This window comes from Drosophila obscura, unplaced genomic scaffold (genome assembly GCF_018151105.1).
Source record: "Drosophila obscura isolate BZ-5 IFL unplaced genomic scaffold, ASM1815110v1 contig_31, whole genome shotgun sequence".
Lineage (NCBI taxonomy): Eukaryota > Metazoa > Arthropoda > Insecta > Diptera > Drosophilidae > Drosophila > Drosophila obscura.
This window is the reverse complement of record NW_024542819.1, coordinates 896,835-1,041,013: the sequence shown is the minus strand read 5'-3', so window position 1 is coordinate 1,041,013 and position 144,179 is coordinate 896,835. Positions and strand designations below refer to the sequence as shown.

At 41.1% G+C, this 144,179-nt stretch overlaps 1 protein-coding gene and 1 long non-coding RNA gene across 16 annotated transcripts; one reads left to right on the top strand and one right to left on the bottom strand.

Annotated features, from left to right (window-relative positions):
* Positions 1-55,627: 55,627 nt before the first annotated feature.
* LOC111080364 (phosphatidylinositol 3,4,5-trisphosphate 3-phosphatase and dual-specificity protein phosphatase PTEN) lies at positions 55,628-131,572 on the bottom strand. Of its 15 annotated transcripts, none has more exons than XM_022375937.1 (11): positions 131,283-131,568; positions 122,312-122,565; positions 101,492-101,664; positions 101,290-101,434; positions 93,719-93,906; positions 93,546-93,653; positions 89,198-89,363; positions 83,297-83,406; positions 63,860-63,952; positions 63,493-63,799; positions 55,628-55,812 (listed from the first exon to the last, which is right to left on the bottom strand). In XM_022375937.1, the coding sequence occupies exons 2-11, from the start codon at positions 122,409-122,411 to the stop codon at positions 55,793-55,795; spliced, it is 1,410 nt and encodes a 469-aa protein (XP_022231629.1). In that variant the 5' UTR covers positions 122,412-122,565; positions 131,283-131,568; the 3' UTR covers positions 55,628-55,792. The 15 variants fall into 15 exon arrangements, with proteins under 15 accessions (XP_022231629.1, XP_022231633.1, XP_022231630.1 ...); XM_022375935.2 differs by lacking the exon at positions 55,628-55,812 and adding an exon at positions 63,359-63,417 and having other exon boundaries at positions 93,558-93,653; positions 131,283-131,570; XM_022375933.2 differs by lacking the exon at positions 55,628-55,812 and adding an exon at positions 63,359-63,417 and having other exon boundaries at positions 131,283-131,569.
* LOC111080365 lies at positions 66,117-66,991 on the top strand. The gene is made up of 5 exons (XR_005968140.1): positions 66,117-66,155; positions 66,215-66,406; positions 66,466-66,632; positions 66,713-66,866; positions 66,927-66,991. It is a non-coding gene; the product is annotated as an uncharacterized LOC111080365 (long non-coding RNA).
* Positions 131,573-144,179: the final 12,607 nt, after the last annotated feature.

The following is a 144,179-nucleotide window of genomic DNA, read 5'->3' as shown; positions in this document are numbered from 1 at the left end:
GTTCGCTCTGTACTTGTGCTCTGACGTTACGAAAGGCACAACCATTTTTTACAATGTACTTGACACATTTTTTTGATTCTTGTGTCCCACTTTCTTGTCCGGTTAGATCTGGAAAGCCTCCTTGGTTTACCAAAGAGTTATCCAGTCTAAAAAACTTAAAATCAAGACTTTATAAAAAATTTCGAAAAGTTCTCCCTCTTCTCTTTCTACCTATCTCGATGCAGGATAAGACTTTCACAGGACCCTAAACAGTTTTACAGCTTCGTAAATAGTAAGCGTAGAACGTCCGCACATCCATCCTCGCAATCATTTATCAATATGTCAGCAAACAATTGAAGTGTACCAGAGTTTAAATATATTTATATGTATACAAATATATAGGTGCTCGATATCAGCAGATGACGAAGACTGAATTTTAAGGACGGCGTACAGAAAGGTTTGGTCGTGTGCACTCTTGCTAGGCTCGGATCTAGATCTTGTCGGGGTTCTTCTTCACCAAACTGTACTTTTGTACTCCACTACATTTAATAAGTCGAGAGGGACATCTCTTCTCTACCCACCCTACCATGACAATGCGTGAGAACTGCTGCATTGTCCCTTGATCAACCATTTTTAATCAGATTCACCACATTTTATAAGATCCTGGCATGGATAATCGACAGACCATTACAAAAGGTTTAAATATTCATTTCAACTTCAGAAAACTTCATATTTTAATACAAAAAATATTTTCAGTTCGGGTAACCATAATGTTACAAACAAGAAGGCAGAAAATTAATATGAACATTTGAAATAGGGTACTAAATTCTTAACTACTAGGTATTATTCAATTAAATTCATTAAATCATTGTAAAGAAAGGGAAATTATTGGTATAGATTTATATATATATGTATATATGCGTAAGGCAAGGTAAGTGTTTGAGCGTAGAGGCGATGCGAAGTCCCACAGATGATTCCCAAAGATAAAGACGAGAAAGGTCCAAGTTCTTCAATGTATATTCGTAGGGTTTTTATTCACAATATATAAATGTATCGCATGCAAATAGACCGGCCGTTTTGCTTGGGGTGAAAAAGCGCATTATTCTAGATCGGTGGCGCTCAAGCTGCCGAGGGCTGTCAGCAGCGAGAGCGGGAGCGTGAGCGTGGGCGGGAGCGCAAGCGTGGTGAGTATGCGCGCTTGTGTAGCTGGAACGCTAACAGCGATGTGTGGCTGGAATGCCCACAGAGCGGTTGCCCCGCCAGCATTCTCCCCCCCACCTTGCCGGATTCAGATTTTACGTCTGCGTGCACCAGACACGATCCATCCAAACACCGAGCTTTGAGCCACGGGAAGGCCACCTGCGCGGGCTAGGAACCCAGGTTGGATGACCCTTGGATACAAATCTACACCCAAGACGAGCGAGATGGTCGTCGAAGCGGTGTCGCTCAGTGGACGGATCGGCGTACGGACGCGCAGACGGGGCTCAATTTTGAAGACGGCCTCCACTTGGAAGTCTCCTGTCTTAGCCCGGATCATGGCGGTGCACACCTTCTTGTCCCCGATGCAGGTGGTGGGCAACTTCAGCTCCCTAGCCACCTCGGCGTCGATGCAGCTGACCGGCGTGCAGGGATCAATTAGTGCACTCAACACCTTAGTGGCTTGCTGCACTGCGAGGACCACCATTGCCGTCGGGAGGACGTTGAGGCTCCGGTGTTGGAGCAAGGAGTTTGATGTCGGGGCTGGACTTCCGATGACAGGGCGGCTGACCGGAAGTCGAGGGCGTGGCTCGGCGCGGGAAGACGGAGGTGAAGTCGACGGTGCCGAAGAGGAGCCGGCAGGGCGCCGAGTCCCGGGCAGGTGGAGCAGCGTGTGGTGGTTGCGCGTGCACACCTTACACAGGTCTCCACTGCGGCAGTTCTTGCCCGAGTGCTCGTGAGCCAGGCAGTTTGAGCAATATTTATGTAGGAGGATGGCTCGGAGTCTCTTCTCGACGCTCAAGCGGATAAATTTCCGGCAGTTCCTCAGTGGGTGTACTCCGGGACCCACTCGGCATTGAAAGGAGGTATTACCTCGTGCCCGTGTGCGATCCGACCTGAGGCTGGATCGGGACCGTGAGGAAGTTTGTGGGGCCATATCTGCCTTCCGGAAAAAACTAGGATGAAAGAAAGGAGTCAACGAAGTATTAGTAAAGAGCTGGCACGGGTTGGCTTACGGATACGGATAACTAAGCTGGATTTAAGCATAACAAAAGGACTTAGGCTTATGAATCGAAGCCTACGCGAGAGTAGGTGGAGAGGACCTCCGATTCCATAGGTAGCAGATCCACCTTCGTGATCGGTCTCTTGATATGGTCGCGGGCCGTGAGTAGGTCTACCACACGGACCTTATCATCGGCTCCGGATACGCGTTCTGTACACCGCCGAGACGCCATTCCTGAGCGGGGATGTTCTCCTCCTTGATCACCACGAGGTCTCCAACCTCGAGGTCTCTTGTCGGATGCTGCCATTTGTTACGCTTGTGCAACTCTCGCAGGTACTCCGTCTTCCAGCGCGAACAGAATTGCTGGTTGAGAGCCTTGAGATGTTGCCAGCGGTTTAGAATGGAGGAGGCGCTCGCTTGTATTTCTGGCTCTGAGCTCTGAGCTCAAAGCCAACGGATCCGTTGGATCCTCAAACATAGGAGAGATTGTTCGCGAGTTAAGACATGCCTCAATTTTCGAAAGTAAGGTCGTAAGTAAGTAAGGTCCTCTAATGTGTATTTGGACGTACACATCGACCGTTGGAACAGAGCCTTGAAGCTCTTCAAACCTGCTTCCCACAAGCCCCCCATATGTGGGGCTCCGGGAGGGATAAGCCGCCACGATAGCCCCTGCTGGCTGTACACCGCAGAAATCCGAGTGCAAATGGCCTCGAGAAGATCCACAGCCAGAGAGCGGGACGCGCCGACAAAATTCCTGCCGTTGTCGGATAGAACTTCATGAGGACACCCTCGTCTCGCGACGAAACGAGCGAAGGCGGCTAGGAAGGTGTCGGTGGATAAATCGGACGTGGCCTCTAAGTGGAAAATCAGACGAACAAGCACACATACCCCTTTGAGATGCGACATGCCCGACCTGTGAAACTTTTAACGTCGAAGGGGCCGGCGAAGTCGACTCCGGTGTATGTGAACGGCCTGGAGAATGTGACTTGTGAGGCCGCCCATTAGTTGGGTTTGGAGTAGCTTACGATGGAGGACGGCAACCTTACAAGAATGGATCACTGCCCTCACTACGTGACGTAGTCGAGGGATCCAGTATGTTGCCCGGATAAGGCGGATGACCAGCTGGTTCCCACCATGAAGCGATATATGATGGGTGAATCGAACCAGCAGGCGAACAGGCAACAGGATTGGATGCCGTTCGTTGTAGGACATGGACGCCGAGGCTTGGACTCGGCCACATGCCCGCATGACTCCGTTCTGCTCAAGGAACGGATTAAGATTCTGAAGAGAACTCGTAGAGCTCCCCAGAATAATGGAAGCGTTGGGATGTCAGTGTGACCGCTTGGAGAGCGGCAGCGACCTCCTTTCCGTTCAGCTCCTCGGAGACATGGGTCGTCTGCCCTTTAACTCGCTGGGTGAGCCGCCGTACGTAGGCGATCACGCGCAGAGCGCGCCCGAGTTCGGAGAAACGGCTGAGGATATCGGAGGCGCTGCTGGTGGCATGGTGCACCTTGAAAACTCGCTTCTCCAGGTCAGTCTCAAGGACTGAGTCCCGCGGACAGGGCCACTCCGATTTTGGACCACGCAACCAAGCAGGGCCATGCCACCACATATCACTTCCGACCAGGTCAGTGGGTCCTAGCCCTCGACTGGCCAGATCGGCCGGATTGTCCTCGGATCGAACGTGACTCCATCGCTAACTGGGCCAACATGGAGCGATTTTGGCTACTCGATTGCCCACGAAAGTGGTCCAATCCCATGCAGGTCTGTTCAGCCAGCACAACACAATAGTGTAATCCGTCCAGAAGGATACTTGGCTGGTGTCCAGTGGCAGTTGAGGAAGGATGGCCTCGGAAAGCTCTGTCAGAAGGACGGCTCCGCACAGTTTGAGTCGAGGCAAGGAAACCGTTTTCACGGGGGCCACTCGGGTTTTAGCTGTGAGAAGGGCACAGACAATGCCCTGCGGTCGCTCAACTCGGATTTAAATCGCTACCCCATAGGCACGTTGAGACGCGTCGCAGAAGCCATGTATCTGCACCTTGGCCATTGGACAAACGTGCAACCACCGCGGAATGCGGATATCCTGGATGGCCGGAAAACTCTTCTGGAACTGCTACTTTCTTCAAGCTTGTAACGAACCATGGATCCCATGGTTCGTCAGAAGCAGATGACGCAGCCAACGCTACTCCCAGGTGAAGCGATCAACACCCAGCAAAAATGCAAACTCAGCACACGCCAAAAGACAGGAGACCAGCAGAAGGGGCTTACGCAATAAGTACCTAAAATAATATTAAATAAATAAATATTCCTAACAATATATATTCCCGAAGTGCCAACGAAATTCCTTTCCCACGGTACCGGTGCACACCGATCACCTTACCTGGGACATTGGACACTTGTTGGGAGGCGATTGCTTAGGTAACCCTCGATTACCGGGCAAAACCCCCACATGCGCAAGCCAGTCAGCAGTCTCCGACTCTCCTTACCGGGGATATTGGACACTGACTGCAGGGCTAATGATTAGGTAACCTTCTGTTACCGATCAGCCCGCTCTGCACGCGCAGACTATAATTCGGCAATATATATTTATGTAAGAACCCTTCCCACATTCTGGAGTAGAAATAAGATATCTGTAAGACATTCATGGGAAAATCGAAGGCCGGCCGATCTATAAAAGGCACTGCCTTGCATGAAGAAAAGGGCAGTCCACCAGCCATCGTCGGAGGCAGTCCACCAGCCATCGTCGGAGGCAGTCAATCAGCCATCGCGAGAGTCAGTAAAATCACCATCCGCGTCGTAGTGCAAGTAAACATAACATAACCGGGTAGAATAATCATACGGAAGAATACGGAAGAATAAAGAAAACCATTAAAATTAAAAGAACCAAAAAGTGTTGTGATTTCTATTTCAGTTTCTGGCAAAGTTCCTGGTTTCCCGATAAAGTCCTCGTGAATTATAAATATCTTGTAATTCAGGACCCTGGACAGACTGATGCATACCTCAGCCTGAAATAGGACATTACAAGTGGCGCCCGAACAGGGACTTTAAAGGATTTTTCGTGGAAACTTCAAGAAAACCGAAATCAGGGACTTCGTGGATTAAAAACCCACTGCCATCAAAAAGAAAATTGAATCGATAACAAGTCCGCGCACTTACATAATCCGGGCGCGAAAACAAACGCGAAAGTATACGCAGTGCCGATCCTAAAAAGTGCCGTTTGACAGTGACTCATTGCCAAAAATCAACATAAATCAACATGGAACATCACGACGATGAACAACCAGAGGAGGCATACCCTGCGGGACACTTTTCCAATCCAGGGGTCAGCACCGGCTGGATCCACAAACTCCGTCGGGACGAACTAGAAGTCCTCGCCGAAGAATTCGGATTCGGCAGCGAAGGAACGGTCGATGATAGTCGCCGGGCCACTCGCGCAAGAAGCCTGGGTCCGCCTAGGAGAGTTCGAGAGGCACTATGCCAAGCCAGCCTCACGCTCTCGTTCCAAGTCACCACTGCCCACTACTCCTGGACCATCCGACACTCGCCAAATGGATCCTAAGACCGGACTACGAGTCCCCGCAGCCACCGAATACCGCACTCCTGCCGCCCCGTTTCCAAGGCCCCTAGCTACAGAGACCCACCCAGCACCCGTACCGAGGGTCTTGCCAGCGATCGACCGACACATGGAAGGGCACCACTACAACCACGCTGCACCAATGGCGGAACGCATCCGAAAGTGGGGAATCCAGTTTGACGGCCAAGATGACCCTCTATCATTCATCGAACTGCTCGAAGAACGCGCGCTCTCGTATGGGGTGGACACAAACCATCTGCCGCGGGCCATGGCCGAACTTCTCACAGACCGTGCCAGTCGTTGGTTCCGCACCAGCCGCCTACAAAGTTCCTCATGGGAAAATTTCCGCCAGGAATTCTTAACGTTCTTCTTGCCACCACGGTATTTTGAACAATTGGAAGACCGGATCCGAGCCCGCAAGCAAGTGGCGGGGGAACTGTTCAAAGATTTCCTCATCGAGATACGTCTACTTATGCACCACGCTGGGTACGACACAACCAAGGAGCTAACCAGGATCTACGACAACGCCCTCCCAGCCTACCAGATGTACGTGCACCGCCACGAACTGCAGGACTTGTCACAGCTAACACTGCTGGCCACAGAGTTTGAGAGTATTCAAGAGCGGACCATCCCGAGCACTCTCGCACCACCACGACACACGCCCAGATACGCACGGCCTACTACAGATCAGAGGAGCGACGATTCCAATCGGACACCATTCCGGAAGCCTCATTGGGACTCGGCAGACTCACCAAGGAGACAGCCATCCAACCCAGTGAGTACGGCAAAGCCCGAGGTAGCACATCGCATGATTACGACCCCCATCGCCAACCCACGCGCAGCCTGTCGCCGGTGTGGTGAAGCAGGGCATGCGGCATATGAATGCCAAAATCCCTCGATCCTGTTCTGTTGGGAATGTGGCAAGCGCGGCACCCGGACCATCGATTGCTGTCGCCAGAACACGTCGGGAAACGACTCGCGTCCTCGACTGACACGGGATCAGCCGGGAACGACGTCTGCCCCGACCCACGAATAAAAACCCCGCTACACATGAACGAGAACCGGATAGTGGCAATGGTAACCATAGGAGGACAGGCAACGGAAGCCACCGTCGACACAGGGGCATCCCGAAGCTTTATCAGTGCAAACCTCGCCCGACAACTAGACAACAACACCAACCTACAAGATGCATGCGTCCGCATACGCCTGGCCGACGGCTCGGTCAGAGAGATCACCCAGATTCTACTGGCGCATATCAGACTGGATCAAAGAGAAGTTCAAATACCCCTCCTGGTCCTACCAAACATGTTGGATCAAGTTATCGTCGGCATGGACTTCCTATGCGCCATTGAAACAACGATCCAGTGCGGTATCACACTTCTACAATTACGAGATCAGTGCCACACACCACATATCCACACCGTTCCGACCAACAGAGTACAAGGCAACGAACCCCGACACCAGAAACTGAAGCCAACGGCGGCCGTCATACGTCCGCAACCTATCCCAACAATTTCGGCACCCAGCCACGCCAACATGACACCCATACAAACCTCAGCGAACACACGACCACGACCTACCCCACGACCTGCCATCCGGGCAGGAGCCGAACGGAAGGTGGCGCGTGAGCAGGCAAGAGAGGAGAGCCTCAGCGTGTGGCAAAGCCGCTGGGACAGCTCCGAAAACGGCCGGTGGACCCACCGTCTCATCCCAGATGTGAAAAGCTGGACCAACAGGGGACACGGTGCGGTGAATTTCTACACCAGGCAACTCCTCAGCGGACACGGCTGCTTTGGCCAGTATTTATTTAGATTCGGGCACGAAGTCTCGCCACACTGCAGATGGTGCGCCGGCGGCACAGAGGACGCAGAGCACATCATGTTTGTCTGCGGGCGCTTCGACCAGACGAGGAGCGATCTCTGGCAGTCCATTGGCAGGCGGCTATCACCCAGAAACCTGGTGGAAGCGATAATAGGAGACGAGGCGGTATGGACAGCAGTAACCAATTTTGCTGCCGCTGCATTGAAAGAGCTCCGGAGATGCGAGCGCCTTAGAAGGGAGGCAGTTTAGGAGGAACCATCGTCCCTGCGAAGCAATGCTTCGCGGCCGTCCCCGCAGGGACACGGTACTTCCTCTGTCGCCCCACGCATCCTGGTGGCGAATAATATCTAGTCTATAACCTAATATATAATAATCATTAAGCTAGTAGTTAATATTCTCTATATGCGTAATTTAAAAGAAAATAAAAAAAAAAGACGGAAAAAAAAAATAAATGGCTATATCGACTCGGCTATTGATGCTGATCAAGAATATATATACTTTATGGGGTCGGAAACGTTTCCTTCTCTGCGTTACACACATCCACTTTTACCACAAATCTAATATACCCCTTAACTCTTTTTTGAGTTCGGGTATAATTAAAGAAGATTGGGAAAGAAAATATATTACTTACGCCACGGAAAAAAATAAATGTTACACAAATTTATTTCCTTATATACGGGACAAACCATGGTTTAAAGACAAAAACTGTAATCTAAGCCGTCTGGAAATCAAACAAATAACAATTTATGTGATTCCTGCAACCTACCAGAAGACACTTCACATATAATTTTTAAATGTCCCGCTTACTCTCAAGAAAGGAATCGTTTTCCAGTACTCAAATCCTATACTGATATATATCGTTTCTTTGAAAAAAGAACCTATCGCATATTACAAATACATTGTTGAATTCACACGCATCGCAAATATCAAATTGTAAATCAAGCACGCTAACCATTTACTAACAAAAACGTCATTGCATGAGCTTCATACATACACTTCCAGTCATCATATTTAAAAGTTAAAACAATTAATGAAGTCTTTCAAGAAAACAATCAGGAGGTGGCGTTAACCCGTGTCAGACGTGGAGGCCAAATAAATCTTTCAACTAATCAATTTCAACTAATTCAATTAAAAGTAACTTAATATAAACAAAAAAAAAAATTATTTGTTGTTATTGATTTGGTTTCGAGAACAAATATGTCATTTGTATTATTATGTAATTGGAACATAGTTCCTTTAATTGTGGTTTGAATTGAATTGGAAAATTTTTGGCTAGCTGAGCTACGAAATATTCGCTCCTGTATCTATAATGTAACGAACCATGGTTTTAGCCATGTCTCGTCACAAACAGCGGAGTGGCAACGGATCTACGCCGTTCGGGAACAACAATCAAACTGATATACGCAGAGACACCGAACCATGGCTCTGGCCACGTTTCTCCTCACAAATAGCGGTGCGTCAGCACCTCGGAAAATACAATAGTCTTAAGCAACGCACGAAATTATTAAAATTAAGAACTTTCGATCAACAACTTTACCCATTCTGCATTATTTCGCAATCAGCGAAGATAGCACAAAATTCTCGGTCACCCACCTCCAGGCGATCTTTCGCAACCATTCGGCCTCAGGTCATCGACTTACCACTCAACTTCCGCGATGCAGAGTTAGCAAAAACTCATTTTGCAACAAAACACCCAACTGCAGCTCGCACCTTCCGGGATGCAGTCTCAGCAAAACCACCAGGACCCACTAAAATTGTCAACGAAGCACCAAGCTTCGACCTAGTTACCACACCCCACAATTATTGTTATCCAATAACCTTAAGTTAGCAATAAGCAATTATTTCCGGGTCTCAGGTGCGATCGCCAGCTGCATAAAAGGGTCAAACTCGGCCAAAAGAGCAGGCAGTCCATCAGCCCGAACACAATTATTTCCGGGTCTCAGGTGCAATCGCCAGCTGCATAAAAGGGCCAAGATCGGCCGAAAGAGCAGGCAGTCCATCAGCCCGAACACAAGACACTGTAGAGAACACTGCACTAGGCAGTCCACCATCCCGAACACGAGACACTGACTAAACAGTCCACCGGCTCACAGGCCAAGTAGCAAGATCCGCGAGTAATCCATTGTAAACAAACCCACGAAGAAATAAGTAATAACGAGAAGGAACGTGCGAGTCGCTTCTGGGGACGCGACTCTACTTATACCCGTACTCAGTCAGTATATACATTTTTGATCTTATGATTTTTTAGAATTTTAGAAAAAAAAAAAATTTTACATTTTTTTGCTACATCTGATATCTACATCTACATCTACAATGTATATTCTACATCTAACATGTAGATTGTACAATGTACATGCTCCATTTAGATTCTACATCTCCTCCGCTAGGGGTTGCTCGCGCACTGAACGCGACAGAGTGTGCGAGCGAGAAGGAAAATGAGTTTCGTTGTCGTCGTCGGGAGGGGGGACAGGGGAAGCAACTGAAAATTAATTTCTTCATTCTGGCTATAAATATGATCCGATCTGATTCAGATTCGGCAGTCTGGTAGGTATGGGCATTCTCTACGATACTGCGTTTTTAGTTTTATCGTATCTTTAAAAATGTGCCTGCCACAGATTTTCGTCCTTTGTGGGGGCGGAAGGGGGCGGGGCGAAATTTTGAAATACACTTGTAGCAGTGTGATATCACATGAGTGTGGAAACCAAATTTGGTTGCCCTAGCTCTTATAGTCTCTGAGATCTAGGCGCTCAACAAGACGGACAGACAGACAGACGGACAGACGGACAGACAGACATGGCTCTATCGACTCGGCTATTGATGCTGATCAAGAATATATATACTTTATGGGGTCGGAAACGTTTCCTTCTCTGCGTTACACACATCCACTTTTACCACAAATCTAATATACCCCTTAACTCTTTTTTGAGTACGGGTATAAAAATAACGCCAGAAAAAAACACAAACCACGATTTCTTGAAGTATTTTCGTCCGCTACACAACGCTCGCCCTGTCACCTACCTCTCTTTCGGCCAGACAATGCCTCCCCGAACCTAAAAGTTCTAGTAGAGGACCCTGGACTGACTGATGCATATCCCAGCTTGAAATAGGACCCTTACAATAAGGAATGCTAATTGTTTTCCTGTTTTAGCATTAAGGAATGAAACGAATATATTGAGATTGAGGTTGATAGTATGAACCGTTGGAATATTTAATTTTTAATATCTAAAGGTGCTTGGGAGTTTCCCGAAGCCGTTTGGGTAACACGGACGTTGTTGTTTGGTGTGTTCCCAGTTCTGTCGTAGTTTTGGTTGTTATGGGATCCGCCGTTACCACTGTTATTTCCTCTATAACTACCACGACCTCTATAGTTGTTAGATTTGTAAGTATTGTTATAATTGTTATTGTGGTTGTAACCACGACCATTTCCTCTACCTCGATAATTACTTCGATAGTTACTACCGCGGCAGGCTTGTCCTCTTCAGGTGTAAAGTATGGAACTTGCACTGCCGGTCATCTCAGACGATGTACGAAGCTTCAAGGAGCTTTCATAAATTATCGATTTCCGTGGTAAATTGGGCTAATGTCTTTCCTTTTTGGCATATTTTTACCATATTAGCCTTTACGACATCGGATGATTCACCGACAATTGTGTCTTGCAATTTCTTTATAATTGCGTTTATGGTGGTTTCATCCTGGATTTTATACAGAGTGGTCCCTACAACTTTAGATTTAATGACCTCTACAGCTAGACTCTCGTATGGTCCTTTCGTTAGATTGACCAATTTGACTGCTGTAATAAAGCGTTGTAGATGCAGGTTTTGCCCATTAAATTCTGGGATGGCGTGCGAAATATCTTTGATATATGCCCGTTGGGCAACAGTTTCGTCTGCCTTGTGACGGGTTTTTGTTCCACCACACTATTAAATGAGTCAGAATCGGACAATTCTTGTTCTTCTATCTCTGGTATTTTTAGTACCGCAGGTATTGTCAATACCTACCCCAACGAATACAACGACCCAGATCGCCACGAAGAACACGACACCCAGCCCAGCCCCAGCAGAGGCAAAGCGCCGGCCCACGAACATGAAGCCGAAACCAACAACACGAAACAACAATCAAGCAACCGGGAAAACGAGTCCCACGGTCATTACGGAGCAACCGCGTCCTAGGCCAACCACAGGGGACACATACCCCAAAGAAACTACATGAATCTCACCCACGAGACAAGCACTAACGCACTGGAACCCGGCGCTCGACACAGGAAGCTCAGGTCCAAGTCCAGCAACAGAGCATGTAAGTACCCTCTCCTCCCAGGAGAAAGTGAATATAGAAACACCCTCAGAGACGACAATCAGCCCTGAACCAAGACAGCAACATCGACACCGACAACGGCAGCAACAGATCAACAGCCCAGCAACAAGGGAAACAGCCACGCTGGCCCCACCCTGGTCGGGGCCCATAATTGAACTGATATCCACAGAGCCCCTCAACGCGGGCCCGGAAACCAGGACGATGGCCCCACGATACACCGACCGCAGCCCTGTCGTACCCACGGCCGACGCCACACCAATCCTCGCCCACACAATGGAGTACCTTCCGCGTACTGACATGATTTTTAGCGTCATGCACCGAGCCATGCCTAGAGCCATGTCCGAGATCTTCGTCGCCCATACAAGTCGTTGTTGTGATACCAGAGGCGTCATCGCGACTCACCTGTTCACGTACCAGTCTGGCTGTAGTATAACACGAGCACTACACCCGGCGTACCAAAACATCATACCCATGGTCGACACCACACCCATCGTCGCCCACATAAGCGACTACCAACGGAGGATCGAACCGCCCAGCGCCTTCGATACAACCCTCTTACCCGAAGACCCCAGCCAGCCATTTGACTCCGAAGCCGCCGATCGAACCGAACATGAGCCCGAACCAGTCCCGGAGCCGTGGCCGCCGGACTTGGCCCCACAGACCCAAGCATCCGTCGCCCAAACAAGCCATTGGTCCAACAAAAGAAACATCGTCGAGACCAGCCAGTTCATGCACCAGTCTGGAGACAATACCACCCAAGTGTTCCGCCAGAGCTACAAAACTACTCTACCCACGTCCAACGCCTCCCCGATCATCGCCCACATAAGCGATTACCACCGGAGCATCGATCCGTCAAGCACATTTGACAAACCCATCCTTCCGAAAAACCCGAATCAAACCTTTGATCCTGGAGCCACCGAACCCACCGAAGACGACCCAGAACTACCGACGGATCCTTGGCCACCCGACATAGCACCGCAGATTCGAGAATGCCTTGACAAATAACTACCAAAGAAAACTGCCGAGAAAACCATCGTCATATGGGAAATTCGACCCACCAAGCACCAACTACACCAACTACAAAGCACCCAGAACAGCAGAAAGGCCACGATCACAACAGCAGTAGAAAATATAACGTTACCGACGCCACGCTAAAGTGACGAGATTAACAGCGACGAATCCGGAGACTCGGCACAAGCCAAAGGACAGGATAACCCGGAAAAAGGCGAACCTCAGCACCCGCCAAGCGACGCCACAAATCTCTCCACCACCCACCCGGAAGAAAGGGGGGGGTGTAACGAACCATGGATCCCATGGTTCGTCAGAAGCAGATGACGCAGCAAACGCTACTCCCAGGTGAAGCGATCAACACCCAGCAAAAATGCAAACTCAGCACACGCCAAAAGACAGGAGACCAGCAGAAGGGGCTTACGCAATAAGTACCTAAAATAATATTAAATAAATAAATATTCCTAACAATATATATTCCCGAAGAGCCAACGAAATTCCTTTCCCACGGTACCGGTGCACACCGATCACCTTACCTGGGACATTGGACACTTGTTGGGAGGCGATTGCTTAGGTAACCCTCGATTACCGGGCAAAACCCCCACATGCGCAAGCCAGTCAGCAGTCTCCGACTCTCCTTACCGGGGATATTGGACACTGACTGCAGGGCTAATGATTAGGTAACCTTCTGTTACCGATCAGCCCGTCTGCACGCGCAGACTATAATTCGGCAATATATATTTATGTAAGAACCCTTCCCACATTCTGGAGTAGAAATAAGATATCTGTAAGACATTCATGGGAAAATCGAAGGCCGGCCGATCTATAAAAGGCACTGCCTTGCATGAAGAAAAGGGCAGTCCACCAGCCATCGTCGGAGGCAGTCCACCAGCCATCGTCGGAGGCAGTCAATCAGCCATCGCGAGAGTCAGTAAAATCACCATCCGCGTCGTAGTGCAAGTAAACATAACATAACCGGGTAGAATAATCATACGGAAGAATACGGAAGAATAAAGAAAACCATTAAAATTAAAAGAACCAAAAAGTGTTGTGATTTCTATTTCAGTTTCTGGCAAAGTTCCTGGTTTCCCGATAAAGTCCTCGTGAATTATAAATATCTTGTAATTCAGGACCCTGGACAGACTGATGCATACCTCAGCCTGAAATAGGACATTAAAAGCTCTAGGAAGTCAGCTCGAAGTAAGTGGTCGACCTAAATGTCGCGCAGTACGCCCTTGTGGTTCGCTGTCCACTTTCGGAGTGGAAACCCTGCGGAGTCGAGTGCTTTGCGTAATTCTGAAATGGCGGAAATTGCCTGCGACTGAGTGTGAGCACCAGCCAGCACGTCGTCCACGTACATGTAGCTCTCCAGGATGTCGCTTGCCATTGGCAACTGTGGGCGCACCTCTTGTGCGAGTTGCTTAATGACGCGAAGAGCGAGGTACGGTGCGCAATTGACCATTACGGTCGCGAAAGAGTATTCGCTGATAGGGCGTGTGTTGGGAAGACACTTGGATCTGGCGGTACATCTTGCTGATGTCGGCATTGAAGACATAGCGGAAGACTCGCCACCTCAGGATTTGCATGGTCAAGTCAGACTGAAGGACTGGCCCCGAATGCAATGTGTCGTTGAGGCTTTTCCCGTTGGAAGACGGGCTGGAGGCGTTGAAGACCACGCGCAGTTTGGTTGTGGTGCTGTCGGGTTTAAACACGGCGTGATGTGAAGGTAGTAGTGGCCGGAGTCATGACTGGGTGTAACCGCTGTCATGTGGCCTAGCTCTAAATATTCCTGGATAACGTCGTCGTACTGCTCTTTGAGCGGCAAATTCCGCTGCAGACGCTGCTCGTTTCTAAGGAACTGGGCCTGTGCCGCGCATCTGGAATGTCCTAGATCGACATTTTCTGGACATTTGAAAGGGAGAGTAACAATGTATCTCCCATCGGGGGCTCGTTTAGTGGTGTGGCGGAAGTTTTCCTCGCACATAGAATCTGACTCACTCGTCGGTCTCCCCGGACCGCTTCTCGAGTCGGACATCGGAATCTAACGAGAGCTTCGTGGTGAAGGCGGAAACCGTCCGAGTCGAGTCAGCTGATACCGGACCGGATAGGACCCATCCGAAGATGGTCTCTTGTCCCAGCAGCGAGCCGCAAATGTCAGACCAGAAGCCGCTCAACAGGATAGAAGGAAGGATGTCAGCGCCTAAAAACATATCAATCTGCGAGCTTCGGGGGAAGGAGGGGTCTGCCAGCGGGAGGTTCGGAAGCTCGTCCAAGAAGTGCTGCGGTATCGGATATGAGGGTAGGTTACCTGCTAGTTGAGGCAGAACATATGCCATAGTCTCGATCTTGAGGCCAGGCCTGGAGGCGGCCCCGATCATGAAGTGACAGCGCCTTTGCGCCTTAGCCGCTACGGTTTGGTTTAATCCTGCGACTTGAGCCTGTATGGCTTCGAACGGTGGCTTAATAAGGTTAAAGAGACGTTCAGTGATGAACGTCGCCTCGGAGCCTGAGTCAATCAGTGCGCGGTCACGGAAATTGGTTCCCAGGTGGAAAATATTAGTCAGTGCCGTGCCCAGAAGAACGGTACTTGTGCTGGAGGCGAAATAGCTCTGTACGTTGGGCTGAGATTTGGATGAGCTGGGAGTTTGGCGGATGTCGAAGCCGTCACGCCGGATGCAGGAGGGGCACGATGCAGAGGCGTGTGATGCCTGGCCGTGGAGCTGGAGCTGCTGGAGCAGTCGCGAAGCAGATGACCTCTTGCGAAGCAATTTAGGCACAGCTGCTTTTTCTTATTGCAGCTGGAACGTGCATCAGCGGACATGTTGAGAAAGCGGGGACAAACTCGAATCGGGTGATTCTCTTTGGAACAGAGGTCACGCGTTCGCTTCTTCGGACTCACTTGGGTATTGAAAGAGTGCACCTTGTTTGGCGTCGGACTGCCTTGCGAACGAAATGGATTGGAGTGGTTTCGAGAGGTGGGTGGATTTTGGACGCCTTTGGAGGCTGGCGGATTCGTAGCCCCTCGTGAGGTGGAAGGGTCGCTCTCAATAGGCGCGAGCGTCAGATAGCGCTGAGTGAGAAAGGAGTCGATTTCCTTCCAGGGCGGCACCTCTTTTTTGTCCGTTACGGACGCTTCCCACAACGCCCGGATCAACTTCGGCAATTTGGAAGCGCAGATGGTGACAAGCAGACTGTTTCGTAATGTCGTCGTCGTAGTCAATGTTTAATGTTGAGATTATTTTGAATTGTTTGAAGTCTAGTGTAAGTAGGTTAGGGCAAGGCGGGAGCGCAATAAAAGCTCGCTCTTTCGCTCAAGGCGAATTCGCCCCGCTTTGCCACCGTAAGTTAGCTAGGCTTAGAACGAAATGTATGAAGTTTTAGAATATAATCGTAAAATTGGAATTCGATCGAGCGCACACAAGTTATTTCGTCCCCGCTTTTTAATAAACTTTACGCCACCCACAGTCTTTCGGTTTCGTTAATTAGAAAAACTATTCTAATTGTTCAGTCGCATATTTATGCAGTAATTAATATTACATAATATACACTTATCGAATAAGTCAGGTCGACCCATGTAACGGGAGACATAATAACAAACGACAAGGCATTGTAGCTGAGTCAACAATAACCGCTTCTGCAGCAATTTCTGCCAACGATGCGATCGCTCGTCAGAGGGCAAAAACACTGGTGCAATTGCTGACTATCACAATTGCCCAATAACACAATATCATATTAAATCCAAATTAATTCAATATTAATTCCAATTCCTTTTTACCATATTCTAACTAGACTCAGCACTTTCTGTACCTTTTGTTACCTATAAATAGAAATTAAGTTTGTTGAATAAAATCAGTATCAGAAACAGTACCATCACTGCCTGTTCACTCATTCTCTACAACTGCAATCAACAGAGGCTGTCGCCGTGTCTTCAGACCCTCATTTGCTCGACGTAGAAATCCCTCTCCGCAGTCCAACTGGTTCAAGTTCTAGTTGCGACGACAAATTTGTAGACGGTTTATGTACCGTATGCATACCAAAACACACACACAAACACACATTAACATTTGGTGACCCCGACGCAGGAAAACCTGCAGATCAAACTGAAGAAGTCACCAGGACTTTTCAATACAAACTGGCAACAAGCCATATACTTACGGTAGAATCTCCTACCAATAAGTAGAACAAATTGGTAGATCTGTCACTTTCAGATCATAAGCCAACAAGATCAACGATTAATAATATCAAGATCACAAGTGCGTTTCACCAGCACAAAACCTCCATCCAGTACGTCGTCTGTACTTATACTTTGTACCACATCGGTTGCGAATAGGAGCGTATCCAGCTGCAAAGCGAATAAAATACTCCCAACGGGTCAAAGTATAAGTAAGAGGCGAAATGGATTCCCACAAGGAGGAACACGCTGCCGCCACAGAGGCATTAAATGAGCAGCAAGAAATTGGAGATGAAATTTCGAAGATAATAAGGAACTTCAAAAAAGACTCTCCAGAAAGGAAACAGAATATAACGTACTTCCAAACAAAAAAGGCGGCTCTCGAGGATGCATGGAACAGATTTAACGAAATCGACACCAAGATATCAAAGGCATATAAGACCGACCACTACGTTAAATTTCGTGATGACTTGCGTAAAACACTAAAAACGTACGTTGCGATGTTTACTGAAAGCATGGACAAGCTAAATCAGGCATCAAGTGCTCAGGTGGGTAAAAATGACGAACCACAATGGAATGATCAGAGCCAGCATCCAACGGAAGTTTACAGCAAATTGCCTTCACTATGTCGCCGACAAAAGGCCATAGTAGCGTCCATAAAACGCATTCTGAGACAATTCTCAGAGGCGGGAGGACGTACATCAAGTGATTTGATAAAATCACTATGGACTCAAGCACAAGAAGTCCATTTTACTATTCACGAAGAATACGATAACCCAGAGGAAGGAGGATACAACATGGAAGCCTACCTGACCCTGGAAAAAGAGGTTCAAAGTGCATTGGCAAAACCAGCCACATCAAACAATAATGACGTGCAGCTTCCACGCATTAACATTCCCAAGTTTGATGGGGACATACTGAAATGGTCCCAGTTCTATGACCTGTTTTCATGTATGATACATGAAACAAACATGCCCACAGTTCGGAAGATGTGGTATCTGAAAACAACGGTAACTGGAGAGGCAGAAAGATTGATCCGACATATCGATCTAAAGGAAGAAAACTATTTGAGCGCCTGGGAAATTCTGATTGATACATACAACAATCCCAGAGACGTCGCTAGCACGGTATTAAACCGCTTCCTAAATTATAACACAGTTAATGACGACTCCAAGTCATTAAAAGAGTTGTACGTTACAACTATCGAATCCCTGGCATCACTAAAGGGATTGGGCATCAATATATCCACATGGGATCCAATATTGATTGCCGTCATCAAAAATAAGCTGGATGTCACTAACAGAGCCTTGTACGAGCAATCATTGGGAAGCTCAAAGGAAATACAGGCCTTGGACACAATGCTTCAGTTCCTAGAACAAAGAGTTCGAGTTCTAGGAACAGGCAAAAAGACACAAATGTAAAGGAAAGAGCCAAAAGGCACAACATGTGCAACAGTAAATACTGGAAAATCGAAGACGCCTCTCTGCTCATTCTTCAAGAAGGCAAGCCATTGGCTCTACGGATGCGATGAGTTTCGCTCCAAATCACCATCAGAACGACTAAATTGGGTACAAAAGCAGAAATTGTGTGTCAACTGTTTTAAAACAAGCCACAAAACAAATGCATGCCCAGGTCGGACATGTTTCAAATGCGACAAAAAACACAATACACTGCTGCACTTGGACATACCATCGGGCGTAAGTACAGAACCAAGAGCACCGCCGGTTGGCGCAGCAAGTAACAATAATTACAACCTATTAGCTACAGCAAAAGTAGCAGTAGAAGCAAACAATGGACAGAGAGCCAATTTCAGAGCCTTGCTGGATTCAGGATCACAGATCAACCTGATCTCTGAACGAATGGCATCAATGTTGTCAGTAAAACTTAATGATACAACATTACGCATCGAAGGAATTGGAGGTCAGTCAAAGACCAGCAGAGCACGAGTAAATGTTCTAATAAAATCACTTCACGGCGGATTTACGCAAAGAATTGAAGCATTCGTACTACCTCAGATAATTGCTGATCAACCAGCGCAGGCACTCGATGAAATGAACTTGAACATACCAAACAATTGCCCATTGGCAGATCCGGATTTCTATAAACCGGGAAAGGTCGACATGCTCATCGGAGCAGAACACTATTATTCGCTACTACTCCCAGACCAAAAACAGCCAAAGTCAGGAGGTCCGTTGCTGCAAAATACAAAATTGGGATGGATTGTGGCAGGAAAAATCAGGTCTGCACACAACTCCGCATCCATTTGTGCAATTGGACTCAACGAGCTAATGGAAAAATTCTGGACTCTGGACAATTTAGAGACGGAAGAAAAACCACGCACGCCAATCGAAGCACATTGCGAAGCTCACTTTATAGAGAACTTACAAACAGCATCGGATGGCAGGTTGATAGTAAAACACCCTTTTTCCGAACACTCTTCAGCCCTGGGGGGGTCTTTGGAAACTGCAACGAAACGATTCCTGGCATTAGAGCGACGGATTTCACCAGACACCTGGAAAGGCTATGTGGAATTTATGAATGAATATGAAGGACTTGGACACATGAAGATGGTCCCAGCAACTCAAGTGCCGGAGAGACACTACTTCATACCACACCACTGTGTACTCAAACCTGAGAGCACCAGCACAAAGTTACGGGTCGTGTTTGATGCATCATGTAAATCAACAAGTGGAAAGTCTCTAAACGACATTCTGCATGCCGGACCCACAGTTCAGAGTGAACTTATGTCCATTCTACTACGTTTTCGTATACATAAGTACGTATTCACAGCGGACATCGAGAAAATGTACCGACAAGTGTGGATAAATCCAGAGGATCAGTTTCATCAGATGATAGTCTGGAGAAACAATCTGAAGATATCAGGTACTATCGCTTAAAAACAGTCACATATGGGACCACATCTGCTCCATTCCTGGCAACGAAATGTCTGGATCATTTGGCAACTCGGAGCCAACACAGATTACCTATTGGATCTGCTGCATTGAAGAACGATTTCTATGTGGACGACTGTCTTACTGGCGCGGATACCATTCAGGAAGCGATACAAGTTCAACAAGAACTTAATAAAATATTGCTACCGTTCGGTCTTAAACTTCGCAAATGGTGCTCCAACAACGACCAGCTCTTGCAAGGAATCCCTAAAGAGGACATTGTAAACGACGTCAAACTAGGTGAAACATTAGAGCAATACAGCGTGAAAACGCTGGGTCTCATTTGGATGCCAAAACAAGACCAACTGCGAGGACGAACCACAAAAAGCCAAGCAACACGCATCACCAAAAGGGTCGTGTGCTCAGAATTGGCCCAAATCTTTGACCCACTGGGTCTCTTTGCCCCGGTGATAGTCAAGGCAAAAATATTTATGCAACAGCTGTGGGAGATTAAACTCGATTGGGACGATGAACTGCCATTACAACTCCAAAACGAATGGAAGGAGTACCGGGAGGACCTACAATCATTAAACTCAATGGAGATTCCCCGGCACGTATATGATGGAAAAGTGCCAGTCACCCAGGATCTACATACCTTTGTAGACGCATCGGAACGAGCCTATGGCGCGGCAGTGTACGTACGAGCCACCTACAAAAACAATATTTAGCGAAAAGGCACATGCTCTGATCACAAATCATTGCAATAAAAAACAAGTGGATTTTAAATTCATTCCTCCTCGGGCCCCATCGTTTGGCGGCCTCTGGGAAGCTGCGGTAAAATCAGCGAAAAGGCTGCTAGTTACAACCACAGAAACAGCATCCTTGACGTTTGAGGAGCTGAACACAGTCATAATCGAAATTGAAGCAATTCTCAACTCCCGACCTATAACTCCAATGTCAAATGATCCAACGGATACAAGTGCGCTTACTCCAGGGCATTTCCTGATCGGTGAACCTTTGACCGCAGCACCTGACGTCAACACCGATCGTCAAGAGAAAACTCTGGTTAAGCGCTGGGAATTGGTTTCACGCTTAAAACATGCATTTTGGAAACAATAGTCTACGGAATACCTCCACGAACTACAAACTCGCCATAAATGGAAAACCACCGCTCCAAACGTGACCGAAGGATTATTAGTTTTGGTGAAGGAAGACAACCTTCCAGTAATGAAATGGCCAATGGGTCGCATCATCAAAACTTATCCTGGGCAAGACAACCATGTACGAGTGGTTGATGTCAAAACATCGTCCGGCGTATACAAACGCCCCATCAGTCGTCTCGCCCCATTATTCTCAGAAGAGGTAGCAACAAAACGCTCCAAAAATGCTATTCAAGACATTGCGGAAATAGAGGAGCCACCAACACAGCGAGAAAGGTTATCATTACCTCCACTAACATCCAGATTGGTAGTGTTACTTTTCATGCTGCCATTAGCATTTTCACAATCAATAAATGTGACGCAATTTGCAAACAAGCCTGGAATATTCTATGAGAAACTTGGAACCTCAAGAATGACCACTTCCGAATGGACCATGATTGTATACTACGACTTGGATCCATATTGGAAGGATATGCAAGTCATGTCAGCCGGAATGTCCGAACTAAGACACATGTGCCCTGAACTAAAAAATGTTCCAGCGTGCAACTCCATATTTCAACACTTTCAACATTTGTACAAAGAACTACAAACAGGAAATATGCTAATGAAGGCCTCTCGACAACGCAGATCACCGCTGGATATAGTAGGAAACGTGGCACACCAGCTATTCGGTGTACTTGACTCTACATATGCTGAGAAAATGGCCAAAGTAATCGAAAAGGTACAAACCAACGAAGACTTTCTGCTACATCTACTACGAAATCAAACGTCAATTGTCGACTCCACAATGAACGTGATCAGGAAGGATAAGTCAGCCATGGACAACCGCCTAAAGGTATTGGAACAACAAGTGGCAACCATCAGCCGAGAAAGAGGAACATATCATGGCGATCATCTAATTCAGTCATACCTAGGGCTCACAGCACAACTAACTCTGCTGACAACGAGTCTTCAACGTATGCAGTCTGACATATCTGATGTATTAATCGGCATTCACCATCGGACAATAAGCCCAACGCTAGTATCTCCTGAGCAATTAAGAGAGCAACTAGGCCAAATCCGGGATCACTTGCCAGCTGATCAAATGTTGCCTGTCACAACACAAAATGTGATACAATTATACAGGCTAATGCGCGCAGAAGGAACACTGACTACCACACACGTCATTTTCAAGGTGACACTACCGTTAGTTTCAACAGTGCAGCTCGAAGTTTTCAGTATCATGCCGATTCCTGTCTGGGACTCAACAAGTTGGAGCTTGTTCAATCTCAAAACGACCATAATCACTGTAAACACTCACCGAGATCAATTCATGGGATTTACTCCAGAAGAATTTCGACGCTGCTTTAAACTACTCAACGCAGAATACATCTGCTTTGATCATCAAACAGTCTTCAATGTCGACAATCGCTGTGAGTTTCAGCTGTTTAACAATAAAACAGCACCTTTATGTGAAGTGACCCACACGAAGGCGGACATGGTGTGGTCCAAAACTCAGCAAGCAAATAAATGGATTTTTGCAACACACTCTACAATGAGACTTCAGGCAGTTTGCAACGGGTCTCCATCAACCATACAACTAGAAGGAACTGGCTTGCTCTCACTGTCACCTGGATGCACTGCTCGCAATACAGAAATAAGCATCAGTACCTTCAGCACAACAATCAGTGAAGTCGAATCAACCTACACTCGATTTGGGGACATACGCTTACCAACGACACCCCCTTCGCCAGCAACTGCACAATTGGAGAACCAGACATCAGACTATCTTCAAGAATTGGAAGATTTACGCCTACAATTAGTGGCAATCAATCAACAAAGGCTGCCACACCATCTCAACACAGTGCAGCATCATCAAATCGCTACTTATGCTGCCCTAGCAATATCAATGCTATTGATTATTGCGTTCATTCTCCGGAAGAAGTATCAATCATGGAACCCAAGGCCGTCAACAATCAACCAAGCAGAGCCACGCGGATCATCACCCCCGATCCCCATTCCACGCCGCTTTTCAGTCGACTTGGGCGATGGTTGAACACCAGTTCAACGGCCGGGAGAATGTTCAGTCGCATATTTATGCAGTAATTAATATTACATAATATACACTTATCGAATAAGTCAGGTCGACCCATGTAACGGGAGACATAATAACAAACGACAAGGCATTGTAGCTGAGTCAACAATAACCGCTTCTGCAGCAATTTCTGCCAACGATGCGATCGCTCGTCAGAGGGCAAAAACACTGGTGCAATTGCTGACTATCACAATTGCCCAATAACACAATATCATATTAAATCCAAATTAATTCAATATTAATTCCAATTCCTTTTTACCATATTCTAACTAGACTCAGCACTTTCTGTACCTTTTGTTACCTATAAATAGAAATTAAGTTTGTTGAATAAAATCAGTATCAGAAACAGTACCATCACTGCCTGTTCACTCATTCTCTACAACTGCAATCAACAGAGGCTGTCGCCGTGTCTTCAGACCCTCATTTGCTCGACGTAGGAATCCCTCTCCGCAGTCCAACTGGTTCAAGTTCTAGTTGCGACGACAAATTTGTAGACGGTTTATGTACCGTATGCATACCAAAACACACACACAAACACACATTAACATTTCATGGCGCCCCCGGGTGGACGATAAAGAACAAATATAAAGGCAACAAATAATAGTGACAGTGACACAGTGATAGCACAAACAGTGTAACAAAAATACATACATACAGATAGTTATAAATAATATAACTAATTAATTCTATATTATAGAATAAAAAGTATTGTATAGTTGCCCGCGTCGTGTTGTGTATCAAATAACAAAAGACTTGCCAAAACCATCGTGTCGGCCGCGCAATACCCTCACCCGCTTGCTGATCGTTGCTGCTACCCTGCTCGTTCACCGTTGCTGCTACCCTGCTCGTTCACCGTTGCTGCTACCCTGCTGGTTACCTGCCGCTTCACCATCAGACACCGTTGCTGCAACCCAGGAGACGAATGGTGGCAGCTGGACTTAAAGATCCGAACGCAGAGCCTGAGGTATTTGTGCAAAAAATTGAAAGCTAGAGCCGAAGACATACATAAATACATATATAAATTGTCTTGTGCTGGAAAAATTGCACCTCGCTTTCAATTCTTGGCTGTAACGATTAACGAAGAGAATCTTCGGGCAATGAAGCGGGTGGTCGACAACGTTGGAAGGAGTACGCGCTTGCTCCTACGGCTCGTCTCTGGTCGGCTGTGGGTATGGGTTCTTGTGGAGGAACCTTCCAATTGTGTGCTTCGTTCCTGCAGTTTACTATTCTATTAACTTTGCGTACTGCGTTTACGGTATAGGGAGGACGGAGGAAAGGCAAAGGAAGGAATGGTAGGGAGCCGGTACACGGGCTATTATATAAAAGAGAAAAATAGGATAGAAAAAGAAGGGAGAGGGTTCTACCTACGCTTCGGACAACTCTGCTGGCACTGAGTTGTGCCACGCCCACCCTACCATGATCCTGATGAGCCGAGGTAACTAATATCAGGATCCCTGGAGTGTCCGGTGTCGGCTATCCTTCTTCGCTCCACGGCAGTATGGTTCCCCAACTGACGTACCTTTTAGCACATAGTTAAATTAACAAACAATTTATTAACAGCTAACTCCATTATCATTCAGGCAAACCAAAGCGTAAGCTAACAGGGAATAAGAACAATACGACTGGGGGCTAGCATAGGGTCTCGGTCGAGAGGTATATATATACTTAAGATATTTATATAAATATAAAGATATAGGTATAACTAGTTGTGATTACAAACACTTCGATATAGTGCGAAATAAATTAATTATTTTTCCCTAAATAGAAAACATAAAATTATAGGGCATTATACGGTCGTAAGTCGAACGACTTCAGCCAACAACATCGGGCATCAGATATTAGTGCATGCAAGCAGTCAAATCAGCTGTGGTTAATTTAAAAGTTTGAGGTCAACGACCCACGAACAGCGCTAGCAAAAGGGAAGCTTTTGGCAGCGATCGCGGAGTTGGCATACGCAGGTAAATGTAATAGGGAAAGCTCACTTACAGTGTGTTGGTTTGCTTGTTTGCTCCCGCGCCGAAAGATCTTTCGTAGCTGGGGTGTCTCTGTGTTAGTGAGATTATGACGCTTTTATCTGAAAAACCAAAAAAAACCAATATGCGCACCTGGTGCTGCATGGCAGTAACTCACTATTAGGAAACTGTCGCGTGGACGCTTTAAAGCTCGAACTTTTAAAGCCACTTTCAAAATAATTATAATTATGTTTGTTTTTCTTTTCGTTTGTTTTGGGTTTGACTTTACATTATAATGGCTTTGTCCACTTGTCTTACCCAAAAGAACCAACAAAAATTACTGCGCGGGTCCAAGGAATGCAGGCCGCGATATAAACTAAATCTGCCTCAGTTGGTGTCGACGAACTATATGTATGTGTGCGCCTCTCGTTGGAGCTGCTTTCACAAGTTAGCCTACCCTAGCAACTAGCACACAAACCTACATAACGTAAAACACAAATTATTACTGACTAAACCGGTAACTTATTTAATTCAAGGCCGAATCGTCCGGCAGGTCATTGCAGGCGGCTGTGCAACAGAGGCTTTAGCATAGGCCGGTATCACTAAGGGTCGCCGTGAGGTTAGGTTCGCACGTGGTCCAAGGGTGCCTCCTTACATGAAAATTTTCGAGGCTTAGGACTTAACCTGATCACAACGGACTATTCGGAACGCCTATTCTCTTGACCAGGTTCAAAAACACCTAACGGCTAACACGCCAATTCGCCGAGCTACGTTAGAGCAGACGGCTGTCTTCGACACGCACAGCAAAAGTTCACGGCTCGCACATCTGTGGATCAGCTGGTTGTTGGTGCGGGCTTAAAGCTTGGGTTCCACCTGTTTTCCTTTTGCTGCGATATGGCCGGCTTAAAGGGCGTTTATTTAAACTCTCAACTGGGTGCCGATTCTGAATTTAGAGAAATCGAAAACAAGAATAAGGAAAGGAACCAACAAGAAAATTCAACCGTGAGGCCATATCAATATTTACCACTTGGAATAGGCACCGCATAGAAAAAAAAAAAAGTTTGAAGGGATTTCGTCTCTTTCTCTAGGGGCTGCGAAACACGAGTGTACCCACAGGCACCTATATGGGTGTGTGGACAGGTGCGCGGACCAGCACTATAGCGATTTTCCAACTGACACACCAGGGAAAAGAGCCAATTAGTCTAACAATCAAATTCCGTCGCCTATGACAACTACTCACTTCACGAATATTTTATTTTATTTTTGTCAGCTACTTGGTGATGATCTACAACTTGACTCTTGGGCCGCCACGAGGAGAAAGAAATACTAGGCTAGGCTACCGACTGTGCAAAATTCGGGTTCTCCGGATCTTCCTTTGACCCGATCCTTCGCCATTCACCCTGAACGGTTGATTACAGTGTGGGGACTTTCTTTGCGTTTTAGCCCCATTCGTAGCATCGCCCATAGATGGCGCTACCTCTACATGACATGTAACTTATGATACCTACTTATAATACCGGTACCTGGCTAATAGCCCGAAACCGATATTGCCTACTTTCAGGCACTATCAAAACGACTTCCTACAAGCGCTCACTACAAATCCCCCCGCCAAGATCACACTTTGGTGTTAATAACATCAAAGGGTGATAGCCGCTTGGAGGACTAGCTATAACAGGTTTTAGGGTAGCTACTGTTTTATGTCCTTTGTGTGGTATTTGCCTATCAATCTACCCTGAAGATCTTCTAGTTCGTAGTAACTGTGGCCCAGCCTACGTTTTATTCTTGCTTTTACAAAGGTATGAGCTAATTTAGAGCTAAAGCCTTTAATGAAGCTGCTCTGCTGAAAGTTGCGCCGATAAACTTCTTGGCCAACGTTGAAAGATACTTCACGACTTCGAAGATTGTACTGCTTTTCATTTCGTTGGTGCTGGTGTTGAATCGTTCGTTGTGCTGTTTTTCGAATCACATCAAACGAATCTTCCCGACAAAAACTCACTGTGCGATCTTCTAATAGCTGTAAATTTCGTAAGAGCGGATATGTATCTCCATTGGTGATCATGTGTTGCCCAAATGCAACACGATAGGGGCTGTCGTTAACTGCCGAAAGAACACTGGATCGGAGCGCAAAACATATAGGGCTAAGCTGCTCATCCCAATTGGTTTGGTCTGGCTTGATATAGGCTTTAATGGCAGCAATCACGGATCGGTTTACGCGTTCCGATGCATTGGCTTGAGGTGCGTATACAGCCGTATAAAAATGTTGCACGTTGTACTTTTTTAACAATGCATTGAAGTGGTAGGACTTGAATTGTACTCCATTGTCAGATACAATTACTTCGGGTACCCCGAAACAATGAAATATGTCATCTTCCATAAACCGAGTGACTGCATCCGCTGTAAATTTCTTCACAGGCTTTAAAAACGGATATTTTGAAAGATGGTCCAAAACCACAAATATACCAATATGTCCCGATTTACTTCTGGGATATGGACCCAAGAAGTCTACAAACAACTTTTGAAACACTCGTTGCGTTTCCTTTACTGGAGCTAATGGAGGTCGTAGTGAACGATTGGGATGTTTGGTACACTTGCAAATTGAGCAGCCGTTTATGAACGCTCTCACATCCGTGGCTAGATTTGGCCAATAGTAGTATCGTCGAATATTCTCCAACGTTTTATTAATACCACTATGAGCTGATAAGGCAGGTTCGTGATGCTGCTTCAGTACTTCTGAAACCAACTCCTTTGGAATCCATAGCTTCCAGCACGAGTCATCCGCGATTTGCTCCCCAGCGGCATGTTCTGCTCGCCTGTATATCAACTTATCAATAATCCTAATGTCTGGCATCTGAGTCTGATTGGATTCAATCTTGCGTATCAGATCCAAATAGTCTGCTGACTTGAAGTGAGCCGAATGCAGATCCACCAACCCATCGCAGCTGAATGCCGATAAGTCTTCCGTATGCACCCGCGACAGAGCGTCCGGAACAATATTTTGCCTACCTTTGCGGTGGAAGATTTTAAAATCAAACCCTTGTAATTTGAGGGCCCATCTTGCTAATCTAGAGCTTAAATCCGTTTGCGACATTAGCCACTTTAAAGAAGCATGGTCGGTATGGATGGAGAATTCATGACCTTCTACATACGCTCGAAACTTCTTCACACACATTATAGCTGCCAAACACTCCTTCTCAGTGACGGAATAGTTTCGCTGACACTCATTCAGCTTGCGCGACATGAATGCGATTGGGACGTCATTACCATTGCTGCTATCAGTTTGCATTAACACGCCTCCAGATATTGGGGCAGCAATGCCTGCATAATTTTTAATAAATTTATGGTACCAACCGGTGGTTCCCAAAAATCTCCGCACTTGCTTCACCGATCGAGGCACTGGAAAATTTCAAATAGCCTCTACTTTTTCTGGATCGGTTTGTATCGTCCCATACCCTATAACATGGCCTAGATATTTGACTTCCTTCAGACAAAATTTGCTTTTCTCGACATTTATTGTAAGTCCAGCTAGTGACAACCGGTTGGCCAGCACTTTCAACACGGAGATATGCTTCTCAAATGACTCCGAAATTACCAATAGGTCATCGAGATAAATGAAGATCGCATTTCGCAAGGAAGGCGGGATGACTTTATCCATAAGTTTGGACATGGTCTGCGGTGCATTGGATAAACCAAAAGGCATCACCGTGAATTGATATAGCGGCCTTCCCGGCACCGTAAAGGCAGTCTTCTCGTGGGCCCTTGGGGTCAGCGAAATTTGCCAGTACGCATCTTTAAGGTCAATGCTCGAAATGAACTGTGCTTTCGGGAGTCTACTTAATATGCCATCGATGAGGGGCATAGGGTAAGCATTTTTTACGGTCACTTCGTTCACTTTACGACTATCGAGGCAAAGGCGAACTTTACCTGGCTTACGCACAATCACGACAGGAGAAGACCACGGACTATCGGATTCTTCAATCACGCCAAGGGCTAACATCCGGTCTAACTCTTCGTACATACATTTCTCGATGGCAGGCGACACGGCATAATGCCGTTGTTTTATGGGCCGTGCCTCAGAAACGTCTATATCATGACTAAGCCAGCTTGTCTTTCCTAACCCTTTTTGGGCAAATGAAGGAAACAACTGTACGGTCGCAGCTAGTTCCTTTCGTTGTATTTCCGACAACGGTATTTGCGTCGGGCTATCTAACTTTAGCGCTGCTAAATTGGGAGTATTTGCTTTGCTCATCAAAAAGAACGGCAACAAATTGAAGCTTCTCCAAAAGTCTATTCCTATATACAACTCTTGCGATAACGCTGGAACCAGATAGAGGCATATGCGTTTTGAATCTCCCCGAAACACAATTGTGGTTGAGATCCTACCTAATATGGCTTGGTTTTTTCCATCTGCAGTTCTCACCGCTGACTTCATCGGCCTGACCTCCTCGTTATTTTTAGCTAACTCTTCTGCAAATTTACCACCAATACAGCTGATGGAGGCGCCAGTATCCAGTAAGCCACTTATGGTCCTCCCAAACAGTGTAACATCGGCAAAGGGGCGTAAATCGTTTATATTATTTATAACCGACGCTAATATGGCTCTTCGGATATCTTTACTCTGCGTACGGAATCGATCTCTACGCTGCTGGTTTCGAGATTTAGACATAGATGTTTGGTCAAGAGCAGGGGTCTTTTTTTGTTTTTCCTGGAGAAGGAGTATATTGGAGGTTATTGTTCTGTCCTGGGGTTTTGGGAGTAAGCTTGAAGTAGCCCATGTTACTCCGTGTTTGTCGCTTTCGACATTAGCTTTCGTGCACTCGTTACCGGTGCACGAGTCAGCTCGTTTTTTGACGAGCTACATTTTCGGCACGACGGTTTATATGTGTCCCGCTTACCACATCCATAGCAGAACACTTTACGCTCGGCTTCGCACTCCTGATAACGGACATTTCGTTCACCTGATTACGCGGAACGAATCGTCGAACTGACGGAATTGGCTTAGACGTGGTTTCCATAAACCTTTCACGCTTGCGCACCACTTGTCGCAGCTGCACAATGTTCTGTATATGAACATATAAAATCTCGTGTTGCACGTCATTTAACAAGTTTGAGCGTAATACCTCCAGCAAGGACTGCTTTGACATGGGCTGCACAAGTTTATCGGCGAGAGCCACTATGCCTTCATAAAAACTGTCAAAAGATTCGTTCGGTTTCTGTTTCCTTTTTGCAATATCGGTTCTTATTTCTAAGTCAGTGCGGCCATCCGAAAACTGCGATCTCAGTGCTATGCACAGATCAACCCAGCGTACTCTTGGTACGCTTTTATGATACCTCCAGTACCATTCACCCGCAGTCCCTTCGAACAGATTGCTAGAGTAACGAGATAACAACTCGAAATTGTTATCTAATGTCTGGCTGGTAAGGGCTTCGACGCGATAAAGAAAATCATCTATTGACATAGATGAGCGTCCTGAGAATCTCAACTTCCAGTTAGCGATTATCTGGCTTATCCTATCCGGACGCAAATGCTGTGATTGTTGCGACTCAGGCGGATGGGACCAATTACTTGGTCGATCGGACGCTGGATTTTGCAGCTCGGTGTTTTCCCTGCTGGATAATCTAAACAGTTGCTCAAAAGATTGATTCTGCCTAACAGGAGAAGACTGCCTATGGACTGGTTGTACCCTTTCCGTCGTAGCTGGACCTGGTGTCTGGAGCGACATTCTTTGAAATCCAGCTTCAATCGCATTTGACAACATTTGCGTATGCTGTGCCAGTGCCGCAGCTACTGCTTCCGCAATGGTTCGATGCAGGTTACCATCGATGGTTCCCGGATCAGGTCGGACGATAGAGCTAGCCGAAGCTAGTGCGACAGCCGGAATTTGCGGTTGCCTTCGTGGCAGATCTGGACCTGACGTTGGCCCTGAACAACTAGGACCTTCTGGCTGACTAACACTTCGAGCCCCGCTTTGCATATTGCTAGCAGCTAATTGGCCTTGCTGTGATTTAACCGTTTTCGATCGTGATCTAGTCATTGAAGCTGGTCCTGGTTGCTAGCCTAACGCTTGGGCTGCTGCTAGTTCTTCTGCCAAATTGAGAGTCGATTTACTCAACGCCGTTCTACACACGGGACAGACTTCTCTATTTCCTGGGAGAGTGCTAAAGCAGGAGTGATGTAAATAGTGGTTACAGCTAGTTGCTACCAATTGACCGGGATATGCCACTTCTTGCGTACAAACAAAACAAACGGTTTCGCTACCCTGGCGCTGATGACTATAAGCCGGGCTTCTATCTACCGGCATCCTAACTTTATACTATTTATACCTTAGCTTAACGCAAATTCTCGTAACTATATACGAAGAAAAACAATAATACAGACAAGCTCGAAAACACATGAATATTTCTTTGATAAATTTGGGAAACCATGCAACCCTTTCCTGAAGAAACGGATACCAATAGCTATTTGTGGTAGATTAAGAAAAGAAGGGCAAGAAATGATATAGACATATATTCAGATATTGCGGCACAAGTAGTAGCTCTAGGCCACACCCTGTTTCCGCCGAATACCTAATCCTAGGGAAAGACAACTTCCTTACACTCGTATCCACCCAGAGATCACGACGGTGCTCGTCAGCCGCCCATCGAGGAAACATTAGCGGTAGTGGTTTAAAGGGACAGTGTAAATGTTTCACTATGCCCAGATCTATACCTTTGAGCAGTAGCTATCGTTCCAGAAAAAAAACGTAGCCTGAAGAAACGCACCAGCAAAAAAGGTACCACGTTCTTTCGGCAATAGCCTGCAGTATATATCTCAGCACCAGTGCGACACTTACTAGAAAGCAGGACACAGACAGCGATACGTTCATAACCCCGTCTCCAGTGAAGCGGCAGCCAAAAGTATTACTCCTTTTAGCTGAATCCGGCGACACTGAACCAAAGCTACCTAACGCACCCGTTAATTTCCAAAGTACACTGGGAAATGTATTCATCAATTCAGTTTCTGTTTCGCGGCAGGGCGTAGCTTTAATCCACGAAAAACCCTGAATCCAGCAACACTTCACCGCTTGGTAACTTCATCGGGATTTCGATGCTCTGGCATAAAGTGTCCGGCAATAAAGCTATGTTGAAGCTAGTATTGATCCCAGAACAGCTTACCATCGCACCGGTGGTATGGACGCTACTAAGATGCGGCTTAAAGTTATCTGAAACTAATAAGCATCCATCATCAAAGCATCTAACACCAGGACACATGAAGGGGATTGGAGGAGGAAGTGGAAGTAGAGACAAAAGTCGTAAGCTTGTACATGAACATGCATGGCTTGTAGGTGTTATAGACTACGTAACATTCGAGGTAGAGTAACAACATATTAGGTTATCCGGTTTTGTATTGCTAACCAGCTTACATTGACGCTAACTCTGCCTTCGGGCCTGTCGGGCCCCACGTTGGACGCCAAATAAAACAATAATTCTGTAACGATTAACGAAGAGAATCTTCGGGCAATGAAGCGGGTGGTCGACAACGTTGGAAGGAGTACGCGCTTGCTCCTACGGCTCGTCTCTGGTCGGCTATGGGTATGGGTTCTTGTGAAGGAACCTTCCAATTGTGTGCTTCGTTCCTGCAGTTTACTATTCTATTAACTTCGCGTACTGCGTTTACGGTATAGGGAGGACGGAGGAAAGGCAGGGGAAGGAATGGTAGGGAGCCGGTACACGGGCTATTATATAAAAGAGAAAAATAGGATAGAAAAAGAAGGGAGAGAGTTCTACCTTCGCTTCGGACAACTCTGCTGGCACTGAGTTGTGCCACGCCCACCCTACCATGATCCTGATGAGCCGAGGTAACTAATATCAGGATCCCTGGAGTGTCCAGTGTCGGCTATCCTTCTTCGCTCCACGGCAGTATGGTTCCCCAACTGACGTACCTTTTAGCACATAGTTAAATTAACAAACAATTTATTAACAGCTAACTCCATTATCATTCAGGCAAACCAAAGCGTAAGCTAACAGGGAATAAGAACAATACGACTGGGGGCTAGCATAGGGTCTCGGTCGAGAGGTATATATATACTTAAGATATTTATATAAATATAAAGATATAGGTATAACTAGTTGTGATTACAAACACTTCGATATAGTGCGATATAAATTAATTATTTTTCCCTAAATAGAAAACATAAAATTATAGGGCATTATACGGTCGTAAGTCGAACGACTTCAGCCAACAACATCGGGCATCAGATATTAGTGCATGCAAGCAGTCAAATCAGCTGTGGTTAATTTAAAAGTTTGAGGTCAACGACCCACGAACAGCGCTAGCAAAAGGGAAGCTTTTGGCAGCGATCGCGGAGTTGGCATACGCAGATAAATGTAATAGGGAAAGCTCACTTACAGTGTGTTGGTTTGCTTGTTTGCTCCCGCGCCGAAAGATCTTTCGTAGCTGGGGTGTCTCTGTGTTAGTGAGATTATGACGCTTTTATCTGAAAAACCAAAAAAAAACCAATATGCGCACCTGGTGCTGCATGGCAGTAACTCACTATTAGGAAACTGTCGCGTGGACGCTTTAAAGCTCGAACTTTTAAAGCCACTTTCAAAATAATTATAATTATGTTTGTTTTTCTTTTCGTTTGTTTTGGGTTTGACTTTACATTATAATGGCTTTGTCCACTTGTCTTACCCAAAAGAACCAACAAAAATTACTGCGCGGGTCCAAGGAATGCAGGCCGCGATATAAACTAAATCTGCCTCAGTTGGTGTCGACGAACTATATGTATGTGTGCGCCTCTCGTTGGAGCTGCTTTCACAAGTTAGCCTACCCTAGCAACTAGCACACAAACCTACATAACGTAAAACACAAATTATTACTGACTAAACCGGTAACTTATTTAATTCAAGGCCGAATCGTCCGGCAGGTCATTGCAGGCGGCTGTGCAACAGAGGCTTTAGCATAGGCCGGTATCACTAAGGGTCGCCGTGAGGTTAGGTTCGCACGTGGTCCAAGGGTGCCTCCTTACATGAAAATTTTCGAGGCTTAGGACTTAACCTGATCACAACGGACTATTCGGAACGCCTATTCTCTTGACCAGGTTCAAAAACACCTAACGGCTAACACGCCAATTCGCCGAGCTACGTTAGAGCAGACGGCTGTCTTCGACACGCACAGCAAAAGTTCACGGCTCGCACATCTGTGGATCAGCTGGTTGTTGGTGCGGGCTTAAAGCTTTGGTTCCACCTGTTTTCCTTTTGCTGCGATATGGCCGGCTTAAAGGGCGTTTATTTAAACTCTCAACTGGGTGCCGATTCTGAATTTAGAGAAATCGAAAACAAGAATAAGGAAAGGAACCAACAAGAAAATTCAACCGTGAGGCCATATCAATATTTACCACTTGGAATAGGCACCGCATAGAAAAAAAAAAGGTTGAAGGGATTTCCTCTCTTTCTCCAGGGGCTGCGAAACACGAGTGTACCCACAGGCACCTATATGGGTGTGTGGACAGGTGCGCGGACCAGCACTATAGCGATATTCCAACTGACGCACCAGGGAAAAGAGCCAATTAGTCTAACAATCAAATTCCGTCGCCTATGACAAGTACTCACTTCACGAATATTTTATTTTATTTTTGTCAGCGACTTGGTGATGATCTACAACTTGACTCTTGGGCCGCCACGAGGAGAAAGAAATACTAGGCTAGGCTACCGACTGTGCAAAATTCGGGTTCTCCGGATCTTCCTTTGACCCGATCCTTCGCCATTCACCCTGAACGGTTGATTACAGTGTGGGGACTTTCTTTGCGTTTTAGCCCCATTCGTAGCATCGCCCATAGATGGCGCTACCTCTACATGACATGTAACTTATGATACCTACTTATAATACCGGTACCTGGCTAATAGCCCGAAACCGATATTGCCTACTTTCAGGCACTATCAAAACGACTTCCTACAAGCGCTCACTACATGGCACAGCCGTATGATATAGTAGAGTTTGATTTGCATGCATTTAATTTATTAGTGCACATACATACATATATAACACCATATAACACATATGTACAAAAACCATACCATATACCATATATATATCGTTTACCGCAATCACTGTCGCCCCCCCCCTTTCCCCTCTCGTTGTGTGAAATTCGCCAAAAAGTTGGTTCGTTAACCCAAGCCGCGGTGTATAACACTTCCTTCCATACATACATACATACACACAAGCAGCTGCACCGGTGCATTCTTTTTGTCGTCTCCGCTTTCGCTTATCCACCGTTGCTTGCTGTGTATTTGGTGGGAGAATTTTCGTTGCCGCGCTTGATCAAAACGGAGCGCCAAGTGACGCGCTACCCTGTTTTTCGAGGGTATATTGTTTTTCTTGTCACTTCGCAAGTGACGCGCTACCCTGCATTCTTAGGGTATATTGTTTTGGCTCTCAGTTGGAAAGTGACGCGCTACCCTACATTCTTAGGGTATATTGCTTTCGGCTCTCAGTTGGAAAAATACGCGCTACACTACAGTGTGAGGGTATATCGTTTTGGCTGTCACTTGCAACCAACCATACACCTCGTGCCTCGACATTCAATTATTGTCGTTCTCGATTTTCGTTCTTGTTTGAAAATTTATTATTTCTTTATCTACAAAAATATTGGTTTTCGTCGCGTAGATTATAAATAGTAAAATGGCACAAGAAAATAAGTCTGTTCTCGATGACTTAAAAAGTAAGCTCAGAAACCGAGTCAAAAGCATTCGCCGCTTAGAGGATCGATTAGAGGGTGGGTCGATTCCATTGCAATTGACAGAGCTACAATGCAGACTCGATGTTCTGAATTCTGCTATTAACAAGGCCAACCTATTGCAGGAGCAAATAGAAGAAATTGATAGCAAAGATGAATTTGGAGCCGAGCTGGAAGAAATGGCCATTGTAACCAAGGCAAAGATAATGTCGCTTATCGATGCCTTGAAGCTAACAAGCGATACGCCGCCCTCGGTATCAGCTTCTACAGCCCCAACTCGTGCTCGACTTCCGAAATTGGCACTACCAAAATTTAGTGGTAAATATTCGGAGTTTAAAAATTTTATTAGCCTTTTTGAGACTCTTGTTCATAATGATGAGAGTATACCGGTGATCGAAAAATTTAATCATTTAATTTCGTGCCTCTCTAATGAAGCATTAGGAACAATAAAGGCGTTCCAAGTCACCGAGGCCAATTATGCAAAGGCCATGGACAGCCTAAAGCGAGTATATGACAACGAATGTCTAATATTCTCGAACCAAATCTCCGCACTGTTTAATCTGCCAAAAATCTCGCAACAGTCCGCATCGTCCCTACGAAGCCTCATCGATACAGTGTCATCGATCTATGGTTCATTATTATCGATAGGAGACGATACGAAGATTTCGAATGCAATGCTCATTCATCTCGTTTTGAACAGAGTCGACCCAGTGACTAGACAGAAGTGGGAAGAACAGCTTGACTTCGAAAAGTTGCCGCTTTGGTCCGACTTTGAAAAAGTTTTAAATCGTCGATACCAGCATTTGTCTGCGGAAGAGTCGACAAAGCCAAGGCAAGAAAAAGTCATGACAAGCAAGTCACACAATCGCAGTTCATTTGCTTGTTCTTCCACTCCCCCCAACAGTAGAGCTCAGCGAACATGCAGCTATTGCAATTCGGGAGACCATGTAGTGGCCAACTGCACGCCATTTTCACGTCTCTCGGTTATGCAAAGGTTCGAGTTCACAAAGTCTGCGTCCTTATGTATAAATTGTCTGCAAAAGGGTCACACTGTTGTAAGATGCAAGGTCGCCAAATGTCGAGTTTGTGGCCGCTCACATCACACATTGTTGCATCGATACATAGTGACTGATAATAGTCTCGCGTTGCCGCCACCCCCAGAGAGTTCGTCTCCTCCTTTAAATCAGGACCACCCTTCCACCTCTCATGCTCTGCATGCGACTTCGTTGGACAGGGTGATTTTGGCTACGTCGATCGTAAGTGTCAGAACAAAAAATGGTTAACACATTTTGGCCAGAGCTCTCCTTGACTCTGGATCCCAAACAAACTTCATCACGGAAGACCTCGCCCACCGCTTACAGATCCGTAGAGAGGAGTCGTGTATTACCTTGCTTGGTATTGGTGAATCCAATTCTCAAGTAAAGAATAAAATACACACTGTGGTGAAGTCGCGCACAAATGGTAGTGAGTTCTCCTTTGAGAAGAGTGAGAGAGTTCTCCTACCCTAGCAACTAGCACACAAACCTACATAACGTAAAACACAAATTATTACTGACTAAACCGGTAACTTATTTAATTCAAGGCCGAATCGTCCGGCAGGTCATTGCAGGCGGCTGTGCAACAGAGGCTTTAGCATAGGCCGGTATCACTAAGGGTCGCCGTGAGGTTAGGTTCGCACGTGGTCCAAGGGTGCCTCCTTACATGAAAATTTTCGAGGCTTAGGACTTAACCTGATCACAACGGACTATTCGGAACGCCTATTATCTTGACCAGGTTCAAAAACACCTAACGGCTAACACGCCAATTCGCCGAGCTACGTTAGAGCAGACGGCTGTCTTCGACACGCACAGCAAAAGTTCACGGCTCGCACATCTGTGGATCAGCTGGTTGTTGGTGCGGGCTTAAAGCTTTGGTTCCACCTGTTTTCCTTTTGCTGCGATATGGCCGGCTTAAAGGGCGTTTATTTAAACTCTCAACTGGGTGCCGATTCTTAATTTAGAGAAATCGAAAACAAGAATAAGGAAAGGAACCAACAAGAAAATTCAACCGTTAGGCCATATCAATATTTACCACTTGGAATAGGCACCGCATAGAAAAAAAAAAAAGTTTGAAGGGATTTCCTCTCTTTCTCTAGGGGCTGCGAAACACGAGTGTACCCACAGGCACCTATATGGGTGTGTGGACAGGTGCGCGGACCAGCACTATAGCGATTTTCCAACTGACGCACCAGGGAAAAGAGCCAATTAGTCTAACAATCAAATTCCGTCGCCTATGACAACTACTCACTTCACGAATATTTTATTTTATTTTTGTCAGCTACTTGGTGATGATCTACAACTTGACTCTTGGGCCGCCACGAGGAGAAAGAAATACTAGGCTAGGCTACCGACTGTGCAAAATTCGGGTTCTCCGGATCTTCCTTTGACCCGATCCTTCGCCATTCACCCTGAACGGTTGATTACAGTGTGGGGACTTTCTTTGCGTTTTAGCCCCATTCGTAGCATCGCCCATAGATGGCGCTACCTCTACATGACATGTAACTTATGATACCTACTTATAATACCGGTACCTGGCTAATAGCCCGAAACCGATATTGCCTACTTTCAGGCACTATCAAAACGACTTCCTACAAGCGCTCACTACATGGCACAGCCGTATGATATAGTAGAGTTTGATTTGCATGCATTTAATTTATTAGTGCACATACATACATATATAAAACCATATAACACATATGTACAAAAACCATACCATACTCTATTTGAACCGCTATTTGGACGCACAATTATATATATATCGTTTACCGCAATCACTGTCGCCCCCCCCCTTTCCCCTCTCGTTGTGTGAAATTCGCCAAAAAGTTGGTTCGTTAACCCAAGCCGCGGTGTATAACACTTACTTCCATACATACATACATACACACAAGCAGCTGCACCGGTGCATTCTTTTCGTCTCTCGCTTTCGCTTATCCACCGTTGCTTGCTGTGTATTTGGTGGGAGAATTTTCGTTGCCGCGCTTGATCAAAACGGAGCGCCAAGTGACGCGCTACCCTGTTTTTCGAGGGTATATTGTTTTTCTTGTCACTTCGCAAGTGACGCGCTACCCTGCATTCTTAGGGTATATTGTTTTGGCTCTCAGTTGGAAAGTGACGCGCTACCCTACATTCTTAGGGTATATTGCTTTCGGCTCTCAGTTGGAAAAATACGCGCTACACTACAGTGTGAGGGTATATCGTTTTGGCTGTCACTTGCAACCAACTATACACCTCGTGCCTCGACATTCAATTATTGTCGTTCTCGATTTTCGTTCTTGTTTGAACATTTATTATATCTTTATCTACAAAAATATTGGTTTTCGTCGCGTAGATTATAAATAGTAAAATGGCACAAGAAAATAAGTCTGTTCTCGATGACTTAAAAAGTAAGCTCAGAAACCGAGTCAAAAGCATTCGCCGCTTAGAGGATCGATTAGAGGGTGGGTCGATTCCATTGCAATTGACAGAGCTACAATGCAGACTCGATGTTCTGAATTCTGCTATTAACAAGGCCAACCTATTGCAGGAGCAAATAGAAGAAATTGATGGCAAAGATGAATTTGGAGCCGAGCTGGAAGAAATGGCCATTGTAACCAAGGCAAAGATAATGTCGCTTATCGATGCCTTGAAGCTAACAAGCGATACGCCGCCCTCGGTATCAGCTTCTACAGCCCCAACTCGTGCTCGACTTCCGAAATTGGCACTACCAAAATTTAGTGGTAAATATTCGGAGTTTAAAAATTTTATTAGCCTTTTTGAGACTCTTGTTCATAATGATGAGAGTATACCGGTGATCGAAAAATTTAATCATTTAATTTCGTGCCTCTCTAATGAAGCATTAGGAACAATAAAGGCGTTCCAAGTCACCGAGGCCAATTATGCAAAGGCCATGGACAGCCTAAAGCGAGTATATGACAACGAATGTCTAATATTCTCGAACCAAATCTCCGCACTGTTTAATCTGCCAAAAATCTCGCAACAGTCCGCATCGTCCCTACGAAGCCTCATCGATACAGTGTCATCGATCTATGGTTCATTATTATCGATAGGAGACGATACGAAGATTTCGAGTGCAATGCTCATTCATCTCGTTTTGAACAGAGTCGACCCAGTGACTAGACAGAAGTGGGAAGAACAGCTTGACTTCGAAAAGTTGCCGCTTTGGTCCGACTTTGAAAAAGTTTTAAATCGTCGATACCAGCATTTGTCTGCGGAAGAGTCGACAAAGCCAAGGCAAGAAAAAGTCATGACAAGCAAGTCGCACAATCGCAGTTCATTTGCTTGTTCTTCCACTCCCCCCAACAGTAGAGCTCAGCGAACATGCAGCTATTGCAATTCGGGAGACCATGTAGTGGCCAACTGCACGCCATTTTCACGTCTCTCGGTTATGCAAAGGTTCGAGTTCACAAAGTCTGCGTCCTTATGTATAAATTGTCTGCAAAAGGGTCACACTGTTGTAAGATGCAAGGTCGCCAAATGTCGAGTTTGTGGCCGCTCACATCACACATTGTTGCATCGATACATAGTGACTGATAATAGTCTCGCGTTGCCGCCACCCCCAGAGAGTTCGTCTCCTCCTTTAAATCAGGACCACCCTTCCACCTCTCATGCTCTGCATGCGACTTCGTTGGACAGGGTGATTTTGGCTACGTCGATCGTAAGTGTCAGAACAAAAAATGGTGAACACATTTTGGCCAGAGCTCTCCTTGACTCTGGATCCCAAACAAACTTCATCACGGAAGACCTCGCCCACCGCTTACAGATCCGTAGAGAGGAGTCGTGTATTACCTTGCTTGGTATTGGTGAATCCAATTCTCAAGTAAGAATAAAATACACACTGTGGTGAAGTCGCGCACAAATGGTAGTGAGTTCTCCTTTGATTTTTGGATCCTGAAATCAATTTCAGGTTATCATCCTGACCAGTCAGTTAATGTAACTGATTGGAAAATCCCAGAGAACCTACCTACCACTGGCAGACCCCTATTTCTACAAGCCACAAAGAATAGACATGCTGATTGGAGCTGAATCATTCTTTGAGTTATTAGCTGTTGGTCAAATCAAGCAAGGTCCTGACTATCCAACTCTTCAGAAGACCCTTCTCGGCTGGGTTGTTTCGGGAAAATATGTTTCCAAAAGTTCTTCCCCCCAAACGGCAAACAGTTTGAGTTGCAGTGAAGAGCTGTTAGTTTCCATTGATAGGACCTTGCAAAAATTCTGGTCACTGGAAGAAATGCCATCTCCAAAGAAAATTATTTCGCCTGAGCACACGTTATGTGAAAATCACTTTCGGAAGAAGACTCAGGTATTGCCATCAGGTCGGTTTGAAGTAAGGCTGCCGTTTAAATCAGATCCAAATTGTTTGGGCAACTCCTTTGAGGTTGCTAAACGGCGGTTTTTGTCGCTCGAAAGAAGATTGTCTCGTGACCCTGAGTTGAAGAAAATGTACTTGGAATTCATGGAAGAGTACCTCTCCTTAGGTCATATGTCACCGACTGACAATACGGTTCCTTCTACTCCACACTACGTAATTCCACATCAGTGTGTCCTTCGGCCCCAAAGTACGTCCACCAAGCTTCGCGTCGTGTTCGATGCGTCGTCGAAGACGTCCTCGCAGGTGGCCTTGAATGAGATTCTGATGGTCGGACCGACCATTCAAGAGGAATTATACTCAACACTGCTCCGCTTCCGTCTGCACAGGTTCGCCCTGACTGCCGATATGAAAAAGATGTATCGCCAAGTGATGGTGAATGAAGCGGATAGGCAGTTTCAGATGATAGTGTGGAGAAGAGACCCATCTGAGTCCTTGAGATTATACAAGCTTAACACCGTGACTTATGGGACTGGACCAGCCCCTTTTTTGGCTATCCGGTGTTTAAAAAGGTTGAGTGAGTCTGTGAAGCTATCATTCCCTAAAGCTGCTGACGTTATTGGGTCCGACTTTTACGTTGATGACATGTTGACTGGTGCTGCATGCGTAGAGGAGCTAAGGGCAATTAAGTCCGAAGTATCTCAGGTTCTTCAGACCGCAGGGTTTGAGTTAGCGAAGTGGTTTTCGAACTCACCTGAAATCACCGCATCTGAGAGCACAGCAAAACCCATAACGATCTCGGATTCAGAATCGACTAAGGTGTTAGGAATCTCATGGTTGCCTAAGGAAGATGCCTTTCAGTTTAAAATTGACAATGAAGTCATGGGTCTCCGAGCGACAAAACGGAACATACTGTCGGTGACATCGAAGCTGTTCGACCCCCTTGGATTGTTAAGTCCTATCGTCATAAAGGGCAAGATCCTATTGCAGGAACTTTGGCTTAACAAACTAGATTGGGATGAGTCGATTCCGATGCATTTGGAAACAGCATGGAATATGTTGAAAAATACACTGTCTCAATTGGAAGAGATATCCATACCTCGGTTTGTGTATTCCGATCCGATGTCACCGATCCAAATACATGCCTTCGCTGACGCCTCCATGAGAGCTTATGGAGCGTGCGTCTATGTCCGTAGCAGAACTGCAGAAGGTTTAAAAATATCATTGTTGACTTCAAAGTCCAAAGTAGCGCCGCTCAAGACCAAAACGCTCCCACGGCTTGAGTTATGTGCCGCTCACCTTCTCGCGGATCTCTGTCACAGAATCAAGCCCCTATTAAAGGTCCCTATAGAACGAGCTGTTTATTGGTCAGACTCTGAAGTAACTCTTCACTGGATTCGATCGCATCCATCTTCGTTGTCGACGTTCGTTTCGAATAGGGTGGCTGAGATTCAGGAGTGGTCAGATGAAGCTACGTCGCGGCATGTCCCTACAAAACAGAACCCTGCAGATATTGTGTCAAGAGGTTGTGACGTCAAAGAAATCGTCCAGTCTGGTTTGAAGGACCATCATTTTTGAAGGATGAAGAAGAGACCTGGCCAAAAAACCCTCATTTCGAGCCTACAGAAGATGTCGAGCTGGAGAAGAGGAAGAACGCGGTCGGGCTGACCGCTGCGGTAGAAATTTCGGATTTGGTAGATGTCATCGAGGGATTCTCGTCACACCTCAAGCTGCTTAGAGTGTTTTGTTATATGTTCCGCTTTATAAAAATATGTAAGAACCCGAGCATAACGTTTGGAAAAACGGTTTCACCGACCGAGTATGATGAAGCCTTTCGCAAAATTGTTGAAATTATCCAACATCACGAGTATCGTGAGGAAATCGAGAAAGTTCGGAAAGGATCTAGAGTTGGTCCTAGTCTTCAGCGGTTGAACCAAGTTTCCGTTGCTTTTGACGAAGCGTTCGCAATTCGTGCGGAGCTATGTTCGTCATCTGCACCATATCAATTTTCATGTCGGCCCACGAGCACTTGTGAGCATCCTTCGACAGAGTGTTTGGATCGTAAGCGCTCAGGAGGTCTGCAGTCAGACAGTTCGATCGTGTATCCGCTGCTTTAAATGCAAGCCTCGACTGCTGACGCAACTGATGGGAAATTTACCCGCAGACCGGCTCCGTGCTCTCCGCCCATTTTTAATTTGCGGCGTTGATTTTTGTGGACCCGTCTCGACGACATTGAAAATTCGAGGAAGGCCCCCATACAAGTCCTATATCGCGCTTTTTGTTTGTTTTGCGTCCAAAGCGGTTCACTTAGAACTTGTATCCGACTTGACCACTGACTCTTTTTTATTGGCTTTCCAAAGGTTCGTTGGGCGCCGAGGATATCCCCAGATCGTCCATTGCGACAACGGGACGAATTTCGTCGGAGCGAGCCGCCACCTCAGCGCTCTGCAGAAGGCGCTCGAGGACGAGGCGGACGCAGTTCGCGAATTCGCGTCAAGAAAAGGATGCGAATTTGCGTTCATACCGCCTCGAGCGCCGCACATGGGAGGACTCTGGGAGGCAGGTGTCAAGTCTGCGAAGAGCCTACTCCTACGGGCGGTAGGCAGCGCGCTATTGACCGCCAAAGAGCTCGCCACAGTCCTCGTCGGGATCGAGGCCGTCCTGAACTCCAGGCCGCTGGGAGCCCTCAGCCAGGACCCCAGCGACGGCGAGGCACTCACGCCCGGGCACCTGCTAACAGGCGGGTCGCTCATCGCCCCCCCAGCACTGCGGACTCCGGACCAGGAGGGTCTCAGCTGCTTGCGGCGATGGCAACTTGCCTCGTCAGTCAGGCAAGCGTTCTGGCGGCGATGGTCCAAGGAATAAGTCCTGGGACTTCAAATTCGGGGCAAGTGGCACCAACGGAAACCCGACGTCAAGGAGGGAGACCTCGTCCTCGTGGCCGAGGACAACATGCCTCCACAGGAGTGGCTCCTCGGGAGAGTGATCGCCACGCACGCCGGGGAGGACGACATGGTCAGGGTCGTCGACTTTAGGAGGAGCGATGGGGGCATTTTTCGGCGGGCCATTCACAAGTTGGCGCCGCTACCAATGTGTTGAAGCCGCTCAGGCCTTCAACGGGGCCGGTGTTTCGTAATGTCGTCGTCGTAGTCAATGTTTAATGTTGAGATTATTTTGAATTGTTTGAAGTCTAGTGTAAGTAGGTTAGGGCAAGGCGGGAGCGCAATAAAAGGTCGCTCTTTCGCTCAAGGCGAATTCGCCCCGCTTTGCCACCGTAGGTTAGCTAGGCTTAGAACGAAATGTATGAAGTTTTAGAATATAATCGTAAAATTGGAATTCGATCGAGCGCACACAAGTTATTTCGTCCCCGCTTTTTAATAAACTTTACGCCCCCCACAGTCTTTCGTTTTCGTTAACCATCCCAGTTGTCCGTGCAGACGTTGGAGACCGCTAGCGCATTTAGGACTCCTTCAAAGTACAAATCCTTTAAGGCACGACTGCATTCGGATGTTACGCGGGGCAAAAAGAGGAGGATGTTAATTTGGTTGGTCACCAGAAGCCGATTATTTTCATATCGGCTGCGGAGAGCCAACCATGCGGACTCGAAACCGTCATTAGTGAGGGGGGATTTTTCTACGATGGCCTTCGGATCGCCCCGGGTCTTCCCGAAAAAAAACCGTCAGGCAACCAAAATCGTTTCGAAAAGATAACCCAGTTACGGACGGCTGGCAGAGAAAAAGGCCTCAAGCTAGCAGGAATGCAATAAACAGATCGACTCGGATTGTTTGAGATCACCTGTAGGTGGGAGGTCCCAAACAATGAGAGACCTTATATTGAGGAGAGGAACGGTCACACTGGTGGTGGCAATATTTTGGAAATATTGTTAGTGCGATGATCCTCCGCTAACCCTTTTGACGCAAGCGGATGGACGGCGGACGGAAGTGACACGGACACCACACAAAAAATAAATGATGATTTTCTTATCAAAAATTAATTTTCTGATTGTGGAAAAACAAATCACTCCATCAATCAACCAATTCAATCAAAAAAAAAATCAATCAATCAATGTGATTTATTAATTGTTCCACTCGTGTCTTGATGCCGATAGTTGGGCCTTGGATTGGGTCACCTCTAATGCACGGAACAAAAACAACAAAAAATTGGCAGTGGAAATTGCCAAATAATTACTATTAGTGCGCCGTGCCTTGGTCGCGAGTAAATTATTTGGAAAGTGGAGAATGTTGGAGTTGGGGTAGCGATCGAGAAAAGTGGCTGGAGTGCACGAATTGTACGAAATCTCGAATTTAATATTAAATTTGGCACTTGCGCGGAATGTGTGTGTATGTGTGTGCAGTATTTAAATACGGAACGTGGTATATTTATGCGGGGTGCAATAATTGGATTATTGCGGCCAACTGTGGAAATAAATATATGAATGTATGAATAAATGTAGGTATGTGTAGGTACAGGTACAGGAATAAAACACTTAATTTTAATTGGAGTTGCACTCGGAGTGTGCCAGTGTATATTTTTATTGGGGTGGGTCGTGCATGGAATGCACTTGTAGAGACACGGATGTAGATGTGTGTGTATGTACGCAAGCCGCTCTCATCGGCTGGAATGTGCGTACATACATATGCTCGAAATGCACTTGTTTTGAGTTAATTTTTATTTATTTGATATGTCCGCAAATCATGGAAAGACACAAGTAATCGAAAAAACTACCGTATCACTGGTAGTTGGAGGTGAATGACGGAGAACGGCCGGAATCGCCGATAATATGGCGGTGTCGAAAAAAGAAGAGACACGGATAACGGATGGCACAGTATGAAGAAATAAGTACATATATAAGAATATATATATGTACTTATATCGCGGAACTCGGACTTTTCGGAATTTTGGAACACAAATCGCGAATGGAAGGGATTTGTGGCACACGAAAATCGTAGGAATCGAAGTTTGAGCGTAGAGGCGATGCGAAGTCCCACAAATGATTCCCAAAGATAAAGACGAGAAAGGTCCAAGTTCTTCAATGTATATTCGTAGGGTTTTTATTCACAATATATAAATGTATCGCGTGCAAATAGACCGGCCGTTTTGCTTGGGATGAAAAAGCGCATTATTCTAGATCGGTGGCCGAGGGCTGTCGGCAAGGAGAGCGGGAGCGCAAGCGTGGTGAGTATGCGCGCGAGAGCGCGTCGCCGGGGGGAAAAATGCTCTTAAGTACGAGGACGAGAGCGAGGGCGACCGCTTGTGTAGCTGGAACGCTAACAGCGATGTGTGGCTGGAATGCCCACAGAGCGGTTGCCCCGCCAGCGCCGTCTTCACTCTGAACAGTAAGGGTAGACTTAATTAATTTTTATTATAAAACGGAATTCATTGGCACTCAGATTATGGAGTTTTCTTAAATTTTATGGAAACTAAGACAAAAGACATTTTAGGCTTTGAGAACGGGATCAAATACAGTTAACCATAAATATGTATAAACGAATTCATACTGTCCAGCATGAACACAAATTGTGTAAAATTACCACATTCTTTTGTTTTACTCACTCCGCCATAAACTTTATATTGCGTATCGTTGGGCCCAATGAAGACGTATGTGTTGGTGTTGGCTGTTTAAGATATTCAAATTAATTAAATACATATCAACAATAACTAATTCGAAAAAAAACCGTTCATATCTATCAGCCAGTTGTCTCAGTTTGCATGATTATTAATTTACGTTAATTGTATGATTATTGTATGATTAAATTCTACGGTCAAAAGAACAATATTACTAAATATTTGAAAAGCATTATTGCGAAAAGAAAATCAAATAAAAAGGGGACTTATGGTGCATTTACATTGCACGATTCCTAGCCCTTAGCGGGGAGTGCTTTTAAAGTTTCACATTCACTGAATCACTATGCGGACATATATGCGTTGGCAGATGTTAATAAAACTATGAATTTCTTAGTATTTATATGAACTTAGACTGCGTGAGAATCCAATGAGGATTGGGTTAGTCCGGGTTAGTCTGCTGCGCTTCAGAAATCATCTCTAGGAGATGTAGGTGGCACTTGGCGATATATACGACTCCGGTTCACGAAGTAGACTCTTGATTAGAGACGAGAGCCAATTCTATAGCCGCGGCCAGCCTATCCGTTCTAGATGATCCACGAAGAGGGATAAAAATCCGCCAAGAAGGTTGTAGTTGGACTAAACTCGACAACTGTCTACCACAGCCTGCTCCCAGGTTAGTCTTAGACAGACTTCACCGCGGTGGGGCAGCTTAAGATTTGACCTGCAACATAGGTTATGTAAGCACATGGGCACTGCACGAACATGGCAACATACCTTTGGCAAGAGAAACACAGCAACCACTTCAATATAGTATTTAAACAATTATCCCAATTATTACGCTTTTTCTTCTAAAATTCTCTGCGCGTAAAAGCAGGTAAAAATATAAAGCACGTTTATTCGAACACTCCGGGCACGGTAATATCTGCACGTCTGCACTTGCTCATCGAATTTTCTCTAATGCTCGTAGCATCAATAGACGATCGTCTAAGCGCGTTTTCGTTAGAGCTTTAAGTTCTACGTTAACTGTGCAATCGTATGTTCTCATACCTTTGCAGAAGCATTAGGCAGTTCTTAACTGTGCAATCGTACGATTATCGGTTACGCTCCCCACTGTTCGTAGCTCGAAAGTATGCGTGAGCGTAGTAAAGATAAGAGCGCTTAAGCTGTGAATATCGTTAAAGAGCGGCTAGAGCTTGAATATCGTTTAAGAGCGGCTAGAGCTTGGCATTAAAACTATTGGGGTGACAGATTATTTTATTATTATTATTTTATTATTTTGCTCCTTTAGAAAGGTAGCAAGTCTGATTGCAACATCTCTGCAAATCACTTATATCTCCGTCTCATCACGGATTTATAAGGCGACGATCAACAACCACAAATTTATTAGAGTTTACCTCTTTTATCATTAAAGGCTTTCAAGGTAACTTGCAGACACATGTCATTTACACTGATTTCAGCAAAGCGTTCGATTCTGTAAACCATTCCCTCCTAGCACAAAAACTTTACCTTTTAGGGTTTCCGCCTAATCTTTTGAGAGGGATTTCTAGCTACCTTCGTTCTAGGCCTCACAGAGTCCTCTTCAAAAACTCCTTCTCTTCTCCTGTTAAGGTTACTTCTGGAGTACCACAGGGCAGCCATCTAGGCCCCCTACTATATACACTCTTTAATAATGATCTTCCTTCAGTATTAACAAACTCTCGAGTACTTATGTATGCGGATGATGTTAAACTCTGTGTCCATTATAAGGACATTTCATTTCACTCTCGCTTGCAATCCGATCTCAATAACTATCAGTCATTGTTTGAGCGTAGAGGCGATGCGATGCGTCACCGGGGGGAAAAACGCTCCTAAGCGTGAGAGCGAGAGCGAGGGCAACAGCTTGCGTAGCTGGATTGCCAACAGTGGTGTGGCTGGAATGCCCACAGAGCTGTTGCCCCGCCAGCGCCGTCCTCACTCTGAACACTAGCCATGTCTGAATGTGGAAGGCTAGGGCGAAATGAAAAAGTCGAAGAAGCATTAGAAGTGATCTTTGAACGGATGACCGGCACATTTGGGACACTGGAAGCTACTCTGGAAATTTGACAAGAAAAGGATGCAACTTGATGGCTCGCCGTATTGGACACGGGACCAGTGAGCACCCAACCAAAAATGGTTTCTTGGCCGAGAAGAGAGCTACATATGTTGGGCTGTAAGCCGCTTGACATGACCGATGGTAGGATATCGGCTCCAATCAGGACATCGATTGGTGAGCTCTCGCAGAATGTAGGATCCTCCAATGGAAGACTCGGCAAATCTTTCAATAAACTTGGCGAGATAGGATGCAACGGAAGATTCTTTGCCAATTCCGGGATAACATAGGCCGTGGCGTTTAATCGTAAGCCCGGCCTCGTTGGAGAGCGAATGGAAACCTGACAGAGCTTATCGGAATGAGCGGATACTGTCTGATTGAGGCTGGAGATCTGTGTCTGAATACGTTGGAATGGCAATTGAATCGTGTTGAAAAGGCGTTCCGTAATGAACGTTGCCTCGGAGCCCGAGTCGATCAGAGCGCGGGCGCGGAAATTTTTCCCAAGGTGGCAAATATTAATAATTGCCGTGCCTAGAAGGACAGAGCTTGTGCCGGAGGCGAAATACGTCTGAACGTTAGGATGAGGTTCGGAAGAGCTTGAATCTTCTGCGGACGGTACCACGATTGCCACGATGCAGAAGCGTGTGGTGTCGTCCTCCACAAGTGTTGCAATTGTGGGAGCTTGAGCAGTCGCGAAGCTGATGGCCTCTTGCGAAGCAATTTAGGCAGAGCTGCTTTTTCTTTATGCAGCTGGAGCGAACATCAACGGTCATTTGTAGGAAATGACGACATAGTCGGATTGGGTGATTCTCCTTGGAACAGAGATCACACGTGCTCTTGCTCGGATTCACGTGGCTTTGGAACGAGTGCGCGAACAGGACTGCCTTGGGAACGGAACGGACTGGACTGGCTTTGGGAGGATGGCGGATTCCGATTGCCTTTGGCGGGTGCCGGATTCGGAGCGCCTTGGGAAGTGGAAGGGTCGCTCTCGATAGCATCTAGCGTTGGGTATCGCTGAGTCAGGAAGGAGTCGATTTCCTTCCAGGGCGGCACCTCCTTTTTGTCCGTTACGGACGCTTCCCATAACGCCCGGCTCAACTTCGGCAATTTGGAAGCGCAGATGATGACCAGCAGACTATCCCAGTTGTCCGTGCAGACGTTGGAGACCGCCAGCGCACTTAGGACTCCTTGCATCGTACTTTGAAGATCCTTCAAGGCACGACTGCATTCGGATGTTACGCGGGGCAAAAAGAGGAGGATGTTAATTTGGTTGGTCACCAGAAGCCGATTATTTTCATATCGGCTGCGGAGAGCCAACCATGCGGACTCGAAACCGTCATTAGTGAGGGGGGATTGCTCTGCGATGGCCTTCGGATCGCCCCGGGTCTTCTCGGTGAGGTAGTACAGCCTCTCTACCGGAGACAATCTAGGATTGTTGATCACGACCGCAGTGAACAGATCCCGGAATGTGGGCCAGCGGACGTAGTCCCCTGAGAATACCTCAATGTTGACGGGAGGCAGTCGACAGCCGCCCTGTTAGACTGGCTGTGAAGGAGGAAGAACTTTGGATGTGGCCAGTTGGGCATTGAGGTCACTGAGGCACAGCTCAAATACCCCATAGCATTCGCCGTATGTGTCACGGATGTCCGCTTGCAGGCCTTGTACGTGGCCTCGACGTCCGTCCACATGCTGAGGATTTGGCCTCGACGGACCTCGGACAGAGAGTTCCGGAGGCGGACGAGGTGCGTAGCCGGTTGGAAGAGGTTACAGGCAAAAGCTGGTTGCCGTCCTTGTGACCTGTTGGCATATTACGAACTCACACACGCACAGAAAATCGGATTTGGAAGTCTTGGAGGGACAGAAGACTGATCTAAGTAGATTTCAAACAGAAAGACGCCAGGAAACAAATATAACCCACTTATGGAAGGCTGTCAGGAAAAGGCCTCGAGCTTGTTGGAAAACAATAGTCGGGTCGACTCGGATTGTTTGAGATCACCGTGAAGTGAAATTTCTCAAACAATGAGTGACCTATATTGCGCTGAGCCGAGGAGAGGACCGGCCACACTGATTTGGGCAATATTTTGCAAATATTGTTAGTGCGGGCTCCTCCGTTTACTTTGACGCATTCGTGATCAGAACTGGGTTATTTGCGGATGGACGGCGGACGGAATGGCATTTATATCCTCGATAGTTGATTGGAATGGGCGATAGGTTGCTCTTTATGTCGTTTTGGATCGACAAAGTGCAGATAAACCTAGTCGCCGTAAGCGTTACCGGAAGCTACAGTCAAGAATATGACTGCGGAGTGGGCGCTGGAGAACTATCAGGAGAAATACCGAAGAAAAACAGAAAAAAATCGGAAAACGGATGACGAAACGGTTTAAATTAGAAATCGTGGATCGTTCAATTTATTTCTTGTAGTGTCGGTTGTTTGTTTTGAAATTGTCTTTTTATTTTTTTATTAATTTATTTTTGGATTGCGCCACCTCAAATGCACGGAACAAAAACAACAACAAAGGACCGAAACACCAATTTGCCAATTGGCAGTGGAAATTGCCATATAATTACTATAAGTGCGCAGTGCCTTGGTCGCGAGTAATTTATTTGGAAAGTGGAGGATGTTGGAGTTGGGGTAGCGATCGTGAAAAGCGGCTGGAGTGCACGAATTGTACGAAATCGCGAATTTTATATTAAATTTGGCACTTTCGCGAAATATGTATGTAGTGTATGGAGTGCGGTATTTTTCTACGGGGAGTGGTATTTTTATTGTATGGAATTATGTTATGTATATAGTTGACAATATATTGCGGCCAACTATGGCAATAAATGTATGAATGTATGGAAGTAAATATATGTGTGGGTTATAGGTATGGAAATAAAACACTTAATTTTAATTGTAGTTGCACTCGGAATGTGCCAGTGTATATTTTTATTGGGGTGGGTCGTGCATGGAATGCACTTGTAGAGACACGGATGTAGAGTGTGTGTATGTACGGATGTACATATGTATTTGGACTTGAATATTTGGAGATCAGCTGCGGAGTTGTTGTTGTGAGCTGGAATGCACTTGCTGAATATTTTTCTTTTTAATTATTGTCACAATTAATGCACAGACAAAACGGAATTGAAAACTACCGTAGCACTGGTAGATAAAGTTGAAGGAATGGAGAACGGCCGGAATCGCCGATAATATGGCGGTGTCGAAAAAAGAAGAGACACGGATAACGGATGGCACAGTATGAAGAAATAAGTACATTTATGTATATGAATGTATATATGTATATGAATATACGTACTTATATCGCGGAACTCGGACTTTTCGGAATTTTGGAACACAAATCGCGAATGGAAGGGATTTGTGGCACACGAAAATCGTACTTATCTTGGGATCCTGGTGGTGAAGGCGATGCCGTGCTCGAAGGCTGGATGTGGTTGGGGAAGGCGACGTAAATCCGGCTCGAAGGACCAATGTTTGAGCGTGGAGGCGATGCGAAGTCCCACGGATGATTTCCCACAGATAAATACAAGGCAGTTCCAATTTCTTCAGTAGATATATATTTATTCGTAAATAGGTAGTCGCGTGCAAAAGCCGGCCGTTTTGCTTAGGGTGGAAAAGCGAATTGATTACTCCCGTCGAAGTCAGGGCGGGAGCGTAAGTGTGGTGAGTATGCGCGCGAGAGCGCGTCACCGGGGGGCAAAACGCTCCTAAGCGTGAGCGAGGGCAACAGCTTGCGTAGCTGGATTGCTATATTAGATTTGTGGTAAAAGTGGATGTGTGTAACGCAGAGAAGGAAACGTTTCTGACCCCATAAAGTATATATATTCTTGATCAGCATCAATAGCCGAGTCGATATAGCCATGTCTGTCTGTCTTGTTGAGCGCCTGGATGTCAGAGACTATAAGAGTAAGGATAATCAAATTTGGTTTCCAGACTCATGTGATATCACACTGCTACAAGTGTATTTCGAAATTTCGCCCTCCCCCTTCCGCCCTCACAAAGGACGAAAATCTGTGGCAGGCACAATTTTAAAGATACGATAAAACGCAGTATCGTAGAGAATGCCCATATCTACCAGATTGCCGAATCTCAATCAGATCGGATCATAATTATAGCCAGAATGAAGAAATTTTCTGTTGCCCCTGCCCCCTCCCTCTTTCTCGCTCGCACACTCTGCCGCGTTCAGTGCGCGAGCAACCCCTAGCGGAGGAGATGTAGAATCTTAATGGTACATGTATAATCTACATGTTAGATGTAGAATATACATAATATATGTAGATGTAGATAACAGATGTAGCAAATAAATGTAAATTTTTTTTTTTAATTCTAAAATTCTAAAAAATTAAGGGAGCCAGCCAGTGGTGTCATACGCGGATGCCACGGCATCCACGAACTGGTCCTCCCTCTCCCTCTCGACAACCCTTCTTCATCCCGGGAACGACAGCTGAGTGAGACGGTACGCGGATGCCACAGTCTTCACGAACCAGGCTCCTTCCCCATCCTTTAACCTATCCTTCATACCCAGGTACAGCAGCACCTCGTGCCCTGTCCCCGCACCCAAGCGCTGCGAGGCGTCCCACTCCCGCGGTGTCTACGTCACACGGGGCGTGCCCTATGCCTACATCGACCACGCGGTCTTCCAGCCCCTACCCATAACTCTGGGCCAGCGCCGCCCACGACGCGCCCTACCCCCTCGCACTGGTCTTTAATACAAATTTAGCTGTATTGAAGGTCGGGCCCTGGACAGACTGAGAGGCTGTACCTTTGCTGGGAGACTTCCTTACAAGCGTAAAAAAAGTACGCTTCATTCCTTCACATTAGTGTTGGGTAAAGAGTGTTCACTTAGCACTAAAGTGCTAGCTGCTTTTAAGTGATTGCACAAACTCATTCACTTCGCTCAGTTGCTCACCTGTTCATTTGCTCACTCAGTTCAATGCTTTTTTTCACTCATTTGTTAATTTTTCATGGTCGCATTATGTTGGGCTTTTACTGTTTTTGCTGGGCCAAAATTTGACCAAAAAATTGTTTTTTCAAGTGCACACCTTCCAATTCTGTTCTTTGTTATTCAATAAAATTATACAATTTTTTTCAAAAGAAAAGAAAATACAAATTTGTGGGTAAATGTACATTAAAAAAAAATGTAATTCGTCGGTTTTTTCAAATAATATTGAAACTTAGAGACTAGTTCATATTGATAGTAAGGTATTTTTATTTATTTTTTTTTAGTTATTGTTAAAAAATTAACGATTGGTGAAAATCAAGAAGTTTAGCTGAGATTGATATATTTAGTTAACTAGTTCGCAAAAACTTGTGCAGGTTTTTTACTGCCAATAACTGATTAATGACTATATTAATGGTATCAATATATATGCAATAGATTTCACCAACTATCCAACTCATTCGCCAAAAAATTTGTTTTTTCTTGATTACAATTTTTGTAAAAGAAAATAAAAAAATTAAAAAATCTAGGGGGTGTTCCGTTTGAATTTAGAAAAAAACAGTTTTTTGGCCCAGCCTAGGCTACAGGCTAGTTGCAGAGAGCGGAAAACGGATGTTACGCTGGACTGTTGCCTGAAAATCGGGGAAATCCAATCTTTTTTTTTTTGTCCGATTTTCCTAGTGTCTGTCTGCTCCGCATCTTATTTTTCCTTTCATATTGCTCTTTAACTTCAGGAATATTAGGAATTTGTAAAAATTGTTTACAAATAAAAAACTATTAATGGACGGTTTTTAAATCAAATGTTGATTTGCTAAACATGAATGAACAATGAATGAATGAACATCAATGATCCAACATAAAGTGGTGAAAATGATTGATGACGGTGTTTGCTTATTTAGAGCCATTTTTAATTCATTGTACGAGACCCAAGAAATCCGAACACACATGGCAGAATATTGTGGGTAATTGGCCAAGATTCCATCCATTGATCCATAATAGAGAAGGCAATAATTATGAACGTTTTGCATCGAATATACAATATCTTCGACATACGGAACAAACGAATTAATTACAGTTTGTGAAATTTATTCAAGTTCTGTCGAGGTTTTTAAAAATGATGGACTTATTTACAAATTTATTAGCATCCTTTTGAAAATAAAGAAATGTCTTCTAATATCATTACAGACAACAACAAAAAGTACGGAAAAAAAGTTGGTGGTGGGGAATAGAGTTATTTGTACACATCTCCTTTCAATAAGGATATATGAAAAAGTATGGGTAACCGTCGCCCGATATTTTATTGAAAAGCATGTTTTGGAAAAAAAAAAGCGAGATCCATACACGAGGTAAAATTGCCTCAGATAATGATTAAAATAAAATCAAGCACAATAATCATGTTCTCCTAATTAAATGTTTTCTGTATACCAATCCTTTAATTTAATTGCAGAGATTTTTACTATCTTATCAAATCAGAAATAATGTTTATGTTGTAAATTGCGAGATCGACAACTTAAAAAAATAAACTAAATTTCTTAAGTTTAAATGATACCCAACAAAAATGATACTATAAAACAAACAGTGTCAGGGGGCACATTTTAATTTTTTTTAATATTTTGCCTTTTTTCTTACAGACTTAGCAGATAGAAAAATAATATTATAGGGCTCAGAGAGAAAAGATTTAGGTAATATTAACCCAAAGATTTCACAGTACAAGCAGAAGTGTAAGCCGATCAATGAATCGCCCAATGGTCACATGTTAATGGTCAGGCCGTAGTGAGCTTCACTTACCAGTACTCACTTTTTCCCGAATGAGCCCTGTTTACCCGTTCATACATACATATATGGCATTACTGATGTCTACATTACAAAATTTACATGAGTTTATTATTAAACATTAGTTTTAGAACTACTTAAATAAATATCATAGTACAGTATATTTACAAATTCGATAAGATTAGCCAATTGCTTAGCAGTTTTATTAACTTTTCTACATCACCAAGAATTATAAGTCCGTAAGTATTGATTACAGGCGTGTTGATTCACCTGAAAACAAATTAAAAAAATGATTTAAAAATTGAAGTTTTAAACTAAATACATTGGGTGGGGTCTGGTTCACATGATAAGTGATTTTGATGTATAAACTCATACATCAGATTTTAAGAATTGGAGTGTAAAAAAAAAGTACGCTTCATTCCTTCACATTAGTGTTGGGTTAAGAGTGTTCACTTTAGTGAACTTTCGTGCTGACTTTTAGGTAAGTGCACAAACTCACTCACTTCGCTCAGTTGCTCACCTATTTACTCAGTTGCTTACTTGTTCAGTTGCTCACTCAGTTCAATGCTTTTTTTTCACTCATTTGCTCATTTTTGCCAGTTTTTTTTGTGCTACATTCGAAATACATACATATAGATTTATGTATATAAAGTAGTAGTAAAGTGTATAAGTATGTTTAGCAATATCCCCCATTACACTAATCGACAAAATTGAACTTTTTATTTAGGATGTAAACCAAAATGACTTTTTCTGATAGATTTCCAGATTTAAAAATTTTTGTAGTGCTTTATTATTTTATTCATGGTGTGAACATTTTTTTTTTTAATTTTTAAAATCTGGTATTTTTTTCATGGTTTTTTTCAGAAGTTGTGCTTCTATTTTTCACATATCTTAAGTTTCTTATATCTGGTTGCAAAGAACTTTGCAGTTCTAAAAAGCTGACAAATGCAGCTATAAATCCGACCCAGACTTTTTGTATCATATTTTGCGGTATTTTTTTTTTTCGAAATTTTTACTTTGAAAACTCGGGAAAAGTCGAAAAAAAAGAATTCTTGGACAACATTTTTGGTTGACTTTTCCCGAGTTTTTAAAGTCAAAATTTCGAAAAAAAAAAATACCGCAAAATATGATACAAAAAGTCTGGGTCGGATTTATAGCTGCAAAACCTGCAAATACCGCACAAAATGATGAAATTTGAATTTAAAAGCTTAATATCTCTCAGGCGTTAAGCTGCAGATACAAAGAGTCTGGGCCGGATTTATAGCTGCAGTTGTCAGCTTTTCAGAACTGCAAAGTTCTATGCAACCAGATATAAGATACTTAAGGTATGTGAAAAATAGAAGCACTACCTCAGAAAAAAAACAAAACAAAAAATACCAGATTTTAAAAAATTCTTTAAAAAAAACTACACCATAAAAAAAAGCAAAATTCGTTAGAAAATTTTAAACCCCGAAATCTATAAGAATCTATAAAAAAATTTGTGAACAAGTTCAGTTCACTCACTGAAGTGAACAACTCTTTTTGTTCACTCACTCATGAGCAACCGAACTCTACTTTATATGTACATGATGGCTTGCTTTTGGCTTATATCGATAGCTGACATATCGATTAGAATAAGCACAGAACCGCGAAGAAAAATAAAAAATCATGAAATATTCAAATTTTAAGTGACCGTTTTTATACCCGTACTCGAAGAGTTAAGGGGTATATTAGATTTGTGGTAAAAGTGGATGTGTGCAACGCAGAGAATGAAAAGTTTCCGACCCCATAAAGTATACATATGTATTTTTGATCAGCATCAATAGCCGATTCGATATAGCCATGTCTGTCTCTACGTCCGTCTGTCCGTCTTGATGAGCGCCTAGATCACAGACTATAACGAGAAGGAACGTGTGAGTCGCTTCTGTGGACGCGACTCTACCTTTATACCCGTACTCAGTCAGTATATAAATTTTTCAGCTTATGATTTATGTAGAATTTAAAAATATTTTAGATATTACATCTTTTTGCTAAATCTGTTATCTACATCTAAAATGTCGATTACACATCTAAAATGTAGATTATACGGTTTATATGGTCATTATGTACGATAATGCGGTTTTAGACGGACGGACAGACAGACATAGCTATATCGACTCGGCTATTTATGCTGATCAAGAATATATACACTTTATGGGGTCGGAAACTTTTCCATCTCTGCGTTGCACACATCCACTTTTACCACAAATCTAATATAACCCTTAACTCTTCGAGTACGGGTACAAAAAGAGTAAACAAACTTACTAAAAAGTACAGAATGGATAGATGGTTCTTATTCAAAAACGGAGACGAACGAAGCGACCAACAAATAAAGTGCGCCCCTCGTTAAGATCAAGAAATACACAGAAGGCAGTAATAAAAAAAAAATGAACGAAACCAGTCTTACTACCTTAAATCCTGCGAAACCCTACTCCGACTAATGATAATAGCAGCACTAGCATTCACAAATGAAATAGTACACGAAATGTCAGATAAAAAAGCGGAATATCTAGACCCACTAGGATAAGTAGATGTAATGGATTCCAAATGGAATTTAATCAAATACGTTGATACAGTTCTCGAAATCAATGATCGCATATACATATGATGCTACAAATACAAAATATACCGCTATGCTCCGGTTTTCGTAAATTTTATCGATTACAATTTTGGAACAATTCGTACGAATTGAAATCGTGGGCGTTCCGGGTTTCGTAACTTTTTCCTATCGATAGTGTTTCACTCCGAAATTTTTTGCAATATTTGTCTTGAAAAAAATGTTGGAAATATTTTAGTTAAATATTCCATCGCTTTGGTAATCGCATTATATTATACCGAAAACAAAAAAGCGGTGAATTAAGAACAGACGACATTTTTTCCCTGGCCGATATTGATATCGATATTTTATCGGTCAAATGGATTTTCGCACTTTGTTGTTGCTTACGTTTATTTTGGTGAGGTTAAATTGGGTGCCTTTAGAAATAAATTTATTAAATATATTAGGATATACGAAAATAAATTTTTTATTATCCGTTATGCTCCGTTTTCGTAAATTTTTGCGTTTACGATTTTGGAACAATTCGTACGAATTGAAATTGTGTGTGCTCTGGTTTTCGTAACTTTTTCCTATCGATAGTGTTTCATTCCGAAATTTTTTTGCAATATTTGTCTTAAAAAAATCTTTGTTTGGAAATATGCCATGCCATCGGGAATTCGTACTTTGTTGTTACTTAGGTTTATATTGGTGAGGTTAAATTGGCGATCTAGAAATAAATTTATTAAATACTAGCAGACCCGCGCGCTTCGCTGCTTACAAAATCCATTTAATGTTTAAGAATTCATCGAAATTAAACAATGATAACACTACCCGACACGATTTTTCCTCAAGGAACAAAAAAAACTTTTTCTTAAAGATTCGGGGCTTAGAAATGGTTTGATGATATTTTTGTTTTTCTATGGCAGAACTTTTTTTTAAAGAATTTTAGTAAACTGGTTTTTTTTTAAGCTTTTTTCAGAGGTAGCGCTTGTTCTTTTCACATAACTCTAGTATCTTACGTCTGTTGTTGTAAAGAACTTAATGAGCGATACCTTAAACGACGCCAAATTAATGCACCTATACACAACAAAATAGAGGACACAGGATATAATTTTTTTCTACTTTTCCTAAGTTTTTAAAGTCAAATTTTCGTAAAAAATACCGCACAAAAATCATCATTTTTGCATTTCAATGCTTTATATTTCCAAGACTGTAAGCTGAAATCACAAATTGTTTGGGCTTAACTTCTAGCTGTTGTAATTATCTTTTTAAAATAGCAAAGTTCTTTACAACCAGACGTAAGATACTAGAGTAATGTGAAAAAAACTAGCGCTACCTCTGAAAAAAGCTTTAAAAAAAATTCCAGACTTCAAAAATTCTTCACAAAAAAAAGATCTGCCATAGAAAAAAACCATAATTCTTTAAACAAAATTTTAAAGCCCCATATCTATCAGAAAAAGTCGGTTTGGATCCTTGAGGAGTTCGATGTTGTCGGGTAGTGTAATCAAAAGCAGAAACTATACTTAAACAAGTTGCAATTTTTCATAAAACAATTTTTCATACAAAAAGGTATAAAAACAAAATCTATCATAAAATGTTCTGTTCTTCTGTTCTGACACAAAATAAAATGAAATAGGCGTTCAAACACATATTTTTAGACCAAATTTGAGATTTTTTGTATGATTAACTCTTTGTATTGTAACTCTGGCTATCATTTAAAAAAAAAAACGCATGAAATTTGGTGCACCCGTTGCGGGAAATGATAGGGGATTAAACGTTCAAAGACACACTTTTGAAAAAAATTGAAGATTTTCTGGATAAATTTCTTATTCTTGAGGAACCTATTCATGGAGAAGTACAAATTTGTTTGTGCAAACCATGCCACATTCTCTGAATATCATTAAAAAAAAAACAGCATGCAATTTGGTGCACGCGTTGCGAAGATAGCCGCTTACACACAGATTTTTTTCTACAAATTTATAGTATAGATATTAGGATATAAGAGAATTAATTTTTAATTATATAAATATAAACATAAAACATCAGCATAGTTGTTAACATTCTTTCCCTGCGCATACAATTGTTATTCGTTTTGAAATCGCGAGCTCATTAGGAACCGGTTTCAAATCGTATCTTTCTTGCCATTTTCGAAAACTGGAGCACGCTTTTTTGCGATTTGACTGTCATATCGTAACTTTTTGAGATTTCCGATAACACTAGTCAACACGACAAATAGGCTGTGGCCCAAAATGACTTTTTCTTATTGATTTCGGGGTCTAAAATTTTTGAACGAAGTATGGTTTTTTTATGATTTTTTTTTTTTTAAGAATTTTTTAAAATCTGGTATTTTTTAAGGTTTTTTTTCAGAGGTAGCGCTTCTATTTTTCACATAACTTAAGTATCTTTTATCTGGTGCATAGAACTTTACAATTCTGAAAAGCTGGCAAATGCAGCTATAAATCGGACCTAGACACTTTGTATCTGCAGCTTAACGCCTGGAAGATATTAAGCTTTCAAATTTAAACTTCATAAATTTTTACGGTATTTTTTTTTTTCGAAATTTCGACTTTAATAACTCGGGATAAGTCAAAAGAAATATATTTGTTGGCATGCATTTGTATTTTTACATATACGCATTAATTAGGCGTCGTTTAAGGTATTGCTCATTAAAATCTATGGATAAACGGTCAACTTGCGGCTGTTTGACCAAAACGACATCTCTAGCTCTTATAGTCTCTGAGATCCAGGCGCTCAACAAGACAGACAGACAGACGGACGGACAGACAGACATGGCTATATCGACTCGGCTATTGATGCTGATCAAGAATATATATATACTTTATGGGGTCGGAAACGTTTCCTTCTCTGCGTTACACACATCCACTTTTACCACAAATCGAATATACCCCTTAACTCTTTTTTGAGTACGGGTATAAAAGAGGTGCTTCGGTTTGATTAATTAATTATGCCTTCTTCACCCATTTAAACCCGCACCCAAGCAGCTGGTTGAAATTCGATAAAACTTAATACGGATGCTATAAAAGTAAAAAAAAAAGTCTATATTTGATGTTTTTTTTTTATCTCTTCCGGGTTGGCCTTCAGGATGTGGTCGAGCTTTAAAAAATATATTTTATTGAATGATTGTGATTTTATTTGAATCGCTCCAACTTGCGATTACATTTCGGTAAGTAGTTGTTTACATAGGCTATAAATTGGTGACTCTCTTTGAAATTTGAATCGGTTGGCCTTCAGTGAGTTACTTTTCATCAATATTTTCTAAAATATAACTTTTTAGAGCTTCTGCTTCGCGTTTGTTGTTGATCCAAACCTCAAGCAGCGCTGCATGTGATAACTCATAGACACCTGCAAAATGTAAGATTTCTCGAAAAGGGACAAAAACGGGCCGAAAGCATTAATACCATTTGATTTAAACTTGGTGATTGGTGGTGCTGTACAAAAGCAATATTCTACAGAGCACACCTAACTTGGGGCAATTCAATAACAATATTGTATTCACAGTAGATTTACATACCGTGACCTGCTTTTACTATATTTACAATTTTTTTTACAACTCAAAGCACCACTGAATCAGCTGACTTTTAAAGCGTGCAGAAATTAATGGTATTCCGTACAAATTTTCTAAAATTAGTTTTGTTCTATCTTGTTATTAAGGAATCGAAAAATTAAAACCGCATTAAAATATTTAACACAAAAAAAATTAATGCCAAATTTTTCCGATAGTGACCTATAAACAAATTTGCAAAAATAACTAATTTTGATTTACAAAGCTTGCGAGTTTTTAATGTTCAATTATTTATTGTATGGATTTATTTCATGGATTTGTTACATGAATAAAGAAGTGTTTAAAAACTATGGAATATATTAAAACATTTTGTGTGAACAGCAGCATCGCATTTGCATTATTTAAATGAAGAATACCTTTGACAAACACGACGACATGGTTTTTCATATTTACGATGTCATGATCTGTTATGTCTGTTCTTATAACATTCAGTGCTGTTTATGAATTTAAATTTGGTGCATATGAAATCCCTGGTAGCTCTGGACTTGCATGCCGCAATAAGCACGTTCTAGTATTTATATAGAAGGTAAGTGATCCGGCTCTTTGCCCGATTAGTTCCTAGTAGGAACTTCCTACATTTGCTAGTTCTAGAAAGTTTGCATGATTGGTCAGAACACACTGGAGCTTCCATGAGTTAACCATAGCACCGTAAATAACAGCCAATACAACTGTTTTCCTCGTATTTGTGGCAAATGTCAAAGAGTTCGACTATGGAATCGACGGTTCAAGGGCTTGATCATGGTTCGATACATTTGTAACCACTGATTTATCATTTCATCGGGAGATCAACAATTCATTCTTTTTCTTGAATATATAATCCGACGAACTTTACTTTTAAAGGTTAATGGCGTACGTTAATAAATGAAATGAAAAACATATTTTATTCAAACTCAATGCTTCTATTAAGTAAATTGGAACTTATGCATATACAAACTAATAATTTTTAGTTTTAATAATTTGGAGTGTTCGCTAGAAAATGTAGTTATTCTGGTGTTTCGCCACAAAGCAAGGAAATTCAATGGCTCTGGTGGCTGAACTGAAAATTTGGAAATGGAAATTTGACTTTGCCCTTAAGGCAGCACAATCCAGGCGTTGCTCCAGCAAACTTGAATGCCCCACAATGCATGCAAACTACTTTCAATGGACCAATGCAAACGAAAGGATGCGAGCTGTAGTCAATTGCGCAAGCGTATAGAAACGCTGCTCGATTTAAACGAATACTTTCTCGTTGGTGATCTGTGCGATTAGCTCTACGATTTCTTCTTTCTAATCTACCCGTTTCACGGACTGCCTCTCTTTGCTATTGTGTTTGAGAAGTACGAACAGCGGCCCTATATCGTGCCTCACCAATGCAGCGCAATTGTCGTTCTTCATCAGTTAATTGATTCGCACTGTTCCGTAGCCTAATTGCATTACGGACCAGTTGGGAAGATTTTATCTTCTTCGTCGCGGCATCTATATTAATCTGTATACACATTTTTGTGATTTGTGTGAGTATTACACAAATCACAAATTTATTTACCACTTTCCACACAATTTCCCGACCTTTCCAACAAACAGGCAGTTTTAAACTACTTTTTTTGATTTTTTGCTGGTATCGAGCGGGTATTTAATAAAACTTGTTTAAAACGATTGACGGGACTTTATCTACTACATATGCTGATTAAGAAAAGATTATAGTTGATGGGGCTCTGTTAGTGGCAAACAACTGATAAAAATCGCAGTATACTCTTCAATGCTATAAATATGAGATAACTGGTCATTGAGGAAGGCGTAAATAGTGATTTTGTTTTAAGTTTGACAGAAAACTCACCAGATTCCCAATCTTCCTCTCCATCTTTTGGAGAAGATTGTTTATATGTGATGTATGAATCATAATTGATGTGTTTATTATCATTTATACTTCGAGTATCGGAGGTGATATTAGTTTCACCATTCTGCCAAGTGGTTAAGTTACTTTTTGTAATGGACGGTGGTTTAAAAGTATGAATATTTTTAAAATCCTTTCCTGTGGAATCATTATTCAAGTTTGATACAAGAGGTCTGTAATTGGGCTGTTTGCGTTTTGACGCAGTCGAGACATTTTTTAAATTGGTTGTTGTGTCGTATTGAATTTTAGTCTATGAATATTAGATTTTATATTACATATTTTGTTCCGGGTAAAGTGTGTTCAGACTTACCGATACATCCTGGCTTTCCAATGCGGCTATTGGTTGTTTTTTCGATTTTGTATCATCATTGAAACACGCTTCTCCCTCAAATAATATGGAAATCTGTAAAAAGAAACTCTCTTATATTGGGATTGAAAACTTTGTAGAGTAATTTGAGAAATATTATATATTTATAAAAAGCTGGATATGTCGGATTATAATAATATTCCCAGTGTATTTTGGTCTCCCGGGTGCCTACGAATCCCCTTTTTGATTGTTCTCAGTGTATTATCACTGTTTCCTTTGTACTTCGCTCTTTGTCGTATGTTTCATCTCCTTGGACGAGTTGAATTTGTTTATATTTCGGCCCAGGTGTTCATTAGCGAATGTATTCTGGGAAACTTTCTCGGAGAGGATAAAAGGAGCGAGAGAAAGGGAGCGCACATAAAGCGTGTTCCTCTGCGGTAATGAGTGTGAGGGAGGCGGATATAGAGACAAAGGGAAATTGCGTAACGAGTAATAATTGTCTCGGAGATCTGGTTTGCAATACCGAGAAAGTAGTTGCGTTAGAGTTTGCCCACGCCACGAGCCAAGCGGAGTAATTCTCTATTGACGTAGGACCCTTGTTAAAATGGCAGATCCAACCCAGGAAAATATTTATCCAACAGATACAAAAACTAGATTATAGCCCTTTCAACATATAGCTTCTTCGAGTGTTGAAGTGTTGAGTCCCCCCGACCATCCTGTCGTGAAAGGTAAAAGAGTTAAAAGAGCCCCCGAACACGTTTTAAAATTTCCTAATCAAGTCATTCGCCACTCATACTTGTTGTTGACGCCACTTAAATATTATATCAGCTTAATGAACTTTAGCATTAACCATACAGTATATAGATGTGACAGTTTGTACAGCGAACGTGTCACAGCTGAGTTTGACCATATGGTTGACCATACTGGAACCTATACTGGAAACTATACTATACTGGAAAGGGCAGAGTGGGCATAATTCAGAGTGGGCATAATTCATATAAAAAGATCAATTATATGGATCGTAAAAACAGGTCTCTGAAAAATATATGTAAATTTATTGAAAAAGTTGATATTACGACAGCAACGAAGTCGAAAGCCGACGGCATTTGCACAATATTTATTTACACAAGTAACAACAAAGACTATATAATACATTTTTGTACATTTCATATCATATATCTGCTCATATCTCCTAAACTAAAATTATCTTGAAAATTAGATTCGCTAAAGCTCTGGAAAATGTTTTACTAGATGTGTACATTTATTTTAGTCAAAGTTCCTAAAATATTTTTTAATTTTGCCACCTCTTTGTGGATGAGTCTCCACTGTAAATACAAGCAATGCAAACAAATAACAACTTTAAAACCAAACTCGGCCTATTCAGGGCCGGATCAACCCTCAACCGGGCCCTGGGCAACCATCAATCTGGGGGCCCTCCTTTATTTTTTATTTATCTCAGTGTCTATTATATTTTTTATTCATTATTTGTAGTTTTGTTTTTTCAACAACATTTTTCTGTTATCCCTATTGACGAAGCCGAAAGCAGAGGAAAAGGCTAGCCTAAAAGAGAATGGAAGAAATACCCCGTGCGCCCGTCGCTACAACAGCCCTCAAAACAAAACGAAAAACCGAAATTCAGTTCAAGCTGCAAAAAATTGTAGAGCCCACACACAAGCACAGTATATGTGAATACATGGCACACACACATTTACGTAACCTGGAAACAAACTCAAAACGGTTTCGGAAAATATCCCTGTAGTACCAAAGGGGTGAATTGACCCTATTGAACTAGCTCCGCGCCGATTACCGCGCAACTAGTTATGCAACTAGTTACGCGGGAATCGAACGGCGACTAGGCCTTTGTCGGATACAATATACTAGTTCTGCAACTAGTTACGCGGGAAGCGATCAGCGACCAGTCGAAACAGAAAAACAGAAACGTAGCCGCCCTCGCTTTGTTTTCGAAGTCGACAAATAACCGTAAAACCGTGGAATTATGAAGAAACCGCGAAAAAGAGTTAGACTACAGTGCGGGCTCAGTGCTGCAACATGCAATTCACACCAAAATGGTAAGTTATTCGTGATACTTTACTGTACTTGCACTCGTGGAATGCAAGAGACAAAAAATTACACAAACAAAATGCATTTGTTCTCCGCGCGTATGCTTTGTGCGTTGATTTTTTTCTACTTCTGTGCTAGATCTAGTTGCTGGAAGAAGCATTTGAAATTGTTTTGCCATTATTTCATTAAAAAGTGAGAAATAACACTTCAAATTAATAAATTAAACGCCATACAACAGGTACGTGACAAGATATTACATATTTTGAATAAAATGATGAGCAAACGGCGTTTGCGTAGACTCCGAACCTTGAAAAGTTAGCGTCGTGCAGTGAAATAAAAGTGGAACAAAAATTATTAGAAAAAGAATTAGAAGAAACTGGAATACAGATAGAACAGGAAGAATTAGTTTATGAGGAAATTCAACCAAATAAATCGTCATTAAATATGTACTTTCAGAAAATCTACAGCAGGAGAATGCCGTTGTTCGTGGTAAGACTAATAAAGATTAATATTTGTATTAGCAAAATTAATACCAAAATTCCTTTCAGATCAATTAAACGTCCATGAAAAAATATTAGCTGACCAAACAGTTTTAATAAAACAGCTTACAAAGGAGAAGGGCGATATGAATTCTGTTCGGGACCAGTTCCCGATTGAAACGGACGAGCAGCTGATGAAAATGGAGGAGAATATAAAAATGAATAGAGACATTTATGTAAGTAAATTAAAACTCTAAATAATATGATATGATAATAATATTTTCTAAACCTTCTTCTTGAATCCTTCTATTTACAGATTTCAACAAGCAAATCCATATTACAGCCAGCCGGAGTGCTTGTCAACTTAAAATTTATTTTAAGTCAGGAAAGTGTACTGGCATATAATGTGGATGGAGTACAAGGGAAGAAAGTCCTCAGGAGCCACTCGGAGTTTTATGGAGCTTTGCTAGGTAAAGTACACTACTAGTGTTTATTATATTTTAATTAAATTAAACATATAATTATTACAGAATGTATTCCGCCTGGAGACGAAGCACCAGAAATGCTGATGCGCAAAGCGATGCAGAGGGTGAAAGGAGGGTGCAGAGGGTGTTTAAGCAAAGGTGTACCAAACCAAAAAATGAGTTTAGGCTAGGCTAGATTTTAATATATATTTTAAGTTTGAATTTTGAAAGAATTTTGAATTAAACATTCATATAACACAATTTTATATTTAATTTATTTATTATAAAGCCAGAAAGCTGCTGGTCAATCAGCTACTGGTAATCAAAGGGTAATCGATCGGGAACTAGTTGTTGACGATCTACTGGTAACTAGGCCGTACCCAGCGCCTAAGCAACTAGCTACTGGTAATCGTAGGGTAATCGATCGGGAACCAGGGGTGGTTACGCCCTAGGACATGCATGTGTTAAATTCTCCACTGAAATACATTGTCGGGGAAACGAACCGGAACTAGGGACATGAGAATGGTACCTAGTTCGGCACCGGTACCGAACTAGTAGCCTGGTACTAGAGGGTAAGAATTCATAAATATTTGTAGTGTCTGTGTACACACACACACTTGCAATTCTCGGCTTGCTTTCGCATCTCGTCATGAATCGAACATGTCGAAAAAATGCCGAACGTCTCAGCACTCCCAGCCGAAGGGAAGGCCTGGGGGTGCTGGACAGAAAACTCAGCTGCGACACGTTCGCTGTATGAACTGGCACATCTACATATATACTGTATGGTTAGTGACTTTAGCAATGTTAACATGAATTTGTGAATGAATTTGAATTTGGCGCTAAAAAGAAAATGTACAAGAAGAGAATCGCAATCGATAGTATCGATAAAAACATGTATGAATATCTATGATCACTAGAATTAATATAGAGAAAATAAACGAACGAGCAAGAACTAACATCGAGCGGATTGAGGAATTTCAGGATTTCTGAAGAATTCTATTACGAAACTTTGGAGGGACTTGGCTCGAACATTTGGCGCCCGAACAGGGACCTTTGGAGAAGGTTCATATTCCGGATGGAGTTCACAATTGGAACTCAATAAATATTTCACCCAGAGTCTGGCTGACGGCGACTGCGACAGCGGCTTCGTTATCGAATTGTAAGTGTTAACTGCATTGAGCATCTAATAGCCTTTTTACACTGGGCGCGTCTGCTATCGATATCGGCATAGACGCAATGAAGCAGAAAAGGCGTTTACATTGGAAGACGTGCGTCTTGAATTTGGATTTGGGTGTTTGATGACAAGGAAAGATACAAAAATTCTTGAAAATCAACAGAATTAAGCAAGACGTCAGGAAAATGGACGAAAAAGAATTGATTCTCATATTTAAATATTATTTTCAGACATTTCATTGTAGAGTTTGTGGGAGTTCTTCTTCAAATTATGAAAACCACCGAAGTTCGTCTCCAGCAGTGTCTTAATGGCATCAGGGGGTCAGAAAAATTTCATATGATAATAATACAATCAGTTTCAAGTATTTTATTTAATGACTTTATGTATATTTTCACCTTTTTGCACAATCATACATTTTTAGCGCCAAAATTTGATTTTTGATCTACAATTTTTTGTTGTTATTAGTGGTGATAGTTGCGCTGATAGGCAGAAAATACCAAAAATTACCAAAATCAATCGAATATACCGAATAGACGCACATGAATCAGACACTGACGCAACTTTTTGCCACCACTAGGGCCCTATGCTTAACCTATGTAAAAAAAACTGCGTCTTCGCCAAGACGCAAAGAAGCATGACGCAGCCCCAGTGTAAACGGCCTATAATATTTCTTGCAGGCAAGGTTAATTCCAATTCGATGTGTGTGAAAAAATATAAAACTTATATCTAGTGTCAAGTGGGTTCGGCTTTGAGATTTCTGCACTTTAATTATTCTGTAATCGGGGTCTCGGGTAGGAAGCATATTACGATTACAGTTTGTCTCGAGTGCATAGGTATCTGCATACCCACACACGCCCTTATGCGTGCACTGCTGTCTGTTGAAGCTCGGCATATACATACATAAATATGTATGCAGTTACATACCGGCACATTAGGAACAGTAATTCAGTCAACCGACTTTTAGTCGGTTCTCTTTTGTCTGCAGATTCGTTTGGGCGCAAGTACATTTGTTGGTGCAGTGGTGCACAGTGATCAAATGTTGATTAATATTGAATCGTGTGGTGTTGTGAGAATTTAAAGATTGCCGATTACTGAATCGAGCAACTAAACTTAAATGTTAAGGGCAACTTGTCCCTTACTTATGCCAATATTGGGCATTTTATTTGCTGTAAATTTCCAAGGGTAACAATTTGTGAAAAGAAAAGTGCAAATGGCACCAAAAAAAGAATAAAGACGCGGAAGCGCTCACCTCTCGAACTGGGTTAGTGAATTCCTTTAACCGTAACAAAAGTTATGTCGAAAAAAATTGCAACTCCATGACGGCTGCAGAGCTGGAAGCCAAGTTAAGTCTAATTGAGACAAACTTTAATCGGTTCTGTAATATTCAAGGCAAGATCGAGCAAGATAGTGTAGACGCCAGCGATTATGAAAGCCGCTACTAAGTTGAGGAGGTTTATTGCGAATTGAAGGCCAAGTTATTGAACTTTCTTGGAGATAGGGGCCGGCGGCATTCTAATGCCGTGACCTACTAAACAGTACACAGGTACCTCGTTCATCGAGACTTCCCAAACTTAAGCTGCCTGGATTCTCTGCAAAGTTTACTGAATGGACTAGCTAGTACAATACCTTTACTACTCTAATAGAATCAGACTCGGAACTGCATGAGTTGTCTAAATTTATTCATTTGAGGTCATCGTTGGGAGCTGGTCCTCTAAGTACGATTGAGGGCTTGGACAGGTACTATTATAGCAAGGCCCTACGTTTATTGCAAGAGCGCTTTGAGAATAAAGCAATTATTCTGCAATCACATGTAACCGAGCTATTCAACGTAAAGCGTTTGAAGAATCCAGTTCCAGATGACTTTAGTGTGCTAGTAGACAATGTGAATTCCCAATTAGTAGCGCTCAGGTCGTTAGGCGACGACAAGGAGATTCAAGGCAGTAGTCTTCCAGTTAATTCGAACAAGACTCGATGAAAAGACGATGGATCGGTGGGAAGTTGAGTGGGATAGCAGGAAGTTACCGGCGTGGTCATTGCAGTTAGCGCAGTTCTTGATAAACAGAGGAATTAATCTAGCAAATAGGGAGGTCCGACGAGGCAATGGAGGCCGACCCACTGGTAAGATTGAGGGTAAAAAGGCGACTTTAGCTGCAGCAATAGGCATCAATGGCACGTTTGTCCTGGAACCCATGGATTGAAAGGGTGTCCAAAGTTTAAGGAATTGTAACCGTTAGAACGTTACCAGGAGGTAAAGAAGCACTCGCTGTGCCTGATTTTCTTTAGTAAGCGACACAACTAGAGGCTGTAACGGTCCTCGGTGTAAGATTTGCAGCAAGCCTCACCATGTGCTTTTGCATCGAGAGGCACTAGAGGCACCTAAGGAGCCAAGGCCTAAAGGACAGGCGGTGCAGGAACCGAGCTCGCTAAATAGCTCCTTGTTGTCTAGATCATCCACAAATTTCCTTGCGACCGTGGTGGTTCAAATCAAAGTTATAGGCGGAGGATATCGCAATTGCAGATGCGTATCAGATTCCGGCTAGGTTAGTCTGAAGTCTGGGCCTAGACATGCGCGATTCATCCATGCAACTCAGTGGAATTGGCAATGCAAAATCTCAAATTATTGGGGAGGTGCAAGCGACGTTTAAATCAAGAGTCACTAGATATATGGCGACCGAGAATTTGTTTGTGTTAGAGGAAATAACGCAGTATAACCCAACCAGCTTAAGAAGATTTCCCAAGTGGGTTCCACCCAAGGGAGTTACTTTGACATGCTAGTGGGTGTCACTCTGTTCTTCAAGCTCAAAAATCTCTGCTAGGCTGGGTCGTCGTGGGTGAATGCACAAGGCCATCTGGAGTTGCCCTGGTAGCAAGTGAAGATGAAGCAAAAAAGCAGCTGCAAGAGCTCGTAAAAAAATTTTGAAAGTGCGAAGAAGTCCTTGAACCAGTCGATAAGTTCACAGAGGAAGAAAAACATTGCGAAGATTGTTTTGTTACGCATGTTAAGCAAGAGGCCTCGGGACATTTGGTCATTTAGAGGCAATAAGGCCTACAGGGAAAAATAAAGCTGAATATTTTATGTCTCATCATCCGGTTATTCGCCCAGATAGTTTAACAAGAGGCGGTGAAGCGAAGTTTGTATATGGATGATATGGTCTGAGGAGCGGATACAGTAGAAGAATTGACAACGTTGAAAGGGCAAGTGACTGCATTATTGGGCCTAGGGAAGTTCGAGCTGCACAAATGGCGCAGCAATTGTCAGGGAATGGACAACAAAACTTACCTAGAGCCTTTAATGATAAAAACAGAGGACGCAGCTAAAACCTTGGGAATATATTGGTCAAGTCTAGAGGACAAATTCCAATTCTCTTATAACATACAAATCTTCTGGATCACCACGAAACGATCAGTGTTGTCCGAGTTGGCTCAGGTATTTGATCCGTTAGGGTTTTTGAGTCCCTGGCTAATCTTGGGCAAAATCTTCATTCAGGAACTTTGGCTTCTAAAGCAGGATTGGGACGAGGAGCTACCACGAGCTACTCAACGCAATGGCGTCGATATATGGAAGATCTGAAACTAATTGATAAATGTTCAATCCCACGATCCTCCATTCCAATTACCGCAGATCTATGCACGTTAGAGCTTTTTGGGGTTTCTGACGCATCCAGCAGAGCTAACGGCGGCGTCATTTATGCTCGTGTAAGGGATAAAAGTGGTGGAAGTTCAGTGCGACTAGTAACGGCCAAGTCCAAGGTCGCCCTGTTAGGGTAACATCATTGCCACGGCTAGAGTTACAAGGAGCACTTTTAGTGGCCAAGCTAATGGCAAAGGTTTGCTCCTGTCTGCATTTACAGGTAGAAAGGGTTAGATGTTTCACGGATTCCATAATTGTGTAGAATTGGCTATCGTCACATGCCAGTCGTTGGAGCACCTTCGTTGCCAACAGAGTGGCTCAAATACAAGAGCTTACACGGGTACAGGATTGGTTCAAGGTCGACACAATGTCGAACCCTGTAGATATTGTATCTAGGGGATTATTGGTGACAGAATTAAGCAAGTCAACGATGTGGTGGAACGGTCCGGACTTTTTAATAGATTCAGCAGATTGTCTGGCTAAGTTCAATTGGAGTGAAGAAATAGAAGTCATGCCTGAGGAGAAGAAATGTAAGATTTCGCTGACAATTAGTAAGGTAGAGAGCAGTGAAAAGTTAGATATTGTGGGGAGATGCAAATTTGCAAATGATTTCCTCAAATTGCAGCGAGTTTTTAGCTACATTTTTCGCTGGCGTAGAATATTCTTGAGATCGAACTCAAATGAAACAGGCAACCTTACTGCAGCTGAAATGAAGAGCGGATTATGCTATATTGTTTACAATGTGCAACAGTTGAGTTTGCACGAAGAATTCACTAAGCTAAAAGAGGAAAAGGTGATAAAATCAGCAACAATTCAAGGTTTAAGTCCTTTCTTAAGAGAGGAGGAAGGAATAAATATTATACGAGTCGGGGGAAGGTTGACCAATGAAGAATTGCCATTTGACACAAGGCATCCCATCTTAATGCCGAGTAACCATAATAGCGGTGAATGCGCTCGTTGAACTCACACATCGAAGGAATTTACGTGCCGGGGCACAATCATTATGCGCCTTTTTGCGGCAGAGATATTGGATAATCAATTGCAGGAACTACCCATTCGAGCGCGTGGGACTGGACTTTGCTGGGCCTATGTGGATGCACTTCAACATGCGAGGAAAACGCCCAGTCAAGGTGTGCATATTCGTATGCTTCGTAACTAAGGCCTGCCATATAGAGATCGTGTCGGACCTACGCTCAAATGACTTCATCGCGGCACTCAACGGTTTTTCGCACGACGTGGATTGAGTTCAGATCTATTATGCGACAACGCTACCAATTTTGTAGGCGCTTCACGAGAGCTAAACAGAGTTTTCAACCCGCACAGTCCGCAGCTCATTGACGACGAATGCAGTCAGCGAGAAGTCAAGTTTCACTTCATCCCCCCGCGCTCCCCGCACTTTGGAGGATTATGGGAGAGCGCCGTGAAGGTGGCCAAACAGCTGCTGGTGAACTGCACCAACAGTAAAGCACTAAACTACGAGGATCTGTCGACGGCCATCGCACAAGTAGAAGCAGTGATAAACTCTCGGGCTTTGCATTCATTGTCATCGGACCCGAATGACTTGGAAGCTTGACGCCCGGGCATTTCTTGGTTGGCCGACCGCTAAACACGCCGGTCGAACCATTCGACGAAGCACTGTTGAAGCTGAGCAACAATTGGAAACGCATCTTGATGGTACACAAGATGTTCTGGTTGCTGCAGAAGCGAACAAAGTGGAACACTGTAGCCAACAACATTCAAATTGGCACCCTGGTCCTTATTGCTGAGGACAATGCACCACCCGAAAAATGGCTGCTGGGAAGAGTTACATCCAGGAGCGGATGGGGCAGTTCGGGTTGTAATATGTATTGGAAGGAGCTTCCAAGGTGGGGAGAATGTTGACGCCACTTAAATATTATATCAGCTTAATGAACTTTAGCAATGTTAACATGAATTTGTGAATGAATTTGAATTTGGCGATAAAAAGAAAATGTACAAGAAGAGAAGCGCAATCGATAGTATAGATAAAAACATGCATGAAGATCTATGATCACTAGAATTAATATAGAGAAAATAAACGAACGAGAAAGAATTAACATCGAGCGGATTGAGGAATATCAGGATTGCTGAAGAATTCCATTACGAAACTGTTGGAGGGACTTGGCTCGAACATTTAAATTAAATAAGCAAAATAAGCAAAATAGAACCACTGGCTACTCACAATGATACTCAAACCAGGAAAACACAATAAAAACCCCGTTAACTCCCTCGTTTAACCAATTTCTGATAACAAGAATCCACATTGATTCTTTGAAAAATATAAACAAAAGTTCAAATAAGATTAAAGGAACACAAATGCACTACCATCCCTTCCTTTCACACTGTACACTTTTCGTCCTTTGTGGGAGCGGATCGAGGCAGCTCGGCTATTGATGCTAATAAATAGTATATGTATATACTTTAAGGTGTTGGAAACGCATCCTTCTGAACGTTACACACATCCAGCACAAAACTAATGCATCGCCAAACTCTTCGAGTACCGGGTATGAAAAGAACTCATCAAATAGTTTCAAAGCCCCAGAAAATGTCGGTTCGATTCATTGCGGAAAAATCGTCCTATTGCTATTAAAAACGATATTTTTTCTATCAACGAGAATTAACAGTTTTGTTATTATTTGGTTTATTTTTAAAATAGTTTGAAGTGTGATTTAAATTTGATAAATACTGGCGGACCCAGCGAACTTTGTCTCGACCAGATTTAATACCTTAAGCATTTAAAAAAAATGCATACGCTATTTTCATTGCGAAAACAATATCTTTCTGATTTATTAAGTGAAATTTGCTTTTGTAAATGGGGTTTGTGTCAGTCCGTTGATAAAACAATAATGATTCTGAAGTTTGATTGCGGTGAAAAAAAATATATTTTCTTTTGAATTGAAGTCCGAGCACAGGACCCTAAATGGTTCGTGCAAGGAATAATTCGATCTACAAAGCGGAAGGAACAAAGGAATGAAGTTTCTAGTAGATCTAATAGGAATCGTTCAGTTTATGCGGCTCAACAAGTCAAGGCTATCTACGTCACCCGTGATCAGGTTGTACATAAAAATCACCCCAAGCATTTATCTACGACTAAGGTTGAAAGGTTTATTAAAAGCATGTAAGATGGCAGTCTCACACCTGCATCCCAGTTAAGGACCCGCAGAGCAAAAAGTAAAAAGTTTTTTTTGGACTGATTCTATACGGTCCTGGTATACTTTGTACTGGGTGCGCCATACTCTAAAATCGGACGAACAAGCGAGATATAGAGAGTCTTCGTTATATAGGGGTCGTCAAATTCCTTTGACCACCTCTTATTAACCCAAGCACGCCCATGGCCTTATTTACCATGGTTGAAATGTGTTCAGAAAACTTTACCTTAGGGTCTAATTTAAAACCAAGATCATCAACCAAGGCAATTCTCTCAAGAGAACCACCGCAGAGGCTATAAGGAGCCAAAAGGGGGCTGGAGCGATGAAATATCATTACTTTGCATTTCGAGGCATTTAGGTGTACATATTTGCACAACACCATGATTGAAAGTTATTGAGATCGGATTGCAAGCGAGAGTGAAATGAAATGTCCTTATACTGAGTACTCGAGAGTTTGTTAATACTGAAGGCAGATCATTAATAAAGAGTGTGAATAGTAGGGGGCCTAGATGGCTGCCCTGTGGTACTCCAGAAGTAACCTTAACAGGTGAAGAGAAGGAGTTTTTGAAGAGGACTCTTTGAGACCTAGAACGAAGGTAGCTAGAAATCCATCTCAAAAGATTAGGCGGAAACCCTAAAAGATCAAGTTTTTGTGCTAAAAGGGAATGGTTTACAGAATCGAATGCTTTACTAAAATCAGTGTAAATGACATCCGTCTGCAAGTTACCTTGAAAGCCTTTAATGATAAAAGAGGTAAACTCTAATAAATTTGTGGTTGTTGATCGTCGCCTTATAAATCCGTGCTGGGACGGAGATATAAGTGATTTGCAGAGATGTTGCAAGTGCGGAGTTAAAATTTTTTCAAACATTTTAGGAATAGCGAATAACTTAGATATACCTCTATAATTATTTGCATCAGACTTGCTACCTTTCTTATGCAGCGGAATAATAAAAGATTCCTTCCAGATGGGGGGGAAGCATGAGGAGTTAATGGATAGGGTGAATAGTTTAAGCAAGGGTCCACACAGAGCGTCAGCACAGTACCTAAGTACACAGCCGGGAACTCCGTCGGGACCTGGTGAAAACACCGGCTTAACTAGTCGAAGATCATGAAGCAGTGAGCTTTCATTTAACATGGGGCTGAAGATGCCATTCGACCTTGGTAAACTGTATGGATACGGCTGACCAGAGTAGCTTTCATGAGAATAGGTTGTTTGGAAAAATTTGGCAAAAAGATCGGCAATTGCCTGATCATTGTTTGCTGACATATTGAGAAAAGATAACGAGGATGGATGTGCGGACGTTCTACGCTTACTATTTACGAAGCTGTAAAACTGTTTAGGGTCCTGTGAAAATCGTATCATGCATCGAGATAGGTAGTTTTTATAGCATTGAGCGTTAAGAACGGAGAAATTTGACCGAGCTATTACATAGTGAGAAAGAGAAGAGGAAGAACCAACATCTCGAAATTTTTTATAAAGTCTTGATTTTAAATTTTTTAGACTGGATAACTCTTTGGTAAACCAAGGAGGCTTTCCAGATCTAACCGGACAAGAAAGTGGGAAACAAGAATCAAAACTGTGTCAAGTACATTGTAAAAAATGTTTGTGCCTTTCATAACGTCAGTGCACAAGTTCAAAGCGGACCAATCAAAATCCCTAATAAGGTTATTAAGCTTCGTAAACTCGGCTTTACGAAAGCAGCGGACACGTTCAGATAGCCTATCCATTCGATCCAATACAGTAGGCCCAATATCGACCAACACCTCGAGTGTAGGATGGTTTGAGTCTTCAGGTATAGTGAGCGGAAGGGACCTGGTTAGCAACGCTATGGTCGGATCCGTGACAAAGCACAGATTAAGCAATCGACCCAAGTAATTTTTCACATGGTTGACTTGAGACAGGGATAGGTCTAGCAAGCCGTCGATAAAGTCATGTCGTGCCATGGGCACAAAGTTATTAGTCTCGTTTACCGAAGACCAAACAGTACTTGGCAAATTGAAATCACAAAGAACTATCATATGGTCTTTATCTGATAGCCAGGAAGAAACTGGTTTTAAAGCGGACAGGTGATGCTCGTATATTTAGAAATCCGAGGAAGGTGGAATATACGAGCAAGTAATGAAAATGGAAAAGCCTGGGAGAATCAGTTTTACGCACAGGAATTCCAGGTCTTGTTGAACCTGGACCATGAAATGTTCCGACGTGAAGTTTGAGTCCACTGCAATGAGGACCCCACCTCCACGTCGAGACGAACGATCATTTCTCAAAATTGTGTACCGACCTGCCAAAACTTCGGAACTAAGGATGTCCGGCTTTAACCAGGTCTCGATAAACACAATAACGTGGGATGAGAATGCGAGACTCTCAAGAAAAAGAGTGCTAACCTTACTACGCAAGCCTCTGGCATTCTGGTAGGTAACTAAAAGAGAGCAAGTTAGTTCTTTGGATGGGTAGAAGTTGAGGTGGAAAATGAGGGTAAAGGTGGAGCACTGGTGTGACTACTAGGAAGAGTTATGGGGGGCCTATTTCTTTTTTCTTAGCCTTAAACTCTTTGACGACCAAATACTCCGGCCAAAACTTGGCGGAACAAATGGTGTCAAATTGAGTCGGGGAGACGCTTATCTTAAAGGAAGATATCTCCCTGACGTAAGAAAAGTTAAATTTTTCCACCTTTAAGCCGACGGCTTTTATTTTGCTTTGTATAAAAGCGGTCACATCATTGGATGTGAGGTCAGGGGCTAGCCGCGAGACAAAAACTTGTCGCTTTGGTGGGACTCCCACCAGTGGTTTTGGTACCACAGGCCTAGTACCTGTGATGCCAGTATCTGGTGGTCCTGGACATCTATTAGTTGGTGGTAGGGAAACTGATGGGAGAGTTAAGGAGTTGGGTGCGGACTCGACGGACACGGACGCTACAGACTTGTCTACCTGCATACTCTCCGAAGTGACGCATTCGGCTCCCGAATCTGCATCACCAGCAGCGATCGTTGCCCTTGGAGTAGCAAACGTAATCATCTGCTGCACTAAGGGAGTGGTCGAAGTAAGTTTTTCGGATACCGGCGGACATGAGGCAGTCGGCACTTGCAAGTCCCGCGGAGTAGACTTCTTGTACTTGTAGACTTCTTGTCCATGGCCAAGAGCCGATCATATTGCTGTTTAAAGCCCACGATCAGCTCTTTGAAGCCACTCCGCGTCTGCCTCATGAACGAACGCATGTCGTTTTCCACAGCACGGCATTCCTCACAACTATAATGTAGGCCGTTGTTTTGGGAAATGGCGTCTCCTACACGGCCCGAGATCCCTACACATTTTGCGTGCACTACGCTTTCGCAAAGCCAGCAAGGGATATTGGGCTGCTGATCTGCTTCTTGCAGGTTTTTAGGCACAGACGACAGCAAAATCCATTATGATGTCTTTTAATTTTTTTTTTTCCAGAAAAAAATTTTTTATAACAAGAGCGAGCTTAAAGTGACATCGGAACAATTGAGATGAGATAGGAGAGTGGTTGCAGCAACAGCTTATAAGTGAGAGCGATTACTGCACAGAATGTTATTAGAGCGAGAGGGAAAGAACAGTTATTGAGAATTAAGTGATAGAGAGAGAGAGAGTGATAGGAGGCAATAGATACGACAACGAGTGGCTAAATGTAATGAGAGGGCGTACTTACAAGAAGCAACAATAGAAACACGACTAGTCGACGCACAAAATGAATTAAATAAGTTGTGTTTTTACACAATTATTAGGCATACACCCGCGGTAAAGATTGATTTTAAGATAAGTTAGTTAGAGAGTTAAGAAGATATAAGATATAACACCGGCTGTTTAAGTAAAATAAAAGGAATAAAATGCACGAATTGAATGAGTGAGAGTGAGGGCAGTTTCCGAATTCATTCGAATGCATTCTATTTTTTGCTGCTTTTGAGTTTATTTGTGTACGCATGGGAAGCAAAAAAAAGCAAGGATATTTTAATATTTGTTTTTTTCTCTCCATTTTCGTTTTTAATTTTTGATAAAAATTCCCAAACTTTGCTTCTGCCCCTCTTCTCAATTAAGGTGAACATCCGGCTTTGAAGCTTCTCCCTCACTTCCACTGATATGACTTGAACATATGTATGTATGTATATGTCGGAGAATAAGTGAAAATCTATGTGACCAGTGTGTGTGTTCGATACTGGTATCAACCCATTGTGAACTGTATCAAGTGCGGTTCTGTATGCTTTGCTTAATGTAAGTTAGTCTGTGAAAGGACCAACAAGAAAAGGCTGCAGAAACTCGCTACGCTGGTTCATGGCTGAGAGACAGAGCATATATCGACACCGCTATTGATACCGATCAAGAATATATATACTTTATGGGGTCAGAAACGTTTCCTTCTCTGCGTTACACACATTCTCTTCGACCACAAACCCAATATATACATAAACTTTCGAGTAGCGAGTAAAAAAATACATATTGTGTACATGCGTACAAAAATTCTTACCGAATCACCGGCGTCTGTTTCTCCATACATTTTTTTTCTTACATACTTCCGGTCAGCTCAAAGGAAAGTGAAAGAATAGTGCACTTCAAAAATTCGAGTTATTCGAATTTCTCTGTCTCTGCCATTTCTGTCATTTCGTTTTGTGCAATCCTTCATTCTAACTCATACAACCAATATTCCATTTCCGTCATCTTCAGTTGATCCCATTACGTCTTCCGATACGCACATTGCTGCTTCGTGTATTATCTCTTGTACGGATTCCCGTTCTTCCTCATTCATATTTGAAAACCATCTTTTAATCTTAGGATAACGATTGATTTACAGGCGTTTATTCAGAAAACTTCAATGCTATGCTCGCAAGCTTTCGTGACACATCAAAGCGGCGCCCCTTTCGTGCAATTTGTGGTTCTTCATGAGTTCATTGATTCGCACTGTTCCGTAGCCTAAATTCAATTCGGCCCCGTTGGGAAAGATTTGATCTTCTTCGTCTCGGCATCTATATTAATTTGTATACAAATATTAATGATGATAATACTATCACAAATTTATTTACCACTTTCCACACAATTTCCCGACCTTTCCAACAAACAGGCACTTTTTAAACTACTTGTTTTTTTTTTATACCCGTACTCAAAAAAGAGTTAAGGGGTACATTAGATTTGTGGTAAAAGTGGATGTGTGCAACGCATAGAAGGAAACGTTTCCGACCCCATAAAAAATATATATTCTTGATCAGCATCAATAGCCGAGTCGATATAGCCATGTACGTCTGTCCGTCTCGATGAGCGCCTGGATCTCAGAGACTATAAGAGCTAGAGAAACCAAATTTGGTTTCCAGACTCATGTGATATCACACTGCTACAAGTGTATTTCAAAATTTCGTCCCTCCCCCTTCCGACACAACAAATCTACCAGACTGCCAAATCTGAATCAGATCGGATCATAATTATAGCCAGAATGAAGAAATTAATTTTCAGTTGCTTCCCCAGCAAGAGAAATGCTACTCATTCTCTTTCTCGCCCGCACACTTGCCGCGTTCAGTGCGCGAGCAACCCCTAGCGGAGGAGATGTAGAATCTAAATGGTTCATGTATAATCGACATGTTAGATGTAGAATATACAATATAGATGTGGATGTATACAACAGATGTAGCAAAAATGTAAAATGTAAAATATTTTTTTAATTTTAAAATTCTAAATAATCATAAGCTCAAAAATGTATATACTGACTGAGTACGGGTATAAGTAGAGTCGCGTCCCCAGAAAAAACTCACACGATCCTTCTCGTTTTTCTAAAATTTGCCAAACTGGTCTAAAAATATTTATTCATCTGTACTCTATAAACACTCTAAACCGAATGAATTTTTCATTACAAAAAATCAAGCAAACGTTTGACAAACCCTGGAAAGGCCAAATTCATTCAAAATTACTAACGTTTTCCGAGCGTGATTTTCCGAGCCGCGGAAGCCTTTTTGAGTTGAGCCTATTCGAATCGGAGACAAACGCAAAGAATCAAAATCAATGAAAATTAGTCTATCTGTTCTAAAATCGCGATATTCCGAGCACGGGTCGATTTGTCCATAGTTTTTTTAAGCTACTCTTTTAACCTGGATGGAGACAAATTCAATAAATCAAATACCAAGAAAATCGGTCTATCTGTTCGAAAATCGCGATTTTCCGAGCCGCGGTCGCCTTTTCCATAGTTTTAAAGTTATTCTGTTAACCTGGATGGAGACAAATTCAAAGAATCAAATAACATGAATATCGGTCCAGCCGTTCTTAAGTTATAAGCGATTTAACGGACACGACTTTGTTTTATATATATAAAAAGTACTATCGTAGAGAAAACCCATATATACCAGATTTACGAATCTGAATCAGATCGGATCATTATTATAGCCAGAATACGGAGATTAATTTTCAGTTGCTGTCTTAACCTTCTCCAGCACGAGACGACGCAAAGCGTGACCTTTGCGGGGAAGATGTAGAATCTATATTAATTATGTATAATCTACATTTCAGATGTGGAATCGACATCGTAGATGTAAATAACAGATGATAACAGAAGCGACTCACACTTTCCTTTTCGTTCTTTCTACAGCAAAACTTTTTTTAAGAATTTTTTTTCATGCTTTTTTTTTAGAGGTAGCGCTTCATTTTTCAAATTATTTAAATATCTCACATTTGGTTGTAATGAACTTTGCCGTTCGGAAAAAATAATAAATGTCAGCGATTCAGCTTTCTGATAACTTCGAATTGCTCTCCCAAAACGGACTGAACGAAGCAGGTCTCATGGGTTTTACCAAAGACAATATAAGAATAAGATACATAACGCCATTCGACATTTTTGCACACCAATTTAGCAGGCTGGCTTTTGAGCTGGCTCCAGGCTCTCTTGAAATTTTTTAGAGAGAGAGAGCGCTCTAGAGCCACGCGCTCTCTTGTATGCATACAGCATACGAAGGCACACGAAGTTGGTTCTTTGCCGCTGCGACAGCCGAGCCGAGTCGTCGCGACGACTGTATGTGTGCACATGCATACGTTTTTTATAGCGCTGTCGAAATATACCCTTCACTTTATAAGTGTAAGTTAATTTTGCAAGACGTTAACAACCCTAATATTAAAAACTCTTAAATTGTGTAACCCTCCAATGATAATTTCTTTTAACATGGTATATTCGATAACAATGAGCGGATATACATATATAAAAATACATACATATGTAATATATTTAATACATGACTTCCCACTGGAATAATTGTCATTGGGGTATTCAGCGTGCGCCGTATTCAATGACTGTAAATAAATTCGTTTCTCAAATCATAAAAAGGTTTTCGTCTCGAAAATCGTCCGCTTCGCACAAGTACGCACACATACGCACTTGCTGGTTCTGTGTGTACTCACACATGCAAGCGGATTCTATTTTTAGATTCGTACGCTCTCAAATTTGTGCGAGCGAGATAGCGCGAATTTCGTCGCTTGCTGAAAAATGCATATGGCAATTGAAATGTATGAGCGTTACGCATCTTATACTTATATTGTCTTTGGTTTTACTGTATCAGATCCGAAAAGTTCGGTTTCTTTTCTCTCTTACTCTCCACTTGATTTTCTGGTTTTTTTTTGTGTGTGATCGTACGTTTTATTGCTTTACACTAAAGAAAATTTGTTTGAAAATGACAAAAAATATTTGTTAACCCTTTTATTTATTGGAAAAAAGCTGAATGTGCATAGCCGAAGGCATACGAAATCCGAAGATAAATACTACGAACGAAACTTGCTGATATATTAATCCGCAGTGCTTGGAATATGTTTTTAGTGATTCGGGGTGAGTCCAATCTGACAGAAGTCAGGATTCGTAATGATCGAACGCAAGGAGGAGGTAGCTCCGCGGGCAATACAGCTGGCAATATTTCGCCCAAAACCATGGACTGGACCAATGACAATGCACTGGAGCTTATCGGACAGTATCGCTGTCACACAGAGCTCTGGAATCGGGCCGATCCCAAGTACAAGGACAAGTTGTGATGATTTCGGGCCTGGTCGGAGATTGCCGAGGTGGAGCGCAAAATGAACGTCCTACTCACCCAGTACCGGCGAGGGATACATGAAATGTTTGTGAAAATCTACCAGGGCATCTAGCCCAATCCGTCCATGTGGTATGTCCTGTGATTATATGCATACTGTGGATTCATGCAGGGTTTTATTACAAATGTCGTCTGTTCCTTAATGCACGAATTTTTCGTTTTGTTTTGGTATAGTATAATGCGATTGCACAAACGATTTAAATAAAATATATTTCAATTTCGACTCAATTTCACTATCGATATCAAAATGTTATGAACACCGGAGCATACAAATTTTAATTCGTAAGAATTTTTGAAAAATTGTGTTCCCACAAATTAATTAATTATAATTTAAAATTAAATACTTTAAAACTCTTTAAAAATACATATAAAATAAAATAAATATTGCATGCAGCTTACCTTGAAGTCTTCTGAAAACGATTTATGTTTGCGGTCTTTATGAACATCATCGATTTCTGATTTTTTTAAAGTGTATGTACATTTCAAAAGGGTTCCATCGGACTCGCAAACTAGAAAATATAAGTTAAAAAAGTTTTTTTTTGTAATAACAAGTTGTAAGGACACGGTCTTCGATGTTAGATAGCCTGCACTCAGTTTTTTTTTTATATTTTTGAAAGTACTTTTATTGAATGAGTATAATCCTCCATAGCACTGGAGAGTGAGAAACGGAGAGAAAGACGAAAATATGTATCGTCATAATAATAACAGTGTGCGACTGTGATTTTGTACTTTTCACGTGACAAAAATTAGGTTGTAGGCCAAGATAAATAGATCACTTCCTCATACTTCGATTTTGCAATATACCCCAATAATCTTTTTTAAGATTTTGTTTGCACTGTCATAATTTTTATCAGAATCTGCACATTGGATATCCACAAAAGTAAGAGATTGACTATAAAATTGTACTACCTCTCACAGGTTTATTTTTATTTTTTGTGATAGAATGGATATTGTCGCGTTGAGCCGCTGCCTTTTTTTATTTTTCTTATTTTTATTTTATTTTCTATTTTATTTGTTTGTTATCATGAAGTCTAGTGTAAGATAGATTAGGGCGAAGTGGGAGTGCAATAAAGCACTCTCTCGCTCTTGGCGAATTCGCCCCGCTTCGCCGCCCTAGATAAGAAATTATAATGAAGTCGAAAATTAGAATTTAAAGCGAGCGCACGTCCCCTTTTTTTCGTCCACCATTTCGTTAAATACATTAATTTTCCATTAATTCATCTCGTCTTGAACAGAGTCGATCCTGTGACCAAACAAAAATGGGAAGAACAGCTCGATTATGAGAATATGGGCTGACTGCGAAAAAATTGTGTGTGTGGGCGCTCACATCATGCCTTATTGCATAGGTACACAGTTGTGGATAAAAGTTTTGCGTTACCATCACCCCCAGAGAAGGCTTTTCCTTATCAGAATAACCCTTCCACTTCGCATGCACTCCATGCTACAGCTTTGGATAGAGTAATTCTAGCAACGTCGATCGTAAGCGTCCGAACCAAAAATGGAGTGTACGTTTTGGCCCGAACACTGTTTGAATATGGATCACAAACAAACTTTATAACTGAGGACCTGGCACTGCGCTTACAGATCCGTAAGGAGAAGTCGTGTATCGGTTGATTTCTGGATTCTGAAGTCAATCTCGGGATATCACCCTGATCACGCACTTAATGTGAGTGACTGGGAAATCCCGAAGAACCTACCTCTTGCAAACCCATATTTCTACAAACCACAAAGAATAGATATGTTGATAGGTGCAGTCATTTTTCGAACCCTTATCTGTTGGTAAAATTAGACAAGGTCCTGACTATCCAACTCTGCAGAAAACGCTTCTCGGTTGGATTGTGTCTGGAAGATACAGTCCAAAGGTGACCGTCACCCAGGAAGCGAACTGTCTGATTTGTCGAGAAGAGTCAGTTGTGTCTTTTGCCATCTTCTAAAAAGTCTTTATCTCCTGAATACATGAACACATGTCTTGCCTTCAGGTCGGTTTGAAGTAAGGCTGCCGTTTAAATCAGATCCAAACTGTTTGGCCAATTCCTTTGAGATTGCTAAACGGGGGTTTTTGTCGCTCGAAAGAGGATTTTCTCGTTGAAGAAAATGTACTTGGAGTTCATTGAATAGTACCTCTCCTTAGGTCATATGTCGCCGAGTGACAATACTGTTTCTTCTGCTCCACACTACGTAATTCCACATCAGTGTGTCATTCGGCCCCAAAGTACGTCCACCAAGCTTCGCGTCGTGTTCGAAGCGTCGTCGAGGACGTCCTCTCAGGTGGCCTTGTATGACATTCTGATGGTCGGACCGACTATTCAAGAGGAGTTATACTCAACGCTGTTCCGCTTCCGTCGGCACAGGTTCGCCCTGACTGATAAAAAAGATGTATCGCCAAGTGATGGTGAATGAAGCGGATAGGCAGTTTCAGTTGATAGTGTGGAGAAGAGACCCATCTGAGTCCTTGAGAATATACCAGCTCAACACATATGGGACTGGACCTGCCCCATTTTTGGCTATTCGGTGTTTGAGTTGGGGGGCGACTAGTTAACGCTCCTATGTCATACAATGCCAAGTTTCCGCTGTTTTTGACAAAACGTTCGCCGTTTGTGCAGACTTATGTTCGCTATCTGCATCAAACGAATTTTCATGCCGGCCCTCGAGCACTGGTGAGCATCCTTAGGCAGCGTCTTTGGATAGTAAACGCTCAGGAAGTCTGCCAGGCGACAGTCAGGTCGTGCAGCCGCTGCTTTAAATGCAAGCCTCGACTGCAGATTCAATTAATGGGAAATCTACCCGCAGACCGGCTCCGTGCTCTCTGTCCATTCGCAGTATGTGGCGATGATGTGGCAGCAATGGTCCCGGGAGTATGTGCTGGGCTTGCAAATACGATGCAAGTGGCACCAGGAGCAACTCAACGTCGAGGAGCGCGACCTCGTCCCCTCCGCAGAGGACAATCTTCCGCCACAACTGTGGCTAGTCGGAAGGGTCGTCGCAACCACCGCCGGGCAGGACGGAAAGGTCATGGTGGTCGACCTCAGGACGAGCAGCGGAGCAGTATTCAGGAGGTCCATACATAAATCGGCGCAATTACCAATAAGTTGAAGCAGTCCTTCAACTGGGCCTATACCGCGTCAAGCCGCTGGCTTTTTTATTTTTCGTATTTTTATTTTTTATTTTATTTGTTTGTTATCATGAAGTCTAGTGTAAGATAGATTAGGGCGAAGTGGGAGCGCAATAAAGCACTCTCTCGCTCTTAGCGGATTCGCCCCGCTTCGCCGCCCTAGATAAGTGATGTTTAGATGTTTAGAATTGAAAAAACTCTTTCAAAATTTAAGATATAGCGACCCAAAGTTAAAGTTTTCTACCATTTTTGTATAATGTTTCATCAACTTTGGCAACCTACAAAGGTTATAGGCAATAGGTTAAAGACAAAATGTCCATGGGACATAGGAGAGTGCTCCTACCTCTACAAGCTAATTTTTGTCGCTTTCACATGCAAAATTTCCATCCCATTTTAATCCCATTTGTCGCGCAGTGTAATTAGTTGTATGTATTGAGACCTTGCACGTGTGTTTAATTTTACAAAAGTTCTTTGTTAGGACTCTGTTTGGCTATTAAGAGTTTTTAATAGCCTTTGAAACTCAATTATTATTAAGAAAAAGTCTAGCGTTTCAATGGGTAATTTTGTACAATTTATTTCGTATTGTTAAGGTAGAGTAGGCGTCAGTATGACCGATATAATAAAGTGATGCGATGGATACGAAGGTTATGAAGATCAATAACAGACTAAAAACAGAGCAGACAGACCGAATTGCCCTTGCCCTATGCAATCATCTTAGAAGAGAGCGAGAGAAAGCGATAGAAATAGATCATAAGTGCAGCTTGGGCTGCTGCTAAGCTGAGAACGCAAGTTAGCTAGAGCGCGAGAAAAGTGCAGGAACGAAGAAGACGGGATAGATAGACGAAAGAACGGCTGCCGTGCGCAAGCATATGCGGAGACAATGATTATTTACAGTGGGCAGTGCAAATAATAAACAATGAAGATGATCTTACGACTAAAGATTTTACGACTAAATACCGGGCTGAGACCCCCGACAGACTCTTTGTTGCACTCATATGTTTATTAGGACAATATTTAATGTCGATCTTATTATTACTCTAAATAATGTGTACATATAAATATTTCAAGTCGATGTGCTTACTGCAGGCATGATAGACCGGATTAATACACACAACAAACATTTTTTGTTCTGATCTAGGGGTCTGCCTATGTTTGTCTTATGTTTTTGGGGTCCGAATCCGAATTAAACACACTTGTGACATTGGTTGACCATCGTGGTGCGGTCGTAGCCGTAGTGTATGATTCAATTTAACGCACCCACTGGTGCCAGAGTGTATTATCCACTTCAGCTGAAACTATCTCTATATCTCTATCTATATCTACCATATTTTCTTCTACCAATGGCATCATGCCTAATGGTCTCGCTTCCTTGCCAATTAACATTTCCAATGGACTAGCATTAGTAACTCGATTTATTGTACAATTTAAAGCCAACTGAGCATCTTTTAGCGCATCTTGCCAAGATCGTTTACTTGTCTCCACAGCCGTCAACATTGCCTTAACACGCTCTACCTGGCCATTTGAACAACTAGCACCAGTTGCTATCAAATGAATTTTCTGTGCTGAGCAAAACTGAAGGAAAAACTCCGGCCCTGATCAGCGATTATAGGCCTATCTCCAGCACCGCGGAAAATTGCGGCAAGGAATTTGCTAGCTATTCCGTGAGGGTGTGGAACATAGCTAAAACAGGGTTGATGAATCAGCTGTGTTTTGTAAACAGTGGCAACTGTAAAATTCTGCTAAAATTAAAAAAGGTAAAAAATTCACTCTGATGATGAAGTGATTGTGTTGGTGGCGGCATATATTGTTGCAAAACAAAAAAGAATAATTTTCATCTCTCTTTTTGGTTTTGCGGACAGTTTTTGCCCACATCTCGCACCATTCACTTCAGGAAGAATTGTAAAGTATATATTCCTGAGCTGGGTATCAGCTGTTCTCTCAGTCCACACACGGTCCCGATAGGAAACTACCGATATAAATCTGTAGATTCAGCTCGTGTTGCTGGATACACACTCCAGGAATACGTAAACGAAACATTCCTGTCACAGTTTTTTTTATATGGTGTTTTCGATTCCGCAGTGCTGGATACTATGCTTATACCACGAATAACTTTACTGCCCCAATGCAACTTTCTGTATCTAGATTGAAAGTGTGATAGAGATAAACAAACTTGGTAAATGCATCGATCTGCACTATAACGTATTTCTTTAGGTCATTCTTGCCACCTAATTTGCCACTGATGTCAATGTGTGCCGTATTCCATGGTATATCGACCTTTGGTATGGAATGCAGTTCTACCTGTGTAGTGCCTGTGGCTGGTTTGGAAAATTTGCATCTGATGCAATTTTCTACAGCCTTTCGCAAATACTTTGACATATTCTGAAACCAACACTGAGTGTACACTTTATCTAAAGACTTCTCCCAGCCCAAATGCATTATATAATCGTGTACGCGTTAGCTGCATGCCATCTCTAAACAGTTACTAGGTGGCGGGGTATTTTGAAAGCTTCCGTTACTGGGCATTGCTTTCGCGAATAATCTTTTGTAGAGGTACAACTCAATAAGGTTATGGTTGTCTTGTGGCACTAGCTTTGTTATTTTGTAGACAAGTACGTCCAGCCAGACTCGGTCGAATGCTTGTGCTACGTCTAAGAATAATGCCGTACAAAATCCATTTTTCAAAGCCAAGACGTGCGGTGGTAGTATGTTCAGTTAGATGGGCTGATACGAATAAGGAAGACGTTATCAAAAACCTTTTAACTACAAGAAGACGTCGATGACTGCGTTTTGTATTTCCCAGGCTCCCAGCCACAACTTTGAAGATACGATAAAACTAAACTAAACTACCGCAGTTGTTCGTGAAAAGAGGGTTCCATGCGTAGTTAGCCTGTAAAATTGATCTACGAACTTAGGGCATTGAAGAAGACTTAGTAGAACAGGCGAGTGATCCGATGATTGATCCGAAAGTGGTTCTGCACTTATCAGATATCGTGAAATGTACACAGCGACAATGGTAAGATTCCCGTTACCCGTTATTATGTGCGCCTATATTTCAGAGACCATAAGATCTAGAGCCATCAAACTTTGTGATATCACACTGTCAAATGTCTATTTTCATTAATTCTAATCAAATATATACATATATATATATACACTTTATGGGGTCGGAAACATACATATATACATACCTGATGAATTTTGAACGAAGAATGTGTTTAGCCAAAAATGGCAAATTAGTTTCCGTGAAGACTTTTGTGCAAATTCAAATTTTATATCACCGGCAACCGATAAAGATGGATTATTTATATTCAACACACAAGATTCTTGGAAATCAATAGTCCACGTTTTCAGTCTCTATAAAAATAAGACAAATAGTTTTATGCTAAATATATAATGTACGTGGACCAGATGGAAAAGAAGTGTTGGTTGATTGATTACAAAGCTTTTAAGGACAAGCTCTTTAATTGAGGTCTGATAAATGTATATTATATTTATATATTATGTATAATATTCTCTCGCTCACACAACCCTTATTAACACATCACAATTTGCATTGATATGGATGGAAAAATACAATTTGATACTGTCATTCATGTAATTTTATTAGAAGTTGTTATTACTACAGCAGTGATATTTGAGTCATAATTGTTTCTACACGTAAATTCTTGATACTTTCATCCGTGTAATATTTCGAAAGCAAATGCTATTGAATTGAAGTACAAGCCCCGCATGCCCTTACCGTGAGGCGTTAAACGAAAATTGAAAGGTCATTCTTTTCTCATGCAATATCTTGGCAATGGTAATGTAAAGACTATTTGCTCATAGTCTCTGCGAACTAGGCGACAAAAAAAACGGACGGACAGATAGACATGGCTATATCGACTCGGATATTGACGCTGATTTTCCACAAATTCACTTTCACCACAAAACTAATATTTTCCTAAGCCCTTCGAGTACCAGGTATAAAAAAAGCCGCCAAGGAAAATGTTAGCAAAATTACACTATTCAAAACCAAACCGACATTTTCTTCAATAGATACATCTATATACATAAAAACGAGAAGGAACGTGTGAGTCGCTTCTGGGGAAACGACTCTACTTATACCCGTACTCAGTCAGTATTTACATTTTTGAGCATATGATTTTTTAGAATTTTAGAATTAAAAAAAAATTTTACATATTACATTTATTGCTACATCTGCTATCTACATCTACATCTACAATGTATAATTATGTAGATTATAGATGTACCATTTATATTCTACATCTCATCCGCTAGGGGTTGCTCGCGCACTGAACGCGGCAGAGTGTGCGGGCGAGAAAGAGAATGAGTAGCGTTTCTCTTGCTGGAGGGGGCGGGGGAAGCACCTGAAAATTAATTTCTTCATTCTGGTTATAATTATGATCCGTTTTGATTCGGCAATCTGGTAGATATGGGCATTCTCTACGATACTGCGTTTTTAGTTTTATCGTATCTTTAAAATTGTGTCTTCCACAGATTTTCGACCTTTGTGGGGGCGGAAGGGGGCGAAATTTTTAAATACACTTGTAGCAGTGCGATATCACATAAGTCTGGAAACCAAATTTGGTTTTCCTAGCTCTTATAGTCTCTGAGATCCAGGAGTCAAACAAGACGGACAGACGGTCAGACGGACAGACAGACATGGCTCTATCGACTCGGCTATTGATGCTGATCAGGAATATATATACTTTATGGGGTCGGAAACGTTTCCTTCTCTGCGTTACACACATCCACTTTTACCACAAATCTAATATACCCCTTAACTCTTTTTTGAGTACGGGTATAAAAATGAAGCCGGCAGATTTGGTTTACATTTTTATTCAGTTGTTTGTATTTGCCAAGAGCATGTTTTTACGAAAGAAAATTTTTGGACCTTCGATCGCGAAAAAAGTGATTTCATTTTGGTTTCTTTTATGAAAGTAGGCGAAGAGGCAATTTTCATAGTTAAAGCTATAGTCCAGCTTTTTAAGAACTAAAAAAACATTTAAAAAAATGACTTTAAATTACATCTGTTATCTGTTATTTTTCACTTTTGAGGTTTGTTTAACTAATTCTAGCTCCACCGTTTCTCCATAGATTTTAATGAACAATACCTTAAGCGACTATCTAAAACTAAAAATGCATGCCAAGAAATATTTTTTTCGACTTTTCCCGAGTTTTTAAAGTCAAAATTTTGGGAAAAATACCGCAAAAAAATGATGAAATTGGAATTTGAAAGCTGAATATCTTCCAGGCGTTAAGCTGCAGATACAAAGTGTCTGGGTACGATTTATAGTTGCATTTGTCAGCTTTTTAGAACTGAAGTTCTGTGCAACCAGATATAAGATACTTAAGTTATGTTAAAAATAAAAGCACTACCTCTGAAAAAAACCAAGAAAAAATATACCAGATTTGAAAAATTCTTAAAAAACAAATGACACCATAAAAAAAAATAAAGTACTAACAAAATTTTTAAATCCCGAAATCTATTAGAACGAGAAGGAACGTGTGAGTCGTTTCTGGGGACACGACTCTACTTATACCCGTACTCAGTCAGTATATACATTTTTGAGCTTATGATTTGTTAGAATTTTAGAATTAAAAAAAAATTTTACATATTACATTTATTGCTACATCTGCTATCTACATCTACATCTACAATGTATATTTTACATCTAACATGTAGATTATAGATGTACCATTTATATTCTACATCTCATCCGCTAGGGGTTGCTCGCGCACTGAACGCGGCAGAGTGTGCGGGCGAGAAAGAGAATGAGTAGCGTTTCTCTTGCTGGAGGGGCGGGGGGAAGCAACTGAAAATTAATTTCTTCATTCTCGCTGTAATTATGATCCGATCTGATTCAGATTCGGCAGTCTGGTAGATATGGTCATTCTCTACGATACTGCGTTTTTAGTTTTATCGTATCTTTAAAATTGTGGCTGCCACAGATTTTCGTCCTTTGCGGGGGCGGAAGGGGGCGGGGCGAAATTTTGAAATACACTTGTAGCAGTGTGATATCACATGAGTCTGGAAACCAAATTTGGTTGCCCTAGCTCTTATAGTCTCTGAGATCTAGGCGCTCAACAAGACGGACAGACAGACAGACAGACAGACGGACAGACAGACATGGCTATATCGACTCGGCTATTGATGCTGATCAAGAATATATATACTTTATGGGGTCCGAAACGTTTCCTTCTCTGCGTTACACACATCCACTTTTACCACAAATCTAATATACCCCTTAACTCTTTTTTGAGTACGGGTATAAAAAGTCATTTTGGTTCACAGCCTAAATGAAAAGTTAAATTTGGTCGAGTAGTGTTATGATCCGATCCGATTCAGATTCGGCAATCTGGTCATTCTCTACGACTCGGCTATTGATGCTGATCAAGAATATATATACTTTATAGGGTCGGAAACGTTTCCTTCTCTGCGTTGCACACATACATTTTTACCACATATGGGCAGTTCCTATCTGGCGTTACGTTACATTCGTACGACAAAATGTTGAAAAAAATAGTCAAAAAGCTGAAATTTGGAAAAAAGATTATCCTCGTTGAATATAATTTGAATTTACATTCACCAGAAAAGTGGAAATAATCGAGCGTTGAATATAATTTGGTTAGACCTACATTCACCAGAAAAGTGGAAATAATCGAGCGTACGGTTTTAAAGATATAAGCCAAAGTATGACCTAAAAGTGCGTTACATAAAACAGAAGTGGTTTTCGAGGTTGGGGTACAAAATGGCAAAACTCTGCGAATTGGATAGAGCTATTTGTATAAAATTTTTTGTGGTAATAAATGAAGTATTGAGAGTTCATTTTCAAACTTATTAAATGTAAAAACTTTTCCTCTTTTTTTGTTAAAAATCCGCGGAGGCATCTGGCAAACGTAACTGGCGTGACGTTACCGAATTCCGCGATTATAAAAGCCTAAAAATATACTGTTAGCAGAGGTTGGACCAACGTTCTGATAATGGTTTTAGGTAGTTTAATATGTTAGAAAGACTTTAAGGAGAAACTTTTATTAAGAATCATCTTCTTCCTAGGAGATAATAGTAAAAGAAAACATGTCTATAAAAATACCAGAAAATACCAAAAACGTGAACTTTTGCTAATTTTCATAGGTTTTAGGATGAAAGTTAATGAAATTATATGTCAATAAAGTAAATTAGTTACCTTTCAATAAATTTAGTAAAAAAAAAATACCGGAAAAAATTATATGGAAATCGGTTTTTATTGACTTTTTATGATTTTTGGCCTGGTGGACCTTTTGGCGGAACTGCCCATATACAATATACCCCTTAACTCTTTTTTTAAGTACCGGTATAAAAACCATAATTCATTTAAAATTATTAAAGACTCAAATCTATCGGAAAAAGTCGGTTAGGTTCGAGGCGTATGTATTTATGTATGTAGGTTGCAAAGTGTTATCAATCAATTTTCCAGCATCTATGATGTGTATTCAAGCGGAAGAAATGAATTAACAGAATATATAATCACGTTAAGATTTTGTTGTTTTACATACATGTGATTTTACATTTTCTGTTGTAGAGTCCTGTAGTACAAATACTGTACATTGTACCGTCCCTAGGTTTTGTAGCAAACTGGACTCCGAAAACCGTATTTCACAGACCTAACGAAAATTAATGTAAAAATTATTCTAATAATTAAAAAGAAACATTTTAGACAAATACATACTTTAAAGATTTTTTTTGAATATGGGACATTAGAACAAACTAGGTTTGAAAAATACTGAACATATCGTCGCTGAGATGGGATTGTGACACCTTTACGATCCTTTGTACGTTTTTCATCATACCAGGCCAATGCTTCATCAGCAGATTTCTGTAAACCACTGTACAATAAATATGCACATATCATGGTACCTAAAATATTAAAATAAAAACTGGTTAGTTTTGATTACATCAAACGGAATAATTTCTATTTCAAAAAAAATTTGTTTAAAAATATTTAGCATTCTTGTTTAATGGGCTCGTTTGGGAAACTTACATGTGCTAATAACAATATTTTCTATATTTCTTATGATTATTTCAGTTGCCACTGAAAGTTTCATTTTATATTTTATTGCTCAAACATAATTACAATGGGACACCTATCTTTCCTGCATGATCGCGATCGGTTCGGTAATACGCGTCGCGCTTCATGCGGCAGCGCCCCTCGGTCGGTTGGGTGGGAGGAGGGGCTGCGTTTCTGCCTGGGTTCCGCGCGTAACAGGCTTGGTGTCGCATGGGCGGGCCACTTGATGGTGCAGTCATTGCATATCAACGTCCACAGAAATGACTTCAATGAAGACTGACAAAATTAAAACTAAAATAAAGAAGCTCAAAAACATGTTGGTATTTTCGCTGGCTTTGTATATAGTGAGTCACAATCAAAGTATGCAAGGTATAATTCTTACTTTGGTTTCTTTTGTTAGGTGTATTTAACATTACACAAAGTACTTATCTTGTGCATCGACTGTGAGTACGGGTATAAAAACAGCTTTAGTATATGCATTACGCTAGGCTTCAAATTTGATCAATCAATTTTTGTTTGTGGACACAATTTTTTTCAAATTTGTAGTTTAGTGTTCAGTGGTTGCTACCACGAAAAGAAAACGATTGGTGAAAATCATAAAGTTCAGCTAAGGTTAACTTGTTTGCAAAAAACTTGTGAAGTTTTGTTTGCTCCAAATAATTGAAAAAAAACGGTCAATACAATTGCAATATTTTTCACTGCAACAACATTTTACCATAACAGGTATTTATGTATATCTATTCACACCAAGGTATAAGGAGTAAAAGTAAAAGTTCAGGTACCAAAAATTCAACCCTTTTCGTTTTCTTTGTTCCCAATTGGCAGTTGGAGCAGCAACGTAAAATTAGGGTAAAATTAGTTTTGAGTCGTTTTGGTCAAACGGCTGAAAGTTGACTGTTTATCCATAGATTTGAATGAGTAGTACCTTAAACGACGCCTAATTAATGCGTCTATCTAAGCCAAAAATGTTGGCCAAGAATTTTTTTTTTTACTTTTCCCGAGTTTTTAAAGAAATTTGAAAGCTGAATATCTTCCAGGCGTTAAGCTGCAGATACAAAGTGTCTGAGTACGATTTATAGTTGCATTTGTCAGCTTTTCAGAACTGAAGTTCTGTGCAACCAGATATAAGATACTTAAGTTATGTTAAAAATAGAAGCACTACCTCTGAAAAAAACCATGAAAAAAACAGATTTTAAAAATTCTTAAAAAAAATGATACCATAAAAAAAGTTGCCTAAATAAAAAGTTCAATCTTGTCGAGTAGTGTAATTAGTGGAGCAGCCTGACGTAGTCATCTTCATTGTTTATTATTTGCACTGTCCACTGTAAAAATCAATGTTAATTAGCCTATGTCAATGCACGGAAGCGGCCGCTCTTTCATTTCTATCTCGCCTTCTTCGCTTTGTTGTTGCAGCATCTGAGCTGGTCTCTCCGTTCCATATGCCGTTCGTGCTCGGCTTAGCATCTGCCCCGAGCTGCTCTCCTTTCATCTCTCGCTTTCGCTCTCTTTCAAGACTTGCTGCATAGGGCGCTGGCAAGTCGGCCCATCTGCCCTTGTAGCTAGTCGAGAGATAATCTTCGTATCCATCACATCGCTTTATTATATCGGTCATCATACTGACGCCTACTTTCCCTTACCAATTCGAAATAAATTGTAAAACATTACCTATTGAAACGCTCGACTTTTTTTTTAATAATAATAACTGAGTTTCAGCGGCTATTAAAAACTCTTAGTATCCAAACATTTGGTGACCCCGACGTGATTATGCATCAATTTATATATTCGTGCAATCGCAAAATACAAATTAACATTGCCGGTTGTTCGTTATTGTCGTTTGTCTGCGGCTTCCAGTGTCATCGACCGCATATATACATATATACACCAGCCGCTCTTGCATATAAGCATATAAGAACAAATGATACCTTTTTAAATAGACTGGACTGTTAGCATTAGAAAACCGAAGAAATATCCACACATTTGAGTTCCATCTTTTTGTTTTACATGACATAAGACGAATACCCATGAAATTTGCTGTTCAATGAAATAGCAGTGTTTTTTTTAAGAATATTGAAAAAACAACGAAACTCAAATAAAAACATATATTTCATGTTCTTCATGTTTCTTGAGCTTTAATATTTAGTTTTTAATCAATTTGGTTTCATTGCGAACATACACCGGCCGAACATGGTTCATTAATCTCTTGCCAACGCCTCAATAGGATTTGAACCAATAATCCTTGAACCACTTGCTAAAACTTTGCTCTGCTTGACGGATTTGCAGTTGCAACAACGTATTTGGTATTCCAGCATAAGATTTCGATGAGATTAATATCCAGTTGGATATGATTTTAGGTGGTAATCGGATTTCTGTGAATGCCAAACATAATCTTTTGAGTCTATCTTACCAAAGAGTAAAACTTTACCATTATCAGTCAAAAGCATTTTTGTCACTGTGACACAGGCCATTCCACATGCGTTTTTCCAAACTGAAGTCGTGCACCCATGTACTCTCAGACACAAACGCGGAGCTTTCTGGGACTTCTTGCATTCAAAAAATGTGTAATCAACCGTCTACGAACTGTCACATCACTGACAGAGCGATTAAAAAATTTTTTTCAAAATTTTTGAGGATATTGATGGCTTTGTCTTGCCTTCGACCATCGCCGACCATCCACTAAAAAATAAGTTTTTCAAATACAAAATCGATTTTCAGTCAATTTCTTATAGTTAATTGATTAAACACAATAGTGAGAGTGCACACAACTTAGTTTTAAATCCCATTATACCTCTTGGGTTAAGTTTTTAGTCTAGTCCAACACCTTCTTTCATCAAATTATTCGATATCTAAATTGATTATTATTAATTATTTAATTAATTTGCTTTGTTTTTTCATTTAAAAAAATTAATTTAATCCAGCACTGCTATTTCATTAAACAGCAGATATCATGGGTAGTTGTCTAAAGTCATGAAAAACAAGAAGATGGAATGAAAATGTAACAGGGTTTCTACGAGTTTCTGATGCTTACATTCCAGGCTTTTCGTAATGATATCACTTGTTCAATTTGAAAGACTAGAAATATCTCAAAAAGAGTTTTGAAAGTAGTGAGGTGCGGCACTGCTATTTCAGTGAACACAGCTGTATATACACCAGCCGCTCTTGCATATAAGCACAGACGTTTTGTTTGCGGTGCTCGTTCCCGTCCACGTTCAAAACCGTGCAGAACGAGCTCGAAGAGTTGGATTGTCGAGAATTTAGCAGTGGATTGCGCGACCAGTTTCAAGCACTTTTCCGTACGTTGAAGCCGTCAATTTGTAGTGAAATTGCCAGGTCTAGAGATCACATGCCTTCTCATACCACGTTGGCTGGAACAAATGCCACTGCTGGATTGGCCTGTTCGCAGCCTCCACCTCCCCGTAGACAGTCCCAGCCACCAATTGCCAACGTTTGACGGAGGGTATGCAAACTGGTCAGACTTTTATTCTATGTTTTTTACCATTATTGATAACACTAGTCAACTCGATTTTTCCTCAAGGAACAAAACGAACTTTTTCTTAAAGATTTGGGGCTTAGAAATGGTTTGATGATATTTTTTTTTTTTCTATGGCAGAACTTTTTTTTGAAAAATTTTTGAAAACTGGTATTTTTTTTTAAAGCTTTTTTCAGAGGTAGCGATAGTTTTTTTCACATAGTTCTAGTATCTTACGTCTGGTTGTAAAGAACTTTGCTATTTTGAAAAGATAATTAAAACAGCTAGAAGTTAAGCCCAAACACATTGTGATTACAGCTTACCGTCTGGGAAATATAAAGCATTGAAATGCAAAAATGATGATTTTTGTGCGGTATTTTTTACTAAATTTTGACTTTAAAAACTCAGGAAAAGTCGAAAAAAAATTATATCTTGTGTCCTCTATTTTTTTGTGTATAGGTGCGTTAGTTTGGCGTCGTTTAAGGTATCGCTCATTAAAATCTATGGAGAGACTTTGGAGCTAAAATTCGTTAACCAAACCTAAAAAATGAAAAAAATGAACAAAAAATACCTTTTCGATGGTTGCGGGCCCAACTGCCAATTGGGAACAAAGCAAACGAAAAAGGGTTGTACATTTGGTACCTGATCGCGATCCCAATTCCCAATGGGGATTATTCTTTTTTGTTTTGCAACAATATATGCCGCCACCAACACAATCACTTCATCATCAGAGTGCATTTTTTACCTTTTTTAATTTTAGCAGAATTTTACAGTTGCCTCTGTTTACAAAACACAGCTGATTCATCAACCCTGTTTTAGCTATGTTCCACACCCTCACGGAATAACTAGCAAATTCCTTTCCGCAATTTTCCGCGGTGCTGGAGACAGGCCTTTATGGTGTAGTTTTTTTTAAAGAATTTTTTAAAATCTGTTATTTTTTTTTTGTTTTTTTCAGAGGTAGTGCTTCTATTTTTTACATAACTTAAGTATTTTATATCTGGTTGCATAAAACTTTGCAGTTCTGAAAAGCTGATAAACGCAGCTATAAATCCGACCCAGACCTTTTGTATTTACAGCTTAACGCCTGAAAGATATTAAGCTTTCAAATTCAAATTTCTTTAAAAACTCGGGAAAAGTCGAAAAAAAAAAAATTCTTGGCCAACATTTTTGGTTTTAGATCAGAGGCCGGCAGCGTCGTATGCACTGTGCATAGGAAACAATTTCGGGCAGCGCAGTCGGCACACGTACAGCGTAAAGACTTCGTATGGTTTCGTTATTCTGCCTGATGACGTAGCGGCAGAGAAAATTCTGTTCTGCTGACGTCGCGGCAGAGAAACATGCTTCGGGCTATGCACAAACGGCTTCATATTCTGCTCGCTTGCCTCAGCGGCAGAGAAGCATTCGTGTGCCCTATGCACATTTCTTCGGCTTCCGCAGCGGCAGAGAATTAAGTAACGTATTTGACTTCGTGTCCGTTGTTTTCGCACACAAACGCACCAAAAAAAATGTATGAGTCTGTGTACCGACCCCTGTTTTAGATAGACGCATTAATTAGGCGTCGTTTAAGGTATTGTTCATTCAAATCTATGGAGAAACGGTGGAGCTAGAATTAGTTAAACAAACCTCAAAAGTGAAAAAATAGACAAAAAATACTTTTTACCAAAAATTCAACCCCTTTTCGTTTGCTTTGTTTCCAATTGGCAGTTGGGCCCGCAACGTACCGACGGTATTTTTCAGGTAAAATTAGTTTTGAGTCGTTTTGGTCAAACAGCTGAAAGTTAACTGTTTATCCAAAGATTTGAATGAGTAATATCTTAAACGACGCCTAATTAATGCGTCTATCCAAAACCAAAAATGTTGGCCAAGAACTATTTTTTTTTTTACTTTTCCCGAGTTTTTAAAGAAATTTTAATTTGAAAGCTGAACATCTTCCAGGCGTTAAGTTGCAGATACAAAGTGTCTGGGTACGATTTGCATTTATAGTTGCATTTGTCAGCTTTTCAGAACTGAAAAGTTCTATGCAACCAGATATAAGGTACTTAAGTTATGTTAAAAATAGAAGCACTGCCTCTGAAAAAAACTATAAAAAAAACAGGTTTGAAAAATTCTTAAAAAAAAATGATACTATAAAAATATAATAAAGTACTACAAAAATTGTTAAACTCCGAAATCTATCAGAAAAATTCATTTTGGTTCACAGCCTAAATAAAAAGTTCAATTTTGTCGAGTAGTGTAATCGACAGTTGGTCTTTCAGACACACATTACTGAGATCCTGGGGCTCCAGGCTGTGGAAAATGGGTCAGTGGCTATGCTTCAGGAGATTTCAGACAAGTTCAACTCTCATATACGGGCGTTGCAGACTTTGGGTACACCTGAGCAAATCGCTGGATGCATCATCGTGCAGGTGCTTCTACGGAAACTGGATCCAGCGAGTCAAGCAAAGTGGAAGGAAAGTTTAGAAGATACGGAATTTGTCAATCTCATTCCTTCGTGGGAACATTGGAAACCGTGGATTTCTCTATGGCAAATTATGCAAATTATTCAGGTGGACAGGAGTAAACGAGAAGGAACGTGTAAGTCGCTTCTAAAGACGCGACTCTACTTATACCCGTACTCAGTCAGTATTTACATTTTTGAACATATGATTTTTTAGAATTTTAGCATTAAAAAAAAAATTTTACATTTTTTTGCTACATCTGTTATCTACATCTACATATATTATGTTTATTCTACATCTAACATGTAAATTATACATGTACCATTTATATTCTACATCTCCTCCGCTAAGGGTTGCTCGCGCACTGAACGCGGCAGAGTGTGCGAGCGAGAAGGAAAATGAGTTGCATGGTCGTCGGCAGGAGGAGGCAGGGGAAGCAACTGATAATTAATTTCTTCATTCCGGCTATAATTATGATCCGATCTACCGTGAACTGAGTTTCAACGGCTATTAAAGACCCTTAATAGCCAAACATTAATTATAAATCGGCATACTTTAGTAAATAACTAAACGTTGTTATCTCGATCCCCCTCGTTCCACACAAAAGTGCTACTCTAGACAACACAGCTAAATAGACATATACGCTACGGTAGAAAAGAAACAAATTTGTGTAGCGAAGATACGAACTCTTTCTAGATTCTATATACCATAACGTTTATCTATTTTGAACATTTATTTTCCATGAAACCTTCTCTGAACAATAAAACTTCAAAGATTGCAAACAAATTGCCGCCATTTCTCACATCCCAGGGTTGCCATAGATTAGTTGGCTTTGTGACGTCGCCAAAAGAGCAGGGTTGCCACAAGGCTAAAAAAAAGTTTCCTTATATTTTCGTTATTTTTCAAAAATACTTTCTTACATTTTAGTACTTTATGCCAAAAAAAATTGAATTTGGGACCATTGTGCATTGTTTAGATCAATTCTAATTTGTATCATTAATTATTCTAATATGTGAGGTTCGGGGCCAGTTAAGTTACAAGGTACGACTGGTAACTACCTTCGGTGTACCACCACCACGGTACCTTGGTGTATTGAACCACTAGATGATAAAGTGACTGCAAGTCAACTTTTCGACCAATTCTTCGTGCTGAATTTAATTTTATAAAGCTCTCAAACTGTTTATTGAATTGTAAATATTTAGACGGGCCTGATTAAATCGACCTGGCTTGACAACATAATACATAATAATCTAGACCCCTTCTGTGGGTTCGAGAAATTTTACCAAAAATAAAAATTATTTTTCAATGTTTACAAGTATCTTTCGTACCGGTCCTTCCTTTTCCAGCTTTACAATGTACGGCAACGACATTTGATACATCTTCCTTAAGCCAAGAATCCACATCTTTACAAAATTTCTGTATTAATTCAATCGATGGAGGATTATGATCTTCGAACGGAAAAATTGCAACTCTCTGTAACATACAAACTATTTATTTATAATTGATAAGAAAATTCAAAATATATCTTACCCCATGAAATTTATCGGTGTCATAACTGCGTTCAAGACATAGATTATATATTTTGTAATGATTGCCATGGTTTTCTTCCAAAAATTTCAGAACTTTTTTTTGACGATTTCTGTATATGCCCTCCAGTGTACCTGGCGCTGGATACCCCATGGCAATTATATTATCGTAAATGTCTGTTAAAAAACAATTTTTAAAATTTAACAGTTTTCAAACGTCGTGCTTTTTCAATATCTCTATGGCTGCTACAATTTATTTTAGATATTTTATGTACCCATAAACCTTTAATATTTTAAGTTTAAAAATATTCAAAATATTTTTATTTCATTATGTACTTTTAAAAAAAATACTTTTTTAATATTAAGACTTGTTTTTCGACCGATTACACTACTCGACAAAATCGAACTTTTTTTTCCTCAAGGAACCAAACCGACTTTTTCTGATAGATATAGGGCTTTAAAATCTTTTAAAGAATTATGGTTTTTTTCTATGGCAGAACTTTTTTTTGAAGAATTTTTGAAGTCTGGTATTTTTTTTAAAGCTTTTTTCAGAGGTAGCGCTTGTTTTTTTCACTCTAGTATCTTACGTCTGGTTGTAAAGAACTTTGTTATTTTGAAAAGATAATTAAAACAGCTAGAAGTTAAGCCCAAACACTTTGTGATTTCAGCTTACCGTCTGTGAAATATAAAGCATTGAAATGCAAAAATTATGATTTTTGTGCGGTATTTTTTACGAAATTTTGACTTTAAAAACTCAGGAAAAGTCGAAAAATTATATCCTGTGTCCTCTATTTTTTTTTGTGTATAGGTGCATTAATTTGGCGTCGTTTAAGGTATCGCTCATTAAAATCTATGGAGAGACTTTGGAGCTAAAATTCGTTAACCAAACCTAAAGAATGAAAAAATGTAACAAAAAATACCTTTTGGAAGATTGCAGGCCCAACTGCCAATTGGGAATTGGGATCGCCATCAGGTACCAATTGTACAACCCTTTTTCGTTTGCTTTGTAAGCGTAAGCGATACCTTAAACGACGCCAAATTAATGGGCTTAACTTCTAGCTGTTTTAATTATCTTTTCAAAATAGCAAAGTTCTTTACAACCAGACGTAAGATACTAGAGTTATGTGAAAAAAATTAACGCTACCTCTGAAAAAAGCTTAAAAAAAATACCAGTTTTCAAAAATTCTTTAAAAAAAGTTCTGCCATAGACAAAAAAAAATATCATCAAACCATTTCTAAGCCCCAAATCTTTAAGAAAAAGTTAGTTTTGTTCCTTGAGGAAAAATCGTGTTGACTAGTGTTATAAGAGGCAGAAAAGATAGAGATACCATAAGAAATCATCTGTTTTTTGTTTGTATTTATTCGCCGACTAGTACTCAGATCCGAAAAAATAAATACCGATTAAAACTCCTACTAGAAAATCAGCTTAATGGTATTTATTCGTTGTTGTATTTATTTGTGACTAAATATTAAGAACAATAAGATGTCCGTCAAAGGCAGACGAAATAGAAATAAAAAAAGGGAGAGAACTCCGCTTCATTTCGACTCATACATACATACATATGTACTTATGCGGGATAATGCATAACAGAAAGGAAAATAGAGAAGAAAGTGCGTTGTTTAAGTTAACATATTCAACAGTATTTAACTGAAATATAGAAATACATTAACAGTCACGTCGGGAAAAAAACCAGACTAGAGAAATTCAGTAATGAATAATGAGCAAAATGAATTTAATTAAGTTAGTGGAATGAAGGATGCGGCGATTATAATTTATTAATTCTATTATACCCGGTACTCTTTTATAAATTTACTAGCGGCTCGGCCACGCTTCACTGTGGCACATAGTGGTTGCTTGGATGAGAAGTGAGTCGAATAATACGTTTAATATAAATTTATTTTTGAAATAATTGGAGGGTATTAAATACCCAATAATTCGTTCCTGTTTTCGTCATCTTCAGTTGATCGTCTCCCGCTTAGCATATGGATTCTTCGTGTTTTTCTCTCGTTCGTTCTCTTTCGTAGTGACCACGACGTGTTTTTGATTGGCGCTCCACATTTTCCTTTTGTTTAACTTAAACAGCCGGTGTTTTTTATCTATAATTTAACTCTCTAACTAACTTACATTAAAATCATACTTTTACCGCGGGTGCATGCCTGATAATTGTGTAAAAACACAACTTATCTAATAAATTTTGTGCGTCGGTTAGTCGTGTGTTTGTGTTGTTGCTTTTCGTAAGTACGCCCTCTCATTACATTTAGCCGCTCTTTGTCGTAGTTATTGCCATCTATTACTCTCTCTAAAACCTAACTCTCAATAACTGTACTTTCGCTCTCGCTCTTGTAACTTTTTGTGCAGTAACGCTCTCACTTATAAGCTGTTGCTGCAACCACTCTCCTCTCTCATCTTTTACCGATTCCGCTTTAAGCATTGCTCTAAGCATTTGCTCTGCACAGTGGTCTGATTGTTATTCGTTTTGAAATTTTTTTTCCCCAAAGTAAAAAAAAATAAAAGACATAAATATGGAATTTTCTGTCGTCTGTGCCAAAAAAAACCTGCAAGAAACAGATCACCCATGACCAGCCCAATATCCCTTGCTGGCTTTGCGAAAGCGTAGTGCACGCAAAATGTGTAGGGATCTCGGGCCGTGTAGGAGACGCCATTTCCCAAAACAACGGCCTACATTATAGTTGTGCCGTGCTGTGGAATACGACATGTGTTTGTTCATGAGGCAAACGCGGAGTGGCTTCAAAGAGCTGATCGTGGGCTTTAAACAGCAATATGATCGGCTCTTGGCCATGGACAAGAAGTCTACAAGTACAAGAAGTCTACTCCGCGGGACTTGCAAGTGCCGACTGCCTCATGTCCGCCGGCATCCGAAAAACTTACTTCGACCACTCCCTTAGTGCAGCAGATGATTACGTTTGCTACTCCAAGGGCAACGATCGCTGCTGGTGATGCAGATTCGGGAGCCGAATGCGTCACTTCGGAGAGTATGCAGGTAGACAAGTCTGTAGCGTCCGTGTCCGTCGAGTCCGCACCCAACTCCTTAACTCTCCCATCAGTTTCCCTACCACCAGCTAATAGATGTCCAGGACCACCAGATACTGGCATCACAGGTACTAGGCCTGTGGTACCAAAACCACTGGTGGGAGTCCCACCAAAGCGACAAGTTTTTGTCTCGCGGCTAGCCCCTGACCTCACATCCAATGATGTGACCGCTTTTATACAAAGCAAAATAAAAGCCGTCGGCTTAAAGGTGGACAAATTTAACTTTTCTTACGTCAGGGAGATATCTTCCTTTAAGATAAGCGTCTCCCCGACTCAATTTGACACCATTTGTTCCGCCAAGTTTTGGCCGGAGTATTTGGTCGTCAAAGAGTTTAAGGCTAAGAAAAAAGAAATAGGCCCCCCATAACTCTTCCTAGTAGTCAAACCAGTGCTGCACCTTTACCCTCATTTTCACCTCAACTTCTACCCATCCAAAGAACTAACTTGCTCTCTTTTAGTTACCTACCAGAATGCCAGAGGCTTGCGTAGTAAGCTCAGCACTCTTTTCCTTGAGAGTCTCTCATTCTCATCCCACGTTATTGTGTTCACCGAGACCTGGTTAAAGCCGGACATCCTTAGTTCCGAAGTTTTGGCAGGTCGGTACACAATTTTGAGAAATGATCGTTCGTCTCGACGTGGAGGTGGGGTCCTTATTGCAGTAGACTCAAACTTCACGTCGGAACATTTCATGGTCCAGGTTCAACAAGACCTGGAATTCCTGTGCGTAAAACTGATTCTCCCAGGCTTTTCCATTTTCATTACTTGCTCGTATATTCCACCTTCCTCGGATATCTTAATATACGAGCATCACCAGTCCGCTTAAAAAACAGTTTCTTCCTCGCTATCAGATAAAGACCATATGATAGTTATTGGTGATTTCAATTTGCCAGGTACTGTTTGGTCTTCGGTAAACGAGTCTAATAACCTTGTGCCCATGTCAGGACATGACTTTATCGACGGCTTGCTAGACCTATCCCTGTCTCAAGTCAACCATGTGAAAAATTCCTTGGGTCGATTGCTTGATCTGTGCTTTGTCTCGGATCCGACCATAGCGTTGTTAACCCGAGCCCTTCCGCTCAGTATACCTGAAGACTCCTACCATCCTACATTCGAAGTGTCAGTCGATATTGGCCCTACTGTATTGGATCGAATGGGCACGCTATCTGAACGTGTCCGCTGCTTTCGTAAAGCCGAGTTTACGAAGCTTAATAACCTTATTAGGGATTTTGATTGGTCCGCTCTGAACTTGTGCACTGACGTTATGAAAGGCACAAACATTTTTTACAATGTACTTGACACAGTTTTGATTCTTGTTTCCCACTTTCTTGTCCGGTTAGATCTGGAAAGCCTTCTTGGTTTACCAAAGAGTTATCCAGTCTAAAAAATTTAAAATCAAGACTTTATAAAAAATTTCGAGATGTTGGTTCTTCCTCTTCTCTTTCTCACTATGTAATAGCTCGGTCAAAGCTTTCTCCTTTCTTGATACGCTTTTCACATGCTATAGAAATCCATCCTCGTTATCTTTTCTCAATATGTCAGCAAACAATGATCAGGCAATTGCCGATCTTTTTGCCAAATTTTTCCAAACAACCTATTCTCATGAAAGCTACTCTGGTCAGCCGTATCCATACAGTTTACCAAGGTCGAATGGCATCTTCAGCCCCATGTTAAATGAAAGCTCACTGCTTCATGATCTTCGACTAGTTAAGCCGGTGTTTTCACCAGGTCCCGACGGAGTTCCCGGCTGTGTACTTAGGTACTGTGCTGACGCTCTGTGTGGACCCTTGCTTAAACTATCCATTACCCTATCCATTAACTCTTCATGCTTCCTATCAACAACAACAAATTTTTTAGAGTTTACCTCTTTTATCATTAAAGGCTTTCAAGGTAACTTGCAGACGGATGTCATTTACACTGATTTTAGTAAAGCATTCGATTCTGTAAACCATTCCCTTTTAGCACAAAAACTTGACCTTTTAGGGTTTCCGCCTAATCTTTTGAGATGGATTTCTAGCTACCTTCGTTCTAGGTCTCAAAGAGTCCTCTTCAAAAACTCCTTCTCTTCACCTGTTAAGGTTACTTCTGGAGTACCACAGGGCAGCCATCTAGGCCCCCTACTATTCACACTCTTTATTAATGATCTGCCTTCAGTATTAACAAACTCTCGAGTACTCATGTATGCGGATGATGTTAAACTTTGTGTCCAGTATAAGGACATTTCATTTCACTCTCGCTTGCAATCCGATCTCAATAACTTTCAATCATGGTGTTGTGCAAATATGTACACCTAAATGCCTCGAAATGCAAAGTAATGATATTTCATCGCTCCAGCCCCCTTTTGGCTCCTTATAGCCTCTGCGGTGGTTCTCTTGAGAGAATTGCCTTGGTTGATGATCTTGGTGTTAAATTAGACCCAAAGTTAAAGTTTTCTGACCACATTTCTACCATGGTAAATAAGGCCATGGGTGTGCTTGGGTTTATAAAGAGGTGGTCAAAGGAATTTGACGACCCCTATATAACGAAGACTCTCTACATCTCGCTTGTTCGTCCGATTTTAGAGTACGGCTCTTGTGTATGGTGCCCCCAGTACAAAGTACACCAGGACCGTATAGAATCAGTCCAGAAAAACTTTTTACTTTCTGCTCTGCGTGGCCTTAACTGGAATGCCGGTGTGAGACTGCCATCTTATCCTCGTAGATTGCTTTTAATTAACCTTCCAACCTTAGTTAGTCGTAGAAAAAAGCTTGGTGTGATTTTTATGCACAACCTGATCAAGGGTGACGTAGATAGCCCTGACTTGTTGAGCCGCATAAACTTTACGATTCCTATTAGATCTACTAGAAACTACATTCCTTTGTTCCTTCCGCTTTGTAGATCGAATTATTCCTTGCACGAACCATTTAGGATACTTTGCTCGGACTTCAATTCCCTCTACCACATAATATCAACTACTAATTCCCTTCCTCTTCTTAAATCACTAATACTAACATACCTTTCCCGTAATTAGTTATATTTCTTAGCTATGTTTAGCTCTTTGAGTTGTGCTTAGCTCTAATTTTCGTCGAATTTTAGTCTAACACCTATCTTTCCTGCATGCTCGCGATCGGTTCGGTAACACGCGTCGCGCGTCATGCGGCAGCGCCACTCGGTCGGTTGGGCGGCTTCGGCTTGCTGTCGCATGGTCCACTTGATGGTGCAGTCATTGCATATCAACGTCCTGACAAAAAAAGGATTCCCGTTCTTTCTCATTCATATTTAAAAATCATCTTCTTGTACTATTCAGACATTCAGAGCACAGCCCAGTCCAGGTCTTCCCGACAACAAATCGGGACTGAACCAGGGCCATGGCTGAAGGTGCCTGGCGGGTAGGCATAAAGCGCTAGGGGTGGTTCCCCCGAGAAATATTAACCGGTATGGACCTTCGGGCCAGCTATGGAGCGGAAGGATGGTCAAGCACGGCTTGAGATGTCAACCCAAAAATCGGCGGCTACCACCGGCGGGCACATGGAGAAGCAATCCTGTCTTCGTGTCGCCAACGGTCACACTTCTGATATGGCGGCAGCAGGTCATATCAGTTGCAAAGCTACTGCCACCAAATCTCACTGCAAGCTGAGCCGCATGGGTGCCTTTGTCAGACCTGGAAAGCGTGCTATCGGTAAGCAGAACGGAAGAAAAAAAGCTTTGTCCGCTCGACTGAAACAGGCAACAGCTCCCTGCTTAGGGAAGGGCCGAAGGGTTCTAAAAAGGATGAAGGTAGGCAGTACAAGGCAGCGCTGAAGATACAGAGCCAGCTCAAAGTCAAGGCGGACATCTCCCAGGAGGAGAAAGCCAAGCTAGCCTGGGGCGAGCAAAGGGTTGAGGGAGGAAGGGTGCTCTACGATTAAATGCCCCAAATGAGGGCGTCAAACGACGGATTCGCCAACAAAGTGGAAGAGATATTTGCCACCAAAAGGCAACGCTGAACAGAGAGTGCTATAAAGGACACTCCGGTGATCAGGCGGCAATGCGGGCCCAAGGAGACAGGCCCTCCACCCAAAGCGACGAAGAGGCCTAACCCCAAAGCGAAGGTCAGCGAGGTGTCCAAACGACACTTGATCGTGGCACTCATTGACCGAAGCGACGAAAACGGCAAGATGACGGTGGCGCGCTGGAAGATGGTGCACGCGCGGCTCGTGGAATCGCTGTTTCCACGAATGGAGAAGGACCCACCAACAGCCCACATGCCTACGTTCGATGGTGCTGGGTAGCTGAACGGGGTCAAAATATGGAAATGTATGGACGACCCCACACTCAAGTGGCTGACGCAAACGGTCTGCCAATTGGAAGCGATGTGTGAGGGGGGCCAAATTGGAGGTGTGGACAGGGAGCTAATCCCCTCCATACCAAAGGCGAAGGTACTCTTCCCCATCGAAATGCAAGGGGACCGTGCGCTGAAGCTCAACAACGGCAGAATCCAGACATTTCAACGGCGAACTGGAAGGTTCTGCACATTGGGAACACATTGCGATCCTGCAGATCAGCAAGGAGGCGAAGGATCTGCTCTACCCCAGGTTTGGGAAGATGGCGTGGGGCATGGGTAGCGTCTACCTGCGCATCCCCGAAGACAAGGACGCGCACACCATGCAGGCAGTCGAGGTGGAGAAGGACCTTGGTCTGGATACTAACGTGGCCGCTCAGGGTCATGCGCTGGACGACTCGGAAGAAGAGGAGGACTTTCCAGTTCTGAAAAGCTTACAAATGCAGCTATAAATTCGATCCAGACAATTCGTAGCGGCAGCTTAACGCCTGGAAGACATAAAGCTTTCAAATTCAAATTTCATAATTTTTTCGGTATTTTTTTTCCGAAATTTTGATTTTAAAAACTCAAGAAAAGTCGAAAAAAAAATATAGTTTTAGAGACGCATTAGCTAGGCGTCGTTTAAGGTAACGTTTGTAAGAATCGATGGATAAACGGCCAAGTTGCAGCAGTTTGACCAAAACGACTCAAAACTCATTTTACTTGAAAAAATACCGTAAGGTACGTTGCTAATCCAACTGCCAAAATGGGATTGCAGGAAACAAAAAGGACCTGAAATATATATCAAAATTTGACCGCAATATACACAGGTATTTGTGTATATCTATCGACACCAAGGCTTAGGTATAAGGAATAAAAGTAACTGTCCAAAACATACAACAACAACTGTAAATGTTGTGGACAGTTACTTTTATTCCTTATACAATACTTTTTTTCTTAACAATTTCAATTTGAAACTCAAAACCAGAGATTCACGGCTCTGAATGTTTATCATTCAAAATAACTGCAATCGGGAGATCCATGAAATGTGGTTACTTGATACAACAAGGCGGTATTTCCTCTAAAGGAGGAGCAGGAAGCGTAAAGCCTTGATCAGTATCAAGTATCAAAACGCAAAAAAGATGAGATGTTGTCTTCGTCGCATAGAACAACGGATTCAAGTAATGACAAATCAGAAGAATATAAATATTGCAAGCCTCTTTAACAGGAACAATTGAACGATTTGGTGAGGATCCTGGATCTTCCTAAAAGTAAAGCCGAGCTTCTTGGCTCTTTTTAAAAGGATGCCCTTTTACTAAATGAAGATGTCAAAATAACTTATTTCCGGACGCGTCATTTGGTTCACGCACAATTTTATATGACGAAGGATGACATGTGCGCTTGCCACGACATTTTCATGCAACTGGGCGAAGCTTACGACCCAAAAGATTGGAGGTTATTTGTTGACAGCAGTAAGGAAAGTTTAAAGGCTGTTTTTTTACACTATGGAAACCAAAAGCCGTCTGTTCCCATCGCCCATGCTGTTAATATGAAGGAAAGATATCAAACAATGGTTAAATTGTTTGAAAATATAAAAAATATTATGAACACTAGTGGAAGGTCGCGTGTCGTAGCCATGTTAACGGGATTTCAAGGTGGTTACACAAAACACTGCTGCTTCCTGTGTATATGCGATAGTAGAGCTAGAACTAAGCATTACTCAAGAAAACTCTGGCCAAAACGGGAGGAAAGTACATTGGAAAATTACAACATACAAAACGCAGCTCTCGTGAAGTTTGATGACGTTATTTTACCACCATTACACATTAAGCTAGGATTAATGCAAATTTTTGTTAAAGTACTTGTGATGATTACGCTAATATCGTCCAAGTCCTAATTGAGAATTATGAACAAATTGGGGCCAACATGTCACTAAAAATCCATTTCCTGCACTCCCACAAACATTCCGACAAACCTAGGCGACGTAAGTGATTTCATCTACAATTAAAATCTATGGAACAACGTTATCAAGGTTTTTGGAATGAGAATATGTTGGGCGACTATGTGTGGACTCTCATAAGGGAATCTGATTCGAATAAAAAAGAAGACAGCCAAAAAACTTAAATTATTTTAAAAAATGTTAACAAGCATTAGCAAACCAAATGTACCACTTATGTACAAGAACTTGTAGCAAGATAAAACCAAACAAAAACGAGAAGGAACGTGTGAGTCGCTTCTGGGGACGCGACTCTACTTATACCCGTACTCAGTCAGTATATACATTTTTGAGCATGATTTTTTAGAATTTTAGAATTAAAAAAAATTTTACATTTTACATTTTTTTGCTACATTTGTTATCTACAATGTCTATTCTACATCTAACATGTAGTTTGTACAAGTACCATTTAGATTCTACATCTCCTCCGCTAGGGGATCATAATTATAGCCAGAATGAAGAAATTAATTTTCTGTTGCTTCCCCTGCCCCCTCCTGCCCACAACAACGCAACTCATTTTCCTTCTCGCTCGCACACTCTGCCGCGTTCAGTGCGCGAGCAACCCCTAGCGGAGGAGATGTAGAATCTAAATGGTACATGTAGAATACATGTTCGATGTATAATATAAATAGTATATGTAGATGTAGATAGCAGATGTAGCAAAAAAATGTCAAATGTAAATTTTTTTTTTTTTTTTAATTCTAAATAATTATATGCTCAAAAATGTATATGCTGACTGAGTACGGGTATAAGTAGAGTCGCGTCCCCAGAAGCGACTCACACGTTCCTTCTCGTTTTTCTTTAATTTTGTATGTTTGGTTAACGAGTTTTAGATCCAAAGTTTTTCCATAGATTTTTCAGGTTTTTAAAGTCAAAATTTCGTAAATACCGCACAAGAATCATCATTTTTCATTTCAATGCTTTATATTTCCCAGACGGTAAGATTAAATCACAAAGTGTTTCGCCTTATCATCTAGCTGTTTTAATTATCTTTTCAAAATAGCATAGTTATTTACAACCAGACGTAATATACTAGAGGTATGTTAAAAAAAGAAGCAGTACCTCTGAAAAAAGCTTTAAAAAAAATTATTATTATTATTCAAAAACAATTTTTCCAATGAAAAAAATAAAAATAGTATCAAACAATTTCAAAGCCCCAAATCTTTAAGAATAACTTGGTTATCGTATCGTTTGGTTCAGAGAGTACATGGGTGCATAAATCAAGTTAGCAAACAGATGGAACGAGTGAGTCGCTTCTGTGGACGTAACTCTACTTTTATACCCATACTCAGTCAGTATATAAATTAGTGAGCTTATGATTTATGTAGAGTTTACAAATATTTTACATTTAACATTTTTTTTCAACATCTTTTATCTAAATATGTATATTATCCGTCTGTCCGTCTTGATGAGCGCCTAGATCTCAGAGACCTTAAGAGCTAGAGCAACCAAACCTTGTTTCCAGGCTCATGTGATATCACACTACTACAAGGTTATTTCGCCCAGCCCCCTTCCGCCCTAACAGAGTACGAAAAACTGTGGAAGTTACAATTTTGAAGATACGATAAAACAAAAAACGCAGGATCGTAGAGAATGACCACATCTACCAAATTTCCGAATCTGAATCAGATCAGATCATTATTATAAAAACATAGCAAATTAATTTAAATAAGCCACCATTCGCAAGCTCACTTTAGATATCGAATAATTTGATGAAAGAAAGTTTATGACATAGCGGTACTTTTGATTTTGAAGCGTTGGAAATTTCATTGCTCAGTCCAGAAGAGGATACCTAAGAGTAAGAGTAAGTAAGTTTATGGTAAGATAGACCCAAAAGATTATATTTGGCATTCACAGAAATCCAGATTTTGGGTGGTAACAAAATCATGAAAAAAAAAATAGCAGTATGCTGGGCTGAGCCCTATGGGGCCCAGCTCATTTTTACTAGTGCCATATAGTCTAGCCTTGGAGTATTGATCAAAACTGTGTATGTAGGCATACTTAAGAATACATTACATTCATATTACAGTTGGAAAACATCCTTTTAAAAGGATGTTTAAACAGGATAATGACCTGAAACACTCACAAAAGCTCGCTAGGAATTGGGTTTCCCCCGAATAGATTGACGTTTTGTCATGTCCAACTGTCTATATGGATCTTAATCTCATCGAAATCTTACGGGGAAATACCAAATACATTCTTGCAACTGCAAATCCGTCAACCAGAGCAAAGTTTTAGCAAGTTGTTCAATGATTATTGGCTCAAATCCTATTGCAGCGTTGGCAAGAGTTTAATGACCCATATCCGGCCGGTGAGAGTTCGCAATGAAAACCAAATTGATAAAAAAAAAAATATTAAAGCTCAAGAAACATGAAGAACATGAAATGTATGTTGTTATTTAAATTTCGTTGTTTTTTTTAATTTTCTAAAATAAACACTACTATTTCATTGAACAGCATATTTCATGGGAATTTGGGTTATGTCATGTACAACAAGAAGATGGAACTCAAATGTATGGATATTTCTTCGGTTTTCTAATGCTAACAGTACAGTCTATTTATAAAGGTATAATTTGTTCAATTTGGACTACTGGAAGTGTCTCCAAAAGTGTTTTGAAAGTGATGAGGTGCATCACTACTATTTCATTGAACACAACTGTAAATCATAAGTTCACAAATTTATATACTGACTGAGTACGAGTATAAAAGTAGAGTCGCGTCCAAAGATGCAATAAAATTCAAAAATTGTTTGACCAACCCACCGAAAATCACAACACGCCGTTCTAAATCAATCTCCTTCGGGCGAAATTTTTAATTACACTTGTAAAAGTGGTATATCTCATGACTCTGGAAACAAAATGGTGTTGTTATAATTTTTATACCCGTACTCAAGAAGAGTTAAGCGGTATATTAGATTTGTGGTAAAAGTCGATGTGTGTAACGCAGAGAAGGAAACGTTTCCGACCGCATAAAGTATATATATTCTTGATCAGCATCAATAGCCGAGTGGATATAGCCATGTCTGTCTGTCCGACCCTCCATCTTGTTTGTCGCCTAGATCTCAGAGACTATAAGAGCTAGAGCAACCAAATTTCGACCCAACCCAAATTCGAAGGGGTGTTTGGTGTTTTTTAATCAAATTAATGAACTTTTGCACCGTTTTGTAACCGTGGATGGACTGTGGATCCAACACAACACACCGGAGACAAAAGCAGTAAAAGCATTGGGTTCCTCTGGGTTATTCTGCGCCAATGAAGTCCAAGGTGGGTTGTTCCGCCCATCAAGTCATGGCGACTGTTTTTTGGGATGCACGCGGTATTATCCACGTTCGCTACCTTTAAAAGGGTAAATTGCTAATCTTATGCCAACTTATTGGATCGATTAAATGAAGATTTTAAAAAGAATCGACCGCAGTTAGCCAATAACAACAGCAGTTTTCATGGCAAAATTCCATGAATTCCTCCCCCGCCCTATTCCCAAATTTAGTCCCGAGTGACTATTTATTGTTTCCAAACCTGAATGGCTCGGCGAAAAGAAGTTCGAGTCCAACGATGTCACAAACAAATACCTATTTTGAGGACATCAAAAAATACTATTTTTTGGAAGGGATTAAAAAAATTAAGATTAACATATACAAAAGACTATGGTGCAAAATAAAATGCTTGTTTGTCCAAAAATCGTTCTTTAATTCAAAATGTATCGAACTTATTAAATAGACATCGTATAACAAAAAGAACCTTAATTGCACAGGAAACTAAAAAAAAAAAATGATTCATTAATGCATTGAAAAATAACACTACTCAATGCCATTTTTCCGCTTATAAATAAACTGACTTTTTCTGATTTTTGTGCGGTATGGCTCTGAAAAATTTGGTCAGGGCAACTACACTTCCGTTTTCGTGCTTACAGCTTACAGCTGTCGCAGCTCGATTTTGTTATCTATTCATCGGAATAACATCTCTTTTACACATAACAGAGGCTTTAGTTAGAGTAATTCTTTAAAGCGTAAGCTTTAACGCTAATTGTGCTTTTAACATGAAATTAGAAGATAAATCATATCGATGAAAAAATTTGCAAATACCGAAGCCCTTAAAAACGAAAATGTATCGTAGTAGTGCCGCACCTCACTACTTTCAAAACTCTTTTTGAGATATTTCTAGTCCTTCAAATTGAACAAGTGATACCTTTACGTAAAGCCTAGAATGTAAGCATGCAACTTGAAGAAACCCCGTTACATTTGCATTCCATCTTCTTGTTTTACATTACTTTGCTGTTCAATGAAATAGTAGTGCTGGGATAAATTTATTTTAAAAAATTTAATTTAAAGAAAGTTTTGTACATAGCGGTATTTTGATTTTGAAGCGTTGAAGAAATTATTGCACGGTCCAGAAGAGGAGACCTAAGATTTAGACTAAAAACTTAAGGCAGGAGGTATATTGGGATTGAAAATTAAGTTGCATGCACTCTTAATATTGTATTTAACCCAATTAACTAAAAGAAGTAGACTGAAAATCGATTTTGTATTCGAAAAAAATATTTTTTAGAGGATGGTCGGCAATGGACGAAGGAAAGACCATGCCTTCAATATCCTCAAAATTTATGAAGAAAATTTTAAATCGCTGTCAGTGATGTGACAGTTTGTAGACGGTTGATTACACATTATTTGAATGCAAGAAGTCTTAGAAAGTTCCGCGTTTGGGTCTGAGAGTACATGGGTACACGACTTCAGTTTGGAAAAACGCATGTGGAATGGCCTGTGTCACAGTGACAAAAATACTTTTTACTGATGATGGTAAAGTTTTACTCTTTGGTAAGATAGACTCAAAAGAATATGTTTGGCATTCACAGAAACCCGATTACCACCTAAAATCATGAAAAAAATAGCATTGGGCATGCTAGGCTGAGCCTTATGGGGCCCAGCTCATATGAGCTAGTACTTTTTGGCCTGGCGTTTGAGTATAGTATGGTTTTGAGCATAACTGTTAATGTAGGCATACTTGAAAATAAATTACATTCATATTACAGTTGAAAAATTCCTGCTAAAAGGATATTTTAACCTGAAATTGACTTGAAACACCCATAAAATCTCGCTAGAAATTAATTGTTATCGGAACGGATCGACGTTTTGCAATGGCCAACTGTCCAACTGGATATTAATCTCATCGAAATCTTATGGGAGAATACCAAATACATTGTTGCAACTTCAAATTCGTCAACCAAAGCCAAGTTTTAGCAAGTGGTTGCTCAAATCCTATTGCAGCGTTGGCAAGAGTTTAATGACCCATATTCGGCTGGTGCAAGTTCGCAATGAAAACCAAATTGATTCAAATCTAAATATTAAAGCTCAGGAAACATGAAGAACATGAAATATATGTTTTTATTTGAGTTTCGTTATTTTTTTCAATATTCTAAAAAAACACTACTATTTCATTGAACAGCAAATTTTATGGGTATTCGGCTTATGTCATGTAAAACAAGAAAATGGAATTCAAATTTATTGATATTTCTTCGGTTTTCTAATGCTAACAGTCCTGTCTATTTAAAAAGGTATCATTTTTTCAAGTTGGATAACTGGAAATGTCTCAAAATGAGTTTTGAAAGTGATGAGGTGCGGCACTACTATTTCATTGAACACAGCTGTATATATTAGTATATATGTGTAAAAATACGGATATTTGCTATGTGTGTATGTATGCACGTGCAGCGAACTGAAATTTTCATTAAAAATAAACGAGAAGGAAAGTGTTTGCGGCTTCTGTGGACGCAACTCTATTTGTATACATGTACTCAGTCAGAATATAAATTAGTGAGCTTATGATTTATCTAGAACTTTAAAATCTATACAGCTGTGTTCAATGAAATAGCAGTGCCGTACCTCATCACTTTCAAAACTCTTTTTGAGACACTTCCAGTTATCCAACTTGAACAAATGATACCTTTTTAAATATACTGGACTGTTAGCATTAGAAAACCGAAGAAATATTCACACATTTGAGTTCCATATTTTTGTTTTCATGACATAAGACGAATACCCATGAATTTTGCTGTTCAATGAAATAGCAGTGTTTTTTTTAATATTGAAAAAACAACGAAACTCAAATAAAAACATATATTTCATGTTCTTCATGTTTCTTGAGCTTTAATATTTAGTTTTTAATCAATTTGGTTTCATTGCGAACTTACACCGGCCGAACATACATAGTTCATTAATCTCTTGCCAACGCCTCAATAGGATTTGAACCAATAATCCTTGAACCACTTGCTAAAACTTAGCTCTGCTTGACGGATTTGCAGTTGCAACAACGTATTTGGTATTCCAGCATAATATCCAGTTGGACAGTTGGCCATGGCAAACTGTCGATCTTTTCCGACTAAAATCAATTCCTAGCTAGCTTTTCTGGGTGTTTAAAGTCATTATCCGGTTAAAATATCCTTTTAGCAGGAATTTTTCAAGTGCAATATGAGTGTAATGTATTCTGAAGTATGCCTACATACACAGTTTTTCTCAATACCATACCTTACTCAAACGCCAGGCTAGAAAGTACTAGCTCATATGAGCAGGTCCCCATAAGGTTCAGCCTAGCATGCCCAATGCTATTTTTTTCATGATTTTAGGTGGTAATCGGATTTCTGTGAGTGCCAAACATAATCTTTTGAGTCTATCTTACCAAAGAGTAAAACTTTACCATCATCAGTCAAAAGCATTGTGACACAGGCCATTCCGCATGCGTTCTTCCAAACTAAAGTCGTGCACCCATGTACTCTCAGACCCAAACGCGAAGCTTTCTGGGACTTCTTGCATTCAAAAACTGTGTAATCAACCGTCTACGAACTGTCACATCACTGACAGAGCGATTAAAAAATTTTTTCAAAATTTTTGAGGATATTGATGGATTTGTCTTGCCTTCGACCATCGCCGACCATCCTCTGAAAAATAAGTTATTCAAATACAAAATCGATTTTCAGTCTACTTCTTATAGTTAATTAATTAAACAGAATAGTGAGAGTGCATACAACTTAGTTTTCAATCCCATTATACCTCCTGCGTTAAGTTTTTAGTCTATCTCTTAGGTATCCTATTCTGGACCGAGCAATGATTTCTTCAACGCTTCAAAATCAAAAGAACTGCAATGTCCAACACTTTCTTTCATCAAATTATTCGATTTTTAAATTGAGCTTTCGGGTGGTGACTTATTTAAATTAATTTGCTTTGTTTTTTCATTTAAAAAAATTAATTTAATCCAGCACTGCTATTTCATTGAACAGCAGATATCATGGGTAGTTGTCTAAAGTCATGAAAAACAAGAAGATGGAACGAAAATGTAACAGGGTTTCTACGAGTTTCTAATGCTTACATTCCAGGCTTTTCGTATTGATATCACTTGTTCAATTTGAAAGACTAGAAATATCTCAAAAAGAGTTTTGAAAGTAGTGAGGTGCGGCACTGCTATTTCATTGAACACAGCTGTATATATAACGAGAAGGAACGTGTGAGTCGCTTCTGGGGACGCGACTCTACTTTTACCCGCAGAATTTTAGAATTAAAAAACAAAAATTTTACCTTTTACATTTTTTTTGCTTCTTATGTTATCTACATCTACTATGTATATTATACATCCAACAATTCTACATGTATCATTTAGATTCTTCATCTCCTCCACTAGGGGTTGCTCGCGCACTGAACGAGGCAGAGAGTGCGAGCGAGAAAGAGAATGAGTAGCAGGTCTCTTGCTGAAGTAGGCGGGGGAAGCAACTGAAAATTAATTTCTTCATTCTGGCTATAATTATGATCCGATCTGATTCAGATTCGGCAGTCTGGTAGATATGGTCATTCTCTACGATACTGCGTTTTTTGGTTTTATCGTATTTTTAAAATATAATAATGATCCGCTCTGATTCAGATTCGGCAATCTGGTAGATATGGTCATTCTCTACGATACTGCGTTTTTGGTTTTATCGTATCTTTAAAATATAATTATGATCCGATCTGATTCAAATTCGGCAATCTGGTAGATATGGTCATTCTCTACGATACTGCGATTTTGGTTTTATCGTATCTTTAAAATTGTGCCTGCCACAGATTTTCGTCCTTTGTGGGGACGGAAGGAGGCGGGGCGAAATTTTCAAATGCACTTGTAGCAGTGTGATATCACATGAGTCTGGAAACCAAATTTGGTTGCCCTAGCTCTTATAGTCTCTGAGATCCAGCCGACAAACAAGACGGACGGACGGACGGACGGACAGACAGACATGGCTATATTGACTCGGCTATTGATTCTGATCAAGTATTTATATACTTTATGGGGTCCGAAACGTTTCCTTCTCTGCGTTACACACATCCACTTTTACCACAAATCTAATATACCCCTTAACTCTTTTTTGAGTACGGGTATAAAAATGATTCAAGACGAATTCTTTGCGAAACTAGGACTGAGTGAGGGTCGACTGCTCCAAATATGGATACGGGAACACAAACGATGGAAACTCATCTCGGAAATTCTTTAAGGAAAACGAAATTACAGAAAAAATAACTGGAGTGGATGAAGGCATTATCCAAAGATTGGCTGTAAATTTGAATATTTTAAACTGCAAGAACAAAATTAACACCCGCAAATTTGGTGAATATGCCTCGAAGACTGCATTGTTATTTAAAAAGTATTCTGAAAAGAAGCTTACTCCCACGCTTCATAAAATTTTGGCACAAGGTTAAATTTTAATAGAACATCAGAGCCTACCAATTTGAGAGAGGTCTGACCTCTGAGGCCCAGGAAACGTGAAACAAGAATTAGAAGAAATCTTTTAAGGTATTGTTCATTAAAATCTATGGAGAGACGGTGGAGCTAAAAATCGTTAACCAAACTCAAAACATGAAAAAATAGACAAAAAAAATACTGTTTGGAAAGTAGCGGGCTGAACTGGCAATTGGGAACAAAACAAACGAAAAAAATTGAATTTTTGGTACCTGAAGATGTTCTTTTGGCATTGGACCAGCAACGGTATTTTTTAGGTTAAATAAGTTTTGAGTCGACTTGGTCAAACGGCTGCAACTTTATCCATCGATTCTTACAAACGATACCTTAAACGACGACTAATTAATGCGCGTATCTAAAACTAAAAATGTTTGCCAAGAAATATTTTTCTTTTTTCGTTTTTTCCTGAGTTTTCAAAGTCAAAATTTCGGAAAAAATACCGCAAAAAATTATGAAATTTTAATTTGAAAGCTTTTTATCTTCCAGGCGTTAAGCTGCAGCTACAAATTGTCTGGGTAGGATTTATAACTGCATTTGTCAGCTTTTCAGAATTTAAGATACTTAGGTTAAGTGAAAAATTGAAGGACTAACTCTGAAAAAAAACATGAAAAAATACCAGATTTCAAAAATTCTTAAAATAAAACTAAACCATACAAAAATAGTACTATAAAAATTTGAAAATCCCGAAATCTATCAGAAAAAGTAAGTTTGGTCCACAGCGGGAAGAAAAAGTTCAATTTTGTCGAGTAGTGTTATTAGACGATCCATCGGAAATAGGGGCATATTTTACAGTAAAGGCCTGTCGCCAGCACCACGGAAAATTCCTGCCATGAATTTGCTTGTTATTCCGTGAGGGTGTGGTAAAACAGGGTTGATGAATCAGCTGTGTTTTGTAAACGTGCCAACTGTAAAAAAAAGAATAATTTTCATCTCCCTGTTTGGTTTTGCGGACAGTTTTTGCCTACATTTGCACCATTCACTTCAGGAATAATTGTTGAACATATATTCCTGAGCTGGGCGTCAGTTGTTCTCTCAGTCCACATACGGTCCCAAAATGCAACTATCGATTCCGCGGTGCTGGGTACTATGCTTAACATACGAATATACGCACTAGCAACAAAGTTAAACTTTGACTATTTATTATAAAGCTTCTAGATATTGTAGCACCATGTACTTTTGCAGACTAAATTTTGAATTTTGAAAGTTTTTTCTTTTAAGCGCAATTTATTTCATGAAGATATCTTGATTCGTTCGGAAGTTATTAATTTAGCAAGTTAAAATGGCCAAAGACCCCACTGTGCGACGTACGCGTCGTGAAATGAGTAATCGGAATGTCTTTATTAATCTAACGCCAGAGGATAAATGAATGGAGCCGTTCCCATATTGCACAGGTTATCGCTGCACAATTACCAGCATTGCAATGCATTGAAGTTTCAATCCGAAACTCCCGGCATATGGTGCGCTGGTGGAAAGGTAAAATCGCCCATTTTTGACTCATTCGCCAGAGCCATTGTATTTGAACTATTTTTTTTTTATTATCAATCTGGAGTTTATCTGAAGGCGTTAAAATGGAGCGTCTAGATCTCAGAGACTATAAGAGCTAGAGCAACCAAATTTTGTTTCCAGACTTATGAGATATCACACTGCTACAAGTGTATTTCCCAATTTCGCCCGCCCCCTTTCCGCCCTCACAAAGGACGAAAATCTGTGGCAGGCACAATTTTAAAGACACGATAAAACCAAAAACGCAGTATCGTAGAGAATGCCCATATCTAACCAGACTGCCGAATCTGAATCAGATCGGATCATAATTATAGCCAGAATGAAGAAATTAGTTTTCAGTTGCTTCCCCCGCCTCGACCAGCCAGAAACCCGCTGCTCATTCTCTTTCTCGCTCGCACACTCCGCCTCGTTCAGTGCGCGATCAACCCTTAGCGGTGGAGATGTAGAATCTAAATGATACATATAGAAAATACATGTTAGATGTAGAATATACATTGTAGATGTAGATAACAGATGTAGCAAAAACATGTAAACAATTTTTTTTAATTCTACAATTCTAAAAAATCATATGCTCAAAAATGTATATACTGACTGAGTAGAGTCGCGTCCCCAGAAGCGACTCACACGTTCCTTCTTGTTTTTTAAGCTTTCATCGTAAAATAATTTTTAATTACGTTTTAAAAGGTCATACGGCTCATAACAAATGTTCTTCCTAAAACTACACAATTTCTCCATATTCGCTCCCTGATATCTTTACCCTAAAAGAATTTGTAACGGTCCATTTTTACCTGTTATGTGGGATATTTGAACTCTTTTAGTTTCCTTGATCGAAAAAGTATTGTCTACCTCTATCCTAACGTTCAGTTAATAAATTCGTGGGTTACAAAAATTTCATAAAAGGGATTTTTTCTGGGAAATCGGGTGGTTTGCACACTTCCACACAAATATTGTACGTACTTGCAGATTTTGCGCATACTTACACATGCAAGCTTAATGTATTTTTATATTTTAACGCACTCGAATTTGTACTAGCGAGATGGCGCGGATTTCGTGGCTGCAAAAAACCTTGCTGAATATAAGAATTGAAATGTATGGGCGTTACCCATCTTACTAACATATTGTCATTGGCAAGAGCTGTGTAGTTCATTCACGTCTACTATCGGAAAGTATAGTAGACCTGTAGTACATTTAGCACATAGAGCAATAATATAGTAATAAGTATAGTAAATATTTATATTAAGTTCTTACATGTAAGATCCAAGTTGTAATCGTTGTCTGTGTACCGAATACGATTTTTGCTCACTACATTTCGTATCACATTGGACATTAACGATATTGTGTTTGCCATTTTGTTCTCGTTGATGTGTATTTTATTTAATTAATTTTTTTTAGTTCCAGCAATATATCCATTGGGAAAATTATAGATTTTATTCTCGTTGAGCAATATATCCATTAAGAACTTTATAAAAAGACGTTTTACTCATTATTAATACAAAGGATTCCTAAAAAAAAAAAAACAATATTATGTATATATAAATAGTGTTGGGTATAATATATTTATATTTAAACTTTATATTATAAACGCCTCACAGTGGATCGTTTTCCCAAGACTCGTTGCAAAAGTCGGACATCGCGTTATTGAATTTGGCAAAACTTTTGTTACACTTCAATTAAGAATTGATCAAGCTATTCAAAACGAAAATTTTATAATTAAAAAAAAATGTTTAATTTTTAACGCTGTTCAAAGATAGACCATTTTTCTGTTTTTGAAAAAATGAAGAAAACCGTGCTTAAACGGCAAAGGTTAAGGTTTCAATTTTTCTCAAAAAGTACTCAAGATAGGAGAAACTTTGTTTTCCCCTAATTTAAGGAACAAATTTAAAATATGAATTTAGAAAAAAAAGAAATATTTTTTGCGATTATATTTTACTAGATTTTACTAAGAAACGTAATTTTTTGCACTATTTTCAATTTTTAGCGGAATATAAAAACAGGCCACATTTGGCCAAGCATTAGACTGCACGAAAAAATAGTGGTGATATTCAGCAAACAAACAAAGATACCATTACCACAATTGCACCTTTAAGGAGATATTAGTTATTTTCCATTCTAACCCATGCTAACTAAACGGCCCTACGTAGTCGGCCATTAGAGAACGCAGCAGAGATATTGCTCAATATATTTTGTTTCATATTTTCATATTTCAAATGGGCAACCATTTCAGAGGAACATACTAGTTTAAGTCCGGAACGGCTCTCATTCGTGAAGCTAACAGCAAGTTGAAGAAATCTTTGTTTTGTCGCTTTTCTTATGAACTATAGGTGTTAGCCATTTGCTGGGAAAGCTTTTCTTTCACAGTTTTTAAAAACGCTTCGATTACATCTCTATTTTATGATTCAAAAACCTAAAAAAAATCGATTGTTCAATGTTTTTACTTGACGTTTGTTGGACGTTAACTTTTCGTGCTATCAGCTCAGAGAGTGCAAAATAAATAATTAAAAATAAATTATTTTTTTTTAGTTTAACTATTAGAAATGTATTAAAAATTAAGATTTGTTGTACAAAAATATATTTGCATGTTGTTTAATTTTATTTATATTTTTTATGATGGTTTTTATGGTAAAAAAAAAGGTATTTTGAGTTTGACCGTTAATTACGCCCCTTCCAGACACACGCCTGCTTTAAGTTTACTTTTAAAAATTTATTTTAAGTATTGCAAATATATGTATTCAATTTCAGAATTATACCTAGCAGGGTTCAAAAGTTATAATTTTGCAACGTGTTTTGAGAAAACGAGCCACTGTGCGCCTACGGTCATAATCATAGTAGTGTCAATATGAGTTTTCATTTTTTAATAGCTAAGTGATAATAGAAAAAATAACTTTAGATAAATCATAAATATGTTCAGAGCAAAATTAAAGTTTTAAAAATGCTTTAAAAAACGGGTCGTTAAAAATTATCTATTGTATTGAGATCGGGTGATCGATCCGGCTATTCCATTGAATTTGGCGACTGCTGGTGTCCTTCGGATCGTAGTCCTAAAAAAAAGTTGAGTGTTCTCTGAGGCATAAAGTAGCATCATATATAGGCAATATCTAAACCTTTACATGACGACCTACTATGTTATTGCACAAATGTAGGGAAGAGGTGCCGGTTGTGGACAGGGGTCTAGTTGTAATCACCCCCACGAAAACTTGGACAGCAAGCAGATGCTACTGATCTGAGTATTGTGAGTCATATTTGTTAATAAATCGCAGTTTTGTGCTTATAACAAAACAAATAGCCACATTGAGTGTAGGTGCTATGAGCATAATAACAAAAAAAATTGGGGAAAAAACGTAAAGCAGAATTTTATTATTTTTTAAGTGTGAACAAATGGGTGTAAATTTTGTCCAAAAATGTTAGTGTTTGTCATTGCAGTTTGTGATTTTTTGCATAACATTTTTTTTGGTGTTTTGAAAAAATTGTCTGCTGTTTTTACACTGCCGCATCATTTTCGAAGGTGCGGAAAAATTATGCGAGGCGTTTACACAAAAGCCGCATCTTTCTTCGCATAATTTTTCAACAAAAACAAAAAACGACAACAGCTGTTTGCTGTCGATAACCCGAATAATTGCAGTATTTTGTAAAAATACAAGACAGAATAGGGTACACTTGGAAATGATGCGCCGCATGATTTATACCCTAAAAAGGGTATAAGGCCCGGTTATGACACACGCCACAACATACTGGTTATGGACACCCTGGTTTTGTTGTTTTTGGTTGAGAATCTGCATAGTATTGCTGTTTATGTTAATGTAGTACAAATAAATAACATTTAAACCACTGAGCATCTGGCTATCACTTTTGGATGAAATTTGTCTTCTGCAAGCGGCCTTCGCTTCGTGGTAGCATGCCGATGGAAAGTTCCGTGCTTACTTCTCCTGAATGTATTGCTCTTTTGAAGAAAAATCAGCTCAGTAAGATGCAAAGCTACATGCTATATGGAGGCAAGCTATATGCAGGCATCTGTTTCTGCACAGAAAAAGCGGAGACGAAAGCCAAAATTAGCCAAATCAGCAGCTAAGCGAACCAAGGCTCTATCGGACGAAAATCAGGATTTTTGTATCATCTGTCTGCTCCTTCTGCCAAGAAAATTGACCGCCGCACTGAATGTAGTCGTCCGGTGCACGCTGACATGCGTGCCAGCTACTTCACATGCGAGCATTGCGGTTCTGATTAAGATGATTAATGTTAAAACGTCTTTTATGTTATTGTGCTGTTCACAACAGGTCCGATAGACTATATTTATTTATGATACAAGTGTATTGACGCCTACACACAAAAAATATAAGGACAGAGGATATAATTTTTGTTTCGACTTTTCCTGAGTTTTTAAAGTCAACTTTGGAAAAAAATACCGCACAAAAACTATCAGTTTTGTATCTGAAAGCTTAATATTTCCCAGACGGCAAGCTGAATATACAAAGTGTTCAGGTCGACTTTATAGATGCATTTATCAGCTTTTCAGAATGGAAAAGGTAATTACAGCCAGATGTAAGATACTTAAGTTGTGGGAAAAAACAAAGCGCTAAAAAAGTGACAAAAAATAACATAAATTTAAAGCCTTAAAACTATCAGAAAAAGTCGGTTTGGTTCCCTAAGGAAAAAAAAAGTTCGATTTTGATGTGTAGTGTAGCTGTGTAATGAATCAATTTTATATAAGGCTGTTTAATTTGTATAAGCATAATTTTGTTTAATCTTAATTATTTTAAAATGTTTTATTTGACTCAGCAGTACCGAATCTGCATTTTGCATTTATAGAATCTATTAATATTGTCATCAATCAATTACACTACTCGACAAAATTGAACTTTTTTCCCGCTGTGGCCCAAAATGACTTTTTCTGAAGCATTTCGAGATTTTTTTAACGAGTTATGGGTTTATTGGTTTTTAAGAATTTAAGTATCTTATATTTGTGTCCTGCAATCCTGGCAGTTGGAACAGCAATGTACCGGACGGTATTTTTCAGCTAAAATGAGTTTTGAGTCGTTTTGGTTAAAAGGCTGCACCTTGGCCGTTTATCCATCGATTCTTATAAACGATACCTTAAAAAAATTATCAAATTTAAATTTGCAAGCTTAATATCTTTTAGACGTTAAGCTGCAGCTACAAACTGTCTGGGTTGGATTTATAGCTGCATTTACCTGCTTTTCAGAACTGCAAAAGTCTATGCAACCAGATATATAAGATATGTAAGTTATGTGAAAAATAGAAGCACTACCTCTGAAAAAAAATATGAAAAATATCAGATTTTAAAAAATTCTTAAAAAAAACTAACTATACAAAAAATAAATACTTAAAAATACTTTTTTAAAAAATTTTAGATCCCAAAATCTATCAGAAAATCATTTTGGGCCACAGCGGAAATGTCATGTCGACTAGTGTTATTGGAAGCAAAACACCTGCAGAAGTTTTTGCGAAGAGGGTAACTAAAAATAATAATCTTGGCTGAACCTACTGATATTCACCTGATTTAGCTAACAAAGAAAAATATAGCAGTGTTCGCTTAAAAAATATGTTTGGTCAAATTTTGGCCCAGCATAATATATATATTTGCAAAAATAAATATTAGCCCCACCACCACAAGCAATTTTTAAATAGTTGCCCAGCTCACATTTTTAAGGAAAGTGTAAGCAAATTTGTAGAAAAGAAGACTCTTAAAAACTCTTACAAAAAAATCATCCCTTTTTTTTACATTTTTAAGTTATATAAGGAACTTTATTAAAATTGATAAAATTAGGCGAAAAAAATAATAGTACCACTTTTCAAAAAGGGGAGTAAAATCTAAAAAATTGCCCAATAAGTAACGAATTCATTAGTTAACTTCCCATTGATATGATTATTATTAACTTTTATGATAGAAACAATTAAATCTTAGTCAAAACTACGTGATTTCAACAAGGAAGATTTCGCGAAATATAGGGGATTCACTAAAAAAATGGCTAATGGTGCTATTTTCTTCGCTGTTTTTTGATGGTTTTTTTTTTTCGTAAAATCGCAAAAAAAAAATATATAGACAGAAATTTAAAGAACGGTAGCACTATTTTTTTTATAGGGAATTCTTAATAATATATGTACAAAAAATAAAAATTTTTTAAAATCACAACAGTAATCACAATTTATTTTATCAAGAACAAAATGTGTTTTAGAGGTGCTATTCTTTTTTTCGCAACTGTACATATTTATATACTTTAAGTGGACTTTAAGACTTCCTTCTGTGCTTTACACGCATCCACTTCGACCACAAAACTAATATATCCCAAATATCTTCGATTACCGAGTATAACACTAGTCAACACGACATTTCTAGTCTTATAGATTTCGGGGTCTAAAAATATTTAACGAATTATGGTTTTTTTTATGGTTCATGTTTTTTTTCAGAGGTAGTGCTTCTATTTTTCACATAACTTAAGTATTTTATATCTGGTTGCAGTTCTGAAAAGCTGACAAATGCAGCTATAAATCGGACCCAGAGACTGGAAGATATTAAGCTTTCAAATTCAAATTTCATCATTTTTTTTTTCGGTATTTTTTCCCGAAATTTTGACATTAAAAACTCGGGAAAGCCGAAAGAAAAAAATTTCTTGGCATACATTTTTAGTTTTAGATAGACGCATTAATTAGGCGTCGTTTAAGGTATTGTTCATTAAAATCTATAAACGGTCAACTTGCAGCCGTTTGACCAAAACGACTCAAAAATAATTTTACCTGAAATATACCGTTGCTAGTCCAATGCCAAAGGAACACGTTCAGGTACCAAAAATTCAACCCCTTTCGTTTGCTTTGTTTCCAATTGGCAGTTGGGCCCGCAACCTTCCAAAAAGCTCGACTTTCCCGTAAGTCAAACTTTGAATAAAATAAGTATTAGCGATGTTTAGCGAAAGACAGCAGCTTTTCGCGAAAATAACAGTACTGACGATGCGATTGAGATGCCGCCTTGAATGCTAAACTAGCACACTTTCCATCCCTACACACAAACTATATGGTATGGGTGCTCTCATCTGCCGAGAGTCAGCTTGGCTGGAGACCGGTCTCAAAAATCACTCCCGAGTTAATTATTTCGGCAGATAAACACGTTTCCGACCCTATAAAGTATATATATTCTTGATCAGCATCAATAGCCGAGTCGATATAGCCATGTCTGTCTGTCTGTCTCGATGAGCGCCTAGATCTCAGAGACTATAAGAGCTAGGACAACCAAATTTTGTTTCCAGACTCATGTGATATCCCACTACAACAAGTGTATTTCAAAATTTCGTCCCGCCCCTTCCGCCCTCACAAAGGACGAAAATCTGTGGCAGGAACATTTTTAAAGATACGATAAAACTAAAAACCCAGTATCGTAAAGAATGACCATATCTATCAGACTGCCCAATCTGAACCAGATCGGATCATAATTATAGCCAGAATTTTTAGTTTTTAGTTGCTTCCCCTGCCCACTCCTGCCAACGACCATGTAACTCATTTTCCTTCTCGTTCGCACACTATGCCGCGTTCAGTGCGCGAGCAACCCCTACCGGAGGAGACGTAGAATCAAAAATTTAGATTCTAAACGGTACATGTATAATCTACATGTTAGATGTAGAATATTCATTGTAGATCTAGATAGAAGATGTAGCAAAAAAATTTAAAATGTACAATTTTTTTTTTTAATTCTAAAATTCTAAAAAATGATATGCTCAAAAATGTAAATACTGACTGAGTACGGGTATAAGTAGAGTCGTGTCTTTAGAAGCGACTCACACGTTCCTTCTCGTTAATTTAGCAAATCTCTCTTTACTGCTAGAGCATTGATTCTATTTTTCCATCAAAAAACCATTCATTAAGCAAAAAAAAATTAAGACAGAAGCGATTCCCGTTCTTGTTTAATTGCGCTTTTATTGTATTTTTGACAAATATATATTTTTAATATAATTAAGCTCAAAAGTAGAGCTCCTTCCGATTATTTTTATAATTTCCATAAAAGAAAGGTTTGACTCCCTCATGTAGATATTTTTTTTTCTTCGGATGTTAATATACTTTTTGTAAAAAGAGCTTTATGAATGGTTCTTTGATGGAAAAATAGAATCAATACTCTAGCAGTTAACGGAGATTTGAAAAATCAAAAAGTGTAAAAAAAACGGTGTTCTTATTCAAGTGACCGGCAGTGTACCTCATTATTCTAATAACACGATCTTTCCTTACACTAATTCCATGGGTGGGGTAGTACTTTGTTATTAATTAATAATTTAAACAAAATTATGAGCTTTATTTGAAAATTATTATTTTATTATTAAAAATAATAATTTATTAAAAACAAATCAGATTTATAAAAAAAAATTAAATTACGAATTAAACAAAAAATTTTAACTTAATTTATTAGTTAGTTTATTAAAAACAAATAAGCTTTAAGAAAAATATTTAGTTTTTGTTGTCAAAAATGGGTTTTTTTGTTGTTTATTTGTTTGTATATAAATATGAATGCTAACAATACAATTCTTAGCCTACAACAAATTTATGGAGCACTAGTTGCCAGGGCTTTCGGTTCGCCTTTACTATTGGTATTAGAGTTTATTTGTAAGACCAGCTTTAAAAATTAAATTTGTTATGGTGCGGATGTTTTCCATAGCTGGCTGCGTTGGAGGCTGGGAGCTTAGTCATGTTCAATCGTAACCGTTGAAGTTTTCGGCATTCGACAATGATGTGTTGGGCTGAAAATGAGGTAGCTTTGCTGAAGGGGCAGTTCGGAGCACTAAGTCCTTTAAGAAGGTGTGTGTGTGGGTGAGAGCAGTGTGTCCAATACATTAGCGGGTGAGGGTCCGCATATCCAAAGAGTTTGCGTCGCAGGGATACTTTATGGGTAACCATTGTTGGTTGTCTGCCCTTTTCTACAACAAATGCAGTTTTTAGCAAGGCGCAGTCGGTCCCAGTCTCGGAGAAAATATGGCTCGCAATGCCCAAGACATACCATTTATTGTTAGAGTACTATGGGATATTCCGTTTTGAACTATTCGTCTGTGCTTGGGAACTGACGTTAAATGAAGAGCAACAAAATAACCGTTTCGAAGACCAGCGCAAAATGTCAGAGTGCGGGTGTTTTGTTGGTCGCTGGGTACAGGTTTCTTACCGGCATCAAACTTCAATTTTTTTAATATTTGAACAATTTAACAAAAACCACAAAGTTAAACAGAACGAGAAGGAACGTGTGATTCGCTTCCTTGGACGCGACTCAAATTTTATACCCGTACTCAGTCAGTATATATTAATTTTTGAGCTTATGATTTATGTAATTTTAAAAAATTTTACATTTAAAATTTTTGTTGCTACATCTGTTATCTACATCTACAATGTCGATTCCACATATTAAATGTAAATTATAAATCTTCTCCGCAAAGGTTGCGCATTCCACAGGGCAGTGTGTGCGAGCGAGAAATAGCTCTTATAGTCTCTGAGATCTAGGCGCTCATCAAGACGGACAAAAGGACATGGCTATATCGACTCGGCTATTGATTCTGATAAAGAATATATATATACTTTATGGGGTCGGAAACGTTTCCTTCTCTGCGTTGCACACATCCACTTTTACCACAAATACAATATACCCCTTAACTCTTTTTTGAGTACGGGTATACAAATATTAGAATCATCATTTAAATCCTATTAAATTCACATTTCTGTTACTCTAGTGAACCTCCTTTAATGAAGCACTAAGTAAAGTCTGCGTATTTTGCACTATAGGAGCGAAGACTGTTTAAAATTTTGTAAACATGTATATTTGTGAGTGGATCGGCAGGTTATCAATGATAAACGTAATGAAAACTTCGTGACATGTAAAAAGTAAAGCAAAAGAATAATAAGAACTCATATAAATAAATATATACATATGTACATGTATAAGCTTTTCAATATACTTCCTTATTTAAAAAAAAAGGGAAGATTTCTTTAATAAATCCAGTGTATAGTTTTGAATTGATTATAACAATCTAAATGTATAAAAAAAAACTTTTAAAAAGAAATTAAAGCTCAAAAATTCACGTTTTAATTCTTAACATTGGGGCTGAAACCATTAGAACTTGCTTTGCAAACAATATTTCCCTCATTAAACAGAAAATTCATCTAATACAGTTAATTTTATATACCTATTCATATGTATGTCTAATTAATATTTGCATTTATTTTATGATCATTTTGTACATACATTTGTATGCATAAACAAAAACAGATTCACAAAATCCACAGATATTTCACACATTACAGCTATCAACTGTTTGTCTACATACATATGTACATACACTTTTTAAGGTATTAAGGTGTACATTTATGTACATATGTTGAAATTTCAAACAGAGTCTGTTTTTAACACTTTATTTTAAGTAGTTATCACATAAAATTTACTAAGCCACGTAGTTTTTTTAAATTATGGTAAAACTTAAACAATAGCTCATGCTTTTTTAATAAATTTGTCAAGCGTGAGATCTACAGGGTGTATACAGTAGGAAATACGTAAATACGAACATTTAATATCATAGAAAAATGGTATAACACTTGAAGCTGTCGTGTAGGACAGGCTTACTTTTACATTTTTTAAGTGGCAAAATGGTAATTATGGCCATATGACACTAGACTTTGCCAACTGACTAGCTGCATAAATAGGGAGAGCTATTTATTTATTTATTTGATTTTTATCCTAGTGCTACAAGATTTAGTCCCAAAAAATGATTGCTAGCAAAGGCATAGTACTCAGATCCAAAAACTGTTTGCCAGCAAAATATGTAATATATTTTTCTAGCTGCCAGTGGTGTGACCAGAGGTGTGCACTGCATTCCGTACTTTTACACTGCTCAGACAGCTGTTTGGTTCTGTTTAGCCTAGTACTCAGACGCGCTAAATTTTCCGTCGACCGAAATCAGGGATGATATTCGTATGAAACCGATAAGAAATCATCCCTGTTTTTCGGTCGACCGAAAATTTCGTAGCAGGCGTTTCGCAGACCGGTACTCAGTTCCGAGAAAAAGCCATTCGATACATACTAGAAAAGCAACCGATGGTATTTTCCCATCTCGATCGGAACATTGAAAATTTTCAATTTCCGTCGTCTAATGACATGACACAAAAACACACACAACACACACACATTAAATATGGAAGGAAACAAGTGCAAGCCAGCTAAAAAAGTGCAATAATGAAGATAAATTAAATTTAGTTAGGGAGTCGAATTAATACCGATTGTATGGATATTATTATTTATTAATTTTACTCATTTTAATCTTGAAAAAGGAAGATTAAAACCATGTTGATTGCAATATCTTTCCTGCAGGATCGGATTTATTCAATAGTGCCGTGTGCATTATCGCCCTCCAGCTCCACAGCGCCCACAAATAAGACATTTCTGCTTACTTTAGCAAAACATTTGAAATTCAAACAGATTTCTGTTTGTAAACAAACACCAAACAGTGTAACCGTAGAGCATACATTTTGCAAACTTAGGTCACACTAGGAACCGAGCGGAATATATAGCACTTTCGGTCGACTGAAAATTTAGCGCGTCTGAGTACTAGGCTTTTGATGTAAGCAAAGTTAATTAAATGCACTTCTTCGGCTGGCGTCGCTCTTGCCCAGGCATATCATGGGAATTATTTTATTGGCAAAGGAATGTGTCTGGCTATCAGTAGCAACAGATGGTACATCTCGGGGACTACCGTGACTAAAATATGTTTTAACGAGAAGGGACGTGTGAGTCGCCATACCCGTACTCAGTCAGTATATACATCTTTGAGCATATGATTTTTTAGAATTTAAAAAATAATGTTAGATATTACATTTTTTTGCTACTTCTGTTATCTGCATATACTGTGTATTTTCTACATCTAACATGTAGATTATACATGTACCATTTAGATTATACATCTCCTCCGCAAGAGGGCGCTCGCGCACTGAACGAGGCGGAGTGTGCGAGCGAGAAAGAGAATGAGTAGCGGGTCTCTGGCTGGTCGAGGCGGGTGAAGCTACTGAAAATTAATTTCTTCATTCTGGCTATAATTATGATCCGATCTGATTCAGATTCGGCAGTCTGGTAGATATGGTGATTCTCTACGATAGGTTTATCGTATCTTTAAAAATGTGCCTGCCACAGGTGGCGGTGCGAAATTTTGAAATTCACTTGTAGCAGTATGATATCACATGAGTGTGGAAACCAAATTTGGTTGCCCTAGCTCTTCTAGTCTCTGAGATCTAGGCGCTCATCAAGACGGACAGACGGACATGGCTATATCAACTCGGCTATTGATGCTGATCAAGAATATATATACTTTATGAGGTCGGAAACGTTTCCTTCTTTGCGTTGCACACTTCCACTTTTACCACAAATACAATATACCCCTTAACTCTTTTTTGAATACGGGTATAAATATATATACTATATGTTAAGAGGAGGATATCGAAGGATATCACCTTGACGCAAATATATATAAAAACGAGAAATTGTCTTTCTGTATATGTTGTACGTTTTAATTCTGTTTGTGGTTGGAGCTGCACTACTTCCATCTGCGCTCAGAAACTGCAGCAGCAGCCAAAAGCTCAGCGAGAGTGCAAGGTTTAGCGCGAGAGAGCTAACAGAGCGATAGACAATAACAAAACGTAGTACAACAAACAATTATGCTCGGTGGCATTTACTTAATGCTATGTATTCTAATTATAGGCCAGTCTGCTCCGAACATCCTCCCCCCGTAGAAAGAGCCTGGCTTTCAATTGATCCAGGGTCGACGAGCAGGACGGCTAGCTTTCCAACGGCTCTCTTCATAAGACCTGTCGCTGTTCGACCCAGCATGACTCTGATGATTCCATCCTTGCCTGGTATGGACTCTTCGACACGCCCGAGAAGCCATTTGAGGGGTGGCAAGTTTTCCTCCTTTATGAGAACGACGCTTCTAATACTGATGTTGTCCGTGGTGGCTTTCCACTTGCTCGTCTCTTGAAGCAAGGACAAGTATTTGACGCTCCATTTTCGCCAAAAGTTTTGTTGCATCTGGGACACCTGCTGCCATCGACTTAAACGATTCGCGTTGAGATGCGTGACGTCCGGTTCTGGGAACGTCGTGAAGCTAGATCCCTTTAGAAAGTGCGTAAGTACTCCCAGACTGTCTGGGCCTTCTGAAATGGGATCTAGTGGTCGAGAGTTAAGAATAGCCGATATCTTATAGACGAGAGTTCGATGCTCTTCAAGGGTTAAAACAGTGGATCCGACGACTCGATAAAAATGGTATTTTGCCGACTTGACAGTCGCTTCCCATAACCCGCCAAAATTAGGAGAGCGAGGCGGGATAAATTTCCAGTCTATTCCATCACTGAGGCAAAACGAAGCGATGACAGAGACGGTTGGCTCACTATTGAACAGTTGCTTCACTTCCAGCAGCTCATTCTTTGCGCCCACGAAATTAGTAGCGTTGTCCGTCCACAAGGTCCGAGGCTTTCCCCTTAGGCTGATGAAGCGTCTCAATGCTACGATGAATGAGGCCGTAGTTAGATCCCTGACTACCTCTAAATGCGTAGCCTTCGTTGAAAAGCACACAAATATGGAGATGTAGCATTTGCATGGTGGCTTATTCCGGACATCAGCCTTATGATAGAACGGCCCACAAAAATCAATTCCAGTTGTGTGAAATGCGGGGTTCGGTTGGACACGATCAGTTGGCAAATCTCCCATCACGTGCTCAGCCAACTTTGGCTTTGTCCGGAAGCAACGGACGCATTTGCTTACGACGCTTGCCACCAATTTTCGACCTCCAACAGGCCAATACTTCTGACGAAGCGAGGCTAGTAAAGCCTGTGGTCCAGCATGCAAGAATTTTTCGTGATAGAACGTTATGATTGCCTTCGGGATTGGATGACACTTCGGCAGCAATATAGGGTGCTTTGCATCGTATGCTACGTTCGAATTTTGAAGCCTCCCGCCTACGCGAAGCAGTCCATCAGTATCGAGCAGCGGATGCAACGAAAGTAGTTTGCTCCTGGCCGGAAGTGCTTTACTGGCGATGAGTGCGTTGAGCTCCTCAGCGAAATGAACTTTCTGGATACTTTTAATAAGCAAACGCGTGCCTCCGTCCAGCTCCTGTACGGTTGCGTGGCACTTGAACGAATAATATCCTTGCTTCGAACTGAGATAAAACGATAAATATATCCAAAGACACGTTGGAGCTTGCCAAACGAGTTTGTGTACTTGCTGTCACATGAGAGGTCCGTTGCAACTGTTCCAACCAATGCCGTCTGTCTGCGTTCTGGTAGGTCTTCAGCTGTCTGAGCATGAGAAGGCCATCCTGACGAGTCCGATAACAGGTACGGTGGTCCATTTAGCCACAATTCCAAATCTAAAAGCTCTTTTGGAGAACATCCTCTTGACACTACATCTGCCGGGTTAAGATCCGTCGGCACGTAATGCCACTCCATTTCCCTTATCAACTCCTAGATTTGCGCTATTCTGTTGGAGACAAACGTTAATATTTGATGGGGCTTCACGTAAAAGATGCTTTCTTTTACACTTACGACGAGCTCAGCCAATAGTAACGCGGCGGACAGTTCCAAATTGGGTATGGTTAGCGTCTTTAAAGCCGCTACCTTGGACTTCGAGCAGAGTAAGCGGGATGGGGTAAGTCCTTGGCTGTTCGATCTTATGTAAACGCAAGTTCTATATGCGGTCATGCTGGCGTCACAGAATGCGTGCAACTGGAGAGATGAGTTCGGGAGCATGACAAAACGAGGGAATTTATAGTTCTGAATTAGGCGTAATTGAGATGTCATGTCTGACCACACTGTCGACAAAGGTTCAGGCAGTGCATCATCCCATCCTAACTCCTCCTTCCATAAGCTCTGTAAGAATATTTTGGCTTTAGACAGAATAGTTGCTATTAAACCGAGGGGATCATAGAATCTGGCTATAGCGGACAGGACAGAGCGTTTGGTGGGTGGGCCGTCTGGCATAATTAGCGAAACATTGAACAACAGGCTATCTGAAGTATTATCCCATACAAGCCCCAACGCCTTCGCTATGTCCGTTCCATCATGAAACTTGAGAAGCTTCTCCCTGTCTTCCTCCGGCTCCTCATCAAGCACCATAGGCTCATTGGAGCACCATTTGCGTATAGGAAAGTGTCCTCTATGCAGGAGATCCTTTACTTGTCGCAGGATCACATTCACCGCTTCAATTGTGTCGCCACCAGACTGTGAGGTCCTATTTCAGGCTGAGGTATGCATCAGTCTGTCCAGTGTCCGCTACAAGAAAATTTGTAGATTGTAGGTGACTTCAGGTGTCGGGCTGGCTTGAAAGTGCAGTAGGCAAGCGAGAAATGATGATGCGAGAGTTTTTGTCTGTTGGTTTCTTCGTTTTATTCTGTATTATTCATTCACTTAATTCTTTCACGTTACTACTCCGGCTTGTAGTGGTATGGTGCGCCTGTGGACTGCGTAGACAGTGTCTCGTGTTCGGGCTGACGGACTGCCTGTGTCTTGTATTCGGGCTGATGGACTGCCTGTGTCTTGTATTCGGGCTGATGGACTGCCTACTCTTTCGGCCGATCTTGGCCCTTTTATGCAGCTGGCGATCGCACCTGAGACCCGGAAATAATTAATTCTTGCTGACTTAAGTTTATTGGATAACAATAACTGTGGGGTGTGGTAAATAGGTCGAAGCTTGGTGCTTCGTTGACAATTTTTAGTGGGTCAGGGTGGTTTTGCTGAGGCTGCATCGCAGTAGGTGCGGGCTGCAGTTGGGTATTGGGTTTAGGATTGATTTTGCTAACTCGACATCCGGTAGGTCGATAATTTTATGCTGGCTTGACTTATTGTGAAATAACGCAAATGATATTTCTTATGTAGGCCGTCGATTGCGAAATGTCCCAAGAGGTGGGGTGTTTTAAATTGTTGTGTGGACAACAATGTGTAGAGTTGTTTGGTCGAGAGTTCTTAAATAATTTTGAGCGTTGCTTAAGACTATTTTATTTTCGGGGGTGCTGACACACCGCTATTTGTGGAGAGCCGTGGCTAGAGCCATGGTTCGTTAGCTCTGTGTATATCAGTTAGATTATTGTCTCCCGCCAGCGTGGATGCGCTGACCCTCCGCCGTTTGTGACGAGCCATGGCTATAACCATGGTTCGTTACAAGACATGAGATTGTCCACGTAGAAATCCCTTCTTACAACTTGAGCTCCTATAGGAAACGATGACTCCTCGTCGTACGATACCTGGTGCATGGCACGAACTGCCAAAAAAGTGGCGGGCTTTGTTCCATACGTCACTGTCTCCAGCTTGTACACCTTGATTTCATCAGTAGGCGCTTCGCGCCAAAGGATGCATTGCAAATATTCATCCGGGTGAGACATCCGTACACAGCGATACATCTTGCAGATGTCTCCACCAAGTGTAATCTTGAAGAACCTGAACCGAACCAGTGTGTTGAATATTTTTGGCTGAATAGTTGGACCCGCCATCAACAAGTCATTGAGGGAACGCCCGGATGTGGTCTTTGCGGATCCATCGAAGACAACACGAAGCTTCGTGCTACTGCTGTCGAGTTTTTGAACGCAATGATGCGGCAAGAAAAACTGCGCCAATTTCTGTGTGTTAGAGGCCAAAGACATGTGCCCTAAGTCTAGATATTCCTGAAGGAACGCGCTATACTGAGCCTTATTTGACGGATTTCTTAGCAACTTTGTCTCAAGACCTTTGTATCGACGAAGAGCAAGGCAGAATGAGTCGCCAAGGGCCTCAAAACGAGCAGAAGCCAAGAGCCGAACAGAATATTGACCATTTTCCAGCCGAACACAGTTGTCCTTGAACAATCGCTCGCAGAGTGTATCCTCACTTGATGGAACTGCCTCCGATGAGTAACAGTTTTCAAGCTCTTTCAAACGCTTCACAACTTCAGACAGAGAATCCTCTTCTTCCTTTAGTATGTGCGGTCGAGCTGCCGCAGCCAGAGCGCACCGATTGGTGATGTTGTTGGCCAGACCTCCAGAGACGATCCAACCAAGTTTGGTGTTCTGGAGCGACGGCAACCTTTCAGCCTTTCAGGCAACCTTTCACCATCCTGAGACTGCATAACAACTTCCACTGCCTTATCAGAGCTGAGCGACGATTCTCTAATGCAAGATATCGAAATGGGTGAAAGACGATGATTTAGTTGTAGATGGCCAGCTAGACGGGACGTTATGAAATTGAGCTGAGATGCAGAATCAAGAATCGTTCGACAGGGCACCAGCGTTCCAGCTCGATTCCTAACCAAAACGATAGCTGTAGCTAGGAACACGTAATTGTTTGGGATACTGGCAATAGGTGGATGGTGAGGTAAGAAGGTAGAGCATGAAATTAATGCGGATGTTTGATTTTGAGGCACGCTTTTAGTTCTGCTGCATTTAGTTAGGATGTGGTCCTTTCTGTCACAAAACAGGCATTCAGCGTTATAAGAGTTAGTAGACGAGGCAATAAGGACATTTTATTGTCTGGACGTTGATATGCAACGCGAGCATGCAGGAAAGATAGGTGTTAGACTAAAATTCGAGGAAAATTAGACCTAAACACAACTCAAAGTGCTAAACATGCAAAGATAGCTAAAAAATATAACTAATTACGGTAAAGGTATGTTAGTATTAGTGATTTAAGAAGAGGAAGGGAATTAGTAGTTGATATTATGTGGTAGAGGGAATTGAAGTCCGAGCAAAGTACCCTAAATGGTTCGTGCAAGGAATAATTCGATCTACAAAACGGAAGGAAAAGAGGAATGAAGTTTCTAGTAGATCTAATAGGAATCGTAAAGTTTATGCGGCTCAACAAGTCAGGGCTATCTACGTCACCCTTGATCAGGTTGTGCATAAAAATCACACCAAGCATTTTTCTACGACTAACTAAGGTTGGAAGGTTTATTAAAAGCAATCTACGAGGATAAGATGGCAGTCTCACACCTGCATCCCAGTTAAGGCCACGCAGAGCAAAAAGTAAAAAGTTTTTCTGGACTGATTCTATACGGTCCTGGTATACTTTGTACTGGGGGCACCATACACAAGAGCCGTACTCTAAAATCGGACGAACATGCGAGATGTAGAGAGTCTTCGTTATATAGGGGTCGTCGAATTCCTTTGACCACCTCTTTATAAACCCAAGCACACCCATGGCATTATTTACCATGGTAGAAATGTGTTCAGAAAACTTTAACTTTGGGTCTAATTTAACACCAAGATCATAAACCATGGTAATTCTCTCAAGAGAAATGAAATGTCCTTATACTGGACACAAAGTTTAACATCATCCGCATACATGAGTACTCGAGAGTTTGTTAATACTGAAGGCAGATCATTAATAAAGAGTGTGAATAGTTGGGGGCCTAGATGGCTGCCCTGTGGTACTCCAGAAGTAACCTTAACAGGTGAACAGAAGGAGTTTTTGAAGAGGACTCTTTGAGACCTAGAACGAAGGTAGCTAGAAATCCATCTCAAAAGATTAGGCGGAAACCCTAAAAGGTCAAGTTTTTGTGCTAAAAGGGAATGGTTTACAGAATCGAATGCTTTACTAAAATCAGTGTAAATGACATCCGTCTGCAAGTTACCTTGAAAGCCTTTAATGATAAAAGAGGTAAACTCTAATAAATTTGTGGTTGTTGATCGTCGCTTTATAAATCTGTGCTGGGACGGAGATATAAGTGATTTGCAGAGATGTTGCAAGTGCGGAGTTAAAATTTGTTCAAACATTTTAGGAATAGCGGATAACTTAGATATACCTCTATAATTATTTGCATCAGACTTGCTACCTTTCTTATGCAGCGGAATAATAAAAGATTCCTTCCAGATGGGGGGGAAGCATGAAGAGTTAATGGATAGGGTAATGGATAGTTTAAGCAAGGGTCCACACGGAGCGTCGGCACAGTACCTAAGTACACAGCCGAGAACTCCGTCGGGACCTGGTGAAAACACCGGCTTAACTAGTCGAAGATCATGAAGCAGTGAGCTTTCATTTAACATGGGGCTGAAGATGCCATTCGACCTTGGTAAACTGTATGGATACGGCTGACCAGAGTAGCATTCATGAGAATAGGTTGTTTGGAAAAATTTGGCAAAAAGATCGGCAATTGCCTGATCATTGTTTGCTGAAATATTGAGAAAAGATAACGAGGATGGATGTGCGGACGTTCTACGCTTACTATTTACGAAGCTGTAAAACTGTTTAGGGTCCTGTGAAAATCGTATCCTGCATCGAGATAGGTAGTTTTTATAGCATTGAGCGTTAAGAACGGAGAAATTTGACCGAGCTATTACATAGTGAGAAAGAGAAGAGGGAGAACCAACATCTCGAAATTTTTTATAAAGTCTTGATTTTAAATTTTTTAGACTGGATAACTCTTTGGTAAACCAAGGAGGCTTTCCAGATCTAACCGGACAAGAAAGTGGGAATCAAGAATCAAAAATGTGTCAAGTACATTGTAAAAAATGTCTATGCCTTTCATAACGTCAGTGCACAAGTTCAAAGCGGACCAATCAAAATCCCTAATAAGGTTATTAAGCTTCGTAAACTCGGCTTTACGAAAGCAGCGGACACGTTCAGATAGCCTACCCATTCGATCCAATACAGTAGGGCCAATATCGACTGACACTTCGAATGTAGGATGGTAGGAGTCTTCGGATCCGAGACAAAGCACAGATCAAGCTATCGACCCAAGGAATTTTTCACATGGTTGACTTGAGACAGGGATGGGTCTAGCAAGCCGTCGATAAAGTCATGTCGTGACATGGGCACAAGGTTATTAGACTCGTTTACCGAAGACCAAACAGTACCTGGCAACTTTAAATCACCAAGAACTATCATATGGTCTTTATCTGATAGCGAGGAAGAAACTGTTTTTAAAGCGGACTGGTGATGCTCGTATATTAAGATATCCGAGGAAGGTGGAATATACGAGCAAGTAATGAAAATGGAAAAGCCTGGGAGAATCAGTTTTACGCACAGGAATTCCAGGTCTTGTTGAACCTGGACCATGAAATGTTCCGACGTGAAGTTTGAGTCCACTGCAATAAGGACCCCACCTCCACGTCGAGACAAACGGTCATTTCTAAAAATTGTGTACCGACCTGCCAAAACTTCGGAACTAAGGATGTCCGGCTTTAACCAGGTCTCGGTGAACACAATAACGTGGGATGAGAATGCGAGACTCTCAAGGAAAAGAGTGCTGAGCTTACTACGCAAGCCTCTAGCATTCTGGTAGGTAACTAAAAAAGAGGAAGTTAGTTTTTTGGATGGGTGGAAGTAGAGGTGGAATATGAGGATGGAGATGGAGCACTGGTCTGAATGCTAGGAAGAGTAATGGGGGCATATTCTTTTTCTTAGCCTTAAACTCTTTAACCACCAAATGCTCTGGCCAAAACTTGGCGGAACAAATGGTTTCAAATTGAGTTGGGGAGACGCTTATCTTGAAGGAAGATATCTCCCTGGCGTAAGAAAAGTTAAATTTTTCCACCTTTAAGCCGACGGCTTTTATTTTGCTTTGTATAAAAGCGGTCACATCATTGGATGTGAGGTCAGGGGCTAGCCGCGAGACAAAAACTTGTCGCTTTGGTGGGACTCCTACCAGTGGTTTTGGCACCACAGGCCTAGTACCTGTGATGGCAGTATCCGGTGGTCCATCTATTAGCTGGTGGGAGCGAAACTGAGGGGATAGTTAAGGGGTTGGGTGCGGACTCGATGGACACGGACTCTACAGACATTTCTAACTGCATACTCTCCGAAGTGACGCATTCGGCTCCCGAATCTGCATCACCAGCAGCGATCGCTGCCCTTGGAGTAGCAAACGTAATCATCTGCTGCACTAAGGGAGTGGTCGAAGTAAGTTTTTCGGATGCCGGCGGACATGAGGCAGTCGGCACTTGCAAGTCCCGCGGAGTAGACTTCTTGTACTTGTAGACTTCTTGTCCATGGCCAAGAGCCGATCATATTGCTGTTTAAAGCCCACGAACACATGTCGTATTCCACAGCACGGCATTCCTCAGAACTATAATGTAGGCCGTTGTTTTGGGAAATGGCGTCTCCTACACGGCCCGAGATCCCTACACATTTTGCGTGCACTACGCTTTCGCAAAGCCAGAAGGGGATATTGGGCTGGTCATGGGTGATCTGTTTCTTGCAGGTTTTTTTGGCACAGACGACATATTTATGTCTTTTATTTTTTTTTACTTTGGGAAAAAAAAGTTCAAAACGAATAACAATCAGAACACTGTGCAGAGCAAATGCTTAGAGCAATGCTTAAAGCGGAATCGGTAAAAGATGAGAGAGGAGAGTGGTTGCAGTAACAGCTTATAAGTGAGAGCGTTACTGCACAAAAAGTTACAAGAGCGAGAGCGAAAGTACAGTTATTGAGAGTTAGGTGATAGAGAGAGTGATAGATGGCAATAACTACGACAAAGAGGGGCTAAATGTAATGAGAGGGCGTACTTACGAAAAGCAACAACAACAACAACCGACTCACAAAATTTATTAAATAAGTTATGTTTTTACACAATCATCAGGCATGCACCCGCCGTAAAAGTATGATTTTAATGTAAGTTAGTTAGAGAGTTAAATTATAGATAAAAAACACCGGCTGTTTAAGTTAAACAAAAGGAAAATGCGGAGCGCAAAACAAAAACACGTCTGGTCACTACGAAAGAGAACGAACGATTCATGAGCTTTTGGTTAGGATTTTGCTTGCTTTTTCCCACCTGATGGCTTAATGTTTGGGTTACCAACGCATTTTCCACATTCTCCATCATCCGGCAGCGCCTTTCCAGAAATGAAGTCATGGTGCTCCAATTTGACAGCTTGTTGATCGGCAAGTCTTTTTTCCATTTTTCCCGGGTCTTGGCATCCATCTTCTGTGCTACGATGTGAATGAGAACTCCATCTAAAATTTGCTCTGTTGATGCCAACGACCGAATTGCACGCAGATGAGCATTGATCTTATCGCTGAGCTCCCGAAGACTCCTGGCAGATCCCATCTCAACACAATGTAGCCCAAATATCGCCGTTACGTGTGCCTGGAAATGAAGGAGCTTGTTGTCGAAACGATTAGTAAGTAATTGTAAAGCTTTGGCATAGTTCGCATCGGATATTTCTAGGGAACATATGGTTTCTAGTGCTACCCCGTCCAGGCTAGCACGTAGATACTGGAATTTTTCCAAATTACTTAGCTCCTGCTCATTGTCCACCACGCTTGAAAACATCGAGAAGAAATCTGGCCAGTCTGCGTAGTCTCCACTGAAGCGCGTCAATACCAGATGCGGCAGCATTGACCTCCGTGATGAAGTGTTGAACGGAGTACTCCGGAAAAATGATGAGGCATGGCCGTTGAGTTTGCCTTGCCCAACTGCTTCTGCTGTGCAGCCAACTCGCGATTTAGTTTGGCATCCATCTCCAAATAAACCGCCGTAAAATCGGACCGCGCGTCGCCGTCGAGCACCATCAGATGGAGCCTTTCTAAGCTGGTCTGTGCAATGTTAAGTTCAGCGTACATTGTTTCATTATGCTTTATTCGCGCACGTAGATCAGCCTCGTCAAACTGAATTATAGAGTCATCGGTAATAAATGTGTTCATAGCCACGAGTTTGTGGCTGCAGGCAAAGCATGACCAATATCATGGTTTTTTGCCATTTTATTAGCGTCACAAGAAGTTCACACACAAATCAGAGGCACTACTTAAGTTTTCAAAGGCAAAAAATAACACCCTGTATGCGCGGGACAGCTGAAGATCAAGCGACGAAAAACCAACGGTTCGATTTTAGTTCTTCTTTTGCCTTAGCTTCTCAGGGCTTTGCACTGCGCTTGAACTACTAACACACGCGCAACAAAAACCGTTTCTGGGCGGGGTTATATAGGCTTTTTAACCGCGAACTTTTCACCGAACTACAGCCAACTGCTGGTAGTTGCACGATGTAGCAATCACTGCTTTGTATTTGCTTGCGCTTAAAAGTGTGTGTTTATATATAAAAACGAGAAATTGTCTTTCTATATATGTTGTACGTTTTAATTCTGTTTGTGGTTGGAGCTGCACTACTTCCATCTGCGCTCAGAAACTGCAGCAGCAGCCAAA

What these genes read in the sequence shown, in the direction of transcription:
- LOC111080364 (XM_022375933.2), bottom strand. Translation starts at nt 122,411, where the DNA reads ATGGCAAACACAATATCGTTAATGTCCAATGTGATACGAAATGTAGTG. An exon ending in TTACAACTTGGATCTTACAT is followed by an intron (nt 101,665 to 122,311) that starts GTAAGAACTTAA and finishes GTTTTTTAACAG; the next exon opens with ACATTTACGATAATATAATT. An exon ending in CGTTTTCAGAAGACTTCAAG is followed by an intron (nt 63,953 to 83,296) that starts GTAAGCTGCATG and finishes TTCTTTTTACAG; the next exon opens with ATTTCCATATTATTTGAGGG.